The 144,179-nt window shown below is 44.3% G+C and overlaps 3 protein-coding genes across 11 annotated transcripts in view; 1 reads left to right on the top strand and 2 right to left on the bottom strand.

Moving 5' to 3' along the window:
• Positions 1-46,765: 46,765 nt before the first annotated feature.
• LOC121004106 (zinc finger protein 25-like) lies at positions 46,766-89,491 on the bottom strand. Of its 3 annotated transcripts, none has more exons than XM_040436215.1 (7): positions 89,336-89,491; positions 56,481-56,627; positions 56,226-56,369; positions 56,015-56,138; positions 55,804-55,901; positions 53,953-54,064; positions 46,766-48,646 (listed from the first exon to the last, which is right to left on the bottom strand). In XM_040436215.1, the coding sequence occupies exons 1-7, from the start codon at positions 89,474-89,476 to the stop codon at positions 47,508-47,510; spliced, it is 1,905 nt and encodes a 634-aa protein (XP_040292149.1). In that variant the 5' UTR covers positions 89,477-89,491; the 3' UTR covers positions 46,766-47,507. The 3 variants fall into 3 exon arrangements, with proteins under 3 accessions (XP_040292149.1, XP_040292150.1, XP_040292151.1); XM_040436216.1 differs by having other exon boundaries at positions 46,766-48,643; XM_040436217.1 differs by lacking the exon at positions 56,226-56,369.
• LOC121004103 (oocyte zinc finger protein XlCOF7.1-like) lies at positions 89,464-103,730 on the top strand. 6 transcript variants are annotated; one of them, XM_040436212.1, is made up of 6 exons: positions 89,468-89,517; positions 96,437-96,448; positions 101,031-101,172; positions 101,334-101,438; positions 101,513-101,636; positions 101,720-103,730. In XM_040436212.1, exons 3-6 carry the CDS (start codon positions 101,095-101,097, stop codon positions 103,180-103,182), a joined length of 1,770 nt encoding a protein of 589 aa, XP_040292146.1. In that variant the 5' UTR covers positions 89,468-89,517; positions 96,437-96,448; positions 101,031-101,094; the 3' UTR covers positions 103,183-103,730. The 6 variants fall into 6 exon arrangements, with proteins under 6 accessions (XP_040292145.1, XP_040292146.1, XP_040292142.1 ...); XM_040436211.1 differs by lacking the exon at positions 96,437-96,448 and having other exon boundaries at positions 89,464-89,517; XM_040436208.1 differs by lacking the exon at positions 89,468-89,517 and having other exon boundaries at positions 96,250-96,448.
• Positions 103,731-138,009: 34,279 nt separating this feature from the next.
• The window catches only part of LOC121004116 (oocyte zinc finger protein XlCOF7.1-like), a 6,577-nt gene continuing 407 nt past the window's right edge, over positions 138,010-144,179 (bottom strand). Inside the window, exons 2-6 of one of the 2 annotated variants that reach the window (XM_040436243.1) lie at positions 143,452-143,600; positions 141,077-141,197; positions 140,387-140,572; positions 140,176-140,299; positions 138,010-140,085 (exon numbers count right to left, since the gene is read on the bottom strand). In XM_040436243.1, coding sequence (XP_040292177.1) covers positions 139,058-140,085; positions 140,176-140,299; positions 140,387-140,572; positions 141,077-141,154 — 1,416 coding nt within the window. In that variant the 5' untranslated portion in view covers positions 141,155-141,197; positions 143,452-143,600 and the 3' untranslated portion in view covers positions 138,010-139,057. The remainder of the gene's footprint in view (positions 140,086-140,175; positions 140,300-140,386; positions 140,573-141,076; positions 141,198-143,451; positions 143,601-144,179) is intronic. The other variant, XM_040436244.1, reaches the window with a different exon arrangement.

The following is a 144,179-nucleotide window of genomic DNA, read 5'->3' as shown; positions in this document are numbered from 1 at the left end:
CTCACTGTGCTGTGCGGTTCCTTATGTAGGTAAACTTGGAAACAAATTGTCGTTATCAGCTGCTGCTGTAGCAACTGAAAGATACTGTGTCTTTTCTCTGTGCCCTTGCGGTTCTCTGGCTGCCGCTCCGTAGTAGCAGGAAGCCGGTCAGCGCTGGGACTCAAGATGCTTTTCCCCTTGTCGGTATGTTATGCGACACACTCCTCGTGTGTTTGCGCTTGTAGGTCCCGGCGTATCAGGGGTTTAGTAAGGCACGGAGTTTCCAAAGACTTTGAATTGCCGCACGGCTCTGGATAGTTCAAGCACGTGCTGTACTCCTTGGGGTTGTTCCGGGGGGCTCCTCACCAAACGCGTTTCGGGGTACTTGCCCCTTCTTCAGTGGTACAGGTTCCCCCACAACTGCCTACTTTTATAGTGTCTTACAAATGGTAATTGTTCAAACACATGATGAGCCTCCTCATTTGGCTCAAAAGCTGGCACGGAGTAGAAGAGTCCATTCCATTCAGATCCACCCAATTATCCACAAAAAAGACTTAAATTTCAAATAACCTACTGTTTAATACACATCATAATAATCCGATTCCTATAGGTACTAATACAATCCATTCCTAACCCTACATGTTATGTTGATTTCATTTCTTTCTCCATCAAATAAATTTATTTATACACTTCAATGGTTTTATTCGTCTACAGAAAATCCCTTGCGGTATCTATGCGGTTTTGGTTATTAATCACAGGGTTATAGCTAACAGATTAAATAACAATCATTCCCTACAGTCCCCTGTCATTTATATACGGCTACAATTACAAATAAATATAAAAATAAAAATAAAATTGTATAAATAAGAAATTTTTTCTAAAAATCTTTTTTATATATAAATAAAAATTTTTTTTTTCATATATAAAGATAAGAACAATAAAATTAAAAAGTAAAACTATAAATATATATATAAACCACTTTATTTCATGCATTGTTAATATATAATTTATTTATTATAAATGCTTCCATTTTTCTTCATAATTTGAACACCAGGGTGGATTATTGCTTCGGTGGGGTCTGCATATGGACTGATTTTTTACCATCCCCAGCCTATCCACCATTGGTCCTAGTATTTATTCTATATCTATATATTTTATTGTATCCATGTGTTCTTATATTGCTTGACTGTATTTTATATGTGTTTTTTAAAATAATTGATTTTACTTTACCTTACATGTCCTTGAATAAAATATATGATTCTACATAAGTGAGTGTGCCCAGTATACTTTTTAACAAACTCCAAGAAGTGATTATGAAAGAATGGGTTGCTATCAGTCAGGAATTGGCCCAGAAGTTGATTGAGAGCATGCCCAGTCGAATTGCAGAGGTCCTGAAAAAGAAGGGCCAACACTGCAAATACTGACTCTTTGCATAAATTGTCATGTAATTGTCGATAAAAGCCTTTGAAACGTATGAAGTGCGAGTAATTATATTTCACTACATCACAGAAACTATTGAAACAAAGATCTAAAAGCAGTTTAGCAGCAAACTTTGTGAAAACTAATATTTGTGTCATTCTCAAAACTTTTGGCCACGACTGTACTATTAGCTCTTGTAAGAGCTTGTTCCTGGTTCCTGCTCTCTGGATGTAGGAGAGGTTCACCCACTGGAGCCTGGAGCCTTGTCGTAGGTCCAGGGTGGGTAGGAGACGGTGAGACCTCAACCAAGCTTCGGTGGGGTCTGCAGTGCGTACGGTGTCAAGTGGAGTGCTTGGAGTCCTCGGAAAGCACTAGGAGCAACTATCAACGGAGGTACCCGGTCGGGGTGCTAGGCGTTCCGTTACACTTCCAAACAACCACCCATTGTACAAACGTAATCTTGTTCTGCAGGATGGTATACTGAAGGTGGGAGGGAGACTGAATGCATCTAGCATGTTACCTAGCAGAGTGAAGCATCCAGCAATTCTACCCAAAAATTCCACCTTCACAAGATTGATTATTGATCACTACCACAACATATACTTGCATCAAGGAAGAAGCTTTACCCAAAGCTGTTTGAGAGAAGGTGGTTACTGGATTTTGAAAGGAAGCAAAGTTATAGCAAAGTACAGTTGCAAGAAAAAGTATGTGGACCCCCTTGGAATGATATGGATGTCTGCACAAATTGGTCATAAAATGTGATCTGATCTTTATCTAAGTCACAACAATAGACAATCACAGTCTGCTTAAACTAATAACACACAAAGAATTAAATGTTACCATGTTTTTATTTAACACACCATGTAAACATTCACAGTGCAGGTGGAAAAAGTATGTGAACCCTTGGATTTAATAACTGGTTGAACCTCCTTTGGCAGCAATAACTTCAACCAAACGTTTCCTGTAGTTGCAGATCAGACGTGTACAACGGTCAGGAGTAATTCTTGACCATTCCTCTTTACAGAACTGTTTCAGTTCAGCAATGTTCTTGGGATGTCTGGTGTGAATCGCTTTCTTGAGGTCATGCCACAGCATCTCAATCGGGTTGAGGTCAGGACTCTGACTGGGCCACACCAGAAGGCGTATTTTCTTCTGTTTAAGCCATTCTGTTGTTGATTTACTTCTATGCTTTGGGTCATTGTCCTGTTGCAACACCCATCTTCTGTTGAGCTTCACCTGGTGGACAGATGGCCTTAAGTTCTCCTGCAAAATGTCTTGATAAACTTGGGAATTCATTTTTCCTTCAAAGATAGCAATCCGTCCAGGCCCTGACGCAGCAAAGCAGCCCCAAACCATGATGCCCCCACCACCATACTTCACAGTTGGGATGAGGTTTTGATGTTGGTGTCTTGTGCCTCTTTTTCTCCACACATAGTGTTGTGTGTTTCTTCCAAACAACTCAACTTTGGTTTCATCTGTCCACAGAATATTTTGCCAGTACTGCTGTGGAACATCCCGGTGCTCTTGTGCAAACTGTAAACGTGCAGCAATGGGTTTTTTGGACAGCAGTGGCTTCCTCTGTGGTATCCTCCCATGAAATCCACTCTTGTTTAGTGTTTTATGTATCGTAGATTCGCTAACAGGGATGTTAGCATATGCCAGAGACTTTTGTAAGTCTTTAGCTGACACTCTAGGATTGTTCTTCACCTCATTGAGCAGTCTGCGCTGTGCTCTTGCAGTCATCTTTACAGGATGGCCACTTCTAGGGAGAGTAGCAGCAGTGCTGAAATTTCTCCATTTATAGACAATTTGTCTTACCGTGGACTGATGAACAGCAAGGCTTTTGGAGATACTTTTATAACCCTTCCCAGCTTTATGCAAGTCAACAATTCTTAATCGTAGGTCTTCTGAGAGCTCTTTTGTGTGAGGCATCATTCACATCAGGCAATTCTTCTTGTGAAAAGCAAACCCAGAACTGGTGTGTGTTTTTTATAGGGCAGGGAAGCTATAACCAACACCTCCAATCTCATCTCATTGATTGGACTCCAGTTGGCTGACACCTCACTCCAATTAGCTCTTGGAGATGTCATTAGTCTAGGGGTTCACATACTTTTTCCACCTGCACTGTGAATGTTTACATGGTGTGTTCAATAAAAACATGGTAACATTTAATTCTTTGTGTGTTATTAGTTTAAGCAGACTGTGATTGTCTATTGTTGTAACTTAGATGAAGATCAGATCACATTTAATGACCAATTTGTGCAGAAATCCATATCATTCCAAAGGGTTCACATACTTTTTCTTGCAACTGTATATAAGTAAATGTGTAGTCTGCAGAAAGGCACATAGACCTACATAAGAACAAAGAATGGCAGATCGTGTAAACCCATCACCATCATTTCTTTATAGCGGAATGGATTGTTTTGGCCCATTCATCACCAAACAGAACCGCAAGGAGTACAAGAGATATGGACTAATATTTACATGTCTAAGCTCCAGAGCAATTCACCTGGAAATGTTAGAAGATATGTCAACTGACGCATTCATCAACGCCTTAAGATGTTTCATAGCCATTAGAGGTACCGTCAGAGAGCTTACATCTGACCAAGGATCTAATTTTGTCACAGCAAAGAATGAATTGAAGAAAGAGCTAAAAGAGATTGATAAAGAAAAAGTAACTGAGTATTTGATAGAGAAACAGTGTGATTTTCATATGAATGCTCCACATGCAAGCCATATAGGAGGAGTTTGGGAAAGACAAATCAGAACTGTGAGAGATATGTTAAGTTCAGTGTTGAAAAAGAACGCCAGAAGAAAAGATGATGCTTCACTTAGGACCCTATTCTATGAAGTAATGTCTATTGTTAACAGTCGTCCACTTACAGTTGATAACATCAATGATCCAACAAGTTTGGATCCTTTAACTCCCAATCATCTACTTCACCTTAAGTCGGATTACATACAGCCACCGCCTGGCAAGTTCACCAAAGAGGATTTATATGCCAGAAGGAGATGGCAAAGAGTTCAATATCTATCAGAACAGTTTTGGAATAGATGGAGGAAAGAGTACTTAGCCAATCTTATGCTAAGAAGTAAATAGCAAACACCCAGAAGAAATGTCCAAGTTGGTGACAGTGTTAGTGAAAGAAGAAGATTTACCTAGAAGTCAATGGAAATTGGCCAAAGTTCTAGAAGTTCAAAAGGATGAAGACAAACTAGGAAGAAGAGTGTTGTTACAAATAGGAGACTCAAAATTTTACAAAAAAGGAAATCGTCTCACTACCTCACTCAAGTTGGACCGTCCTATACAGAAGTTAGTTGTTCTACTTGAGAGTGATAAAAAAGACACTTCGAAGTTGAGAACCTGGTGGAAAATTCCTCAAATTCATGTTCAAGTCCTACCACTAAGAACATAGAATTATAGGTAATTTTGGTGGGAATGTAGCTGGCCATCTATGACCTGTCCTAGGTTGCTGGTATAGCTTATATGTGTATACAGCTAAACCTGCTAATAACCTTAATACAGTTCCTATGTTTGTGTGTTAAAGACAAAAGCAGAGTTATTTACTGTGACATCATGTTTTGGATCTTATATAACTGTTATATTTTGTGTTCACAGAAGCAGAAAAAGATAATATGCCTTTAAGAATTATTTAGTAATGTAAGGTAAGCTCAGTGACACAGCAGAAACAACAGAAAGCATAGTGTTAATCTGTTGTTGCTGGGCAGAAGTCTAGACCAATCACAGCCAGCTTCTCACACAGCAAGATTTTTCACCAATCACAGCCAGCTTTACACATAGCCTGTCTGGGAATCCTCCTAGCAGGAGCTGCTAGAATCATTATTTCACCAGAGACAGAAGCTGAAGAGACATTCACTTCACTGAGAGCTGTGTTTTTATGGAAGCAGGAGAGGCCAAAATAAGTATTTAAAACAGTTATATAATGCTCATATTGTTAGTATTGTGATTAGAACTGTATACTGAACCAGTTATATGTGTGTTTACTTACAGTTCCACCAAATTTCAAGCATACAAACCAGATTCCATACAAATTGCAAATACAAATTCTGCTGCTGAGGCGGCAGTGTTATATGAAGAAAAGTTGAAGTTAATAAAGAAGTTATTTCAAGCATTTGGTGTGCTCTTGCAACCTACTGTTTCCATAGAACGGCGTTAGAGGAATTAGAGTAATAGACAGTCTAGTTAGACTAAAAAGTCAGAGATACCAGAATTCTTCTAATGCCACAGCGCAAAAGGCACTTCATAGTGCTGCGCCTGCCACACCCTTCTGGGAGAAATATTTCCTTCTGGGGACCTTCCATTGCGGTGTGCCAATGGCCACAAGTTTTCTAAAAGCCTCCGAGTCCACCAATTTATATGGCTGTAGTTGGCAGGCTAGCAGTTCCGACAAGCTAGCGGTCAGCCGATGGGCAATAGGATTATCCAGCATCATGATTTTTTTTACACTCGAACATTTGGGCCACGGAAGTCTGCCTTGTGCCAGATGAACGCGACGACAGCATGGTGGAAGGTGGAGCACAAATGGGAGGATAAGGAGAAGATGCAGGACGTGGAGCGCTGGGAGTATAGCTTTGTGGTTTCTGACGGCGTTGATTCCTCTGGGCTCGGCGATGGGAGGCCAGGTGCCTTCTTAAGGCGGTCGTCCCTAAGTGAGTGTTGAGCTTACTACGACTTATGCATTGACAGAACAGGCTGCAGCTATTGGTGGCAACACTATTATCAGAAGCTGACACGTTAAAAAAAAAGCCCACCCTGCGGAGCCATGTGCCAGCATCCTGGGAGTGAAAGATGTGACGGTGCATGGTGGATGGCTCGCTCCAGATACATTTGCAGTCTGATTTTTGCCTCCTGTGTACTGCGAGTTGTGCCTGCTTCTCCTCCCTATCTGCTCAGTCTCTCCCTCTGAACTCCCCTCCTCTCATAGAAACATAGAATGTGTCGGCAGATAAGAACCATTTGTCCCATCTAGTCTGCCCAATATACTAAATACTATGGATAGACCCTGGCCCTATCTTATATGAAGGATGGCCTTATGCCTATCCCATGCATGCTTAAACTCCTCCACTGTATTTGCAGCTACCACTTCTGCAGGAAGGCTATTCCATGCATCCACTACTCTCTCAGTAAAGTAATACTTCCTGATATTACTTTTAAACCTTTGCCCCTCTAATTTAAAACTATGTCCTCTTGTAGCAGTTTTTCTTCTTTTAAATATTCTCTCCTCTTTTACCTTGTTGATTCCCTTTATGTATTTAAAAGTTTCTATCATATCCCCTCTGTCTCGTCTTTCTTCCAAGCTATACATGTTAAGGTCCTTTAATCTTTCCTGGTAAGTTTTATCCTGCAATCCATGTACCAGTTTAGTAGCTCTTCTCTGAACTCTCTCCAAAGTATCAATATCCTTCTGGAGATATGGTCTCCAGTACTGAGCACAATACTCCAAATGAGGTCTCACTAGTGCTCTGTAGAGCGGCATGAGCACCTCCCTCTTTCTACTGGTAATTCCTCTCCCTATACACCCAAGCATTCTGCTAGCATTTCCTGCTGCTCTATGACATTGTCTGCCTACCTTTAAGTCTTCTGAAATAATGACCCCTAAATCCCTTTCCTCAGATACTGAGGTTAGGACTGTATCACTGATTCACTCTTCCTCTCTTGTGGGCACCCACGTGACGTCCATCGACAAGTCATCATCGTCACCACTGACATTAGAGATCTCGGAGTAGGCAGCAACAGCGGGGACCACCCTCCTTGGGCTAATCTGGGTACTGTTGTCAGACCGCTGGGTGGCGGCCGTGGCTACCTCCTCTTCCTCATCCGATGCCAAGAATGGCTGCGCATCATTAAGGTCTGGGAATGGATGGGTAAAATAATTCCTCTGACTTGAGTGGAGGGGCTATGGTGGTGGTGTCTTTGGGGGTGAGGAGGGTGCAGAAGCGGAAGGCTGAGTGAGCCACTCAACCAACTCTGGTGCGCCCTTTGAAGTTATCGCACGTGCCTTCTCCAACTTCCCACTTAGGCTACGGCCTGGTGCACCTGACCGATCCCTACCATCCCTGCGGAACAGTCTGCCTCTTCCTCTGCCTAAGTCAGTAGAGAAGAGCAGTATTGTGTAAGGTGGTATATGGCACCCCTCAATCAGTATTTGGTGGAAGGTATATATCAATAGCACCCCTCAATCAGTATTTAGTGGAAGAAGGTATATGCACCCCTCAATCAGTATTTAGTGGAAGAAGGTATATGCACCCCTCAATCAGTATTTGGTGGAAACAGGTATATAGCACCCCTCAATCAGTATTTGGTGGAAACAGGTATATAGCACCCCTCAATCAGTATTTGGTGGAAGGTATATATCAATAGCACCCCTCAATCAGTATTTAGTGGAAGAAGGTATATGCACCCCTCAATCAGTATTTGGCGGAAACAGGTATATGGCACCCCTCAATCAGTATTTGGTGGAAGTAGGTATATAGCAATAGCACCCCTCAATCAGTATTATGTGGAAGAAGGTATATGGCACCCCTCATTCAGTATTTGGCGGAAACAGGTATATAGCACTCCTCAATCAGGATTTGGTGGAAAAAGGTATATAGCAATAGCACCCCTCAATCAGTATTTGGCAGAAACAGGTATCTAGAACCCCTCAATCAGCATTTTGTGGAAGAAGGTACAAACCGGATTCCAAAAAAGTTGGGACACTATACAAATCGTGAATAAAAACTGAATGCAATGATGTGGAGGTGCCAACTTCTAATATTTTATTCAGAATAGAACATAAATCACGGAACAAAAGTTTTTAAACTGAGAAAATGTACCATTTTAAGGGAAAAATATGTTGAATCAGAATTTCATGGTGTCAACAAATGCCAAAAAAGTTGGGACAAGGCCATTTTCACCACTGTGTGGCATCTCCCCTTCTTCTTACAACACTCAACAGACGTCTGGGGCCCGAGGAGACCAGTTTCTCAAGTTTAGAAATCGGAATGCTCTCCCATTCTTGTCTAATACAGGCCTCTAACTGTTCAATCGTCTTTGGCCTTCTTTGTTGCACCTTCCTCTTTATGATGCGCCAAATGTTCTCTATAGGTGAAAGATCTGGACTGCAGACTGGCCATTTCAGTACCCGGATCCTTCTCCTACGCAGCCATGATGTTGCGATTGATGCAGAATGTTGTCTGGCATTATCTTGTTGAAAAATGCAGGGTCTTCCCTGAAAGAGATTACGTCTGGATGGGAGCATATGTTGTTCTAGAACCTGAATATATTTTTCTGCATTGATGGTGCCTTTCCAGACATGCAATCTGCCCATGCCACACGCACTCATGCAACCCCATACCATCAGAGATGCAGGCTTCTGAACTGAGCGTTGATAACAACTTGGGTTGTCCTTGTCCTCTTTGGTCCGGATGACATGGCGTCCCAGATTTCCAAAAAGAACTTCGAATCGTGACTCTTCTGACCACAGAACAGTCTTCCATTTTGCCACACTCCATTTTAAATGATCCCTGGCCCAGTGAAAACGCCTGAGCTTGTGGATCTTGCTTAGAAATGGCTTCTTCTTTGCACTGTAGAGTTTCAGCTGGCAACGGCGGATGGCACGGTGGATTGTGTTCACTGACAATGGTTTCTGGAAGTATTCCTGAGCCCATTCTGTGATTTCCTTTACAGTAGCATTCCTGTTTGTGGTGCAGTGTCGTTTAAGGGCCCGGAGATCACGGGCATCCAGTATGGTTTTACGGCCTTGACCCTTACGCACAGAGATTGTTCCAGATTCTCTGACTCTTCAGATGATGTTATGCACAGTTGATGATGATAGATGCAAAGTCTTTGCAATTTTTCGCTGGGTAACACCTTTCTGATATTGCTCCACTATCCTTCTGCGCAACATTGTGGGAATTGGTGATCCTCTACCCATCTTGGCTTCTGAGAGACACTGCCACTCTGAGAAGCTCTTTTTATACCCAATCATGTTGCCAATTGACCTAATTAGTGTTAATTGGTCTTCCAGCTCTTCGTTATGCTCAAATTTACTTTTTCCAGCCTCTTATTGCTACTTGTCCCAACTTTTTGGGGATTTGTTGACACCGTGAAAATTAGAATCAACGTATTTTTCCTTTAAAATGATACATTTACTCGGATTAAACGTTTGATCTGTCATCTACGTTCTATTACAAATAAAATATTGACATTTGCCATCTCCACATCATTGCATTCAGTTTTTATTCACAATTTGTTTAGTGTCCCAACTTTTTTGGAATCCGGTTTGTATATCGCAGCCCTCAAGCTGTTTTTTTTGGGGGGCAACAGGTATATCACACTCGTTGCAATTAGTTGCTGGCAGAGATCTTATATGGACCAATAAACCTTGGACCCAACTTCCAAGAAGGTACCTTCAACTTAATGTTTCTTGTGGACAGCCGCACAGAATCACCCACTCTCAGGTCCGGACCACTCATACGTTTATACTTGTTGTCCATTTTTTTTAAAATATGTTGAATTTTCCGCCAAATAGATGACAAAGAGGAAAATCTTTCCTCTTCAGGTATACCAAAAGTCTCAGTACCAGAAAATGTGCCAAACTGCGGATGAAACCCATATGCCCAAAAAAACAGCGACTTATCAGTGGACTCCTGCCTACGGTTATTTATGGCAAACTCAGCCAAAGACAAAAATGACAACCACTCCTCCTGATTCTCTGAGACAAAACATCTCAAATAAGAGATGAAAGGCCGAAGAGAAGGACAATTGTACCCCCAGGCAAGTACAGAATGCCTTCCAGAATCTGGAAACAAACTGAGTCCCCCTATCAGACACCACATCAAAGGGAATACCATGTAGCTTCATGATGATATCGACAAACACTTGTGCGAGAGTTTAAGCATTAGGTAGACCTGACAATGCTATAAAGTGCGTTATCTTGCTGAAGCGATCAAGAACCACCAGAATCACATTTTTTCCTTAGGAATTCGGAAAATCGGTGATAAAGTCCATGGACAAATGAGTCCAAGGTCAGGACGGGATGGACAACAGAAGTAGAGATCCCGAAGGCCGAGTATGTGTCACCTTAGCACGTGCACAAATACCACAAGCTGACACATAGCCCTCAACACATTTACACAACCCCGGCCACCAGAATCTACAAGAAAGGAGATAGACCGTGGATCTGCTCCCAGGGTATCCTGTAAGAACTGTACAGTGATGTTCCTTGAACACCTTGTGTCGTAATTCAGACGGAACAAACAACTTCCCCGGAGGACAGGACTCCCGTGCATCTCCCTGGGCCTCCCACACCTCTGCCTCAAGGTTGGGATAAAAGGGCAGATATTACCACCCCTTTAGCCAATATCGGACCAGGATCTTCGAAATCACCCCCCCGGAAAGCTACACGACAAAGCGTCCGCCTTGACATTCTTAACCCCAGGGCTATAGGTGACAATGAAATTAAATCTGGTAAAAAACAACAACCATCTGGCCTGCCTCGGGTTCAGACGTTTAGTCGACTCCAGGTAAGCCAGATTTTTGTGATCGGTAATTACTGTAATAGGATGAATCGCTCCTTCCAACCAATGATGCCATTCCTCAAAAGCCCACTTAATGGCCAGCAACTCTCTATTACCCACATCATAATTCTATTCTACTGCCGAGAGTTTCTTAGAGAAGAATGCACATGAGCACCATTTACTAGGTGAAGGACCCTGCGACAAGAATGCTCCTACCGCTACCTCAGATGCGTCAACTTCCACAATGAATGGCTGTGACACATTCAGTTGCACCAATATAGGAGCAGGAGCAAAACATTCCTTCACCACTGAAAAGGCTCGTAATGCCTCATTAGACCAGACAGACATCCGAACCTTTCCTAGTCATGTCCGTTAAAGGTTTAACCATAGTCTAGTAGTTCAAAATTAATTTATGGTAGTAGTTGGTGAACCCCAAAAACCGCATAAGAGCTTTCAGATTTTCGGGTCCATCCCAGTCCAACACAGCACGGACCTTCTCTGGATCCATACGAAAACCTGAAGAGGAGAGTAAGTAACCCAGGAATTGCACTTCCCGAACTGCAAATACACACTTCTCCAACTCAGCATACAATTTTTCTCTCTTAGGATCTGTAACACCTGTCTTACATGATCCTGATGAGTCTCCATGTCTGGAGAATAAATTAGTATATCATCCAGATACACAACAAATCTCCCCACCAGATGATAAAAGATATCATTAACAAAATGCTGGAAAACCGCAGGAGCATTAGTTAACCCAAATGACATGACCAGATTCCCAAATGACCCTCTGGGGTATTAAATGCAGTCTTCCATTCATCCCCTTCCTAACCAGATTCATCCCCTTAGATCTCTCTCTCAGGCATCTATCAATACGTACGGCAATGTACACAGCCGCTTCCAATGACTCAGGATTTTCGTGAAAAGCCAACCCGTCCTTTAGTTTCTCGGATAATCCCTGACAGAATTGGCTACGGAGAGCTGGATCATTCCACTCCGTATCCGTAGCCCATCTCCTAAATTCATAGCAATAGATCTCCACAGAACTCTCTCCCTGCCGTAAACCACGTAACCAATGGACAAACTGCTTAGGATGAAATAATGGAGGCTCTAAATAGAAAGTGAACCCCAGAACACTACAAATACTGTAAAACTGTGACCCACTATAATGGCGCCAATCCTGTGTCAGAATAAGTACAGTAGAAGGAGGATAAATACGGTAGGAGGGAATAAAATATTAAAATCTCATACAATCGTTAAACATTTCTGGATAAAAGTACTGTAGGTAGAACTCACTATACTGGGGGGATGTCTGTTGGATAAAGCTCAAGACACCTTTAACAGGGGCCGATTAAGTGCATGATAGGCCTGGGGCTTTCTACCCAACTCAGATCCCCCCCCCCCCACCTTCTCCATTTTATTTTTATTTTTTTTCTGTATGAAGAGGCTGCGGTGCTTCGTAAGCTCCACAATCTCTTCCTAGGCCATATGACATCGTTCACATGGTCTTGGTGCAGCTCTGTCCCATCTGAGTGATTGGGTCTCAGCTGCAATACCAAGCACAGTGCTATCAAATGGACAGCGCTGTGCTTGGTAAGGAGCAAAGAGGCTGCGGTGCTCATTGGAACATCGCGGTCTCCTCAAACAGCTGATTGGTGGGGGTGCCAGGAGTCAGACCCCCACCATCTCATAACTCTGAGTACAGATTTGATAGATGTTACCTGCAGTCCTATGTAACACCCCACATAACACAGTGAACTATTGTGTTATGTGGGGTGTTACATAGGACTGCATGGAACATTACTACATTATCTGTACACAGAAAGTTAGCACTGTTATCTGGGCTGTTACATAGGATGGCAGGTGACAAGTTAAAATTTTAGTTGGCAAATTTAAAATGCATACGATTATGATAAAAAAAAAAAAAAAAAGACTTGGAGGAGACGCAGGTCACAGTGGTGAGCCAGCTCTACATATAGAGGAATACAGCACCACATAACTGTTACATCCAGTGACATCTCCTGTCATGTAGATCTTCTCTTTCCTCCTCTTCTCCGTTTGATCCAGACCACCATGACAAATTCTTTCAGCCGCATCTCGTCTCTACAGAGTTAGTTACACAGACACGTTAGATTTCTCATAATTGGGGTTGTTGAGGAACGGTTGAGACATATGCATATATATCCATGCATGCCTGCAAACACGTGCGGGCATGTATGGTATATATGTGCATATATTAGACATAGCAGCATGGGACGATGTGCGCAGATGTGCCCAGCATCTGCGCACGTCTGCCCATGGTGATCCCCAGGGGCTCATGCTGGCCCCTGTGGGAAATATGTGTCCCCTGATAATGTAGGGGCTTGTGCCCCCCTGATAATGTAGGGGCTTGTGCCCCCAATGTAGGGGCTTGTGCCCCTGATAATGTAGGGGCTTGTGATGTGCCCCTGATAATGTAGGAGCTTGTGATGTGCCCCTGATAATATGTGGCCCCTTATATAATCCCCCTTAGAAGTATGATTAATGTATACATGTGTATGGATGTGCCCCAAGCATCGATACACATGTATATTCATATTATGTCCCCTTGTCATATCCCCATACCATATAAATCCCCCCCCCCCCCTTACATGGACACAGATGCATCAATGTAGATGTGCCCCAAGCATTTACATTGATGTAATCTGGGTGAAGGCGCCAGGATGACCGGACAAGGTCCGGTCATTCTGGTGACCTCAAAAGGATTCAAATTCAATAGAATTTGAATCCTTTTGTTCTAATTATCTGCAGTCCTGCTGCAGATAATTACACATGATAGAAGAAGGGGAGAAGCCTCTCCTCCTTCTATTATGTGCATTCCGACAGTGCGATTACCATCGCACTGTCCGGAATGCGAGGTGCAGCAGGCGGGAGATCAAAGGCTTCTCCCGCCTGTCTGCAGCGCGTCCCCGATGTGCTGGCCGGCGCAGTGACGTCATATCACTGCGCCGGCCCACGTGGAGGATGGGAGCGCGCGCGCGCCCCCTGGTGGCGCGGGAGTGCGGGCCGCCGGGGGATAAATATCCGGCGGCCCCGGCACTCCAGAGTTAGGAGAGGGCCCCCCATCTTGAGAAGCGCATCGGCGCTTAGGCTCTGGGCCCCCACGTGGAGGAACGCGTCTCGTCCTCCGAGGGGGTGAGGATCGGGGCCCCCACTGGAGAGCGCATCGGCGCTCAGGACATCGGGACACCCCCCCACTCACCTTATAGAGGAGCGCGTCCTGCGCTGACCCGACCGGACCCAACCCCTGCAGCCCTTACCCCCCCTTCAGGAGGAGAGCGCATCCTGCGCTCAGGAAGAGGGACCCTGCCGGACATCTCCACCCCTGGACGGACGAGCAGAACCCTAAGTATCACCCCCTTTATCCTAACCCTGTTACCCCTGGTCTCCCCTGGTTACCCCTGGTTACCCCTGGTCTCCCCTGGTTCTCCCCTGGTCTCCCCTGGTCTCCCCTGGTCACCCCTGGTCATCCCTGGTCATCCCTGGTCTCCCCTGGTCACCCCTGGTCACCCCTGGTCTCCCCTGGTCCCTGTGTGCCTACTCTCCCCTGGTTCACCCCCCTATAGACCCCTGTACCCTGAATAACCCCTAATCCACCCCTATCCACACCACCTCCCCTGATTAACCCTTTATTACCCTGATACCCTATATCCCCTGATCCCCTACTGACCCCTGGAACCCTAACCCTGATTAACCCCTAGTGGTTACCCTGGTCCTGTAGAGCATGCTTCTGCTCTGCAAACAAATCCTTTTAACCCTTCGTCATACCCCGTAGGGACAGTGAATAGTCAGGTGGGGTGGGTTCATATACTTGAATGTGTAAATTGTATAGTTAGTTGATGGGTGGAATTGGGAATGTGTAGTGTAGTTTAGGATTGTATATTTAGTGCTGTATTGTAGTGTACTGCGTGCGTAGTGTATTGTAGTGTACTGCGTGCATAGTGTATTGTTAGTGTATTGCTTGGTGTAATAAATACTGTTATATTTATACCCTTTTGTGTAGCGTGTACTTGTTAGCGGTAGCAAGTTAGTAAGGCGCATGCAGTTAGCATAAGTGATCAGTGTAGAGCATAGCGAAAGTATTGTAATTGTTATATAAAGGCATAAATGGGCGGAGTTATCACTAGATGGCTCCTCCCATTTATGAATATTAATTATCGATATTTGCATAAATATTGGTGATTAATATTCCCCCTTTACATTGGCGAGCCAGGCCCACTGCGTGGATTTTGCGCTTGTTTTTGGTCTTAAGGTTGAGGGTCGCTAGTACTGTGAATTAGCGGGCAGGAGAGACGCGGTCAGCGGAGTGTCTGAGCGTCTAGGACCCGATAATTCGTACAGGAGAAGCGATACTTCCCTTAGAGTACCAGAAATAAAACAAAATCTTTTGCAGAGAATCTATAATTGTTCTGTGTTACTAATATTTTTGTATTTGCTTTACACGGTCACCGTCGCTGGGGTAAGAGAAGAAGACACGGAAAAGTACAGCACCAACAAGCATCGCTCAAGTGACTGCAAGGGAGAAGAGCACACGTCACTGGAGGAGATCCATCTTCGTGGGAGCGGCGTACAAGTCAGGCTGGTCGGGAAGAGGCGATCCGGGAAAATGGACTTCTTCCAAGCAGCTGCGAGGTACGGCGCCAAGGAGAAGATGGACTCTCATCAAACGGTGAGTATGGACTTCCCCACACTGCAACACTTGAGCAAACACAGCACATTTAACCCCATCCTCCCCACTACATACAAGTCAGCAGAAATGCTGTGGTCCGATTTGTTAGCACAGGCTTGTAGTTACGACAAGCTTTGTGTTAACAAACGGACGGTTTTGAACAAGGCCACCAAACGGCTTCGGATGCTAGCCAAACTCGTTCATACGTTTGAGGCTAGCATCTGTAAGCCAAAGGAAGTGGCGCTGGTGTCTCGGTCAACGGAGACAATTCCTCCGGCCATTCACTGCCAGTGCTGTGCCAGTAATTCGGACCAGGTTTCGGCATTGCGGACACAGCTGGCAGAGAATGTGCAGTCTACTGTTGACCGAGATGCGCAGGTGGCTAGGATAGAGTCACAGTTGGTAGAGCTGCAGAGGCAGAAGGAGGAAATTGAGGCTAAGTTGACTCAGTCTTATACTGAAGTCAAAGCCTTCAAGGAGCGGACTGCCTCTACTGACGTGACGGTAGCCAAATTGAAAGCTCAGGTTGCTGTAAGGTCCCAGCTAATGTCTGGCATGCAACAGGTTATCACCAAGTTGGTGCCGGCCCTTTCTTTTTCCGTAAAGCCAGGGTCGGAATCTCCCAAAACGTTGCCCTGTGCAGGGCCACAAGGGGGGAGAGTAGTCTGTGACCGGTCTGATCATCAGGTCAAGCCGGTCCAGACTAACAGAGATTTTTCCCTGACTTTGGGAAAAAGAACTGTGGTGAAGAGTGCGTCCCTGAGGATGGAACAATTCAGGAGAAGGGAGCACGGATGCAGTGTAGATGGACCTGGGCCATGCAGAGCAAACATCAGATGTTTTGCATGTGGTGGCCTAGGTCACATAGCGAGACACTGCGAAACAGATGGGAACATAACACACAGGACAGGAAACCAAGTCACGTGTTTCAGGTGTGGGAACAAAGGACACATTGCAAGGAATTGCCCTTGTGCAAGTAATTGCAATGTGTCCAACAGTATCAGCCAGGTAACAAATTGTGCAGTGGGGTCTAGTCAGCTTGGCCATAAAGGAGTTACCTCTCAGCAGCATCACCAGCTGCTGAGGGGTCAGAGTGGCCAAGCTAGGCTAGGCAACATTTGACACCCCTGTACTATTTGTTACACCGTTTGTTCCCTGTGTATGTCCATGTTATGTGTTTTGTTATCTGTTTGTAAGTTTTTCTTGATGTTGATGGTGGTAGTCCTTGTCTACGGGTGTGTTCTACCATGCTGATTTATGTAGTGTTGTAAGTCCCGTCTGCTGTCTTTGTTTCATTCTGTGTCCCCTTGGAGTGGAACAGTGTTATACTGTGGATCGAGAACGTATAGGTTCGCGAGCAGATAATATCACACGGGAAATCCTGCTGGTCGGGAGAAGGCATAAGGACCTTCTCCATGCAGCACACAAAGGATGATGTGATATTATTCTGGGCAACCAGGGTCTCAGATCGATACAGATAGCGCTGTTGTGCTCCAGGTTTTCGGTAGGGCTGTGTTGCGCTGGGGACTGGGGCGGACAGACAACATTGGTGTAATGTTGTGCTGCGCACTTAATTCTAGTCCGGTCAGGCAGCACAGCTCTGATAGGGATTGGACGCAGAGTGTTGGGCAGCAGAGTGTGGACCGTGTTCTTGTGTTGTGGGGTCCTGGGGAACCAGGGCATGACTATGCCATTGGTTCTGCGGGCCTCCACAAGACGGGATCACAGGGGGAAATCGGCCTGGGTACACATGAGTGGACAGGGATGCGGTGCCATCAATAACAAGATGGTGCTTTGTCCACAGAACTCCAGTTATCCTAACCTAGTAGGGTGGCCATCCTTATCTGTTGGTGCAGAGGGATGTGCAGCAGAGGACTCAATCCTCTGAAGGTAGGGTGTTCAGACACCAGTGTTGGGATAACGAGGGGTCCTGTGAGATAAAGGGCAGCCCAATACCTTTCTCTACCCATGGGTCAAAGGTATTGGGGCTGGGAATTTTCACATTAATTGCACTGTTAGGGGAGAATCTCCCCTGGGAGCGCCTGGTATTTTCTTCTGCCATAGGTGTGATTTTTATATGGAGCGGAAGAAAAACCTAGGAGATGCCACAGAAGAGGCCAGCTATTCCCCCTGACACTGTTTTGAAGCTCCAGAGGATCCCACTGGATTTTGGCAACAAAGCGACCTCTGCCTAGAGGTGTTATAGAAGACTGCCACAATCCAGCGGGAGCATTATTTAGGCTCTGGAGGAAGACTTGGGAGACGTTCGGGTGGAAGAACTTATTCAATTGTTTCACCCAGTGAAACTTCTTCTGGTTCTGGTCATCGTAATCGGAGGGTCAAGGGACTTACTGACCAAATACACCAGAACCAGACAGAACTTTACAGAACTATCCGGAGGAGGAGGCTCAGGACATAACTCAAACATTGTTCCTGTAGCCAAATATTGTATGGACACACTTTGTTTCCTATGAGGGTTCGGGACGTATAACTTGTACTACCCCGAAACCCCATAGCACATTGTATTTATTGATTGTGTTTGTTGTTCGATGGTGTACCCATAGACACTCTAGGTACAAATGTGTGACAGCCTATATTCGGCTGTACACATTCGCATCCTATAGTCGTTTCCCATTGACACAGGGGTCTGCGACCTACCTGTGTCTTTGGAGGTGTAGAGATATGCCAGGTTGCATGAGTCTCTATGGGTACACATACATTTAATGATTTTGGTGGTGTTGGGAGGGATGTGACATGTGTTTTGTGTGAATGGGGATAAGGTTAGGTCACGATAGGGACAGGCATCATTCATTTGCCACCTTGAACCCTGGAACGGTGAGGTTCTTAAGGGAAGGGCTGGAGGTGTAGTGTGGCGGAGGTGTTCTCCGCAGTAGAATTTAGGTACTATGACATCACCGCTTAAGAGTCTGACCTGCCTTGTAAAGACCTATTAATCTGTCCACGGGAGAACCGCACCCATAAAGAATGGAAACAGATGTTGGATAGAAGAAAGTTGGGACAAAGACTGTAAGGGTGAACCCGCTCCAGAATTGGGGGGGACGAAGATACCTGAAGATCGGCAGAATTACCGAGAGACTGTGGGGGTGTGGTCACTCCAAAGTGGGGGTGGCCGACACCAAGAGACTGTTATAGAAAGGTAAAGACTGTAAGGGTGAACCCGCTCCAGAATTGGGGGGGACGAAGATACCTGAAGATCGGCAGGATTACCGAGAGACTGTGGGGGTGTGGTCACTCCAAAGTGGGGGTGGCCGACACTAAGACTGTTAAAGAAAGACCAGCTAACCAAGAGACTGTGGGTGTGTGGTATCCTAAAGATGTCAAGAAGAAGACAGAAGGGCAGGTTGGAGGAAGCTGGATTGGGGATGTCTAAGTACCTAAAGATCAGTGTGCACTACAGTTCTTCCTGAACTTCCACCAAAGATGGGGTTGAAGGGGGGCAAATATATCTCAACCCGTTCCCCCATTATATTGTCGTATTATATTCCGACAACAGGGGGATTGTTGAGGAACGGTTGAGACATATGCATATATATCCATGCATGCCTGCAAACACGTGCGGGCATGTATGGTATATATGTGCATATATTAGACATAGCAGCATGGGACGATGTGCGCAGATGTGCCCAGCATCTGCGCACGTCTGCCCATGGTGATCCCCAGGGGCTCATGCTGGCCCCTGTGGGAAATATGTGTCCCCTGATAATGTAGGGGCTTGTGCCCCCCTGATAATGTAGGGGCTTGTGCCCCCAATGTAGGGGCTTGTGCCCCTGATAATGTAGGGGCTTGTGATGTGCCCCTGATAATGTAGGAGCTTGTGATGTGCCCCTGATAATATGTGGCCCCTTATATAATCCCCCTTAGAAGTATGATTAATGTATACATGTGTATGGATGTGCCCCAAGCATCGATACACATGTATATTCATATTATGTCCCCTTGTCATATCCCCATACCATATAAATCCCCCCCCCCCCTACATTGACACAGATGCATCAATGTAGATGTGCCCCAAGCATTTACATTGATGTAATCTGGGTGAAGGCGCCAGGATGACCGGACAAGGTCCGGTCATTCTGGTGACCTCAAAAGGATTCAAATTCAATAGAATTTGAATCCTTTTGTTCTAATTATCTGCAGTCCTGCTGGAGATAATTACACATGATAGAAGAAGGGGAGAAGCCTCTCCTCCTTCTATTATGTGCATTCCGACAGTGCGATTACCATCGCACTGTCCGGAATGCGAGGTGCAGCAGGCGGGAGATCAAAGGCTTCTCCCGCCTGTCTGCAGCGCGTCCCCGATGTGCTGGCCGGCGCAGTGACGTCATATCACTGCGCCGGCCCACGTGGAGGATGGGAGCGCGCGCGCGCCCCTGGTGGCGCGGGAGTGCGGGCCGCCGGGGGATAAATATCCGGCGGCCCCGGCACTCCAGAGTTAGGAGAGGGCCCCCCATCTTGAGAAGCGCATCGGCGCTTAGGCTCTGGGCCCCCACGTGGAGGAACGCGTCTCGTCCTCCGAGGGGGTGAGGATCGGGGCCCCCACTGGAGAGCGCATCGGCGCTCAGGACATCGGGACACCCCCCCACTCACCTTATAGAGGAGCGCGTCCTGCGCTGACCCGACCGGACCCAACCCCTGCAGCCCTTACCCCCCCTTCAGGAGGAGAGCGCATCCTGCGCTCAGGAAGAGGGACCCTGCCGGACATCTCCACCCCTGGACGGACGAGCAGAACCCTAAGTATCACCCCCTTTATCCTAACCCTGTTACCCCTGGTCTCCCCTGGTTACCCCTGGTCTCCCCTGGTTACCCCTGGTCTCCCCTGGTTCTCCCCTGGTCTCCCCTGGTCTCCCCTGGTCATCCCTGGTCTCCCCTGGTCACCCCTGGTCACCCCTGGTCTCCCCTGGTCCCTGTGTGCCTACTCTCCCCTGGTCCCTGTGTGCCTACTCTCCCCTGGTTCACCCCCCTATAGACCCCTGTACCCTGAATAACCCCTAATCCACCCCTATCCACACCACCTCCCCTGATTAACCCTTTATTACCCTGATACCCTATATCCCCTGATCCCCTACTGACCCCTGGAACCCTAACCCTGATTAACCCCTAGTGGTTACCCTGGTCCTGTAGAGCATGCTTCTGCTCTGCAAACAAATCCTTTTAACCCTTCGTCATACCCCGTAGGGACAGTGAATAGTCAGGTGGGGTGGGTTCATATACTTGAATGTGTAAATTGTATAGTTAGTTGATGGGTGGAATTGGGAATGTGTAGTGTAGTTTAGGATTGTATATTTAGTGCTGTATTGTAGTGTACTGCGTGCGTAGTGTATTGTAGTGTACTGCGTGCATAGTGTATTGTTAGTGTATTGCTTGGTGTAATAAATACTGTTATATTTATACCCTTTTGTGTAGCGTGTACTTGTTAGCGGTAGCAAGTTAGTAAGGCGCATGCAGTTAGCATAAGTGATCAGTGTAGAGCATAGCGAAAGTATTGTAATTGTTATATAAAGGCATAAATGGGCGGAGTTATCACTAGATGGCTCCTCCCATTTATGAATATTAATTATCGATATTTGCATAAATATTGGTGATTAATATTCCCCCTTTACAGGGGTCATTTATCAAACTGGTGTAAATTAGAACTCGCTTAGTTGCCCATAGAAACCAATCAGATTCCACCTTTCATTTTCCAAAGGAGCTGTGAAAAATGAAAGGTGGAATCTGGTTGCTATGGGCTACTAACCCAGTTCTACTTTACAACAGTTTGATAAATTACCCCAAAAGGTCCCTATAGTGTCTACAGCAATTATAATGTCCCCAGTAATAATAACACCCTATATTGTGCTCCAGGTAATAATGCCTGTATAGTGTCCCCAAAAATAATTTCCCCCACACTGCCCCCATACAGTAATTTCCCCCACACTGCCCCCATACAGTAATTTCCCCCACATTGCCCCATATAGTAATTCCCCCCACAAAGTAATTTGCCCCCACACTGCCCCCATCAAGTAATATAACCTTACACACTGCCCCATTAGATAATTTGCCCTGACACTGCCATCCATTAAGCAATTTGCCCCCCCCCCACACTGCCCTTCATTAAGTAATTTGCCCCCCCCACACTGCCCCCATCAAGTAATAACCCCCCTCACTGCCCCCCATTAGATAATTTGCCCCAACACTGCCATCCATTAAGTAATTTGGCCCCCACAGTATTAATTTCTCCACAATGCCCCCACAGTATTAATTCCCACCATGGTAGTAATTTGCCCCCACAGTATTAATTGTCTCCCACACTGCCCCCAGAGTACTAATTTCCCCCACACTAGTAATTTGCCCCCACGTAGTAGTTTGCCCCCCACTGTCCCTTCAGTGATATTCTCCTGTGCCCCCCAAAGTTGGCACACACAAAAAATAAAAGCTAATACTTACCTGTGTCCCAGTCGGCGCTCCCTAGTCAATGGTGCAGGCGCGCTTCGCACACACGTCAGTGTGCTGCGTCCAAGCACAGGCGCGGAGTGATGACGTCATCATGCCCGCCTGCGCCGGGATTTTACTACCGCATAGGCTTCAGGCCAACTGATCCATGGGCCCAAACAGTTCTAATTTTGTTTCATCAGTCCAGAGAACACTATCCCAAAACTTTTGTGGTTTGTCCACATGACTTTTGGCATACTGCAGTCGACTCTTCTTATTCTTTGGAGACAGCAAGGGGGTGCGCCTGGGAGTTCTCGCATGGAGGCCTTCATTACGCAGTGTGCGCCTTATTGTCTGAGCTGAAACTTCAGTACCCACATCTGACAAATCTTTTTTCAGTTTCTCAGCAGTCACACGGGGACTTTTCTCCACTTTGCGCTTCAGATAGCGCACAGCAGTCGAAGTCAGCATCTTCTTTCTGCCACGACCAGGTAGCGTTTCAACAGTGCCCTTTGCCTTGAATTTGGTGTCTCTTGGTATGTTTAACATCTTTGCAATCTTCTTATAGCCATTGCCCTTCCTGTGAAGAGAAATCACCTCTTCTCTTGTCTTCCTGGACCATTCTCTTGACTTCACCATGTTTGTAAACACACCAGTAAATGTCTAGAAGGAGCTGAGTATCACAGTCCTTTTAAATCTGCCTAATTGGTGCTTATTATGCTTGATTGCTGTTCCTTGACATCCACAGGTGTTTTCAATACCTGATCGAAAACACTTGAATTAACCTCTGTTCTTAAGAGTGGTAGTCTTTAAGGGGTTGAATAATTGTGTCTATGAAGAAATCACAAAAAAAAAACATTTAATACTGTATTACAAAAACAATTGATGTCATTTTAGTTGCATTTGGTTCTTTAAAAAGTCCTTGTAAAATTTCATTCTGAACACAATTACAAATGTACACTAAATTCCCTAAAACCCTTTACAGCATTGGGGGTTGAATAATTTGGAACACAACTGTAGCTGTGCAGTGATATTACTTGCTCATCTGGTGCACAGAAGTAATAATAATAATTGCGAGAACACACGAGATCCAGCTCTCCAAAAGATGGAGTCTAAAGCTATCTGACCACAACACAGAGGGACATCTTAAAGTACAACCTCTGATCGTTAAAGGAACATGGACATGTCATTTCTATCGTTCAACCCGCTGCTCCCATGGCTTTGGTAAGTAGAATCCACCTTGCTTCCCTTTGCAGGAGCAGACGGTGCCGATCCCCTCCCCTGGGGATGGGTCAGACTTGTTCCACTCCTGCAAAGGAAAGACAACGCGGACGACCACCATGGGCTGTCCTAATATGATCGATCAAACGGGGACATCCTCTACCTGAACGGATAGAACTGACATGCTCTCGTATTCGTTCAAAAAGAGGACGGATTGTTTTGCCTATATAAAATCTCTTTCATGGGCAGAAGACAACATAAACATCATAAGGTGTGCGACATGTGATGAAATCTCGCACTGTGTGCTTGACTCCTCCTATCTGTAGCCACTTGCTACATGCATTTAGTGCACTAAAAGAACAGTGCCCACACTTATGGTTCCCTCTTGGTTTCTTGCTCGTAAGCCAGGTCTCCCCCTGAGATTTACGGAGGACACTGTTGACCAGCTTGTCTTTAAGAGTGGGGCACTTTCTGAACGTGACTAAAGGCCGCTGACTAGAAACATTGCTCAAAGCTGGATCCCCTTTCAAGAGATCCCAGTTCTCATTGATGACCCGCTTAATAACATCTGCAGCGGGGCTATATTTAAATGCAAAGGCAAAGCGCGATTGTTCGCGATTATTGTCCCTCTCCACCAGCAATACTTCATGATCAAGTTTGGCTGCCCTTCGGAGGGCTGCTGAGACTACCTTCGGTGGGTAACCCCGATCTAATAATCAGCCGCTGAGTTCATGCGTTTGTCTGTAAAATCCGACGTCGGTGTCATTGATCCTCCGCAGACGGCCAAATTGTCCGTATGGGACGGAACCTTTCACCGACGGCGGGTGAAAACTGGCCTGGTGGAGCAGCGAGTTAGTCGCAGTGGGCTTGCGAAAGCCCGTAGTGTGTAATACACCATCCTTTACTGTGACGCGCACATCCAGAAAGTCCAGCGACTCACCCCCAAAGTTGACGGTGAATCGCATGCTCATTCTGTTGCGCAAATTAAGATAATCCACAAAATCGTGGCATGACTCCTCGCTGCCCGACCAGACCAGGAAAATGTCATCGACATAGCGTAAAAATAAGTGTATGAACCGCAGAAAAGGGTTACCCACCGAAAATACGTAGGTCTCTTCGAATACCGCCAGGTACAGGTTCACAAATGTGCATGATACTGGCGTACCCATTGCAGTACCTAGCACCTGGCGGTTCCATTTGAAAGGTCCATTTCCATTTCCCCAGATGAGCAAGTAATATCACTGCACAGCTATATGTATTACATCAAAGAATCTAAAATGAATTACTGGTGCCGATTCGCATGTATTTGTCCTTTTCTATGTTTTATGGTTTTAACGTTACCAATTTGCGGCGCACAGTTGCAGCTGATGGTTCCGGCTGTAGAGCACCGAAGAAGTGCGATAGTACGCGCGAAACGGCTGTAGCCGCTACCACCTGCAACAGTGTGTCCACCCCAGTACCCAGCTTGTTACCATCCTCAAGAGGAATGAATAAAGAATAACCGCTTTTTCTACTTCGGTGAGTGCCGCATATTCCTTTTTTACCTTCTCTACATGGTTGCATTTGAATCAACTATCCCTCTTATTGCTGAGCACCATATACAAAATTTTTCAACATCACATTGTTGGCGTATTGCCAGAAGCAGTGGCTGGATTGTTTGGCTGATATTGTAGCAGTGCCGCCGCACTCTGTTCTTGTATTTTCGGTTTGATATCATTGTAGATAAGACCTAGAGCTCTGAAAAATTCATCTACCTGCCTGGAGGGACTGTGATCCGGTAGCTAGAGAAAAAGCCGAAGACTGAGAGTCCCCTTTAAACAACGAAATGACAATACCAACTCTTTGACTCTCATCCCCAGATGAGAACGGACGTAACTTAAACTACAATTTACATGACTCTCTGAGCATAATGAAATTATCGCTTCCCCCCGAAAATCTGTCAGGAAGAGCGACCTTAGGTTCAGGACAGGCCTGTTAACTACTACTGGCACCAGCAGCCTGTGATCCCTGGATCTGCGTGCGGAGGTCAGCTACCTCCAAAGACAGACCCTGCAATTGTCTAGCCAGTGCAACGATAAAATCCAAAGCCTCACTGACCCAAACAAAAATGACGGTTTTAGGTGGTTTATAATGTCGCGGCGCGGTGTGGGAGGATAACTCCACACCTACCACAAGAGGGAAGGGAAAAGGTACTAGGCCTGGAAACTAGGGAAAAGGGGGAAAACGTCACGACCTAGTGAGTCCCTAACCTGAGCCCTGACTACTATAAGTATGAACAGACCTTGATGGTAGGAATGTTCATACACTAGAACGTAGGGCCCTATCTGACCCTAAAGTGCCCTGGAAATAGTGTCAGGACACAAGATGACCTGTTCCTTCCCAGCTGAAGGAACAGGAGACTCCCTCAGGCCTAATAACAAAAGGTAGGGGAAAACCACGAACAAGAAATAGGGAAAAGACAACTCCAAAATATGCAGACGAGCAGGAACTCAGAGGAGAACCAGACACCAGCTCTTCACAACTAAAAGGAGCTATAAACCGCATAGCCTGATGGGTGAGGCTAGACTAAATAGAGGAGTAGGAATTACCACTCAAGCTACACCTGAGACCAGAGGTGTGGTCAAACCCAGCAACACAGAAGATTGAAACCAGGGAGGCTGTCAGATCACATCATGTGCAGCCAGTCTCCTAGATCTTCTGACCCCTGTCACAGGAGAGACAGTGACAGGTGGATAGAAACATAGAATGTGTCGGCAGATAAGAACCATTTGGCCCATCTAGTCTGCCCAATATACTGAATAGTAATACTTCCTGATATTACTTTTAAACCTTTGCCCCTCTAATTTAAAACTATGTCCTATTGTAGCAGTTTTTCTTCTTTTAAATATTCTCTCCTCTCTTAACCTTGTTGATTCTGTGCAGACTAACCAATCTGATCGCGGCAGTGAAAAAATGCCGGTTTCAGGCTCTGATCTGCGCTCTGCAGATCAGAGCCTGAAATCAGGTAGTGTCCTCGTGCCCCCCTGATCTGTGCGCCTCCAAGCCCCCCCTTGTCCCAGTCTGCCCCTTATGAAGTTCCCCCCGCTCCCATCCACATTCCTGCAGCCTGCCCTGATGCGGTCCGCCCCCTCCCCGCCCCATACATTCCTCCTGCCCCCATTTGCACTGCCTCAGCCTCCCTCAATGCTGGCCGTACCCCCCAACCCCCTTTTAAAGGCTGCCCCCTGCCTCCGATGCGGTCCCCCTGCTGTGTGTGATGTGCTGAAACTCTGCTGTAACCCCATAGATGCCGCGGCATCCATGGGGTTAATAGAGGGAGGGGGCTCCCTCTCTCCACCATCGGGGCTGCCGCGCTGCGATGGCAGCGCCCGATGGCTGCCATGGCAACTGGACGCTTTGCAAAAGCGTCCAGTGTTGCCACCTACAGGGCAGCTCATAGTATTATACTTTGCAATGCAAGAGCATTGCAAAGTATAGTACAGCCATCAGCCCCACTGGATCTTCAAGATCCAAGAGGGACTTGATAAAAAAAAAAGTGAAAATAATAAAAGTAAAAAAAAAAAATGTAAATTTTTTTAAGAAATTGCCTTTTCCTATAAAAATAAATAAATAAAATACACATATTAGGTATCACCGCGTCCGTAACGACCGTTTCTATAAATATATCACATGATAGACCCCATCCGATAAACACCATAAAAAATAAAATATAAAAACTGTGTAAAAAAAAGCCATTTTTGTCACCTTACATCACAAAAAGTGCAACACCAAGCGATCAAAATGGTGTATATCAAACAAAATGGTACCAATAAAACCGTCACCTCATCCCGCAAAAAATGAGACCCTACATAAGAAAATCGTTTAAAAAAAAAATATATATATATAGTTCTTAGAACATTGAGACACTAAAACATAATTTTTTTATTTCAAATATGCTATTATTGTGTTAAAGTGAAATAAATAAAAAAAAGTGTACATATTCGGTATCGCCGCATCCGTAATAACCTGCTCGATAAAAATATCACATGACCTAACCCCTCAGGTGAACACCGTAAAATAAAAATTAAAAAAAGTGCCAAAAAAAGCAATTTTTTCGTCACCTTACATCACAAAAAGTACAACAGCAAGCGATCAAAAAGGCTTATGACCCCCAAAATAGTACCAATCAAACCGTCACCTCATCCCGCAAAAATGATACCCTATTTAAGACAATCGCCCAAAAAATAAAAAAGCTATGGCTCTCAGACTATGGAGACACTAAAACATAATTTTTTGCGTTTCAGAAATGCTATTATTGTGTAAAACTTAAATAAATAAGTATACATATGAGGTATTGTCACGTCCGTAACAATCTGCTCTATAAAACTGTCACATGACCTAACCCCTCAGATAAACGCTGTAAAAATAAATAAATAACTGTTCCAAAACAGCCAATTTTTTGGTCACCTTGCCCTATAAAGTGTAATAATGAATGATCAAAAAATCCTATCTACCCAAAAACGGTACCAATAAAAACCTCAACTCTTTCTGCAAAAAACGAGCCCCTGCACAAGACGATCGGCAGAAAAATAAAAAACATATGGCGTTCAGAAAATGGACACACAAAAACATTATTTTTCAAAAATGCTTTATTATGTAAAACTGAAACAATCAAAGAAAGTAGACATATTTGATATCATTGCGTCCGTAACAACCTGCTCTATAAAAATAGCACATGATCTACCCTGTCAGTTACCTTGCCTCACAAAAAACTTAATATAGAGCAATTAGAAATCATATGTACCCCAAAAAAGTACCAATAAAACTGGCACCTTATCCCCTAGTTTCCAAAATAGGGTCACTTTTTGGGAGTTTCTACTGTATGGATGCATCAGGGGGGCTTTAAATGGGACATGGCATCTAAAACCAGTCCAGCAAAATCTGCCTTCCAAAAACCATACGGCGTTCCTTTCCTTCTGCCGCCGCCTTGCCGTGCGCCCTTACATCAGTTTACGACCCACATGTGGGGTGTTTCTGTAAACTGCAGAATCAGGGTAATAAATATTGAGTTTTGTTTGGCTGTTAACCCTCAATGGAAAATCTGCCAAAAAGAGAAATTTCATCTACATTTTCCTTTAATTCTTGTGGAACACCTAAAGGGTTAACAAAGTTTGTAAAATCAGTTTTGAGTAACTTGAGGGGTGTAGTTTCTACAATGGGGTCATTTATGGGGGTATCCACTATGTAAGCCCCACAAAGTGACTTCAGACCTGAACTGGTCCTTAAAAAGTGGGTTTTGGAAATTTTCTTAAAAATTTTAAGAATTGCTTCTAAACTTCTAAGCCTTCTAACGTCCTAAAAAAATAAAATGACATTTCCAAAATTATGCCAACATAAAGTAAAGTAGACATATGGGAAATGTTAAGTAATAAATATTTTATTAGGTATCACTTTCTGTTTTAAAAGCAGAGAAATTGAAATATAGAAAATTGTGAATGTCAAAATTTTTGGTAAATTTGGGATTTTTTCATAAATAGGTGAACTATATTGACTCAAATTTATGACTATCATAAGTACAATGTGTCACGAGGAAAACAATCTCAGAATGGCTTGGATCAATAAAAGTGTTCCAAGCAATTACCACATAAAAGTGACGCATGTCAGATTTGTAAATTTTGACCTGGACACTGGGGCATCAATGACCCTTGGTCATGAAAGGGTTACAAGTGGGAGGCACATATGCAAACTGTTGTAGTTTCCTATACCGTTCACCTGATTTGGATGTAAATACCATCAATTAAAGCTGACAGTCCTGCAGTTAAAGCACATCTTGTTCGTTTCATTTCAAATCCATTGTGGTGTTGTATAGAGACAAAAATGTTAGAATTGTGTCGATCTCCCAATATTTATGGACCTGACTGTTATTTCGCACAAAAGTACTTCTTTATTGTTTAGAGGAGCTTTATTATAGGTGGCCTCTTCAGCACCGTTTCCCTTAGTTGTAACAATTTTAGTCATTGAGGGTTTTGACTGTGACTTTGTAGATACAAGTGCCTGGTGACTGCAGTGGTCTCCCAGATCCTTGTTTGATCCGCCATCCTTTTGCTGTTATGACCAGTTTAGGTGTTCTTACTGTGTTATGGGGGCGAGGGCGGGACTCACCATGCCCGTTTTTCTAGCACTGTATGTTTCACTCATTTGCACTAGATTGTTTTATATGCAGTTTCACAAGTGGATCCAAATGTAAAACTTTTCTCCTTTTTTCTTCTTTTAGCTATTCTGTTACTGATGTTCCGGATTTGGATTCCATGATTCCCTGTCTTAGGCGTTTCAGGGCACGTTGTCAGCAAATTTTGTCTGATACGCGGTTCCCGTTTTTGTTTGTGCAATTCTATTATTTTCGTTCTTACAAGTTATTGACTCCTTTATTGAAATGACTGTATATGGCTCTCATGGTCCTTTTTCCTATACCTGTCCTTCGCCCTTTTCTCTCTCTAGAAATGCTCTGGATAGAACCTGCTGTCTCAGGTTTCATATGCATTCTTTTTTGTTAGTCATGTGTAGAATTATCACCCATGTCAGGGGGTTCAATTCATCTCAAAAGAGACGCAAAGCTTTCATCCAGTATGATCAATTCAAGCCTGATATTTGTATTCAAGAATCCCCACTTCTCCTCAAAGTCTTGTCCCAGATATTTTCATAGTAGATATGCTCTATGGCTCATGCAACATTTCCTACTAAGAGCAGAGGTGTAGCTATTTTAATTAGAAACTCATTGCTGTTTCGGATTGAGTCCACTATCATAGACCCCGAGGGAAATATTATTTAGCTGCTTGGCTGTCTCACTTCTTAACCTCCTAGTCCCAACAAATTGCTCAGTAGAAGACACAATGTTTGAGTAGCTCTGCAAATACAGAGCCTTAGGGTCCATTCACACGTCCGTTGTTTCTTTCCTGATCTGTTCCGTTTTTTGCGGAATAGATCTGGACCAGATCTGGACCCATTCATTTTCAATGGGTCCTGAAAAAAAACGGACAGCTCAATGTCTGATTTTTTTTCAGGACCCATTGAAAATGAATGGGTCCAGATCTGGTCCAGATCTGTTCCGCAAAAAACGGAACAGATCAGGAAAGAAACAACGGACGTGTGAATGGACCCTTAGAGAAAGGTAATATTTCTCTTTATTCGGTTTTAAACTCACCACTTTCTGATACCAAGTTAGATTTTATGCATGGCTGGGAGGTGGATTTTGAGGAGACCCTCACACTGGAGCAATGGCATGAATGTTGTACGGCAACCAGCAAAGGAAGCTGGTAAGTAATCTTAATGGAGGCTTCTTTAATGATACTTCACAGAAGGGGCGTTGCTAGGTTAAAATATTCATCACATAACATCACAGGTCATGTGACCAAGAAAACATTGGTTGAGAAGGACCTGCGATGATGTCACCATTATGTGACCAGTGCAGGTGAAGACAGCAGTGAAGAGGAGAAGAACTGGGGGGAAGAAGCTGTGGTGATGTCTGCTACATGAGGAGAGATAAGTGAAGGGAGAGGGCAGAGCAATGCTGGGAGTTGTGGTTATTTAACTGGGACTGTATGTTGGGGCTAAAGAGAGGGATGTTTCTTACATGGGACTGTGTGTTGGAGGTGGCTGAGGTCATGTTATTAACATGGGACTGTATGTTGATGGCGGCTGTAGGAGGGAGTGCTGTTATATACATGGGACTGAATGTTGGAGGGGGCTGGGGCAGGGTGATGTTATTTACATGGGACTGTATGTTGAAGACGGCTGTGGGAGGGGGTTATGTTATTTAGGACGGGTTCACATCACAGTTATAGATTCCGTTTTTGTTTTCCGTTATAACATGGTTATAACGGAAAATAACGGAATCCATCAGATGGAAGTCAAACCGGAAGCCTTTAAGAGGCATTCTGTTTTGATTTGTCATAATAGAAGTCTATGGGAATCATAACGGATCTGTCTGGTTTCTGTTATGCAGAACGGAAAAAAAAAAAGTCCTGTATTGCACAAAGTTATAACCATGTTATAATGGAAAACAAAAATGGAATCCATAACAGTGATGTGAACCTGCTATTACATGGGACTGTATTTTGGAGGTGGCTGTGGGAGGGAGTGATGTTATTTACATGAGACTGTCAGAGGGGGCTGGGGGAGGCATTTATATTATATACATGGGTCTGTATGTTGATGACGCCTGTGGGAAGGAGTGATGTTATTTACATGGGACTGAATGTTGAGGGGGCGATGTTATTTACATGGGACTGTATATTGGAGGGGGCTGGAGAGATGGTGTGATGTTATTTACATGGGACTGTATGGTGAAGGGAGGAATATAACTACAGGAGGCCCCGCAGGGTGCATTATAAATACTGGGGGCACTTCAGGGTGAGCATTATAACCGTACTAGGCAGTATAAATACTGGCGGCACTGTAGGGGTATTATAAATCCAGGGGACATTATGGGCGTTCTTATTACTACTGGGGGCTCTATAGGAGGGACTTATAGATCTGCCTTATTTCTACTAAGAGCTCTATGGGGGCCTTATTACTACTGAGGGGTCTGTAGATAGCTTTATTACCACTGGGGGAACAATAGGGGGCCTTATTTCTACTGGCGGCTCTTTGAGGGTATTATTAATACTGGAGGGCTGTTCAATGAATAGAGGCACTCTTGGGGAGCATTATCACAGCTGGGGGCACTGTATGGTGCAGTATTACTAATGGGGGCATTCTTGGTGAGCATTATCACTGTTGGGGGCAGTATTAGTAATGAGGGCATTCTAGAAGGGAATTACTATTGGTGGGACTATGAGGAGCACCATTACTATGGGGGCACTCATTTCTTCAGGATAGTATTTGGGGGTATTGGGGAGCACATTGAGCAGCAGGCTAACACTGTGGTTACTCGATGGGTCAATTCATATCATCTGTCTGAGAGAAAATCGCAACATGCACCATCCAGGCCTAATTTTTCTGCAAGACTCAGCCATAAGAAGGACAAATTGCACATTGCCACCATCCTTGTGCAACCTGTTTAAAAGCTGGATAATGGAGGAGTTTAACAGCACCACCATAATGAGGTTTCCTCCCATACTTTAGCGAGTTGCTTGCGGACTAGCACCACCACTAGTGTGTCCCAGGCCCCTATTATCCTGGCAAGCCCCCCCCTCCTCAATTTAATAGACTGCTTGCAAATGTTTACACTCCCAGGGCTGGTCCCGCTTCATGTGGGACCCCCTTACTCCTCAACGTTTTTCATCTACTACATATACTGTAAACCAATAATACTGCCAGTTATCAGTGCAGAACTTGGCACATTTTTGCAATGACATCAATACAGGCAGCTGAATGGCCCATTGCTTGTAATTTATCCCTCTCACGGATCGACCTAGCTGTATAAGGTTCTTTCTTGGGGGAGACAAGTAGTTTTGGGCCACATTTTGCGATATGCATAAGTTAGCATTTGCATTATATTAACGTTATTTCAGAGCTTGATACTGAAGGTGTAACAATCTTCCTTTTACTTCCAACCGCTACTCTCAGAAGCTTCTGATGCTCTTGACAAATAGGTACATGATAGTAGGCATCTTTTAAGGTCTAATACCACCATTAAACAAAAAGCAAAAATAAGATTTACTACCTGTGACGAAGAATACGAAGAAATCGCGAATGCGTCTGGTTTTAAAATCACAAGAGCCCTCTCCTGCACGCAGAGTTAAAATCTTTTTTCAACCCAGAAGTAATTCACCTTGCTAGCAGAGCTCAGAGATCAGAGTAAATTTAGCACCTCCATGCCAAAAGAATCTTTCTGCCTCCATGCCAGGACACATCCATCAATCAGATATCATCACGACAAAACCTCATAAAAACATGCATCTTCCCAGTCTGTGTGGCTCTGGCATCGCAGAAGGTCTCACACTTTTAGCCTGGGCAGCGAGCTTCAGAAGAAAAGCACAGATCCTTATCACACAGCTGGTTGGTACAGGAAGGAAGATGACCTGAAAGTCACCTCCAATCCATAGACTTCATATTTTTCACATATTTTCCTAATTTTTCATGGGTTAGGGAAATATGAAAGCAACCATCTCTTCAGAGATGGTTTCGGTTCTTCTAATACACCTTTCTGTAAATCCGCAAACAAAATCAGAAATTACCTCCCTGGGGTTTAAAGGTTCTCAGGCGCCCTGTATTGTCTTCCAGTCATATTTGGTATCAGATGATGCGTAAAATGGTACTGATTATGGACTCTATTTCTTAATTTGACCTACAGGTATGGAGAAACTGGCAAAGCCAAGATTCTGCCAGATTTTCTCCCCCTCAGGGCAAGAACTGCCCCTCTTCCAATTACACAAGGCTGGACTTGTACGTGTCATAGCCACTCCCAGATACAGAGTGGGTAAAACACAGGGACACACTCAGTTCCTAGTCCTTCATCTACCATCTGACGTTGACTAATATCACGACCGCCCGCTGGACACAGGCACCCAGCCATATTGGATTATTCCTTCAAGGACTTTATCTTTTACTAGACTTTACCACGGTAATTCTGAACTTAGACATTCTATTCCCTTCCACCTCTTACCTATTTCTATCCAACCAATCTGTTCGACTGGCAGGTATATTTACCTGTCAGTTTTAATGTATATATTTTTTGTGTATAGTTTTTAAGAATAAAACCAACGATTGCATCGTTCCAGTTTTGCCCTTGTTACTTGATTATCTGGTCTATGCTAAGAACTCTGTCTTCAGAAGAGACATACTACCGCATTGTCTTTTTTTCTATAAATTGCTAATTGGTTAGCTAGGTTGCAAATAAGTTTCTTCCCTTTAGAATTAGCTAGCCGGGGTCTCTTCGCCCCGATTCAATACGAAGAGTGGTGGCAGCAAATTGATTTTATTTCCAGTGCAAAATCATTTTATTTTTCTGATTGTACATACAAATCGAGATTGTATCATGTATGGGCACACCAATCAATCTTAAACGTCTACTGTGCTCACAGTGGATTCGCCTCCAGAAGTCTCTAGTGGAGGAGAACTGTATGGCACTTGCGGCATAGTAGGAAAGGATTGGCGGGCAGTTGTCACACTACCGACTTTATTGTCTCCATATTGAACCTTTTTACTTATATAAAAAAAAAGTTCTGTATTTTTAGATTTATAATCGCTCAGAAGGAGCCATTTAGCATTTTTACAAGGAAAAGGGGGGGAATAAAACCCTTCTCCTCCTGTTGGGACAGATACTAGGACTGAGGGAGAGGAGAGTCTCCGCTTTTTTTTATTGTGCAGGTTTCCTGTCTATGGGGGAAGATCCTCTCTCTTATGGTGCTGTCATGGGTGAAGGGAAATTTTTTCTTCTTCTTTTCATTGCCATGCCATATTCTTTACTATTCTTTCATATTTACATCTACGGAGCTGTGTGAGGGCCATTTTTTGCTGGCACCTCCACAACGGCATTCACAGGAGGGTGTTCCCGCCTCAGGACAGGAAACAACGTAGAAGCAGGATCTTAAAAGGCTTTCTCCCCTTACCTGATTCAGTCGTTGTTTCCTGTCCTCGGGTGAACGTAGAAGCTCTTCCTGGAGTCCAGGAACCTGGGAATACTCACACGGCCTGTTCTTTGCCTCACTGTGTGGGAGGGCCGTGCAGGGCGCAGGGGTACCAGGGATGCTGGGCCTCCCTTCTCCACTCCTTGGTATAAGTCCTCTCTCTGGAGGTAACCCCGGGCTCGCAATATCCCTGTGGCTAGGGAATTTGGGTAGGATCCAGCACGCATGCGCACTTTCAGGCGAGAATTTCCCTTGGGCACGGGAATCTCGTTCTCAGGCCAGCAATTCACTTGCCGGAAGTGGAGCAGGACGCCGCTATTAAGGGCGGCAGATTCAGAAAACGCTCTGCTGTTCCTCGTATCATGTCACCATGCTGGCTCCTGTGGATATCGCTGAACCTGCCCTCAACCCGGTTAGCCTTGGAGATTTATTTATCTCACTTATGTGCGATTCCATTTACCCCTGGTGCGTATTAGGGTGCTGTCTCTCTATTTTATTTTAACATTCTATGGCAGAGAGACCATCACCTGTAAACCAGCTAGTGGCGAATCTGGGTGCAGAAAATGTGGCATTTGTAAAAAAAGTCATTCCCTGGCATCCCTCAGCAGCACAATATTGGGTGTCGCCGCCCCTGTGAACCGAATAGAACCAGGAATATTTTAATGAAAAAATTAAACAATTAAGCAAGCACCTCCCCAAGTGCCTATATAGGGTCTAAACCACACTAGGACATGGAGTTTTTTTTCTGTCCTTGTGTGAGTCGGACTCTTGCTCAGTCCTTACCTTATGTTTGTTTCTTTTTTTCTTTCTTGCAGGGGTTTGACTGGCGGCGTCTGCGTGCAGCTCCGTTGAGTCAGCGGAGCTCCGGTCAGCTGATCATGACGCACTTCCGCTGCCTCCTCTGCTGGATGAAGAGACCTAGAGTGGGGAGGTTTTTTTTTTCGAATATCCATACACTCTATTGTATTAGTATATGGTTATACAGCATACTTCTTTGTTTTTTTTTCTTGCTTCCTACGCCCTGAGTTGGCGGAACCGATTTTTGGCGGGAGTTCCGACCATTTTAGGGAGGCAGTGTTTTCACTCTGTCTCTTGGCATCCGAACTGCTTTTGTGGTTGCCAGAGTTCTGATATTCCTTTTCTGGTTATCAGTAACCCTTGTTGTTTAACTGTGCTTCTAAGTTTCAGCTATGTGGGGTTTTTTCCTTCTCCTTCTTGATTATGTTTTGTGTTTTTTTCTTGCTATAAGCATATTTTAATTTTCTCTTTTTAAACAGAATGTCTTCTAGGGACTCTAGCGAGAGCGTGTCCTCTAGAAAATCCGGTTCTAAGGGAAGACATTTGCAATGCATTTCCTGTGACATCCCCTTACCGGATAATTATGACTACACCAGGTGTCAAGATTGTCGGCCAAAATTACCGCCAAACACGGAACCCAATATACAGGATATGTATGTGTGGATGAAGCAGTATATGGAGTCTTCTTCCAAGGAAATTAAGGAGATCAAGGAGTGTCTTGCAACTAAGCCCAGGAAAAGGGCGAGATATGATGCATCTCCATCACCTATGCAGTCTGATGAGGACTTCATAATCGTTGATGAGGTACGCTCTTCTGACTGAGATAAAAAAGGAGGAAGCGGAAATATCCAAGAATATATTTCCTGTAGAGAAATTCTCTAAAACTTATGAAAGCAGTGCAAGCCGAGTGCTTGCCTGACCAGGGGGAGGCTCCAACCACCTCAAAAGGAGGATCTAGGACCTTTCAGGTGGAGGAGTTACTCAGCGACAAGATGGAAACATCCTGAAAGAGCCCCGGTGATAAGCAAGTGCTTCAAAATGCTTTTTCCTATCAATGCTGAACAGTCAGCAGAATGGATCTCACCTCCTAAGGTTGATGTTGCGGTGGCAAAACTATCCAAGAAAACCTTAGTGCCCTCTGAGGACGGTTCAGTATTACGTGAACCTATGGATAAAAGGATTGAAGTTGCTCTAAAGCGGTCTTATGCCTCAGCCTCTAGTCAGGCTTGTGTGGGGGTGACTTCTTTTTAAGTAGCCAGATCTATGAGGAAGTGGTTGGATAGAGTCCAAAATGATGTAGACTCTGGAGTTAGTAGGGAGAACATCCTGAAATCGTTTAAAGAAGAGTAACCTAGCAGTAGATTATTTGTATGACTCCTCTTGTCAGCAGGTAAAACTTGCCGCTAGATCCATGGACCTATCATCTGGGGGCCGTAGGGCTCTATGGCTTCGCCGGGTGATAACCCATCCAACTATAACGTGTGTAACTTAAAGTACGCGCCAGGTAAACTGTTTGGATCTGAATTGGATAAGCTCATGGAGGATTTAATCAGATAAAAAGGGAAAGTCCCTTCCCCAGGCACCTCGTTCTTTTTGTTCCAACTACAGATAGTCTCGTCGTGGTTACTCCCTCCAGAGATCCCGTCAGTCCAGACCGCAGAGATGGGGGAAGAGGAGCTGGATCCTTCGGAAGAGAAACCTCCAACAAAAAAAACTGCAAAGAGGAGTCTCTCTGTAGGCGGCCGCCTCAAATTTTCTTTCAGCCTGGCAGAGTGTTATAGAGGATCAGTGGGTGCTGGATATAATAAAGAGAGGGTACGCCCTCTCCTTTCAGTCCTCTCCTATGGAGAGATTTCAAATTTCCTCGGTCTTGAGACCTCCCAAGCAGGCTATCATAGAGAAAACAATCTTGGAGTGGAGGAAGAAAGGGGGGTTTATTCCCCTGTCTTCCTAGTCCCCAAACCAGGAGGCAAATGGAGACTCATAATAGATCTCTGCTACCTCAATCAGCATTTGGTGAAAAGAAGGTCCCGCATGGAAACAATAAGGTCAGTAAAATCCATTATTATGGCAGACGATCTAATGGCATCATTTGACCTAAAGGATGCCTATTTTCACATTCCTATCCTAGAAGCCCACTGAAAATTTCTTTGGATAGCTGTGAAAATAGGCGGAAGGTTACACCACCTTCAGTTCAGGGTGCTTTCATTTGGGATCACATCGGCCCCCTTTGTATTTACAAAGGTGGTCTCAGCCATGGTCGCGGTTTTAAGGGTCCAAGGGATCCGTACAATTCCATATCTACACGACTGGCTGATCCTGGCGAGATCTGTGGACAACCTGGAGGTTCAGGTCAGAACCACGTTGATCTTACTTCAGGATCTGGGATGGATTATCAATTGGGAAAAGTCCCACCTAATTCCATCCACGAGGATATAATTCCATCCACGAGGATAACCTTTCTGGGATTCATCATAGATTCCCACAACATGCGTTTGTACCCCTTGCCTGCAAGGAAGGACAGGATATCAGTTCCTCAGAGTTCCGAGGAGAGTAACCTTGAGAGTCCTCATGAAGTTCCTGGGTCTACTGTCCTCCTCTGTAGAGGCAGTCCCATGGGCATTATGGCATCTGAGACCTCTTCAGGCGGAAGTTCTCCAGTCAGGGGACAGAAGAGTGTCATCGTTGGAGAATCTTCACACTATCAGCCAGAGTGCGTCTCTTATTGGCTTGGTGGGCTACTCCCCCGGATGGTTGGTCTCTCCAGGAACCAAAGTGGATTCTATTAACAACCGATGCTTCCAGTTCAGGAGCCCATCTTCTAGGGAGAACAATAGCTGGAACTTGGGAGCAAGGAAGAGTTGTCCCTCTCCTCCAATATGAAGGAACTCAGAGCCATCTTCTATGCCCTGCACCATTTTCCGCCTCTTCTGACTGGAGAAGCAGTAAAAAAAAAGACGGACAACATGCCCTCAGTTTATTACATAAACAAGCAGGGGGGTACCAGATCTGTAACTCTTCTTCAGGAAGTAGGGAAGATTTTTCGTTGGGCAGAAACCAGGGTAACCAGGTTACTTGCTGTCCACATAAAGGCAGCAAAAAATGTATTGGCAGACCGACTGAGTCGCAACCTTACTATTCCCGGAGAATGGTCTCTGAATCAGGAAATTTTCCGTCAACTAGTGGATCGTTGGGGACTTCCACAAATAGACCTTATGGCAACAAGAGACAATGCCAAACTGAGGATTTTTTTGCTCCCTTTACATAGCAGACAATCCTCTGGTAGTAGACACAATGTCCTTCCAGTGGAATTTCAGGCTGGCTTACATCTTTCCACCAATTTCCATTATACCAAGGGTATTTATGAAGGTGAGACAAGATCAGGCCTGTCATAGGAATCATACCTTTCTGGCCCAAGAGATCCTGGTTTTCCCAGTTAATGACTATGAGCCAAGGGAATTATTGGAGACCCCCCCCCCCCCCCCATGCAGAATCTCGTGACCCAGGGCACGCAGATCTGCCACAATCTGAAGGCACTCAACCTTACAGCCTGGAGATTGACAGGTCCTTATTAAAAGCCAAGGGTTTTTTCGAACCGTATATTGGACGCGCTTTATCGCTCTAGGAGTGAGGCGACTAATAGGACTTACGCCAGAGTCGAGAAGATTTTCTACAACTGGTGTTCTACTAAGAAGATAGATCCTTCCACACCATCCTTACCTCAAATCCTGTATTTTCTACTAAACGGTTTTGATAGAGGACTTGCTCCAAATTCCTTCAAGGTTCAGATAGCAGCACTTTCTGCTTTTCTTCACAGGAAGTACTTTCAAGAGCCAGTGGTAAAGTCTTTTGGTAAAGCCATTTCAAGAATGCGCCCTAGGTTAACATGACCTATTGCTTCATGGGATCTGGCGTTAGCCCATAAATGGCTTGCCAGCCAGCCGTTTGAACCTTTAGAGGATGTGGAACTTAGGTTCCTCACTCTTAAGAAGGTATTACTTTTGGCAGTTAGCTCTGCAAAGAGAGTAGGAGAGATTCAAGCCTTCTCTTCTGTTAAACCTTACACTACCTTCCTACCTGGGAAGTTCCTTTTAAGGTTTCTTGCTTTTTCCCCCCCAAAGGTGGCTTTCTTTGCGAATATCAATCAGGTCTTATCTTTACCATCTTACTCTCCTTCAGAGATGGAAGAGGATAGGAGCCTGGCTAACCTGGATCTGGTTAGATGTCTTAAGATTTACAGCAACAGAACTGCCTCCTTTTGGAAGGATGAAAATCTCCTGATCATCCTACAAGGTAGGAAAAGAGGACACAAAGCTTCTAAACCAACTATATCCGGATGGATTATGGAATGTATCAAGCTTTGTTACTTAGATTGGATTAGCTCCCCACTCTTCTACTAATGCCCATACCACCAGGTCTGTGTCTGAAAGACAATCTGTGTCGTTGGAGCATATTTGCCAGAGTGCTATTTGGAGAACACCACTTACATTCCTTAAGCACTATAGGGTAGATTCTTTCCTATGTAGTGAAACGATTTTCACTAGATCTATTATAAATTCTGCTAAGAAGGTAATTCCTCCCAATGGAGGTAATGCTTGCTAAATCACCATATTGTGATGCTGAGGGATGCCAGGAAAGACAAAATTTAAGTAGTTAATTTTTTTTCCCCTTAGTCTCCTCAGCAGTACAAGTTTCCTTCCCTTTAGTTTTGTTTATTATTATTTTATAAATATTCAATGTCCTTGTGTGGGTTAGACCCTATAGAGGCACTTAGGGAGGTGCTTGCTTAATTGTTTAATTTTTTCATTAAAATATTACTGGTCCCATTCAGTTCACAGGGGTGGAGACACCCCATATTGTGCTGCTGAGGAGACTAAGGGAAAACAAATTAACTACTTAAAATTTACTCTTCTCTTCAAAACTCAAGAAAGCCCTATGTCCCAAGTGCACGGAAAAAGTGGTCACAGGGGAGTCTCCCTCCTTTCTTGACACCATGAGATGCATTATTAAAGAGGAAGTAAGCGCGGCGGACTCTAGATTAACCCCACCTTCCCCAAGGCCATCTACTTCTCAAAACTCTCATTTCAAGTTTGAAATAGATGAAGGGGAAATTGTGTCCAACAGACACAGATTCCTCAGATGATGGCTCTGGTAGACCACTTTTTCACCCTGAAGAAACTGACAGCCTTCAGGGCAACAATGAATCTAGACCCACTCCATCCCAGACCAGATGTTTCAGGGATTAGGGGAGAGGAAGAGAAGGGTTTTCCCATACAAAATAACATGAAAGCTTTCAGTCTCTGGAAATGGAGAGATCTGGTAAAAAGACACCACAACTTCTTTAAAGGGCTTCTGTCACCCCACTAAAGTAATTATTTTTTTTGGCTACTTAAATTCCTTATACTGCGATATATCAATATATAATGCTCTTACTGATTTTCGTTCTGTAGTTTCTTTAAAAAACTGACTTTCTTAATATGTAAATTACCTCTCTACCAGCAAGTAGGGCGGCTACTTGCTGGTAGCAGCCGCATCCTCCTTTCATAATGACGCCCCTTCCTCATGTTGATTGACAGGGCCAGCGAACGCGCTCGTCCTCTGGCTGGCCCTGTCTGCGTTTTAAATCTCGCGCCTTCGCCGTACCGGTCTTCAGTCGGCGCAGGCACACTGATAGGAGGACGCTCGCTCGGCCACTCCTTCCTCAGTGCGCCTGCGCCGGGTGTAGATGTGACGTCATCGGCGCAGGCGCATTGAGGATGGAGCGGCCGAGCGAGTGTCCTCCTCTCAGTGCGCCTGCGCCGACTGAAGACCGGTATGGCGCAGGCGTGAAATTTTGAACGCAGACAGGGCCAGTCAGAGGACTAGCGCGTTTGCTGGCCCTGTCAATCAACATGAGGAGGGGGTGTCATTATGAAAGGAGGATGCGGCTGCTACCAGCAAGTAGCCGCCCTACTTGCTGGTAGAGAGGTAATTTACATATTATAAAAGTCTTTTTTTTTTTAAGAAACTACAGAACGAAAATCAGTAAGAGCATTATATATTGATATATCGCAGTATAAGGAACTTAAGTAGCCAAAAAAATGACTTTAGTGGGGTGACAGAAGCCCTTTAAAAGAAAATATATTTTTTCCGAATTGGAGTCTAACCTTTGGGATAAGACACCAAAAATTTATGCCCCTGTGGCGCGTATTTCAAAAAGACTTCTCTTCCTTTTGAGGACATGGTGAAAGTGAAAATCTATTGAAAAGGTCCCGGGAGAAGAACACGGCCATGTTTCGGCCTAGCATTGCTTCCACCTGCACAGCCAGGACCTCATCAGTTTGGCTAAATCAGTTGGAAGAACATTTAGTGGCAGGGACACCTAGGGAAGAAATACTAGCTTCCCTTCCTATGCTGAAGAAGGCATCTAATTTTTTTGCGGATGCCTCTGCAGATTTAGTCAAATTGTCTGACAGGTCTGCGGCCATATCTAATGCTACCCATAGGGCTATAGGGCTTCGTTCTTGGTCAGGGGATGCAGGTTCAAAAAAGGTGCTTGTGTTCTATTCCGTGTGAAGGGGAGAGACTGTTTGGATCTGCGTTAGATGACATTCTAGATAAAGCCTCAGATAAAAAGAAAGGTTTCCCATTCTTTTACCAGTTCCAAAGAATCAGATTTGTGAAGGATTTTATTCTCCGGGATTCCTAGTTCAGAAACCAATGAAACCTACCGTCTGGTAATAAACCTTAGTCTTCTGAAAAAATTTGTGGTCTACAAAAGATTCAAAATAAAGACTATAAAATCCACCATAAATCTTCTTACCTAATGGTTACTATGGATCTTCAGGACGCGTGTTTTGTCCCCATCCATCAATATCACCAAAAATACCGAAGAATTGCAGTCTATATAAAAGGCAGGCTGTGTCACTTCCAGTTTGCAGCTCTTCTGTTTGGGCTTTCTTCTGCTCCAAGAGTTTTCTCAAAGATAATGTCTGAAATAACAAAGCATCTTCACCTACAGGGAATTTTGATAATTCCTTATCTGGAAGATTTTCTAATTGCCTCTTCCTCAGAAGATGATCTTCGGTTCCAGCCCTAATCCAAAATATCTTCACAAATCTAGGTTGGATTATACATTTCCAAAAATAAGATTTAATTCCAAACCAACAGAAGATCTTTCTTGGAGTTCTGCTGAATTCTCACCAACTGATATCCTTCCTGCCTCAAGAAAAACAAAAATTCTATAAAAATGAGAAAATCTCTATTTTGCAGCCAAAGAACCTCTACCATAAAGAAATATAATGACCATCCTAGGGGTTCTAATAACTATTCCATTCATCAGATAAGCCCAGAACCATACAAGGATACTCCAATCCTTCCTCTTGGCATCATGGGATGGAACCCAGTCCGCCTTGGACAAGTGTGGATTCCTCATCAAGTGAAAAATGCCTTAATGTGGTGAAGAATAAAAAATAAAATAAAAATCTACAGACAGGTGTATACTGGCGCCAAGACAAAGATTGTTATCACTACCGACACCAGCAATCAAGGCTGGGGAGGTTTATTGGGGAGTTCAGTTCGTTCATGGCAGTTGGGACGACAATATGTCAAGATCATCCTCCAAATCTAAAAGAACTCAAATGTCTGTTCCCTCTCTCGACAGGATCATCCAATAATAGTGGATGCTTATCTCTGCCTTGGCCAAAAGCCCTGCTTTATGCCTTTACGCCCTTCAGACTAATCCCAAGAGCTCTCATGAAGGTTGCAGAGGACAAATCTCAGATGATCTTTATAACCCAGTTTTGGCCAAGAAGATCTTGGTTCCCTCTGTTACTCAAATTATCATCTGGAAACTTCTGGACACTCCCATCGGTCTCAGACCTTCTCCTTCAGGAGGCTGTCTTCCACCCCAAAATATCCCAACTCCATCTGACGGCCTGGAGACTGAACGTCTTGCCTTAAAACAAAAAAGATTATCAGACGCAGTAATGTCTAAGCAGAAAATCTGTTACATTTAAGATTTATTTAAGAACCTGGAAAGCCTTCCTGGCTTTATCAAACAATTGCATTCAACCAGATGTTTCATTGATTCTAGATTTCTTATAGATAGGCCTGGACAAAAATCTAAAACCGGCTCAAGGTTCAGGTTTCTGCTCTAAGAGATTTCTTATATGTCAAGTTGGTCAATTCCTCACTAGTTAAGAGATTTTTGAAGGTGGCTGTAAGACATAGCTCCCCCTTGGGATTTAAGTTTAGTCCTTTCGGTTCTTATGGAGCCTCTGTTCTAACCAATGGATGATATCTCGCCTAAATTCCTTAACGATTTTGGAGGACCGTATAAATCCTCAGACATTGTCCTTCTTTTCTCCCCAAAGTAGTCTCTCGGTTTCACTGTCAACAAGAAGTGTCCTTATCTCCTTTCTGCCCATCGCCTTCTATGGACAAGGAAAGAAAGTTCCACTGCCTGGATGAAAGAAGATCTGTGATGTCATACCTGAAAATAACTGAAGACTTTAGGAAAACGGATCATCTTTTTCTCCGGTATCAAGGTCCTAACAGAGGCTTGGCTGCCAGCAAATTGACCATCACCAGACTGATAAAGGAATACGATATCTGCTGCCTGTATCCAGAAGAATCAAACAACCTTCATCGGGAATAAAGGCCCATTCTACCTGCACCATGTCGGCTTCTTGGGCAGAGACTGCTTCTGTGTCTCTAGATCAGATTTGTAGAGCGGCCACATGGTTAAACCCAATGACCTTTTTTAACCATTAAAAGTTGGACATTCTCCATAATCAGGCCTTGTCCTTTGGTCGGAGAGTTCTATCTGCTGTCGTCCCACCCTAAAGTATTTCTCTGACAATCCTCCTGCAAGTGCCATTGTGGAGCCGCCGGGGAAAAGGGTTAATTACTCTGACCGGTAATTGGATTTTCCAATAGCCTCCACAACGGCACTGGGAATTTCCCTCCCTGTAATTTTGAAATAAAATTTTTCTCTTTGATTTATGCTGTATGATTCAATATATGAGTTTTTTTGGCATTACCAGTGTCCTCTTTTATTGACTGAATCAGGTAAGGGGAGGAGGCCTTTTAAGATCCTGCTTCTACGTTGTTTCCTGTCCTGGGGGCATGAACACCCCTCCTGTGAGTGCAGTTGTTGAGGCTATTGGAAAATCTAAATACCGGTAAGAGTAATTAACCCTTTTTCTTTTCATTGCCATATTCTTTACTATTCTTTCATATTTACATCTACGGAGCTGTGTGAGGGCTAATTTTTTTGCTGGATGATCTGTAGCTTTCAGTGATACCACATTTTGGGGCGTGTGACTTTTTAATCACGTTTTTTTTGGAGGTGAAGCGATGAAAAAAATAATGCAAATCAATAGTTCAGGCAAGGCAATGGCTATGATCTTAAATCTTTTTTATTGTTCATTTTTATTACCTTTTTAAACCCCCACTAGAGTTCTTGAACATGGAATTTTAGATTGCATTTCTCATTCTACTGTAATTTTACAGAACAGATTATGAGGAATTCAATGTTTTACTTTGGAGCCCTGCCATCTGCAGGCCTCTATAGGAACTACAGCTCTAATACCATGGGCAGACATTAGCTCCAGGTGTCTGCTGGTGTCTTAAAAGACTTGACATCTGCCGTACATTGTACAGAAGATGTTGGGAAGGAGATAATAAGCCACATAAAAAGATGAGCTTTTGTGATCTGTTCACACCATGCAGTGCTGAATTGCGGCTACTGTTGTTGTGCTGCGTCTGTTGGGTGCGGTGGCGCATAGAAAAGGGAGTTTAGCCTGGCAGTATGGGTGCTGTTTTGCAGCAAACGAGATGAAGTGCTAAACCAAATTAGTGTGGGCACCCACTTGCCAGGAGTCGCCATGAGATAGTCAGATGGGCTTATACATTTTCATTAGAACATATACTAAGAACGGCCTGTTCATAAATTCTGAGTAGCAGAAATAAACTGCTGTTTAACACATGGGAGTGCAATACATTTTTTTTTTCTTCAGTCCTGTATTTAAAAACATATTAATTGTATTTTGGTGCAGTGTATTTTTCAGGACATTTTGAATGTAAGTAGGCTTAAGCGAATAGAGATTCGGAATATAGATTCAAAGTCGGTTTGTAAAAAAATAAATAATATGTTGTTAATGCAGTTTCTGTAAGCATTATAAAAAGTCTAAAACGTGTAAGTAGGTCAATCAGGGTAGACAGGTAGAGCCTATCCTGGATACTGCTCCAAGGCTGAGAAATAGAAACTAGAAGAGGGGCAGTTACTAAATAAAACTTCACTTTTAATATATTGAGGTAAAAACACAAACAAAAACAAATAAATAAGTGATGGTAGTCTAGGAGCTCAACTGGTCATGGATATAAGACTGTCAAGAGCGCCATGTGTGGCCATAGTGCGACATGTACAGGCTTTTTATAATGGCCGAACCTCATCGGTCCGTTTCATGGCCATTGAGCATATCAGAAAACCACAACGGAGTGGAGATTGGTACAAGCATATCCTCCAAAAAGAATGCTGGTGGATTTTCACACTCAATACTCCTACCCCACACGGCCTAAATGAGCAATTAAACTTTGGCTGTTTTTTATGATTGCCCCTATATGGCTTTTGCGTGCATCTATACACCTTTGGCCACATTCTAGTCCTGGTGGGGCTTCTCCAAGTACTCCTGTTTGTTCCTTGGTTCCTTATCCTGTCATTTAATACCTCTTTCTATGGTCTGCTTGGAGGGTCAGTATATATATTTTTGTCCCTCATCATATTTGTATCTAAAGGCCTGGAGTTGTAGCCTGCCTCTTAACTAATTGTCTGAGGCACTCCTCCCTCCCTTCTATTGTTACCGTAGGGTTTATGTCCTCCCTTTTGGCCACATATATCGTTGGTGACCACAAGGGGGCACCCTTCACACTATGTGCCATATTGTACATTTACTGGTTCCAACAATGGCATGCATATTCGGCAGATATCATATCCTCCCTTTATATTACTAACTGTGATGTCTCTGAGGGTATGCCTTAGTCTGGTTTAAACACCAGCCTTAAGGTACCGCCGTCTCTTAGTGCGCGCATGCGCCGTCATGTGGCCGCTAGATGCCCGATCACTGGTCCCTCCGCCTATATATTGTGGCTGCGCTGCCTCAGACGTCGGGACACTCTTTTCATATCCACATGCATAGTTTACAAGCCTAACTGCTTAGCTTACTAGCCTTTTTTCCCCCGGATCTGGCATAGGGTCCTGAATGTTTATGTATAGGGCCTCCAGCATAGGACCAGGTTCCAGCCGGGGCCACCCCTTGCGGGGCTTTTTGGACCCCGCTCCAAGGATTCATTTATAGGGTGTACCAGGCCAAGTAGGGCTCTGTAGGGTCAGTTTACAAACTACTCCCCCTCCATCTTGGCTTCAACCACCTGCCAGTCCATTAGGTGCCTACGTGATATCCTTCTGTACCCATTATTTGGAAACACCACTTCCATTTAAGGGGGTCAATAGCACTTTGCCTCCCTGGTCCAGTGTATGGTGTGGGCACCTACTCAACCATCTTTATGGTCACACATGGTGCTCTTGACGGTCTTATATCCATGACCAGTTGAGCCCCTAGACTACAATCACTTATTTGTTTGTGTGTATGGGGCCTTTTTACCTCAATATATTAAAAGTGAAGTTTTATTTTGTAACTGCCCCTCTTCTAGGTTCTAAAAAATAAGTCTCCATACACCACTATGCCACTTCACTGAGAAACAGTACTCCACCCAAACTGATATTTAATAAAATGTTATTTCTGGCTAAACCATTCCCACATTCTGAGCATGAGAACAGCGTCTCTCCAGTGTGAGTTCTCGGATGGTCAAAAAGAACCGATTCCTGAGTAAAACAATGTTCACATTCCAGGTACAATTATGGCTGAACATGAAAGTGGTTTCTCCTCTGTGTGTGTCCTTTGATGTTTAATAAGATGCGATTTCTGAGAAAAATATTTCCCACAGTCCAAACACATAAACGGCTTCTCCCCTTTGTGAATTTTCTGATGCTTACTAAAATGTGATTTCTTGGCAAAACTCTTCCCACACTCTAAACATTCAAATGGCTTCTCTCCTGTGTGAGTTCTCTTATGGTAAAATAGGACTGATTTTCGAGTAAATTGTTTTTTACATTCCGGACATGAAAATGGTTTCTCCCCTGTGTGAATTCTCTGATGGTTCCGAAGTACGGATTGCCGTGCAAAACATTTATCACATTCTGAGCAAGAAAATGGCTTTTCCCCTGTATGACATCTCTGATGCTGAATAAGAACAGATTTAAGGATAAAACATTTTCCACATTCTGCGCATGAAAATGGTTTCTCCCCTGTGTGAATTCTCTGATGCTCCACAAAATGCGCTTTCTGTGTAAAAGATTTCCCACATTCTGAACACAAAAATGGTCTTGTTCCTGTGTGTGTCATTTGATGTGCAATAAGAGATGACTTCTGGGTAAAAGACTTCCCACATTCTGAACAGATAAATGGCTTATCTCCTGTGTGAATTTTCTGATGTTCAACAAAATTTGATTTCTGGTTAAAAGACTTCCCACATTCTGAACATAAATATGGCTTCTCTCCTGTGTGAATTTTACGGTGTCGAAAAAGAACAGATTTACAGGTAAAACTTTTTCCACATTCTGAACATGAAAATGGCCTCTCCCCTGTGTGACTGCGCTTATGTACACCAAGATCTGATTTCTGGGTAAACAGTTTTCCACATTCTGAACATGGAAATGGCTTCTCACCTGTGTGACTTTTCTGATGTTTAAGATTTGATTTCAGTGTCAAATATTTATCATGGTCTAAACATGAAAACATTTTATCACTTTGTTTTTCCATCTCTGACTGATCAGAAGTTTTGTCCATATTGAGATGCTGTGAGGCCAAATTTGCAGTATGGGGGTGTTCTCCAGAACAATTTAGTGTTTTACTGTAATCTTCTAATTTACAACTTAGCGATAAAGTAAGTTCTTCCGAGCTCTTGCTGCTGTCATCTGCTGGGAATAAAAACAGTAATCATTGTTTTTCAAAATAAAGAACATTCTTAATATAATGCTTAGTGTTAAAATATAACTAAAATCATTAAGATACTCATCAGTACTTACTGTAAAATCACAGACTTCATTGAGGGACAAAGAAACCACGAGTATAGGCTGCTAAGGGGCTGAATGTCATGCTTACAGCAGCTATCTGTATGGTAAATCTACTGTGTTCATACACTGCGTGCAGAATTATTAGGCAAATGAGTATTTTGACCACATCATCCTCTTTATGCATGTTGTCTTACTCCAAGCTGTATAGGCTCGAAAGCCTACTACCAATTAAGCATATTAGGTGATGTGCATCTCTGTAATGAGAAGGGGTGTGGTCTAATGACATCAACACCCTATATTAGGTGTGCATAATTATTAGGCAACTTCCTTTCCTTTGGCAAAATGGGTCAAAAGAAGGACTTGACAGGCTCAGAAAAGTCAAAAATAGTGAGATATCTTGCAGAGGGATGCAGCACTCTTAAAATTGCAAAGCTTCTGAAGCGTGATCATCGAACAATCAAGCGTTTCATTCAAAATAGTCAACAGGGTCGCAAGAAGCGTGTGGAAAAACCAAGGCGCAAAATAACTGCCCATGAACTGAGAAAAGTCAGGCGTGCAGCTGCCAAGATGCCACTTGCCACCAGTTTGGCCATATTTCAGAGCTGCAACATCACTGGAGTGCCCAAAAGCACAAGGTGTGCAATACTCAGAGACATGGCCAAGGTAAGAAAGGCTGAAAGACGACCACCACTGAACAAGACACACAAGCTGAAACGTCAAGACTGGGCCAAGAAATATCTCCAGACTGATTTTTCTAAGGTTTTATGGACTGATGAAATGAGAGTGAGTCTTGATGGGCCCGTGGCTGGATTGGTAAAGGGCAGAGAGCTCCAGTCCGACTCAGACGCCAGCAAGGTGGAGGTGGAGTACTGGTTTGGGCTGGTATCATCAAAGATGAGCTTGTGGGGCCTTTTCGGGTTGAGGATGGAGTCAAGCTCAACTCCCAGTCATACTGCCAGTTTCTGGAAGACACCTTCTTCAAGCAGTGGTACAGGAAGAAGTCTGCATCCTTCAAGAAAAACATGATTTTCATGCAGGACAATGCTCCATCACACGCGTCCAAGTACTCCACAGCGTGGCTGGCAAGAAAGGGTATAAAAGAAGAAAATCTAATGACATGGCCTCCTTGTTCACCTGATCTGAACCCCATTGAGAACCTGTGGTCCATCATCAAATGTGAGATTTACAAGGAGGGAAAACAGTACACCTCTCTGAACAGTGTCTGGGAGGCTGTGGTTGCTGCTGCACGCATTGTTGATGGTGAACAGATCAAAACACTGACAGAATCCATGGATGGCAGGCTTTTGAGTGTCCTTGCAAAGAAAGGTGGCTATATTGGTCACTGATTTGTTTTTGTTTTGTTTTTGAATGTCAGAAATGTATATTTGTGAATGTTGAGATGTTATATTGGTTTCACTGGTAAAAATAAATAATTGAAATGGGTATATATTTGTTTTTTGTTAAGTTGCCTAATAATTATGCACAGTAATAGTCACCTGCACACACAGATATCCCCCTAAAATAGCTAAAACTAAAAACAAACTAAAAACTACTTCCAAAAATATTCAGCTTTGATATTAATGAGTTTTTTGGGTTCATTGAGAACATGGTTGTTGTTCAATAATAAAATTAATCCTCAAAAATACAACTTGCCTAATAATTTTGCACTCCCTGTAATGCTTTAGCTTCATTAAGGGGTCATTTGTGCAAACAGTTTCTAGCTAGCTAGCATTTATTTCCTTTTACGTCCCTTGCGAGCCACTGTATTTTATCACTTTTTACTCTGGTGACTGACTTTTTTCATATCAGCCATATTTTTCAAGATCAACTGAAACACAAACCAGCATCCATGATATCCTCTTCATCCAGACTCAATGGGGCATCGCTGCTGTGTTTAGACTATTAGTCAGCATTGCAGGACTGTATATTCATGCACATTTATATACTATACTGTTTGTAACCTGTAATTCATGCACATATTTGTCTTGCGCAACTTTGTACTGTAATGTTTGGACATATGGCAATATGCCATTTCACTAGAAGGATGTCATACAGTAAATTAAAGAGGAGCCTTTAGAAGACAGACATTGGGAGCTGTACAGCCTTTGTCTGTTTAAGGATCAAAAAATGAGGAACAACGATAAAGGGCAACCAGCTGAGAGACTCTTCAGAGGGAAGTCACTGCAGCCAGGGAGGCCAGTTACCCTGAGAGGTTTAAAGGGGGAAGATTCAAAGGCATCCAGTGCCAGGTCCCAAGGAGGTACTGGGGACATGCAAGAAGTAATGAAATGCATGACTACCTGGAGGACTAATGGTTTTTTGAGGCTAGCAAAGTCTGGATAAGGCAGGTATATGACCCTTCAAGAAGCCAAGAGCAGCACTGCATCCAGACTGAACTGGAGGATGGGGGCATCTCCAATGAGATTGACCACATCCACCTATGAGTGTCTAGACCAGTGATGGGCAAACTGCGGCTTTCCAGCTGTTTCATGCCCTGCTGTAGGCAGACTGGGCATACTGGGAGTTGTAGTTTTACAACAGCTGGAGAGCCGCAGTTTGCCCATCCCTGGTCTAGACCAATCCGGACACACGGGAAGAAGGAAAGCAAGTGAAAAAGACAGGATAGACAGAAGTGAGTTCACGTAATTATCAGGGCTGTTTATCACGACTGTGAGAAGGTCTCAGGCTCTGGTGACAAACTGAGGAACATGAGGTAGATGTCCAGAGTGCCACAAAGTTAACAGATTATGAATACGACATCGGGATAGAGAAACCTCTCTCTGGGATTCAGTTGTTCTTGACTGAGTTAGTCTTCGACCTAGTTTTCTACCCTGTGGATGTGGGTTGCCAAAATTGCCAAGATGTGGCATTCTACCCAATACAAGATATGGGCCGCTTTCTTCATGACTGCTTTGCTGCAGGTGCCACCCTAATGACTGATGGATGCCAAGGTTGTGACGTGGTCTGCCTGAATCCAAATTCGATGGTCTCTCATCACTGAAGGAGAGAGGAAAATGACCCCGAGTTCTAGAATGCTAGTGGGCATTTTCTTTCTAATTCCTTAGGCTCCTAGTGTCCCTGAATGGTGTGCTGGAGAAATACCCCTCCCCAACCCAGATAGGAAGAAGGGGTAACCTTGGAGATTCATGGAAGAGTTAAGCCACCAGTCCAAGGAAAGGGTAGACTTGTCCCATTTGGAAAGAATTGCCAACTTGAGGGTCTAGAATGAGGATCTAGGGTCCTCATGCTAAGGCCTCATGCCCACGAATGTACATACAGTGGTCCCGCAATACACGGGTCACCAGCAGTGTGAATTCCGCATGTCGGATGTGGACTTGAAAGAGTCCGCAAATCCGGAGATGCAGTGCGGAAGCACGGATCGGAACCCCACGGAAGCACTACGGAGTGCTTCTGTGGTGTTTCTGGCCGTGCCTCCGCACCACAAAAAATTTGTGCATTCACGTGAATGGGTCCGCGATCTGCATGCGGCTGCACCACGGTCGGTGCCCGTGCATTGCGGACCACAATTTGCGGTCTGCAGCAAGGGCACGGAGCCCTTACGTTCGTGGGCATGAGCCCTAAAGCAGAGGAGAAGAGGTGGTTGTCGCCTTAGACACTGGATTAAAAAGGATAGAGATACACCTTGCCTGTTGATGATCCAGCCAAACTGAGTAAGCACCCCCATGGTGATCCTGAGACTCTCCCGGTTCTTGATCTCAGGGAGAACCTTGATGCGCATGGCCTCCAAGTATGGAATTGACATGACTGCCCTGGAAAGTAATACGGTCCTACCTTGGCATGACATGATGAATACAGGAGAAGCCATGACCAACAAATGAGAATGAACAGATATGCAGTATGGACCACAAAGCACAAAAACAGTTGATGAGGAAAGATAAGCACTCCAAATCTCCACCAAGGACAGGACCATATTGGGGTCCATGGAGGAGAATGCAGAAAAGAAGGGCTCCATTCAAAAGTGATGTAGGCTAACATGCTTGTTGAGTTGCTTCAGGTTCCACCATGGGACAGACACAGCCATCCTTTTTGGGGACTCAAAAAGGTTTAATTCACATTATCTGCCTTTCCCTGCTGAACCTGAAGGACTTTTTCAGCAAACAGCTTGTTAGAAGCCAGAAGCTAGAGAGGGAGATTGGGAAAACTAGAACAGAATTAGCATGGAATAGAATAAAACTCTGTTTTGACCTAGGCATCCTCCAACATGGAAAGCCACTGGTAAAGCAATAGGTGGCCTCCCACCTAAGTTAGACAATCCTGGGTCAGGCAAAGGTGGACTTTTGGGCTCCAAGAAATGAAAACAAGCTGGGCGCAGAGTTGTCAAGAGAGATGAGGCTTGAAGAACAGAATCATTCTGAATGAGGCTTGAAGAACAGTATATAATTGGTTTAATGGCATGCTCTCCTAGTCTTAAGGGTGCTAGAGATAGGTTCCAGACCAGTAAAATAGAGACTGTACACTGCAACGCTACTACCATTGAAGATCTGGCACCAGAGCTACATTAAAACAAATGATTAGTTAGGGTGCAGGATATCAGAACACCACCAATCCGATATTACTCGCTTATCCTAAGGACAGGCCATCAATAACAAAATCCTGGAAATCTCTCTCCTGGTTTTAGCTCCAAAAACTGAATAAAAAATAAACTAAAAAGTTTTTTTTATTGATGACTTAGCCTCAGGATCGGTCATCAATATCAGATCAGCAGAGGGCTGACTGCAGACACCCCCTCCGATCAGAGCTGCGCTGCCCTCTCTTCACTGTTTACCTGCTCACTGTCTCCACTGCAGCAGTGAACAGGTGTAATTACAGCTCTGCTGTTCCCATTCACTACAATGGGACGGCTCTTTCCTGTTCAAGTGAATACTACAGAGCTGTTGAATTGAAGTGAATGGGGAGGGCAGAGTTGTAAATACACTGCTCGCTGCTGTAGTTGCGACAGCAAGCAGGTAAATAATGAAGAGAAGGCAGCGCTCATACAAGCAACGCATTCTCTTCAAACAGCTGATTAGCAGGGGGCCGGGCCCCCCCACCCCGAATGGATATTGATGACCTATCCCAAGAATAGGTCATCAATATAAAAAGCAGACAACCTCTTTAATGAAAACTTGTATAGACAGCCTATCAAGTTTTTCCTCCTCTTACACACTGAAGAACATGTAAATCTAGTGTATTTAGTGACTATTACTCACCAGGGATGATACGTACGGTTTCCTTCTCCTGGTTCTGCTTCTGATCAATAATTACACAAGTCTCTTCATCTCCCGCTGTAACCTCAACTCTAATTACAGTCAAGTCTTGATCCTAATTTAACGGGAGGAAAAGCTGTGCAAATTATAAGGAAAATTTACAGCCATTGAAGAGACACTGTCATCTGCAAGCTCTCTGGAAAAAAAAAAAAAAAACACTGACTTGTTTAAATGTGGATGCAGAACCCCTCAAAGATCAGATAAAGTGTCTTTTTACTAGGGCAGATGCCAGGCAATAAACCAGCAGAGATCGACGATATACAAGTCAATGAGTGCTCGTTTAAAGTGCCTTTCACATGGCTGGAGGCTATGAACAACTCTGGGCACAATTTGTTTTCATGATTGCATTTTACGAATTTTGGGTAAAAATAAAAAAATAAAAATAAAATCATATTTCCAATCTCTGCAAGTAAAGAATTTAATTTCAGCCTAGATGTGAGTATCTTTCACATTCGCCTTGTATAGCCCTCATCTCTGAACTACTAAGGGCTCATAAACACTTATTCAAGAAACATTCTTATCAGTAAGATTTGAGCTATGAGTGTTTATGAGCTCTCAGGAGATCAGAGATAAAGCTTCACATCAGCTGAGTTTCCTGACGGGAAAGATTGTAAACACAGAGCCTACTAATAGAAAATCTCAACCCAGTACAGAGGAAGGGGCTCACAAAAAAAAAACAAAAAAAAACAAGAACATTAGAAAAAATGAAGTTTAGCTCAAAATAAGTACAATGCAATAAAAAAAAATTGTCCTTTACAGGGGAATGAACGACTGTTCACTTTGCATACTGTTAGCAGCACATCTTGTTTACATAGGGCTATGTGCTGCTGACAAAACAAAGATTTTGGGTGCCACATGAGAGATGCGATCACCTGACAAGCAAGTCAGGAGATCAGTGACACCTATGCTTGGGCCAACTATCAGGAACAAGCATTCATAGGAACTTTAGTTCCTGAGAATTGGTCCGATCAGCATCCAGTGTAAAAGGGTCTCCAGTTAATGGGTGGAGTGAGTGCAGCTGTACTTGCCTGCTATAGCATACAGAGCAATGGGAAAGGAGTATGGCACATGGCTTGAAGACATTTCCTAGTAACTAAATATTGATAACCTATCCCAATGATAGGGCAATATCTGATCGTGGCGATTCAGCTTCTGGCACCCTCTGCTGATCAGTTGTTGGAAGGGACCCCAGTACATGGGCACTGTGCACCTACGTCCCATTCAAATGAATGGCATTCAGCTGCAATACCAAGCAGAGCCACTAAGCAATGTACAGTACTGTGCTTGGTATACTATGAAGGAGGTCACCACACTTCCCTTCAATCTTGAGGACAGGTCATCAGTACTTAATTCCCCAAAAAAGTTACAATTTTAGCATGTACCATGGCAAGTACATTCGTTTTTATACAAATAAATACAGGTCCATAACTCTTCAATTTTCTTTTAATAAAATGTAAAAATGTGGAATTGAAAGGGGTTATGCCATGACAAACATTCATCACCTATCCGCAGGATAGATGATAAATGTATGATTTGTGGGGCTCTGATTCCTGGAATCCCCACCAAATCACTGAAACAGGCCACAGATTCCATTTGAATGGAGCAGTGGACATGCATATGCCATACCAGTCCAAGTTTAGAGGATGGATGGAGATAGCCGAGTACAGACCCTTGTTCTACTGGATCCTGTGGCTAGGTGCTAAATGTGTACCATGGGATAACCCATTTAAGGAACTATGAAAGCACAAAGTTATTTTCTTTCATATGAAATATACGGGGAGGCATTCAAGGTACCTGACGATTTTGTCCGTAACCGAGATCTCCCTCTAGACAATCCTGGTAAGACATGGGACTGGGGTATCTCTCTGGTGAATTTCTGTCTCTGGTTCCATCTGTAGAACACAGTGAATTAATACATTGTTTCTGTGACAATCAGATGATGGATGCATCTGTGTGACCCTCAAAACCATACTATTCTTTACGATCAATAAAAGTCTCATCTTACCTGGTGAAATAAGGGACTGGTGGTCCTGCATCATGGCATCCTTGTAGAAATCCGTGTGTCCTTTTATGTACTCCCACTCCTCCATGGAGAAATAGACAGTGACATCCTGACACCTTACAGGAACCTGACATATACAAGGATACAGTCATCATCCAGACACAATACCCCTTATGTTACTGCAGAATGTCCCAGAATTCCCAGGATCGCTCACCTCTCCAGTCAGCAACTCAATGATCCTGTTGGTAAGTTCTAGGATCTTCTTATCATTATTCCTCTCATGTATCAGCGAGTGAGATGAAGGCTGCTCAAACGGGCTCACACCCTCTCTAGATGTCTTCTTGACTACTATGTAATCCTGGGTATAACACATATGGACATCTTTATAAAATCAAAGACCTCCCAGGGTTCCAGTTCAATTCAGAAATAAAAGCTATGCCATGTGATATTAATACAAGTTAACCCTCACCTCTCCAGTCAGCAGGTAGATAATCTCTAAACTGAGCCTGAATATACTTTCAGACATCTTTTTTCTGCCCTTGTCCATCCTCAGCGGATCGCTGACAAAGAGAACCATCATCTTGTTGAAGAGACCATAAGGTGACTGTGCAACAACCTAGAGGAAACCCACACATCAGAATTTATGCTAAAGATGCCCATACACACAATAGCTGAACCCACCACATTCAGCAGACTCTCATGTATACATACACATTCAGCAGTAAACCAGTGTATATGTATGGAGAAGCTGGGAGAAACAGCTATTGTAGGTGTACGGCCAGCCTCAGAGCCTTGGCATAAAAACAGCCTTTACTACTGGCGTATCTTATTATGGACACGAGGACCAAAAACACTATTTAGTCAAACTTACAGAGTGCCTTGCAATTGTTGGCATCTGCATCTTCACTACCTCTTTAGTAAGGTTAAGGGTACTTTCACACTTTCGTTGTTAGATTCCGGCAGGCAGTTCCAGCGATGGAAATCCGGATCCAAAACGGATAGCATTTGTTTCCAGATCCAGATTCGGATCTGGATGACAAATGCATTGAAACACCGTATCCGTCTCTCCAGTGTCATCCGGAAAAAACGGATCCAGTATTTATTTTTTTCACATTTAAAAAAAAAGGTCTGAGCATGCGCAGATCGGGAAACCAGATCCGGTTTTCCGGAACACTTGGTACCGGATCCGGGAATTAATACGGAAACCTGACAGACATAACGGAAACGGGATGGATCTGTTTTGCAGCCCATAGACTTCTATTATGACGGAATGAATAACGGAATACCTCTAAAGGCATTCTGTTATGCATCCCATCATAGAATTGCGTTCTGGTCCGTGATAATGGAATCCATAACGCAATTCACCTTTTACCAGTAAACAAAGAGTGAACGAATTTCATAACCTGAAATTCGCTCATCTCTAGTCAGGGACCATTTAAAGACTGTGGACATCTTTGACATGGGAAAATGTTATTCCATCATTTTTAGACACCTGATATTCAGTCTGTAAACTGCTCCTAGCAGAGGTCGCAATAACGCCTGTACAAGCGTCATAGACGCCTGTTCAGGCCATTTTACTCCCTGAAAAAAGTCAAAGGCGTACCGATACGCCTTAGACTTTTTCCTGCCATTCATCAATGCAGTGAGCGCTGTGAACAGCAAGGGCAACGCACCGATGCTGCTGCTACCGGAAACAACCAATCACAAAGCTCCTTACAGTAAGGAGCTTTGTTATTGGTCAGTGTGAGCCGGCTGCCAGAGCTTATGGTACACCGCTCTGAAGTAAGGAAGGAGGCACGCGGTCGTCACTGGCGGGGTAAGTGGCCTTGCTGTGTAGTGAAATGTAGTGAGGGTCCCAGATCTGAGCGCCTTGTTTTTCCTTGTCCAGCCTCACATGCTGTATGAGCCTGATCCCTATGAACACATAGGTGAACCATATCGGTGCTCGTCCGCAGTGTGCGTCCTGTTAGCGACCAGCCCTGCTAGTAGTAACTGTTCAGTAACTCCACAGCTCGCACAGGTTACCCATAAGTGACGGCCGGCAGCATGGCGAGTGCTGCGTCACGTGTAAACGTTTCAGTTTCCCGCGCTTATCTGTAGTACAGCTCCTATAGTGCAGGCAGCGTGAGGCGTACACCTGTTACCGATAGCAACCGGAGACTGCCTGTTCTGTAATTAGAGAAAGCCGCCACAGTCTGTTAAGTCATAATCCTGTCAGCCACATTACCCCCAGAACAGCACCAGCCATATTAGGCCCTGAAACAGCGCCAGTCATATTAACCCCAGAATAGTGCCAGCCACAGCAATGACCTCTCCACCACTGCTACCAGTAAAGTCAGGGCGTATTAAGTAACCATGGGGCAGCACATTACCGTCTCAAAAGTATGCACTTTTGAACTAAAGTTTTCCCAGTTATAGTCTATGATTACTTCGAGCCATACTTTCTATACATTTTTTCTGTTTAAAAACACATCTGCTTGATGCACAGCAAAAATGAGATCTCAACAGCCCCTGACTAAGCAAAGGTTTAATGCATACAGTGATGTCACAGAACAAGGCACAAGTGATGTAATAATAATGGCAGGGATATGTGCAATGATGTCACAGTGCAGGGACAGTACACCTAGCGATGTAATAATGCAGGGTAATGTACACAGTCATGTGGCACTGTTGAGGTGCCAGTGGTCTTATGTTTAGGCCCTTCTCACACGGGCGAGAATTCTGTGCGGGTGCAATGCGTGAGGTGAACGCATTGCACCCGCACTGAATCCGGACCCATTCACTTCAATGGGGCTGTTCAGATGAGCAGTGATTTTCATGTTCTATAGGCCTCATGCACAGGACCGTTGTTTTATTCAGTGTCCGTTGCGCCGTTTTTCGTGATTTTCTGCGGACCCATTGATTTTCAATGGGTCCGTTGAAAACTCAGCTGATGCACCGTTTGCCATCCGCGTCCGTGATCCGTGGTTCCAGTCCGTCAAAAAAATATAACCTGTCCTATTATTTTCACGGAAAACGGTTTGCGGACCCATTCAAGTCAATGCTGACCGCTAAAAAACGCTGAGGCACACAAGATTGTCATCCGCGTCCGTTTTTCCCCCTATCATTTGCATGGCAAATCTGTCAGTCTTTTTTTTACATTCCTTTATGTCTCGTGGTCCTCCAAAAATAAAGGAAGACACATGGAAACAAAAACGGATCACGGAACAGCGGAACCCCATTTTGCGGAACGGAACAACGGTCGTGTGCATGAGGCCATATTCTGCGTTTTTCACACAACACAGGCACCATAGAAATGAATGGGGATGCGTGAAAATCGCAATCATCCGCAAGCAAGTGCAGATGCGGTGCGATTTTCACACATGGTTGCTAGGAGATGATGTAAGTAAATTGCTAAAAGTCAATTTACTGTATTATTTTCCCTTAGACATGGTTATAAGGGAAAATAATAGCATTCTTAATACAGAATGCTTACTAAAATGTGCCTTGAAGGGTTAAAAAATGTAAAAAAATATTAACTCTCCTCAACCACTTGTTCGCGCAGCCGACATTCTCTTCTTTCAGGACCTGACAAAGGACCTTTGATGACGTAATCTTCATTTCGCAGGACCTGCGCTGACGTCACCGCGCTCACCACGTGATTAAGTCATCAAAGGTCCTTTGTCAGGTACTGAAAGAAGACGATGCCGGCTGCGCAAACAAGTGGTTGAGGCAAGTAAATTTTTTGTATTTTTTAACCCCTCAAGGCACATTTTAGTAGGCATTCTGTATTAAGAATGCTATTTTCTTTTATAACCATGTTATAAGGGAAAATAATCAAATATACAGAACACCTAACCCAAACCCGAACAGTGAAGAAGGTCGGGTCTGGCTACCACATTCAGTTTTTTATCACGCGCGTGCAAAACGCATTGCACCCGCGCGATAAAAACTGAACATCGGAACGCAATCTCAGTCAAAACTGACTGCAATTGCGTACCTACTCACACAATTTTCCTTGATCGCAGACGCAACGCATCCGGACACGCTCGTCTGCAAGAGGCCTTAGTATATGATGTCAGCTAAATTTAAAATGGTCTAAATTTGCCATTTATGCATGGAAGGCAGTTCTAGAGTACTAGTAATGGTTTCCCTGCATAAATAGCAACCCTTTAATGTTATATAGCAGGGCTTGACAAATTTCCTTGGAATCTAGGAGCCAGCTAAAAAAGTTAGGAGCCAGGCGGAGCCGCGTCATAAAGCCCCTAGTAGGTGCCCCTATAGTGCCCCCCCCCCCCCACTTCTCCATAGAGCCCCCCCAATAATGCTGTATACCATGTTACATATACAGCCGCTCCGTCCCCGGACCCTATTGACTATAATGGGGACGAGGGTGGAGCTCCGGCGCAGCATGGCAGTTCGCGGTGAGAGGCCGCCGGACTAAAAAGTTGGACATGCAGTACTTTTAGTCCGGCGGCCTTTCACCATGCACTGCCGTGCTGCGCCAGAGCTCTGCCCCCATTATAGTCAATGGGGACAGAGCTGCGGTCCGGCGAAACAGCGGAAGGACGGATCCGACAGGGTGAACAGCCTGCCGGATCCGTCCTGCCGCAAGTGTGAAAGTACCCTTAGTTCTATAGCTACTGAATGAGACGGAAGAAGGGATGCCTTTAACATATAGATCTCCTTGAGAAGCCAATTTGATCCTAAAGGGTTAATTCAAACTGTAATCTAAACGGTGTCCTGTCACTTCTCTCATCTCTCTGCTCCTGTCCCTAATCTTATCACTACTGCAAAAGCATCAGCGACAGCCTCAGTGTAACCTGTTCTGGTGACTCACGGCTCTTTTAACTCAAAGAATCGAATGAGTCTCTAACTAATCGGATCTTTAGATTCTTAACCTGAGACTCATTCGATTCTTTCTTCTCCCTGTACTTGTGTCAGTGACTCAGAGCTGCTAGTGCTTGCCTTGCCTCAGCTCTGATTGGTTGGTGGGCGGGGAGGGGAGGGGCTGGCAGAAGCAGCTTCCACTCTAGGATCAGATTACACTCCTCCTGAGTCCCTCCCCTCCCTGCTGCCAGCGTCTCTGCTATTGTGTGCTGTGAAGGAGCTGTTTCAAACGATGCTGCCTCCGGACAGAACGGCAGCTCCGCACCCATCGCCCGGGCACCTTTGAAAACGGGCTGACAAATACCCAAGCGCCAGGACTAAATTCCTGGTCGCCATGGCGACCTGGGATTTGTCGAGCCCTGTTATATAGGCCTTCGTATTAACTACACTACTCAAAAAAATAAAGGGAAGATAAAAATAACACATCCTAGATCTGAATTAATTAAATATTCTTCTGAAATACTTTGTTCTTTACATAGTTGAATGTGCGGACAACAAAATCACACAAAAATAAAAAAATGGAAATCAAATTTTTCAACCCATGGAGGTCTGGATTTGGAGTCAAACTCAAAATTTAAGTGGAAAAACACACTACAGGCTGATCCAACTTTGATGTAATGTCCTTAAAACAAGTCAAAATGAGGCTCAGTAGTGTGTGTGGCCTCCACGTGCCTGTATGACCTCCCTACAACGCCTGTGCATGCTCCTGATGAGGTGGCGGACGGTCTCCTGAGGGATCTCCTCCCAGACCTGGACTAAAGTATCTGCCAACTCCTGGACAGTCTGTGGTGCAACGTGACGTTGGTGGATAGAGCGAGACATGATGTCCCAGATGTGCTCAATTGGATTCAGGTCTGGGGAACGGGCAGGCCAGTCCATAGCATCAATGCCTTCGTCTTGCAGGAACTGCTGACACACTCCAGCCACATGAGGTCTAGCATTGTCTTGCATTAGGAGAAACCCAGGGCCAACCGCACCAGCATATGGTCTCACAAGGGGTCTGAGGATCTCATCTCGGTACCTAATGGCAGTCAGGCTACCTCTGGCGAGCACATGGAGGGCTGTGCGGCCCTCCAAAGAAATGCCACCCCACACCATTACTGACCCAATGCCAAACCGGTCATGCTGGAGGATGTTGCAGGCAGCAGAACGTTCTCCACGGCGTCTCAAGACTCTGTCACGTCTGTCACATGTGCTCAGTGTGAACCTGCTTTCATCTGTGAAGAGCACAGGGCGCCAGTGGCGAATTTGCCAATCTTGGTGTTCTCTGGCAAATGCCAAACGTCCTGCACGGTGTTGGGCTGTAAGCACAACCCCCACCTGTGGACGTCGGGCCCTCATATCACCCTCATGGAGTCTGTTTCTGACAGTTTGAGCAGACACATGCACATTTGTGGCCTGCTGGAGGTCATTTTGCAGGGCTCTGGCAGTGCTCCTCCTTGCACAAAGGCAGAGGTAGCGGTCCTGCTGCTGGGTTGTGGCCCTCCTACGGCCTCCTCCACGTCTCCTGATGTACTGGCCTGTCTCCTGGTAGCGCCTCCATGCTCTGGACACTACGCTGACAGACACAGCAAACCTTCTTGCCACAGCTCGCATTGATGTGCCATCCTGGATAAGCTGCACTACCTGAGCCACTTGTGTGGGTTGTAGACTCCGTCTCATGCTACCACTAGAGTGAAAGCACCGCCAGCATTCAAAAGTGACCAAAACATCAGCCAGGAAGCATAGGAACTGAGAAGTGGTCTGTGGTCACCACCTGCAGAACCACTCCTTTATTGGGGGTGTCTTGATAATTGCCTATAAATTCCACCTGTTGTCTATCCCATTTGCACAACAGCACGTGAAATTGATTGTCACTCAGTGTTGCTTCCTAAGTGGACAGTTTGATTTCACAGAAGTGTGATTGACTTGGAGTTAGTGTGTTGTTTAACCACCTCAGCCCCCAGTGCTTAAACACCCTGAAAGACCAGGCCACTTTTTACACTTCTGACCTACACTACTTTCACCGTTTATTGCTCGGTCATGCAACTTACCACCCAAATGAATTTTACCTCCTTTTCTTCTCACTAATAGAGCTTTCATTTGGTGGTATTTCATTGCTGCTGACATTTTTACTTTTTTTGTTATTAATCGAAATTTAACGATTTTTTTGCAAAAAAATGACATTTTTCACTTTCAGTTGTAAAATTTTGCAAAAAAAACGAGATCCATATAGAAATTTTGCTCTAAATTTATAGTTCTACATGTCTTTGATAAAAAAAAAATGTTTGGGTAAAAAAAAAATGGTTTGGGTAAAAGTTATAGCGTTTACAAACTATGGTACAAAAATGTGAATTTCCGCTTTTTGAAGCCGCTCTGACTTTCTGAGCACCTGTCATGTTTCCTGAGGTTCTACAATGCCCAGACAGTACAAACACCCCACAAATGACCCCATTTCGGAAAGTACACACCCTAAGGTATTCGCTGATGGGCATAGTGAGTTCATAGAACTTTTTATTTTTTGTCACAAGTTAGCGGAAAATGATGATTTTTTTTTTTTTTTTTTTTTTTTCTTACAAAGTCTCATATTCCACTAACTTGTGACAAAAAATAAAAAGTTCTATGAACTCACTATGCCCATCAGCGAATACCTTGGGGTCTCTTCTTTCCAAAATGGGGTCACTTGTGGGGTAGTTATACTGCCCTGGCATTCTAGGGGCCCAAATGTGTGGTAAGGAGTTTGAAATCAAATTCAGTAAAAAATGACCTGTGAAATCCGAAAGGTGCTCTTTGGAATATGGGCCCCTTTGCCCACCTAGGCTGCAAAAAAGTGTCACACATCTGGTATCTCCGTACTCAGGAGAAGGTGGGGAATGTGTTTTGGGGTGTCATTTTATATATACCCATGCTGGGTGAGAGAAATATCTTGGCAAAAGACAACTTTTCCCATTTTTTTATACAAAGTTGTCATTTGACCAAGATATTTATCTCACCCAGTATGGGTATATGTAAAAAGACACCCCAAAACACATTCCTCAACTTCTCCTGAGTACGGGGATACCAGATGTGTGACGCTTTTTTGCAGCCTAGGTGGGCAAAGGGGCCCATATTCCAAAGAGCACCTTTCGGATTTCACTCCTCATTTTTTCCTGAATTTGATTTCAAACTCCTTACCACACATTTGGGCCCCTAGAATACCAGGGCAGTATAACTACCCCACAAGTGACCCCATTTTGGAAAGAAGACACCCCAAGGTATTCCGTGAGGGGCATGGCGAGTTCCTAGAATTTTTTATTTTTTGTCACAAGTTAGTGGAAAATGATGATTTTTTTTTTTTTTTTTTTTTTTCATACAAAGTCTCATATTCCACAAACTTGTGACAAAAAATAAAAACTTCCATGAACTCATTATGCCCATCAGCGAATACCTTGGGGTCTCTTCTTTCCAAAATGGGGTCACTTGTGGGGTAGTTATACTGCCCTGGCATTCTAGGGGCCCAAATGTGTGGTAAGTAGGTAAATGACCTGTGAAATCCGAAAGGTGCTCTTTGGAATGTGGGCCCCTTTGCCCCCCTAGGCTGCAAAAAAGTGTCACACATCTGGTATCTCCGTATTCAGTAGAAGTTGGGGAATGTGTTTTGGGGTGTCTTTTTACATATACCCATGCTGGGTGAGATAAATATCTTGGTCAAATGCCAACTTTGTATAAAAAAATGGGAAAAGTTGTCTTTTGCCAAGATATTTCTCTCACCCAGCATGGGTATATGTAAAATGACACCCCAAAACACATTCCCCAACTTCTCCCGATTACGGAGATACCAGATGTGTGACACTTTTTTGCAGCCTAGGTGGGCAAAGGGGCCCATATTCAAAAGAGCACCTTTCGGATTTCAAAGGTCATTTTTTACAGAATTTGATTTCAAACTCCTTACCACACATTTGGGCCCCTAGAATGCCAGGGCAGTATAACTACCCCACAAGTGACCCCATTTTGGAAAGAAGAGACCCCAAGGTATTCGCTGATGGGCATAGTGAGTTCATGGAACTTTTTATTTTTTGTCACAAGTTAGTGGAATATGAGACTTTGTATGAAAAAAAAAAAAAAAAAAAAAATAAGCATTTTCCACTAACTTGTGACAAAAAATAAAAAATTCTAGGAACTCGCCATGCCCCTCACGGAATACCTTGGGGTGTCTTCTTTCCAAAATGGGGTCACTTGTGGGGTAGTTATACTGCCCTGGCATTTTCCAGGGGCCCTAATGTGTGGTAAGTAGGTAAATGACCTGTGAAATCCTAAAGGTGCTCTTTGGAATATGGGCCCCTTTGCCCACCTAGGCTGCAAAAAAGTGTCACACATGTGGTATCGCCGTATTCAGGAGAAGTTGGGGAATGTGTTTTGGGGTGTCATTTTACATATACCCATGCTGGGTGAGAGAAATATCTTGGCAAAAGACAACTTTTCCCATTTTTTTATACAAAGTTGGCATTTGACCAAGATATTTCTCTCACCCAGCATGGGTATATGTAAAATGACACCCCAAAACACATTCCCCAACGTCTCCTGAATACGGAGATACCACATGTGTGACACTTTTTTGCAGCCTAGGTGGGCAAAGGTGCCCAAATTCCTTTTAGGAGGGCATTTTTAGACATTTGGATACCAGACTTCTTCTCACGCTTTGGGGCCCCTAGAATGCCAGGGCAGTATAAATACCCCACATGTGACCCCATTTTGGAAAGAAGACACCCCAAGGTATTCAATGAGGGGCATGGCGAGTTCATAGAAATTTTTTTTTTTTGGCACAAGTTAGCGGAAATTGATATTTTTTATTTTTTTCTCACAAAGTCTCCCGTTCCGCTAACTTGGGACAAAAATTTCAATCTTTCATGGACTCAATATGCCCCTCACGGAATACCTGGGGGTGTCTTCTTTCCGAAATGGGGTCACATGTGGGGTATTTATACTGCCCTGGCATTCTAGGGGCCCTAAAGCGTGAGAAGAAGTCTGGAATATAAATGTCTAAAAAATTTTACGCATTTGGATTCCGTGAGGGGTATGGTGAGTTCATGTGAGATTTTATTTTTTGACACAAGTTAGTGGAATATGAGACTTTGTAAGAAAAAAAAAAAAATAATTCTGCTAACTTGGGCCAAAAAAATATCTGAATGGAGCCTTACAGAGGGGTGATCAATGACAGGGGGGTGATCAATGACAGGGGGGTGATCAATGACAGGGGGGTGATCAATGACAGGGGGGTGATCAGGGAGTCTATATGGGGTGATAACCACAGTCATTGATCACGCCCGTGTAAGGCTTCATTCAGACGTCCGGATGCGTTTTGCGGATCCGATCCATCTATCAGTGCATCCGTAAAAATCATGCGGACATCTGAATGGAGCTTTACAGGGGGGTAATCAATGACAGGGGGGTAATCAATGACAGGGGGGTGATCAGGGAGTCTATATGGGGTGATCACCACAGTCATTGATCACGCCCCTGTAAGGCTTCATTCAGACGTCCGGATGCGTTTTGCGGATCCGATCCATCTATCAGTGCATCCGTAAAAATCATGCGGACGTCTGAATGGAGCTTTACAGGGGGGTAATCAATGACAGGGGGGTGATCAGGGAGTCTATATGGGGTGATCACCACAGTCATTGATCACGCCCCTGTAAGGCTTCATTCAGACGTCCGGATGCGTTTTGCGGATCCGATCCATCTATCAGTGCATCCGTAAAAATCATGCGGACGTCTGAATGGAGCTTTACAGGGGGGTAATCAATGACAGGGGGGTAATCAATGACAGGGGGGTGATCAGGGAGTCTATATGGGGTGATCACCACAGTCATTGATCATGCCCCTGTAAGGCTTCATTCAGACGTCCGGATGCGTTTTGCGGATCCGATCCATCTATCAGTGCATCCGTAAAAATCATGCGGACATCTGAATGGAGCTTTACAGGGGGGTGATCACCACAGTCATTGATCATGCCCCTGTAAGGCTTCATTCAGACGACCGGATGCGTTTTGCGGATCCGATCCATGTATCAGTGCATCCGTAAAAATCATGCGGACATCTGAATGGAGCTTTACAGGGGGGTGATCAGGGAGTCTATATGGGGTGATCACCACAGTCATTGATCATGCCCCTGTAAGGCTTCATTCAGACGTCCGGATGCGTTTTGCGGATCCGATCCATCTATCAGTGGATCCGTAAAAATCATGCGGACGTCTGAATGGAGCTTTACAGGGGGGTAATCAATGACAGGGGGGTAATCAATGACAGGGGGGTGATCAGGGAGTCTATATGGGGTGATCACCACAGTCATTGATCACGCCCCTGTAAGGCTTCATTCAGACGTCCGGATGCGTTTTGCGGATCCGATCCATCTATCAGTGGATCCGTAAAAATCATGCGGACGTCTGAATGGAGCTTTACAGGGGGTTGATCAATGACAGGGGGGTAATCAATGACAGGGGGGTGATCAGGGAGTCTATATGGGGTGATCAGGGGTGATTAGGGGTGATCAGGGGCTAATAAGGGGTTAATAAGTGACGGGGGGGGGGGTGTAGTGTAGTGTAGTGGTGCTTGGTGCTACTTTACTGAGCTACCTGTGTCCTCTGGTGGTCGATCCAAACAAAGGGGACCACCAGAGGACCAGGTAGCAGGTATATTAGACGCTGTTATAAAAACAGCGTCTAATATACCTGTTAGGGGTTAAAAAAAACACATCTCCAGCCTGCCAGCGAACGATCGCCGCTGGCAGGCTGGAGATCAACTCTCTTACCTTCCGTTCCTGTGAGCGCGCGCGCCTGTGTGCGCGCGTTCACAGGAAATCTCGCGTCTCGCGAGATGACGCGTATATGCGTGACTGTGCGCAGGGCTGCCACCTCCGGAACGCGATCCTGCGTTAGGCGGTCCGGAGGTGGTTAAGTGTTCCCTTTATTTTTTTGAGCTAAAAATACTCAAAAATGGTAAGAGAAGTATTTTTACTCTTCCAGAAAAAAAATGTAGCGCGACCTCTGGCTCCTAGTTTCAGATTTTTCTGCAACTTGTCCTCACATCCCTCCCAGTAAAACAAACCGGATCTGTGTGTGTCCAGGAGTCAACCGTCTTCTTCATGAAAGAAGTCTTCCCTTCCGCTGAGATGCCATCTCCAACACTGTACCAACAGGTAGGTGATGGACATATCTTTTATATTTCACATATTTTATTAAAGGGAATTCGTCATCTGCTTTTAGCATTTTAAGCCGTCACCATCGCCATGTTCACTAAAGTACCTTATTTCCAGCAGTCTTATTACTTGATTTCGTTTTGTCCTTTTGATATAAAAGCGCTTTTTATGATATGCTAATGAGGGTCCAAAGTGCCCAGAGGGGCGTTTTTTTCACTCTCCGATGCCCAGTGATGACCCCCTGCAGTGCCCAAGAACGCCTCCTGATCCTGAAATAACCTCCCACAGCCCGGCAAACGGTTCCGCCCCCTCCACACGTCATAGTCTACCTTCTAGAAATGCCACGTCCTTCTTCCTGTCGGCGGCCAGAAAACTCGCGCAGGCGCAGTACCTCCTGCGGCCTGCGCGATCATCAACCTCCTCAGGGCAACAGGGCTCAGGTTACATCACTGGGCTCGGCGCATGCCCAGTGAGACTTTTGAGGCTGTTGCCCTCAGGAGGTTGATAATCGCGCAGGCCGCAGGCGGTACTGCGCCTGCGCGAGTTTTCTGGCCGCCGACAGGAAGAAGGACGGGGCATTTCTAGAAGGAAGACTATGATGTGGGGAGGGGTCGGAACCGTTTGCCGGGCTGTGGGAGGTTATTTCAGGAACAGGAGGCGTTCTTGGGCACTGCAGGGGGGCGTCACTGGGCACCGGAGAGGGAAAAAAACGCCCCTCTGGGCACCTTGGACCCTCATTAGCATATCATAAAAAGCACTTTTATATCAAAAGGACAAAACAAAATCAAGTAAAAAGAAGACTGCTGAAAATAAGGTACTTTAGTGAACATAGCGATGGTGACAGCTTAAAATGCTAAAAGTAGGTGACAGATTCCCTTTAAGTTTTATCAAAGTAAACAGATGTAATGCACAATCAATAGCATGATTGCATTAAATGATTAGACAATATCACAAGCATAACTGCATTAAATACTTTATAATGATACTCAATACTAAATCGATACTTAAAAAATATAAATACCCACACATTAACCCCATGTTGCCCATTATATGAGGAGGTACTTGATGGGGTCACTTACTATTAATGTGAGGCACATGGAATTACTAAAGCAATAACACCATGTGTCTTACATAAAAAAATTGACCCCATCATTTATCTTATAACATTGGGGTTAATGAGTCACGTTAACTGCTTGATTCCTCTATGCTGTTGGCTGGCTGAAGAAATCGGAACCCTCCGGTTGCATCAATTATTCTCTGCCCTCCCTCCCTGGGTCAGTGATAAAGCCACTTTCATAACCCCAAAAATTAGGACATCATAACCGGGAGAGTAGGGCATGATACTACAATACACTAGGGCTGCAACAAATAATCAAAGTTATCGATAATATTCGATAACGGGATTCGTTGTCAACTAATCCAGTTATCGAATAATCGGCCGATTCGTTGCTATGCGGGGCGGGAGGTCAGAATCCTTAATCAGCAGTAACTTTTACTTCAACTTTAAATCAGAGCATCTTTACTAACTTACAATGAAGCTCCGGTAACAGGCAGAGCGGGCGGCGGCGTTACATCACTTACTCACGTGACGCGCCTGCTCCGCCTGCTTCATTCATAAAGTGGGCGGAGCAGGCGCGTCACGTGAGTGAGTGATGTTACGCCGCCGCCTGCTCTGCCTGTTACTGGAGCTTCATTGTATTTGTAAGGTAATAAAGATCATAGAGCCGATTTAAAGTTCAAGTAAAAGTTACTGCCAGTTAAGGAATAGTCTGAATACTGATGTGGCCGGTGTATTGGGAGATCTATGGATGGCACTGCTATGAGGAGGTGGATCTGTGGATGGTACGGTTATGGGGAGGGGGATCTGTGGATGGTACGGTTATGGGAGGGGGATCTGTGGATGGCACCGTTATGGGGGAGATCTGTGGATGACACATAGCATACAATACTATATAGTCTCATCCACTGATCCCCCTCCCATAAGTGTCATCCACAGATCCCCCATAACAGCGCCATCCACAGATCCCCCATAACAGCGCCATCCACAGATCCCCCATAACAGCGCCATCCACAGATCCCCCATAACAGCGCCATCCACAGATCCCCCATAACAGTGTCCTCCACAGATCCCCCATAACAGTGTCCTCCACAGATCCCCCATAACTTGTCTTTTTTACATTGTAATGCAAAATTTTAATAATTATGTAACTCCTAAATTTGTTTTAATATGGCTTTTGAACATAATTTTTTTAAGTAAAATCATACTTATGTCATTTTGGTGTTTTTTCCCGATTAATCAATGAAATTATCGACAACTAATCGATTATTCAAATAATCGTTAGCTGCAGCCCTACAATACACGTCCTTATATCAATCATCATACAGAACGCCCTTATATAATCAGGGGTGTGGAAATAAGTAAAAAAAATAACTACTTGTCGAAGGACTAAAGCAGGGGCTCAACCGGATACAAAATTTTTTTTTTAATCAAAACCATATTTCAATGCACCGCCATGCTTCCTTATGCAGGGAGGTGGCTGGCTTGCGTTCCAGTCTTTGTGGTGTGAAATGACTACGTTTAGTCCTCATTCACAGCAGAGGATTCTGCCCAGAATGCACTACCTCGCGGCCGGCTCACTATGTTGTGGGGCAGGAGGGGGCGTGACGATCCATTGAAGGGAATGGCACCAAAGCCACAGGCGATCGGATTCACGGGATCGCAAGGCACAATTATGCCAGAGGTCCGGTCAAAATGCTGCTTGCATCATTTTGTTTGGACTGGACCGCAGGCATAATGTGCCTTGTGATCCTGTGCAGCCGATCGCATTGCAGCCGTTGGGCATGGTTATGGTGCCAATCACTTCAACAGACCACTATGCCCCCTCCTGCCCCACAATATAGTTAGCCAGCCGCAATGCGGTGCAGTGCATTCTGGACAGAATCAGGCCGGAACGCACTGCCTGGTGTGAACGAGTCCTTAATGTGATCACAGCAATTAGTTTAGTGCTAATTAGCACATTAGCACGATGTGCTGCCCCATAGAAATGAATGGGTCCGCAATTCCGTTCCGCAAAATGCGGAACAAAATTGCGGACGTGTGAATGGAGCCTAAGACTTAATTTTATTTTTTGTTTTCTTTTTCTTGTTGACAGGGACGACAATCATGGTGCGGTGGCAGTCAATGAGGGACCGCTATAAGAAGGACTTCAACGAGGAGGTTAAGCGCCCGAGTAGGTCTGGAGGAACCCGCAAGCGGCCGTACCTTTATGCGGCCGCATTAGGGTTCCTTAGAAGAACCCCACAGCTGCGAAGGTAAGATAAAATGTTTATACTAATTATGAATTTTGATCTCCAATCTATGTGTGTGGCCCAGGCAGACTGTCATTTGGCACTCTGTCCGGGACATCCACATATGGTTCTCCATTTTTACATTTGTTTTTTTTGTTTTTGTTTCCTTTACAGCACATCAAGCAGTACTCGGGCGCCCAAACCTCCTCTTGAAGTCCTTCCGGAGGCTGTCGCACCGGAGGCGGCCCCTGAAGAGCTGCCCACTGCGGGTCCCTCTCATCCTACTCCAACAGTTGGTCAGGACCTCAATGTTCCCCTACGTGAGCCCTCTGGCAACGCAACGATGGCTACATTAGCAACGCTTTTTGAGGCCCTCATGCGTCGCCAGAGGACCGGTAGGAGCAGTCAGGCGGACTACGAGGATCTCACAAGGCTCGTTTACGAGTTCTTGATGGGATTCACCAATAGAGTTGCCGCTTTGGAGGACACTGTGCGACTTTTGCAGGAGGGGGCGGTGCTGACGTCGCAGTTGGGTTCGGTGCATCACTATTGGTTATCGTTGCTCCCAGTGATGGAACGGTTTACGCCCGACCAACTGTTTAATGAGGCCCGAAGACAGGTGGACAGTGTCTTGTCGCAAGTACAGCACCGCCCCACATCCTATCCCCCCGTCCATGGCCTATCCCCCATCCCCAACCTCAACAACCCCCTTCCCAAACTACCTATCCCCCTTCCCAACCTCCGCAGACCCCTCCCCAAACTACCTATCCCCCTTCCCAACCTCCTCAGCCCCCATCCCCATTACCAAACCACCAAGCTCTTTACTCACTTTTCTCCCTCTCCTCCTCATTAACTTTCCTCCCACAAGTTTCAACACTCCCTCTACTCTTGCTCGGTCAACTCCTTCTCCTGCCCCACCCTCAAGATTGCACACTCCCTCCGTTGTACTTCCCACAACACACACTTATATGTCCACAGGGACACAAGAACAGGACCGAGGGGGACCAAACCGTGTTCTGCCCTCTACCCCCCAACCTTCTACTCCAACTCGGTCTACATATAGGCATTTGTAGTTTGTTTGTTTCCATTTTATTTATATATTTTTTTTTATTATATTTTAAAATAAAATATTTGGTTTTGACAATTTGTTTTTGTTTAGTTTTTTAAATAGTGTATACAAAAAAATTAACATCTCACAACAATTTTGAAGCGACCAATACTGGTGTCGCTCCACCAGCGATGGGAGATAACATATAGTGTATGTAGAACAGGCCTGACCAAATCTCCCAGCGCCAGTTGAGCGACACAAGTATGTGTCGCTCCTCAAGCGTGGGGACATAAATATACGAAACAAGATTCAATGTACGGTGATAAAATTTTATGAAAAAAAAAAATGAAATATACTGTACAACAATACACCCCACTGTAACCACCAACATAAACAGCCAAACAAACAGAATAACTTAACTCCAAATTGGTCCTGCCAGTCCACCCTTCCTGCATCAGAGCAGAAATAATCCGCAAAAGAGTCCCTCATCCTTGCAACTGCTACACTTGACCGCGGTCCAAAACTTTGAATGCTGGCCATCTCGCTGTCCTCCGGTATCTGTTCCAAATTGTGGTTCTTTTTTAAGGAGGTAGTTGTGTAACACAACAGCAGACTTTACCACCTCGTCGACCGTTTCTACTTTCATATGAATGGAATTAGTGAAAATCCTCTATTTTGCAACCAAAAGCCCGAATGTGCATTCCACCATCCTTCGAGCCCTTGTCAAGCAGTAGTTGAATGTGCATTTTTAAAAATCTAATCCGCGGCTGGAATATGGTTTCAGAAGATTTCCACACATTTGGAAGGCCTCATCACCAACCAATACAAACGGCATGGGTGGGGCAACTGTACCTGCCAGTGGTTGAGGCAGAGGAAAATCAAATTGTCTGTTATATAGACTACGGCCCATATAAGAATTTTTAAAAACCATTGAAATCGGTGCGGCCATCGGCCTCTACGTCGACAAAACTATATTGGGCATCTGCGATGGCCATTAGGATGATCGAGAAATATTTCGTATAGTTGAAAAACTCTGATCTGGTTCCTTGGGGCTTGATAATCCTAATATGTTTCCCGTCTACCGCACCGATGCAGTTGGGAAACTGACAAACGTCCCAAAATTTTTCAGCTATTTCTGTCCAATGCTGTCGAGTTGGATGTGGGATAAATTCATCATGCAGTTGTTCCCACAAAACACGGCATGTCTCCTTCACAATTATGGAGACATTTGATATCCCAAGCCGAAATTGAAAATTGAGTGAGGTGAAACTTTCTCCACTTGCCAGAAATGTTATATATTAGTAAATACTAGTAAAATACTATTCAAAAAAATACTATACAAGGTTCATCAATCAGACGCAATTCTTTGGGACCTTATGGCCATTCATTTGTTCTGTTGAAATTTTCTCTGCAATTTTCCCCTAATTTTTTTGAAAATGCAATGATAAAACTGGCTCTCCATGGCGAACAATATTGATCACAGTGCTTTCAATAATGCCCAGACTTTACCAGACAAGATGTTGAAGTCAAAATAATAATGCAGAGCCTCATTGTCAGCTGCAATTCTGCACTTTGTACAGTGATGCACGAATACATTTTTGATTTTGATTCCTATAGCATAGGGTAATGGTGTCTTTTATCCATCTTGCAATGGAGGATTTTGAGACCTTGGATCCCTTATTTTTCCCAGCAAACTGGACAAGCAGGCTGTCAGACTTCCTAAAATATTTAGTGGCATCTAAATATTTAAAGGACTGTACATCTAACATCAAGGGAATTAAATTTCTTTTCCTCCTGATCCTTAGGATTGTTGAAGAAAGATGAAAGATCGATCTCTTGGCCTCTGTTGCGGTCTGAGGCTACCTTTGGCAGGAAACCTGTCACCGCCAGATCTCTCAGAATGTCTGGCAGACGTTCTTCTGTATATCTTGCATGATGTTCTTTGTTTTGGTTTCACTTTGTCATCTCCTTTCCTTCTCCCAGCTGTCACCTATTCACACTAATTGCCTCCCTTTATATTCCCTCCCATACTGCCTCACTTTGCGGTTTATATTACTTCCTGGATTGATGTGATCACTGCTGGAGACTTCTGTTACTGCTTGTTCAGATAAGTCCTTTCTTGTATTGTGTTTACTTGCTGGCTTGATTCTAGGTGACCCTGACTCCCTCCGTATTAAGTGCAGGGAGTCGGTGGTCGTGTCCCCTCACTATTATAGGGTTTTCAGGTGTCACACAGTCTAGGTACGAGGGCATTCAATCGTCTACCTCTGAGACCTTTGCATGAGCTTAGCAGTCAGGGTCAGCTCTTAGGGTTTTCCAGGGGTTACCTTTATGCTCCTTAGTTTGGGATCAAGCCAGTCGGATGTTTATCCATAACTTCCAGCTATCTGCAATATCATCCGTGACATTATAAATCACCATTACCGTCTTAAGCATGGATCCGGTTTCAGCCTTGATTGACCGCATGCAGGGTCTTTCACTCGAGGTAGCATTTCTCCGTAAACCTGCGTCTCAGTTTCAGGTGACCGGTTCTGCTTGCGTTCATGGAGTTTGTTCAGAGCCTAAGATCTCGCTTCCGGATACGTTCTCCGGGGGTAGTGAGAATTTTGTTTGCTTTAGAGAGGCTTGCAAACTCCATTTTCACCTACTTCCCCATTCCTCTGGTGATGAGGAGCAGAGGGTGGGGAATCATCATCTCGCTGCTCAGGGATAACACTCAGTCTTGGGCCTTTTCGCTGCCGGTGGGGGCACGGCCTCTCCGATCGGTGGATGAATTTTTTGTTGCCCTGGGGCAGATATATGATGACCCGGATCGTATTGCTCTGGCTGAATCTAAACTGCGTCTTTTATGCGTCTTAGAGAGAGAGGAGAGACCACTCCTTCATGTCATATTCAGTCCAAGGACAGTGGGGCGGTCTCATTCAGTGCGCAGGGGCCTCAGTCTCTCTCAATCCCCTCTGAGCAGGAGGCCATGCAGCTGGGTTTGCTTGCCTCTGATAGTAGAGGATTCAGCTCTCAGAGGAGGGTTTGTTTCTCTTGTGGGGGAATAAATCATTTGGCTAATGTTTGCCCCTTTAAGAGATTCAGGGAGTTTTCTGAGGGTAATAAAACAAACAAAAAGAAAAAAACCCTCTAAAAACTTTCTATTTGCTACTATTGGCAAGGTTGATGCAGAAATTGAAGGTTTGCAGTTTGCTTGTAGTTCCCGTTTTGTCCTACCTGCCAGGGTGGCGCTATATAGCAAGAACATTGTTTGTGAGATTTTTGTAGATAGTGGAGCAGCTGTCAATCTCATTGATAATCAATTTGCTATAACACATGGTTTCCAGGTATGCACTTTGGGAAAGGATATACCTGTTTTTTGCTATCGATTCCGCTCCACTTTCTCAAAAATCGTTAAAGGGCATTGTTCACAATATCCGTTTGACTGTGGGTGATGCTCATGTTGAGGATATGTCATGTTGAGGATATGTCATGTTTCGTCCTAAGCGGATTACCTACTCCTCTAGTGTTGGGGCTACCCTGGCTCACTAAACATAACCCCACCATTGATTGGCAAGCAAGGCAAATAAATGGTTGGAGTGACTTTTGCAGAGAGAATTGCCTCATGGCGTCTCTTTCAGAGGTTTCTAACAAGACTGTGCCATCTTTTCTCTCTGAATTTTCGGATGTGTTTTCCGAGAGTGGTGTTCAGGAGCTGCCCCCTCACCGGGAGTACGATTGCCCTATTAATCTCATCCCAGGCGCCGAGCTGCCAAAATCTCGTTTATACAATCTCTCCCAACCTGAAAGTCGCTATGTGTACTTATATCTCCGAGAGCCTGAGAAAGGGACACATCCGACCCTCGAAGTCACCTGTTGCCGCTGTTTTTTTATTTTAAGAAGATGGTTCTTTAAGACCGTGTCTGGATTTCAGGGAGCTGAACTGTATCACAATTCGTGACCCATAGCCGCTTCCTCTGATCCCAGACCTGTTGAACCAGATTGTTGGGGCTAAAGTTTTTTCTAAGTTGGATTTAAGAGGGGCATACAAATCTAGTCAGGGTCAGGGAAGGGGACGAATGGAAGACGGCCTTCAATACCCCTGAGGGTCATTTCGAGAATTTGGTTATGCCCTTTGGTTTGATGAATGCTCCGGCCGTCTTCCAACATTTTGTGAACAGCATTTTTTATCATGTAATGGGGAAATTTGTACTGGTGTATCTAGATGACATTTTGATTTTTTCTCCTGATTTCAAAACTCAGGGACCACCTACGTCAGGTCTTGCTCATTCTGCGGGAGAATAAATTGTACGCTAAACTGGAAAAATGTGTTTGCGGTTCCGGAGATTCAATTTCTTGGTTTTCTTCTCTCAGTTTCTGGTTTTCGCATGGACCATGAGAAGGTCCGCGCTGTGCTTGATTGGGAGCTCCCTGAGAATCAGAAGGCTCTGATGCGGTTTTTGGGTTTTGCCAATTATTACAGAAAGTTCATTTTGAATTATTCCTCTGTTGTTAAGCCACTCACTGATATGACTAAAAAGGGGGTAGATTTTTCCTCTTGGTCGGTAGATGCGCTTAATGCCTTTTCTAGTATCAAGTAGAGTTTTGCTTCCGCTTCCATTTTGGTACAACCTGATGTCTCTACCTTTTATTGTTGAGGTGGAAGCTTCTGAGGTGGGTGTGGGTGCGGTCTTATCTCAGGGTCCCTCTCCTGCCAAATGGCGACCGTGTGCCTTTTTCTCAAGGAAACTCTCCTCCGCAGAGAGAAATTACGATGTGGGAGATAGGGAGTTGTTGGCCATCAAATTAGCTTTTGAGGAATGGCGCCATTGGCTAGAGGGAGCCAGACAGCCTGCGAGACCTGCGTTTGTGCCAAGGTCCCTCATTCACGGCCATTGGGTTCTCTCCTCCCGTTACCCATTCCTTCCCGTCCTTGGACGCATCTGTCAATGGACTTCATTACGGACCTGCCTTGTTCCTCTGGGAAGACTGTGATTCTGGTAGTAGTGGACAGTTTTAGCAAAATGGCGCATTTCATTCCCTTTCCTGGGTTACCCAAAGCATTTGTTGATCACATTGTCAAATTGCATGGCATTCCTTCAGACATAGTTTCTGATAGGGGCACGCAATTTGTTTCCAGATTCTGGAAGGCCTTCTGTTCTCACTTGGGGGTTCGGTTGTCGTTCTCTTCTGCTTTTCACCCGCAGTCGAATGGTCAGACCGAACGCATCAATCAGAATCTGGAGACATATCTGCGCTGTTTTGTGGAAGAGAATCAGGAAAATTGGTGGTGTTCTTTTTTGTCCCTTGCTGAGTTTGCTTTAACTAACAGTCGCCAGGAGTCACCATTTTTTGGTGCATATGGGTTTCATCCGCAGTTTGGGACATTCTCTGGAGAGGGGTCTTCTGGTTTACCTGATGAGGAGAGATTTTCCTCGCCTTTGTCATTTATTTGGCAAAAGATTCAGGGTAATCTGAAGAGGATGAGTGAGAGATATAAGCGTGTGCCGGATAAGAGACGTGTGCCTGGTCCGGACCTGAATGTGGGTGATCTGGTGTGGTTGTCTACAAAGAATATCAAACTGAAGGTTCCCTCCTGGAAGTTGGGTCCTAAGTTTATTGGGCCTTACAAGATCTTGTCCGTCATCAATCCCGTTGCCTTCCGTCTTGATCTTCCACAGACTTGGAAGATCCATAATGTTTTTCACAGGTCCCTATTAAAACCTTATGTCTAACGCACTGTACCCTCCTCTTTGCCTCCTCCTCCTCCTCCGATTGTTGTTGATGGTAATCTTGAATTTCAGGTCTCTAGGATTGTGGATTCTCGCATTATCCGCGGTTCTCTCCAGTACCTCGTTCATTGGGAGGGTTATGGTCCTGAGGAGAGGATGTGGGTCCCAGTGGCAGACATTAAGGCCACTCCTCTCAACAGGGCTTTCCATAGGTCCCATCCTGAGAAGGTGGGCTCTGAGTGTCCGGAGTCCACTCGTAGAGGGAGGAGTACTGTCACCGCCAGCTCTCTGAGAAGGTCTGGCAGACGTTCTTCTGTACCTCTTGCATGATGTTCTTTGTTTTGGTTTCACTTTGTCACCTCCTTTCCTTCTCCCAGCTGTCACCTATTCACACTAATTGCCTCCCTTTATATTCCCTCCCATATTGCCTCACTTTGCGGTTTATATTACTTCCTGGATTGATGTGATTACTGCTGGAGACTTCTGTTACTGCTTGTTCAGATAAGTCCTTTCTTGTATTGTGTTTACTTGCTGGCTTGATTCTAGGTGACCCTGACTCCCTCCGTATTAAGTGCAGGGAGCCGGTGGTCGTGTCCCCTCACTATTATAGGGTTTTCAGGTGTCACACAGTCTAGGTACGAGGGCATGCAATAGTCTACCTCAGACCTTTGTATGAGCTTAGCAGTCAGGGTGAGCTCTTAGGGTTTTCCAGGGATCACCTTTATGCTCCTTAGTTTGGGATCAAGCCAGTCAGATGTTTATCCATAACTTCCAGCTATCTGCAATATCATCCGTGACAAAACCTGGGTCTAATTTTAGCACAATTTTATCCTCAGTGATAAACCGGTATGGTTCACGAATAGAGAGAGCTTGAATCTCTCCTAGTCTTTTAGCGGAGGCAATTGCTATAAGGAAGGCGGTCTTAAATGAAAGTAACTTAATTGAACAGTTCTCCAACGGCTCAAACGGGGAACGCATAGGGTTATTGAGTACCAGATTCAAGTCCCAGGTCGGGGTGCGAGATCTTAAGGTGGGTTTAAGTCTACGGCCAGCTCTTATAAACCGCTTAATCCATCTATGGTCTACCAGGTTGGTATCAAAGAGGGCGCTTAATGCGGAAATCTGAACTTTTAAAAGGTTGATGGAGAGAGACCTAGTTCAAGCCCATTTTGTAGAAAATCCAAAATCTTTTGAATGTTAGGTCCTTCAAGGTTTGGATTCTTTGCACCTGACCATGAGCAGAACCTTTTCCAGATTTTCAAATATATCGCAGATGTCACCTTTTTCCTGGAGCATCTCAAGGTGGCTATGACTTTGTCCGACAGGCCCTGAGACTTTAAGATGGAGACCTCAGGATCCAGGCCGTGAGTTTCAGGAATTCCGGATGAGGATGTAGTAAAGAACCCTGGTATAGGATGTCCCCTCTGAGTGGGAGTCTCACAGGGTCGTCTATTGCCAGTCTCAGGAACGGAGCAAACCAACTCCTCTTGGGCCAGAACGGGGTGATCAATATCACTGTGGTTCTCCCTTCCAGTATCTTCTGAATGACCCTCGGGGTGAGAGGCATTGGAGGGAATGCGTATGTTAGATCCCAACACCATTTCAGAGTGAAGGCATCTATTCTCCAAGGATGGTCTCCCGCATTCAGGGAGCAGAATGTTTGTAATTTCGTATTCTTTTTTGTTGCAAAAAGGTCTATTGTAGGAAGTCCCCATCTCTGGGTTAGCATGTTGAAGACTTCTTGATTCAGGGCCCATTCTGTGTGGTCTATCTTTTGCCTGCTTAAAAAGTCCACTTCTAGATTTTGGGACCCCTTCAGGTGCATTGCTGAGATGGATCTTAGCTCTTTTTCTGCAAAGGAGAAAATTTCCTCTGTGATATTCTGGAGTCTCCTTGATCGAGTACCTACCTGGTGTTTCAGGTAGGAGACCACTGTCGTGTTGTCCGATAGGCCCTTCACATGCTGCCTTCTTATCAGCTGCCTTCTTATCAGCTGCCTGGCTGAAAGTAGAGCCTCCCTTACCGCATACAGTTCCGTGAAATTTGAGGATTGGACAGATATGTGATGCTTCCAAGTTCCCTGGAAGTAAGCTTTGTCGACTTTCGCTCCCCATCCAGATTTGCTGGCATCCGTGAAGATGGTTATTGATGGCGATTTGATCCATGGAACCCCCTGGGAAAGATTCTTCTCCTTTGTCCACCATGAGAGAGAAACCTTTACTGACCATGGAATCCAAAGCTTGAAATCTAGAGAGCCCTTCTTGTTCCATTGGGACAATAGCCAATTCTGTATTACACGACAGTGAGCCTGCGCCCACTCCACTGAAGGCATACAGGAGGTTAGAAGGCCGGGAAGGCTCATCGCTTCTCTCACGGAGCATTTTTTCCGGTGTTGAAAGTGCCTCACCTTGCTTACCAGAGACTGGATCTTGATCTGTGTCAAGAAAGTCGACTGTTAGGGAGTCTTGTATAACACCTAGGAATTTCACCCTCGTGGATGGTACTAACATAGACTTGGGTTTGTTCATAATCCATCCTAGCTCTGACAGACGGATAAAAATATTTCTAAAGTCTGACAGCAGGAGCTCCCTTGAGTCTGCTATAATTAAGAAAATCGCCCAGGTACGGCACTATATTTAACCCTTCTTGTCTGAGTGGAGCTATCATTTCTATCACCAGTTTGGTGAATAGCCTTGGTGCAGCTAAAATCCCGAAGGGTAGCGCTATGAATTGAAAATGGAGAATCTGATTGAAAGGGTCTCAAATCGCAAACCTTAGGTATCTCTGGTGATCTGGGTGAATGGGAACGTGCAAGTAAGAGTCTTTCAGGTCGACCGAGCACATAAATGCTCCTAGCTTTATCAGAGGTACAATTGATTTCAGAGACTCCATTTTGAATTTTCAGTAAAGAATAAACTTGTTCAGTTGTTTCAGGTTTATAATAGTTCAAAAGTCTCCTTCCTTCTTTTTTACTAAAAATAGAGTTGAATAGTACCCTGACCTCTTTGAGATACCGGAACTGGGATTACTGCTCCCTTTTTCACCAGGTCCTGGACTCCATGTAAAACATTCAGGTTGGAGGATCTGGAAGGCATCCTTGTTACAACAAATCTTGGAGGGGGAAGGGAGGTGAACTCGATCTTGTATCCTGACCGAATGATATCCAAGGCCCAAGGATTTTTTGATGCAAGCGCCCATGGACCTAGGAAATCCTTCAGTCTCCCCCCTAGAATGGCGTCATTGTTTGTCTTCAGATTTAGATTGGGGCTTAAGAAGGAAGCCTCTTCCTTTACCCCCCCTTGGGATAAGCCCAACGGCCTGACTTGCCTTTCCCTCTACCAGCCTTATTTTGTCCACCATATGACCGAAAGGACTGGTTCCTTCTATAAGATCTTTCTTCGGGGAATCATTTTTTCCCTATCAGCCACTTTCTCTAGTATTTTGTCTAGAACCGGCCTGAATACATATTCTCCTGAAAAAGGAATAGATACTAGCTTCTGTTTGGATATTCTATCACCCGACCAGGACTTCATTCATAAAGCCCAGCGAGCCGCATTGGAAAGTCCAGCCTCTTTAGCACAGAATCTAATAGATTCAGCTGAGGCGTCCGCAAGGAATCCTGTAGCTGACTTAAGTAGAGGGATAGACTGTAGGATTTCTTCCCTAGAAGTCTCGTTTCTCAGGTGATTTTCTAGCTCTCCTAGCCATAAATACATAGACCTAGCTACCGACGTGGCTGCAATGTTGGTCTTAACATTATACATCGAGGCCTCCCAAGACTTTCTCAGAAGGGCATCTGCTTTACGTTCCATAGCATCCCTTAATTGAGCGGCATCCTCAAACGGCAGGGCAGTCTTTTTATTTACTTTCGCCACCTGCACGTCGATCTTAGGGGTCTCATCGAATAGTTTGGACTGAGAAGGGTCAAACAATAATCCTTGGATATTCCAAGTCTTTTCTCTGGTTCTGACCACTCTTCCAGAATCATCTCTTTTATATTTTCATTTATGGGGAAGACCCTGGATTTCTTCACTCTAAGGCCACTAAACATTTCGTCCTGAATAGATAGAGACTTAGGGGCTTTCATTTTGTTGCTTTCATAGATCTCCCTCTCCCTCAGAGAGAGAGAGGAATCATCTTCCCATTGCATGGAAGTAGAAGCCTTATCATCAGCGTCATCAGATTCCGAGGAGGAAATGATCTTAGAACGTGGACGTTTGTGAGAGGGCTGGCCTTGGGAATCAGATGGAGCGGCTCTAGCGGCCCTAAGTTCCTCCTGAACCACGGATCTAATACCATCCATAAGGGAGGGTTGCTCCTGCCGGATCACATCAGAAATACACTCTTTACATAGCTTCTTTCCATATAAATCAGGCAGTCTTTTAGCGCAAGAAATGCAGCGGGGAGGTTGTTTAACCTTTTTTTGAGCCTCTTTAGCAGGAGGCAGAGAGGGAGCATCAAGCTCCATGGAAGTTTGCAGATCGGGACCTGACATGCTCTGGCAGTAGGGGACAGTATACACAGTACCGGTACTTACAGACCTCAGATCAGCGTTCCGTGGCCGTCCCGCCTTTTAATCAAACACCTCTGCCTTCTGCGCTTGTGCTTCCGGGTTGGGTCACATGACCGGACCCGGAAGTGACGTCTCAGACGTCAGCGTGCGCACACCCCGGCAGCTGCTCAGCCCGTCCCACCGGGGAGGAGGAAGTTGCGGCCCGGGAGCAGGCTCCAGACCAGCCAGAGAGCGAGCCCTCCCTATACCCCCCCAGCCCAGCATAAGCACGCGGCCGTCGGCGGACTGGGGGAGCTCAGACTTGAGCTTCAGGTAAACCAGGAGACCGTCCTCGGACCCTCCTGGAGAAGCACAAAATAAAATAAAAAAGGGTGTAGGAAAAAGTTCAATTTCCCATCTTCATCTCCCTGCCAGCCCGCAGGGAGACTCTTCTCTGACCCTGGCCAAAGTGGGGACAGGAACACTGAGGTGTGGTGGTGGGAGGGGGCAATTTAACCTCTTCTCTGACCCATGACCTCAGTGGGGGCAGGAAACAATCTCCTGTGTGGCCGTCATGGTGATGATATGGGAAATTAAAGTTAGCAATATATAATTATAAAATAGTCGTTCTGCTGGGGAAACACATCGGTGGAAAGTGGTGTCTTGTCTTTGGATGTGAGGTGACACCCGTTGTAAGAGATCATCAAAACTTTCTACCGCGCTCTTCTAGCACATGCGCGGTAACCTGCCTGTTACAGCGCGCCGGCCGCGCAATCAAACTGTCCGGCGCATCCACAGTCAGCAAAATGCAGGTGGGTGAGTGAGGATCGCGCTGTAACAGGCAGCGTACCGCGCATGCGCTAGAAGAGCGCGATCCCGGCATCACAGCCATCTAATTGTAGAGAGAAGGGGTAAGGGGCGGGCTTAGCTTAACTTGAAGCAAGGAGGCCGCTGCCCCCTTGACTTCAAGCCTGACTCGGAGACAGCGCCAACCGACATTAAAACAGCGTTTTTCACAAGTATGAAGAAACACAAAGAGCAAAGAAAAACATGATTAGCAACACACTGGGGGATACTGTAAGGTACTGTGGTCGGTTTAATATGCGTTTTTCAGGTGACAGGTTCAATTTAAGTTAAAGGCTATTTACACCTTTGGAGGCAATTTTTGTTAAGGATTGCATTTTACTCATTTATGGCTAAAAAACATATGTTCAATTGGCGTTTATTAAAAATAGAGCCATTCTGTCAAAAAAGGTTAACTTTTTCTAACTGTGTGACTGGTACTTTAACTTTGTGTAGGTCATCTAATAATCCTCATCTCTAAGCTACTATACTACTATAAACACTTATTTAAGCCACATTCTTATTAGTAAGATAAGAGTTGAGCTATAATGAGTGTTTATAATGTCAAAGAGCAGAGATAAGGAGTCAATCTGCTCCCCAAATGACAGAAAATCCACATGCAGCTAGTAGAGCATCTCAGCTCTGTACAGAAAAAAAGGATTCGATATTATTAATATAGACCAATTTAAAAAAAAAAAAATTTGCTCAAAATAAGTACAATGCAATAATAAAAAAAACGCCCCCAAAGGTGAACATAGCCTTTAATGTTTGGTTTTTTAAGCAGGCCTTGAGATATGATTTAGGATTATAGGCAGCAAAACCTCATCAAATGAGAAAGTGTAAGTATAGAATAGATTGTTTCTTACAAGCATAAACAATCAATTCTTTAGTGGCAAAAAAGACAATAATGAGCAGCTTGTGTTGAGCTTGAGGGAGGTTTAGAGGATTTATGGTGTTGCAAGGCTTCCCAATGGTCTATATAGAAAGTGGTAAGGAAAATGGTCCGGCTCGGCCATCAGGTGGGGCAGGTACACCCCAAATATCTATTAGTATCTCATCCCCTAAAACAATTGTCTGGAAAGCCAGGAACAATATGGGCTAAATGTGTACAACCTTGTAGGCACACTCCACTGTATTGATTGCATCGACCAGGACGCCCTGTCCCACGTACCGACCAGGTCCATTTATTAACGTATTTATGGACAGAATGCTGAACTTATACCTTTTAATGAAGGCCCTTTTTCCCCCCGCTTATGCCACTTTTGCAAAGAGGCGACAAAAGAGGGGGTGACGTGGGCAGGCCCATCTCATTCATCATTTTCCATGCCATTTTTTGTTGTGGAAAAGGATCTTAAAGAGGACCTTTCACCTGAAAATGCAAGTTAAACTAAAGATATACCCTTACTTGCCGGCCCCCGGTGGTGCTTATTCAGTTGTTCATTTTGCTCTCATTGCCCTCGTTTGTCCGCGGTGCCCCCCACAATATTTCCCGCCTGGAGCGATTTCATCCATCCTGAGCCACGAGAATCTCGCGAGAACTGGAGCTTCTTCTCCCTGGCTAAGAGCGGAGCGCACTGAGAAGAAAGACACGCCCGGGAGAACTTTTGCAGGCCCGGCCAGTTGAGCCGAATGGCTCATTAGCATAGAAGGCGGGAAATATTGCGGGGGGGCACCGCGGAAAAACGGGGGCAATGAAAGCAAAATGAACAACTGAATAAGCACCACCGGGGGCCGGAAAGTAAGGGTATATCTTTAGTTTAACTTGCATTTTCAGGTGAAAGGTCCTCTTTAACCCCCTTAGGGACCCATGACGTACCGGTACGACATGGTTCCAGAGTCCTAAAGGACCCATGACGTACCGGTACTTCATCTATAGTTCTGATCACCGCCGCCCGGTGATCAGAACATGGTGCCTGCTCAAATCATTGAGCAGGCACCACGGCTTAATGCGCGGGGGAGTCCCGTGACCGCCCTGTGTCGGCGATCGCCGCAGGTCAATTCAGACCTGCGGCTTTTACCTGGTGCGGCGGCGGTGGTCGGCGGTGCCATCGGGTCCCCATAGGGCTGTGGGGGGGACCCGATGGCATGGAAGGCAGCGCGATGCCTAAGGAAGGCAGCGCGATGCCTAAGGAAGGCATTGCGCTGCCTTCCGGTGAAGAGCCTGTGAGATTCAGCCCCCTGGATCTCACAGGCCGGAAGCTGTATGAGCAATACACACAGTATTACTCATGCAGCCAATGCATTCCAATACAGAAGTATTGGAATGCATTATAAAGGATTAGACCCCCAAAAGTTCAAGTCCTAAAGTGGGACAAAAAATAAAGTGAAAAAAAAAAGTTAAAAAAATAAAGTTTTCCCTAAAAAATTTTCAAGTTTCAAGTAAAAATAAACAAAAACATCATTTTCCCCAAATAAAGAAAAAAAAAAAAAAAAAAAAAAAAAAAAAGAGAGTACACATATTAGGTATCGCCGCATCCGTATCGACCGGCTCTATAAACATATCACATGACCTAACCCCTCAGATGAACACCGTAAAAAATAAAAACTGTGCTAAATAAACCATTTTTTGTCACCTTACATCACAAAAAGTACAACAGCAAGCGATCAAAAAGGCGTTTGCCCACCAAAATAGTACCAATCTAACCGTCATCTCATCCCGCAAAAAATGAGACCCTACCTAAGATAATCGCCCTAAAAACTGAAAAAACTATGGCTCTCAGAATATGGAGACACTAAAACATGATTTTTTTTTTTGTTTCAAAAATGATAGTGTAAAACTTACATAAACAAAAAAAAAAAGTATACATATTAGGCATCGCTGCGTTCGTATCGACCGGCTCTATAAAAATATCACATGACCTAACCCCTCAGATGAACACTGTAAAAAATGAAAAAAATATTAGGTATCGCCGCATCCGTGACAACCTGGTCTATAAAAATATCACATGATCTAACCTGTCAGATGAATGTTGTAAATAACAGAAAATAAAAACGGTGCCAAAACAGCTATTTCTTGTTATCCTGCCTCACAAAAAGTGTAATATAGAGCCACCAAAAATCATATGTACCCTAAACAATACTGCCACTTTTTTGGAGTTTCTACTCTAGGGGTGCATCAGGGGGGCTTCAAATGGGACATGGTGTAAAAAAAAAAAAAAACAGTCCAGCCATATCTGCCTTCCAAAAACCGTATGGCATTCCTTTTCTTCTGTGCCCGGCCGTGTGCCCGTACAGCTGTTTACGACCACATATGGGGTGTTTCTGTAAACTACAGAATCAGGGCCATAAATATTGAGTTTGGTTTGGCTGTTAACCCCTGCTTTGTAACTAGAAAAAAATTATTAAAATGGAAAATCTGCCAAAAAAGTGACATTTTGAAATTGTATCTCTATTTTCCCATTAATTCTTGTGAAACACCTAAAGGGTTAACGAAGTTTGTAAAATCAGTTTTGAATACCTTGAGGGGTGTAGTTTATAGAATGGGGTCATTTTTGGGTGGTTTCTATTATGTAAGCCTCGCAAAGTGACTTCAGACCTGAACTGGTCCCTAAAAATTTTTTTTTTTTACATTTCTGAAAAATTTCAAGATTTGCTTCTAAACTTCTAAGCCTTGTAACATCCCTCAAAAATAAAATATCATTCCCAAAATGATCCAAACATGAAGTAGACATATGGGGAATGTAAAGTAATAACTATTTTTGGAGGTATTACTATGTATCAGAGGTAGAGAAATTGAAACTTGGAAATTTGCAATTTTTAAAAAAATCTGGGTACATTTTGTATTTTTTTATAAATAAAAATGATTTTTTTTTACGTCATTTTACCAGTGTCATGAAGTACAATATGTGACGAAAAAACTCTCAGGATGGCCTGGATAAGTCAAAGCGTTTTAAAGTTATGGCCAAGTCCGTAAGGTGAAATAGGGCCGAGTCCTTAAAGGGTTAATCTACGCCAGCAAGGGAGCTGGTATAGATTAAAGCATATTGCATAAGGGCTCTTTCACACTTGCGTTGTCCGGATCCGTCGTGTACTCCATTTGCCAGAGGTGCCCGCCGGATCCGTAACAGCGCAAGTGAACTGAAAGCATTTGAAGACGGATCCGTCTTCAAAATGCGTTCAGTGTTACTATGGCACCCAGGACGCTATTAAAGTCCTGGCTGCCATAGTAGTAGTGGGGAGCGGTATACTTACAGTCCGTGCGGCTCCCGGGGAGCTCCAGAATGACGTCAGAGCGCCCCATGCGCATGGATGACGTGATCCATGCGACACGTCATCCATGCGCGTGGGGCACTCTGAAGCGCCCCGGGAGCCGCACGGACGGTAAGTATACTGCTCCCCCGCTCCCCACTACACTTTACCATGGCAACCAGGACTTTAGCGTCCTGGAAGCCATGGTAACCATTCAGAAAAAGCTAAACGTCGGATCCGGTAATGCGCCGAAACGACGTTTAGCTTAAGGCCGGATCTGGATTAATGCCTTTCAATGGGCATTAATTCCGGATCCGGCCTTGCGGCAAGTGTTCAGGATTTTTGGCCGGAGCAAAAAGCGCAGCATGCTGCGGTATTTTCTGCGGCCAAAAAACGTTCCGTAACTGAAGGCATCCTGAACAGATTTCTCTCCATTCAGAATGCATGGGGATAATCCTGATCAACGCAAGTGTGAAAGCGCCCTAATTAAAGTTATGTATAGGCTGGGCCCCAATTATAGTGATTCAGGCAGGAAACGATGAGACGGCTAAATATTAGCCCAGAGATTTGGCAGCAGTTAAACGCAATCCCAGCTATGATAGCAATTAAAGGGGTTATCCAGCATCTAAAACAGCCCACCATGTGCCGGGCCCCTCTGTGGGAATATACGTACCCCACTCCCCGCACCACCGCTTCTCCTTGTACAGGGATGAAAATATCCGGTGGGGGGAGCAATTTATAGAAGCTAAAGTGAAAAGCAAACAAATACTTATAGACTGGGAAATCAGTTGAAACAAAATATATAAACAGAGGATATAAAAAAAAACACTATAAATTAAAATAGAGACGGTATAAAAGTAAATACCTTCACTGCATCTAAACTGCAAATTCTAGAGTGACAACCAAATAGAGGAATAATATATATATATATAGCGCTAAGTGCATTTTGTATTTTTTAATCACACTAAGGGCACTTTTCTTTCTTTTTTCATTTTAGAAGATGAAATAATAAGTTATATTTTATATATAACTAAACCAAAAACAGAATCATGATACTCTTTGGCTATTGAAACAATGCGTCAGGAAAACTTTGGCGCATCCACCAGCAGTGCACAGGGATTAAGACTGGTGTATCATTCGCCGGTCTTAATAAATGTTCCCCATAATGTACATACATAATACACATTTTTCAATTTTTTTTTATTGCATGTATATTTCAAAAATAAATAATTTGAAATGCCCTCTTCATGTTCATTGCATAAAGGGTTGTCTGACCTCAAAACCAATGTTAGCTATGGTTAAAAAACCAAACACCTGTTCAGTGTGGCTCTGCCCCAGTGCTGAGGATGCCATGCCAGCTCCTGTGACATCTCATTATGGTCACAGATCTCACAAGCCTAGCACTGAGGCTCAGTCTTCATGTGCTGCCATGTACAGTCCCATGTAACCACATCAGCCCTCCAAGATACAGTAGTCCCATGTAAACCACATCTGCGGATCCTGTTGTAGCAATTTCAGCCACTGAAAATCAGTTCCATTCATGTGAATGGGGCGGCAAGCATGTGGATTTCTGCAAGTCTCATTCAGGTGAATGGAACTGCGTTTCAGTTGCGGAAATTTCTGCAAGAAAATCTGTCCCACGTGAGTGCACCCTTAAACATGCAGTCCCATGTAAACCACATCACATCTATCTCTTCTGCCCCTCCAACACACAGCCGCATCCTGTTACCTCCTTTGCACACGTGTAGACAAGCACAGGGCTGCAGCTTCCTGTTATCAGCAAAGTCTTGTAACCCGAGGAAGCCCCGCCCCTTCTACGGAGAAGCCCCGCCCTTTCCTGTGACTTCATTCCTACCATGAACCGCTCCATCCTACAGGCTGAAGACTAGTGCCAAGTGCTGCTGCTGACAGGTAATGTCCTGATATCATAGAGGGCAGATCATTATTACACTGTATAGTATCCTCCTCCTCACTGATATTATATGGTATCTTACACTGTACTGTGATATCATCATTACACTGTATAGTATCCTCCTCCTCACTGTTATTATGTAGTATCTTACACTATACTGTGATATCATTATTACACCGTATAGTATCCTCCTCCTCACTGATATTATATGGTATCTTACACTGTACTGTGATATCATCATTATTACACTGTATAGTATCCTCCTCCTCACTGATATTATGTAGTATCTTACACTATACTGTGATATCATCATTATTACACTGTATAGTATCCTTCTCCTCACTGTTATTATGTAGTATCTTACACTATACTGTGATATCATTATTACACTGTATAATATCCTCCTCCTCACTGTTATTATGTAGTATCTTACACTATACTGTGATATCATCATTACACTGTATAGTATCCTCCTCACTGTTATTATGTAGTATCTTACACTATACTGTGATATCATCATTATTACACTGTATAGTATCCTCCTCACTGTTATTATGTAGTATCTTACACTATACTGTGATATCATCATTATTACACTGTATAGTATCCTCCTCCTCACTGTTATTATGTAGTATCTTACACTATATTGTGATATCATCATTATTACACTGTATAGTATCCTCCTCCTCACTGTTATTATGTAGTATCTTACACTATACTGTGATATCATCATTATTACACTGTATAGTATCCTCCTCACTGTTATCATGTAGTATCTTACACTGTACTGTGATAACATGAGGACAGATCATTATTACACTGTATAGTATCCTCCTCCTCACTGTTATATATGGTATCTTACACTATACTGTGATATCATCATTATTACACTGTATAGTATCCTCCTCACTGTTATCATGTAGTATCTTACACTGTACTGTGATATCATGAGGACAGATCATTATTACACTGTATAGTATCCTCCTCCTCACTATTATATGGTATCTTACACTATACTGTGATATCATCATTATTACACTGTATAGTATCCTCCTCCTCACTGTTATTATGTAGTATCTTACACTATACTGTGATATCACCATTATTACACTGTATAGTATCCTCCTCACTGTTATTATATAGTATCTTACACTATACTGTGATATCATTATTACACTGTATAGTATCCTCCTCACTGATATTATATGGTATCTTACACTGTACTGTGATATCATCATTATTACACTGTATAGTATCCTCCTCCTCACTGTTATTATGTAGTATCTTACACTATACTGTGATATCATTATTACACTGTATAGTATCCTCCTCACTGTTATTATGTAGTATCTTACACTATACTGTGATATCATTATTACACTGTATAGTATCCTCCTCACTGATATTATATGGTATCTTACACTTTACTGTGATATCATCATTATTACACTGTATAGTATCCTCCTCCTCACTGTTATTATGTAGTATCTTACACTATACTGTGATATCATCATTATTACACTGTATAGTATCCTCCTCACTGTTATTATATAGTATCTTATTTAGTAAAAATATTATAGCGGGAGAACAAAGAATAGTTTTAAAACTATAGGTGCGGTGGGACACTGGTGGTTGAGATAAGGGTTGCTTCACCCTTATATGCTACCTCCTAGCATTCGCTCATCCCACGCTTGCTTTGTCAGCAGTGAGCTTACTTTATTTATCTATTATCAGAAAAAGCTAAAGATCTCACGCATGCGCGTTTTCTCTATATTGGAGCTCAATGCGATGCGAAAGTGAGAGTATAAAGTTAAAAAGATCTTGCGCATGCGCGGGTACTTATATGTGACTTGGTGCTTTGTTTTGGTGTCTAGGGCCTTTGCGCATGCGTGGAAATATTATACTGGAGAAGGGTAAGGACCTTGCGCATGTGCCCCGGAGACTGATATGATGCGATGGGAGTATCTGGAGAGGGTGAAGGACCTTACGCATGCGCATTGGAGACCGACATAATGTTAAGGACCTTGAGCATGCGCAGAATACAGGCCACTGAAAAAGTTTAAAGACCTTGCGCATGCGCACTTTCTCCTTCCCAGATCGGAGCATAATGCGATGCGAGAGACAATTTACAGAGTTAAAGATCTTGCGCATGCGCATGGTTTCATTTCCTTCCGGATCGGAGGTTAAAGCCTCTATGCAGACGTAGGAATACTGAGTAAGTAGGGAAATGATTGGATGTCGGAGTAATACCAGGAAGATATTGTGATAGGGTTACTAACCTGTCATACAAGAAAGCTCTGCAGTGACTGGCCACACAATAAGTAACGTCCCTCCCCTAATGATTAAAAGGGTGCAGCAGCAAAGCATTCTTGTTGACAGTAGCTCCATCCCCTGAAGAAGCCACATCTAGTGGTGAAACATGTTGGGGGAGCTCGTGTGTTAGTTTTTAGATTAGGAGCGGTAGGGACCGATTGTTCTAGCACGGAGTAACTGCAGACTCAATTGTGCTTCAACACCAGTGATTGAGAATTACCTAAGAGAAAAGAGATGGCAAACAGCAATGATTTAGGATGAAGGATCAAGTGTATCTCCAGCATTGCTCAAATAGATAAATAAAGTAAGCTCACTGCTGACAAAGCAAGCGTGGGATGAGCGAATGCTAGGAGGTAGCATATAAGGGTGAAGCAACCCTTATCTCAACCACCAGTGTCCCACCGCACCTATAGTTTTAAAACTATTCTTTGTTCTCCCGCTATAATATTTTTACTAAATAAATGAAATAAATGTTATGTTTTAACAGACCAGAAACGGGAGTTTATTAGTCTAGGCAACTAGACTATTTGAATTAAATTATAAGTTGATTTCCCGGGTCCATTGGGTCTTTTGAAAATTATATATAGTATCTTACACTATACTGTGATATCATCATTATTACACTGTATAGTATCCTCCTCCTCACTGTTATTATGTAGTATCTTACACTATACTGTGATATCATCATTACACTGTATAGTATCCTCCTCCTCACTGATATTATATGGTATCTTACACTATACTGTGATATCATTATTACACCGTATAGTATCCTCCTCCTCACTGATATTATATGGTATCTTACACTGTACTGTGATATCATCATTATTACACTGTATAGTATCCTCCTCCTCACTGTTATTATGTAGTATCTTACACTATACTGTGATATCATTATTACACTGTATAGTATCCTCCTCACTGTTATTATGTAGTATCTTACACTATACTGTGATATCATTATTACACTGTATAGTATCCTCCTCCTCACTGATATTATATGGTATCTTACACTATACTGTGATATCTTCATTATTACACTGTATAGTATCCTCCTCCTCACTGTTATTATGTATACTATACGGTGTAATAATGATATCACAGTATAGTGTAAGATACCATATAATATCAGTGAGGAGGAGGATACTATACAGTGTAATGATGATATCACAGTATAGTGTAAGATATTATATGGTATCTTACACTATACTGTGATATCATCATTATTACACTGTATAATATCCTCCTCCTCACTGTTATTATGTAGTATCTTACACTATATTGTGATATCATCATTATTACACTGTATAGTATCCTACTCCCCACTGTTATTATGTAGTATCTTACACTATACTGTGATATCATTACACTGTATAGTATCCTCCTCCTCACTGATATTATATGGTATCTTACACTGTACTGTGATATCATCATTATTACACTGTATAGTATCCTCCTCCTCACTGTTATTATGTAGTATCTTACACTATACTGTGATATCATTATTACACTGTATAGTATCCTCCTCACTGTTATTATGTAGTATCTTACACTATACTGTGATATCATTATTACACTGTATAGTATCCTCCTCCTCACTGATATTATATGGTATCTTACACTATACTGTGATATCATCATTATTACACTGTATAGTATCCTCCTCCTCACTGATATTATATGGTATCTTACACTATACTGTGATATCATCATTATTACACTGTATAGTATCCTCCTCCTCACTGTTATGTAGTATCTTACACTATATTGTGATATCATCATTATTACACTGTATAGTATCCTCCTCCTCACTTATTATGTAGTATCTTACACTATACTGTGATATCATCATTACTACACTGTATAGTATCCTCCTCACTGTTATTATATAGTATCTTACACTATACTGTGATATCATCATTATTACACTGTATAGTATCCTCCTCCTCACTGTTATTATGTAGTATCTTACACTATACTGTGATATCATCATTATTACACTGTATAGTATCCTCCTCACTGTTATCATGTAGTATCTTACACTGTACTGTGATATCATGAGGACAGATCATTATTACACTGTATAGTATCCTCCTCCTCACTGTTATTATATGGTATCTTACACTATACTGTGATATCATCATTATTACACTGTATAGTATCCTCCTCACTGTTATTATGTAGTATCTTACACTATATTGTGATATCATCATTATTACACTGTATAGTATCCTACTCCCCACTGTTATTATGTAGTATCTTACACTATACTGTGATATCATTACACTGTATAGTATCCTCCTCCTCACTGATATTATATGGTATCTTACACTGTACTGTGATATCATCATTATTACACTGTATAGTATCCTCCTCCTCACTGTTATTATGTAGTATCTTACACTATACTGTGATATCATTATTACACTGTATAGTATCCTCCTCACTGTTATTATGTAGTATCTTACACTATACTGTGATATCATTATTACACTGTATAGTATCCTCCTCCTCACTGATATTATATGGTATCTTACACTATACTGTGATATCATCATTATTACACTGTATAGTATCCTCCTCCTCACTGATATTATATGGTATCTTACACTATACTGTGATATCATCATTATTACACTGTATAGTATCCTCCTCCTCACTGTTATGTAGTATCTTACACTATATTGTGATATCATCATTATTACACTGTATAGTATCCTCCTCCTCACTTATTATGTAGTATCTTACACTATACTGTGATATCATCATTACTACACTGTATAGTATCCTCCTCACTGTTATTATATAGTATCTTACACTATACTGTGATATCATCATTATTACACTGTATAGTATCCTCCTCCTCACTGTTATTATGTAGTATCTTACACTATACTGTGATATCATCATTATTACACTGTATAGTATCCTCCTCACTGTTATCATGTAGTATCTTACACTGTACTGTGATATCATGAGGACAGATCATTATTACACTGTATAGTATCCTCCTCCTCACTGTTATTATATGGTATCTTACACTATACTGTGATATCATCATTATTACACTGTATAGTATCCTCCTCACTGTTATTATGTAGTATCTTACACTATACTGTGATATCATCATTATTACACTGTATAGTATCCTCCTCACTGTTATCATGTAGTATCTTACACTGTACTGTGATATCATGAGGACAGATCATTATTACACTGTATAGTATCCTCCTCGCTGTTATCATGTAGTATCTTAGGCTAGTTTCACACTAGCGTTGTTGGATTCCGGATACATCTGACAAATGCATTGAAATACCAGAACCGTCTCTCCGGTGTCATCTGGAAAAAACGGTTCCGGTATTTAATTTTTTTGCATTTTTAAAGGTCTGCTCATGCGCAGAACGGAAAACCGGATTCGTCAATGCGGCAATTTCTTGAACACTTGGTACCGGATCCAGCATTAATACATTTCAATGGAAATTAATGGCAGATCTGGCAATCCGGCAAGTGTTCTGGAATTTTGGTCGGAGAAAATACCGCAGCTTGCTGCAGTATTTTCTCCAGCCAAATACCGTAAAATGGACGGAACTGAAGACATCCTGATGCATACTGAACGGATTGCTTTCGATTCAGAATGCATTAGGATAAAACTGATGCATTTTTTTCCGGTATTGAGCCCCTAGAACGGAACTCAATACCGGAAAACTTTAACGCTAGTGTAAAAGTACCCAAACACTATACCAGTGATGGCTGACCTTGGCACTCCAGCTGTGGTGAAACTACAACTCCCAGCATGCTCCATTTATTTCTATAGAGTTCTGAGAGCAGCCAAGCAAGGGGGGCAATCTTGGGAGTTGTAGTTTTACCACAGCTGGAGTGCCAAGGTTAGCCATCACTGCACTATACTATGATATCATGAGGACAGCCCATTATTATACTGTATAGTCTCCTCCTCCTCACTGTTGTTATGTAGTATCTAACACTATACTGTGATGAGGACAGATCATTATTATACTGTATAGTATCCTCCTCACTATTATGTAGTATCTTAGACTATACTGTGATATCATGAGGGCAGATCATTATTATTTTGCACTGTATCCTCCTCACTGTTATTATGTAGTATCTTACACTGTAATGTGATATCATAAGGGCAGATCGTTATTAAACCGCATTGTATCCTCCTCACTGTTATTATGTAGTATCTTACACTGTAATGTGATATCATAAGGGCAGATCGTTATTAAACCGCATTGTATCCTCCTCACTGTTAGGGCTCATGCATATAGCCGTTGCCATTTTTGCAGTTTGCGGACCGAAACATCCAAAACATGACAAGAATCTGATTTGTTCTATTTTTTTTTTTTTTTTTGCGGGGCTGTGGAACACACATACAGATGGAGGCAGCATGCGGGTGGTGTTCGCATCTTCTGCGGCCCCATTGAAGTGAAATGCGGATCAGATACGGACAAAAACCCACTGCTGCTTTTGGCTTCCAAATCATGATCCAATTCTGATGCAAAATAATGACAGTGTGATACAGGCTTTACGGTTGCGCCAAAGACAGGATCCGTGGAGTTTCTCATTTTTCTATCGTTCTGACAGATCAGAAGAAAGGTAAAATAAATGGTGATGTCAAGAAAGCCAAACAGGCAAAATTGCGGCGCAGTGACAGAGTGGTGAGGTGGCAACTAGGGCTGCAGCTATTGACTATTTTTGTAATCGAGTATTCTACCGATTAATTCAACGATTAATCAAGTACTCTAATAACAAAAAGCAAATTTAAAAAAAAACTGTTTTCTTTATAAAAACTCATCAGCTCCAGTGCCATCAGCTCCCCCCCCCCCCAGTGCCATCAGCTGCCCCCTCAATGCCATCAGGCCCCCCCCCCAGTGTAATAAGCTGCCCCCTCGGTGCCATCAGCTTCCACCCAAGTGCCACCATCTCCCCCTTTTAGTCATGTTCCCAGCGCCAGTGATATAAAACACTTAGCTCTCCTGTAGGGGCACCGCTCCACAGCTCGTCCATCTTCTTCTCTGTGCGCTGCACTATCGTCCTGACGTCACACAGCCTCAGGTCTTAGTTGCTCGCTTACGTGCACTATGACCTGACAATGTGTCAGGAGGACAGTGCAGCATGGTGCGGGCTGGTGGGGGACCACAGAGCATGAGTAATAGCAAGCACTTCACTAACGCTCCATGGTCATATGACACAAGTGAATCCTCAATGCCAAAAATTTGCATAGAGGATTTTTTTGTGTCGAGTTACTCGATTCAATCGAGTAATCGTTTCAGCCCTAGTGGCAACAGCCTGAGAGTCACACAGTGGCCCAGTCACAGAGTGGTGAGGTGGCAACAGCATGAGGAGTCAATACAGTGGCCCAGTCACAGGTTGGTGAGGTGGAAACAGCATGAGGAGCCAACACAGTGGCCCAGTCAGAGTAGTGAGGTGGGGGGCAAAAGCAGTGGCAGTAACAATACAAGATGGTGGGTGGCAGTAGGAGCACATGGCAGCAGGTATGTGGCATCAGGTGGGTGGCAACATCTTAATGGTGGCTGAAGCAGGTGGCCAGAAGAAACGGGTCTCTTTTCACAAAGTTTGGGTGTGGCACCCACAATGATCTAGTCTGATGTATCAGGCACTGGCGTGTGGAAATCCTGGCTGATCCACGCCCGATTCATCTTCACAAAGGTCAGTTCTCTCCACGTTTTGGGTGGAAAGGAGAGTTCTCCTTGGGGTAACTGTGCTCCAAGCAACACTAAACACACGCTCTGATGCCACACTACTGTTCGGGCAAAAAAGCTTGTCCAGGGCAAACTCAGCCAGCTGCGGCCACAAATCAAGTTTGGCTGCCCAGTAGTCCAGGGGATCTTCCATGTGGGATGGCAAGGTGCAGTCCAAGTATATCACTACCTGCTGGTTCAGGTTCTGCTCCATGTCTTGCTGGTGGGTGAAGAAAATTGCTCATCAGAGACTTTAGACTTAAGTTGCTGCTAATGGAGCTGGTACTGCTCCTGTCCCCCCACCGCCCTCCAGCAGCCATGGCAGTGGAACGTGAGCACAGAGGGTCAGACCTTCGTGAGGATGGGCGATGGCGCACCTAGCCATTGGCCAACTGACTACATAGGATGTCTCGATAGTAGTTCAGTTTGTCCTCCCTCTCAGCGGGTGGAAAAAAGGCCCCCATTTTGGATCGGTAGCTAGGGTCTAACATGGTGGAGAGCCAGTAGTCATTCTTTTGCCGAATTGTGACAATTCAACTGTCACTACGCAAGCAACCGAGCATGCATGGGCCATTTGCACAAGGGACTCGGAGGGACTCCGTGCCTCCATCTCCACTGCATACTGCCACTGTGTCTTGGGATCATCTGCCTGGTCTTTCTTATTGCCCTCTACCTCCTTCTCCTCTCCTGTCACTTGTGCAGAAAAACCACTCATTTCTGTATACATTGCTTGTGCATTAATGTCCTCCTCCTCCAGTTCAGCCCCTACAGGCCTCAGGTGGCCGTGAGATGTAGCGCCACATCTCATCTCCCCTGGCCAGATTTAGCAGCATCTGTTCTAGCAGTGGAATTATGTTGTTCATCCCGTAGTCCCAACTGAGAAATAAAGTGGCCTTCTCAAAGGGCCTGAGCAAACAGCAGGTGTTACGCATGGGCTGCCATGGGCTAACGTCAAAGTTACATAGGCGAGTGCTACTGTCCTCCTGCATCATCAAGAAATCATTTATGGCCTTCCTCTGCTCATATAGTTGGTCCAACATGTGGAGGGTGGAGTTCCAATGGGTGGAAACGTCGCCTATGAGGCGATGCTGGGGAGTGCCATTCTGCCTTTGCAGCTCAAGAAGGGTGTGCTTTACTGTGTAAGAGTGGCTGAAGTGCATGCACAGTTTCCTGGCCATTTTCAGGATGTCTTGACTTCAGGAACCGCTTTACAACCAGATTAACCACGTGTGCCATGCAGGGCGCATGACTCAGCCCTCCTTGACGCAGCACCAACATGATGTTCTTTCCGTTGTCGGTGACCATGGTTCCGATCTTAAGTTGGTGAGGAGACAGCCAGGATTCGATTTCTTGATGGAGGACGCGGAGCAGTTCCTCCCCTGTGTGACTCCGTTCCCCCAAGGCAAACTAGGTGCAGAACAGCGTGACACCACTGGCCAAGTTGCTGGTGTGGCTGGGCAGGAACCACATTTACCCAGTGGGCTGTAAAGGACATATATTGTCCTTGACCGTAGTTACATCTCCACACGTCGGCGCTGCCGTGAACTTTAGCAGAGACACATTCAAGGACTGGCCTACCTTCTAATCAACATACGTGTGCAAGGCTAGTACTGCATTTTTGGAGAAGTAATGACGGCTTGGGACTCTCCACCTTGGCTCAGCACAAGCCATCAGTTCTATGAAAGGTGTAGAGTCCACGAAAATGAAAGAGAAAGGACTGTAGTACCAGCAACTTGGCCAGGAGCACATTCACCTCTGGGATCGATTGCTGATGAAATGACTAGTGAGGAGTAGGAGGAGGAGCATCAGGACCAGTAGATGGGAAGGAAATGCAGCTCCCTTCTGCAGAGGTGGTGGAGCCCTGACTTGCGGAAAAGGGGTGCGGGCCACTGGGTGATGCAGTATTAGCTCCCTCAGGTTGTACCACTACATTAGAACCACGGTTTTTCCAGGCCACTTTATGGTGACGCTGCATGTGTTGACACAGGGCCGTGGTGAACATTGGCACCCTGCTTGACCTTCTCCCCACAGATTCTGCAAATGGCCATGCTGATGTCTTGTGGCGGCTTTATGAAAAATTGCTACACTGCCGAGTATGGCATCTTCCCCCCCACCACTCTGTGCTGACTGCCTGTTACCTCCGTGAACCCCTGCACCGCTACCTCTTTCCGGACAGGTAGGCTCCTGCGTAGTGGGCGGTCTTCCCCGGGCATGTTTGGCTCCCAATGCTAACACCCTGCTGGCTCAGCCACTGCCTCACGCGCAAGCTGCCACCCTCTTCTCCTGAGGATGATGATGAAGCCCCCTGTTTCCCTGGTTCCCACGTGCAATCAGCCACATCATCATCCACTGATGTCACCCTCACCAGTCTCAGGGCCACGTGCCTGAACACTCGCAACGCCAGCTCCCACACGACTCTCGTCACTACTTGCCCGCCTACCGGAGGAAGCAGATCTCTCCACCAGATCTTGGCTGGGCAGTAGCTGCTGACTGTCCTCTAGAATCTTATCCTTGCTGAAAAGTGGAGCCGAGCCGAAGGCATACAATACTTCTCGAGCTGAGGGAACAGAAAATGACAGTCAGGTTGACGGGTGTGGGCACACAGCTTGATCCCGGGCCATGCCAACTAAGGGTCGTGTCAGAGGAACCCACTGACTCCTGGCTGGGGGTGTCTGCGACTAAGTAGAAGACGAGTCAAACATTGAAGGGTTGCTGGTCAAGACACAACCGCTAGATGACACTGGGCGCTCAGGCCTGTCACTGCGACTGTTGCTGCCACCCCTCCTTCTGCTGCTACTTCTGCCTGCTCCAGAAACATCTTGGCCACTGCCCGTTTCCTTTCAAGGGCCTGTCACATGTCTGTCTGACATAATGTAAATTCAAAGAAACTGCAAGGGTAAAAGCAGTACTATCAGATTGCAATTTCACCACTGTAGCAAGGGCGAATAGACGTACTTATATTTGCTATTAATACACCCCAAAACTGGCTGTATCACAATGTAATTTCACTGCAGAACAGCGAATAGACGTACTAATATTTGCTATTAATACACTCCAAAACTGGCTTTTTGGCTGAATAAAGTCTTTCCTAAACACTGTCCCTAGCGTCTGTCACGTCTCTCTTTGCACCAAGTACACTGGAAAATGGCAGAGACCAAGATGGCTGAGGCCATTTATAAGGCTGTGACATCACAGGGGCTGGCTGGCTGCTGATTGGCTGCATGCATGGCATCGTGGGTGATCCCTCGTTCCCAGAGTTCTTAGTTTCTTGTCCTAACATGTGCAGCAGCCATTTTAGAAAAAATATGATTTGTTACCACGAAGCACGAGGGAATTCCACTTCGGTGCGAATCAAATTTTTCCTGAAATTCGGATCGAATTCCACTTTGTCAACTTCGATTCGCTCATCACTAATTATTATTGTCTACTTGCATAAACAGCAATAGTACATATATAATCATGAACTTTCTTCTCAGGGGTCTTCATGGTCTGCCACAGAAACCAGGCAAAACTATCAATTGTTTTCCCAAAGGCCAAACAATGGACAAAAAGAAGGGTGAGATGACTGAGAGGATTCTACACCTTACCCTGGAGATCATCTACCTTCTGACTGGAGAGGTGTGGAATTTTGTTACCCAACATTGTATAGACAATTAGAATATAAATTAGTAGTTGGAAGGCCAATCCTTCATAAAATTAGATATCTATTTTTTAGAGCTTGAGATTTGTCATAGTCATCTACTTATTACATATGTATTTTTGTCCTTGATTATGAACAGTCCCCCATAACTGTGCCTGTGCATAAATCAATGATAAACATGAGAAACAATGATAAGAAGATCCTAGAACTCACCAACAAGATCATTGAGCTGCTGACTGGAGAGGTGAGTGATGCTGGAAATAATAAAGTAAGCACAAGGAGAGTAGCAGGTGATAACTATATCATTGTGTGCATTAGGTTCCTATAAGGTATCAGGATGTCACTGTCTATTTCACCATGGAGGAGTGGGAGTATTTAGAAGGACACAAGGATCTGTACAAGAACATCATGATGGAGAACCACCAGAGCCTCAGGTCACCGGGTAAGCTGAGGGATAATAATCAAAATATATGAGACATATTGATGGATCTAAAGTTATTACACATTTGTATTTCATTTCTTTAGACCTACCTAAAAGGGCCATGACACCGTGTGCATTGACTGATATTAAGGAGGAACCATTCTCATGTGATGAAAGAAACCTCAAAGATCCCAACATCTATACAGATACAGATCATACACAACAATGTCCTCTTCATATAGAGGAAAAAACTGTCCCATGCAATGGATTAAACCTCACAGATCAAAATGATTATACGTCCATAGAGAATACCAAAAAAATATCATTTCCATGTGTAAAGGAAAAAATTGAATTATGTGATGAAGAAAACCTCATGAAACCCACAGATCATAAACAACATGAGCTATTTCCTTATATTAAGGAAGAGCCAGCCACATATGATGGAACAAAGCTTTCACACCCCCAAATTTATACACCCACAGATCATATACAGCAATATACAGCTCGTATTAAGAAGGAACCTGAGTCATGTGATGACAGAAGCGTCACAGACTCCAAAATATATGCACCCCATCATAGACATCTGTCTCCTCTTATTAAGGAAGAACCATTCTCATGTGCTGTAAGAAACCTCACAGACTCCAACATTGATAATGAATCAACATTAGCCAGTGAACAGTTCAGTGAAGACTTTTACATGCCTTTAGTAAATTCTTTCAACAATGATCTTTTTGGGAATGAAGACCACTGGAACATCAGTAACCAACCAGCAGATCTCAATTTGTCATTGCTGAAATACGGTAACTGTTTAAATGACTCGAGCATAACGAAAAACAAATCGTATATATGTTTGGAATGTGGAAAATGTTTTTCCAATAGCCCCCATCTCATCCGGCATCAGAGGACACACACAGGAGAAAGGCCATTTGAATGTTTAGAGTGCGGTAAATTCTTCTCCAGCAGTTCAAACCTCATCATGCATCAAAGGACACACACAGGCGAAAAACCATTTGCTTGTAAGGAATGTGGGAAACGTTTCGCTCGTAACCCTCATCTTATCCGACACCAGAGAATTCATACAGGGGAAAAACCTTTTGAGTGTTCAGAATGTGGAAAGAAATTCAATCAGGATTCCAATCTTCTGAAACACCTGAGGACTCATACTGGAGAGAAACCTTTTGTCTGTCTGGACTGCGGCAAGTATTTTACCAGTAAACCTCATCTTCTCAGACACAGACGTATTCACACAGGAGAGAAACCATTTTCATGTCAAGAATGTGGGAAATCTTTCTCCAGTAGCTCCAATCTGGCGACCCATCAGAGAACACACTCAGGAGAGAAACCTGACTACGGCAAATGTTTAGGAAAAAGTTCCAACCTCATGACCAGTGAGAGAACTCAACAAACATCATCCTACCCAGAATGTGAAACCTCTTATTATAGTGATCTTATTTCCTATTCAGTAGATCAGCACACTGATGAGGAAAACGTCTTGTTAAATTTTCAAGAATTTTCTGAAGAGACAAACAGTTTCCTGGATTACGAGATAGGCAGTGGTTGGGTTTAGAAGAAAATTATGTCAGATGTATTAATTAGTCTGATCATCAGTTGACATTTTAGTTATTGGTATATTACTTTTTTTTGTCGCTACTCACTTTATAACAAATTGCTTATATTTCATATAATAGCTCAAGTGCACATTCTGGTCATGTACTAATGTATATTATGAACATTTATGAGGGTTCCCAACCACCTCCAAAGATTAGTGAGGACCCCCAACTAATTACAAAGATCATCAAGGCCCCCAAACTGTTTATAGCCATAGAGAGTTTAGATCTCGGTTTGGCACGGTTTTGTTTTCTACATATGAATAGTATGAATCAGTATGCATTTGTCATGTCAGCACTAGGCCTAATATACAAAGTCACATCTTTTATTTTCTGACCGGCTTTTCTAGTAAATCAATATGAATTATGACTTGGGGAACAAAATGTCTGCATTAGGACTCATGCACACAACCGTATTTATTTTGCGGACTGCAAAACGCGGATCCACCAAATAAGGATTATGTCCGTGTTGCATCTGTTTTTTGCGGACCCGTTGACTTCAGTGGGTTCGTGGTCGGCATTTGCGGCCAAGTATAGGACATGTTCTATCCTTTAAGGAACAGACTTGTGCTTTCTGCATCCATGTGTCCATTACGTAAAAGATAGAACATGTCCTATTCTTGGCTGCAAAATTTGGCGGATCCACGTTTTGCAGTCCGCAAAGTACATAAGGTTATGTGCATGAGCCCTTAGTGTCAGATCTTCAGAAGAAAAATCAATCCGTGTCAAAACAGTTAATTTTATATGAAGGCTTTTAGTTACCACAAAAAATGAAAATGATCTCTAAACTTTATGTAACTGTTACCATTCTTATATAACAAAGATGTTTTCCGTATTTTTTCCTATAAAAAAGCTAAGACCTGAAAGTGTTAAAGGGAAAATACTGAGGCATGGTTAAGACACCTAAAACATCTGAATGTTTGTGCTAGTTAAATGCTGGACGAGTGTTAGATTCAATGTAAAGGGATTATGCCACAAAAAGTATTACTATGCAATGAATAGGACCTCTCAAATGAAGTATTATTGTAATATACATGCAATAAAAATATTGTAAGTTTTTTTTAGTTTTAGTACATTACATTTTCCTGTCTGGTAGCGCCCTCTGCTGGTTCTCTTGTGGCTGAAATTCTGCCCCACTTTCTCATGCATTCAGTGGTGGGCATGCTCAGTAGCTTCCCTGCTCCCTTTCTTCTCTGTGCTGGCTTATTGATCTCCTAGAGAAACAGGTAAATTGGCTGATGCACCTTTCCTTCATTCGTCCCTAATTCTAAATTAAGGGCTCATTCAGACGGCCGTATGCTGTCCACAAAAAAACGTTGTTTTTTTTTGCTGATCCATAGACTTCAGTAGTACCATGTCCTGATTTTCACTGACAAGTATAGGACATGTTAAATTTTTTTGCTGAGCCGTACAATGGAAGAAAAGGGCCCCATACAAATAAATGGGACAGCATCTAATCCACAAAAAAACGGATCCACATTTTTGGGGACAGCATACGGCCGTCTGATTGAGCCCTAATTATATCTATATCTCCGGCTAGACTGTGGAGGAAAATGCAGGGTCTGTGTGTGATGGACCATTTTCTATGTACAGGAGAGGGTTAACAAGAGCTGATTGCAGTGCACTCCAGGGAGAAGCAGGTGCTTGATGGTCTCTTGACAAAAGAGGTGACGGCCATTTCGCGCTAACTGCGCTTCCACGGGCGCAGGAGTAGCACAACCTAGAAGATCTGGCAGGAAAAGGAAACGGGTGTGTTAGAGACGTTAATTCCCCAGGACCCGTGTTGTGAATCTAGTGGACTTTACTTAGATGAATATTTTATATCAGTGTTTTCTAAAGGTTTAAAACTTTGGCTAAGGCTAGTTTCACACTTTCATCAGAGAACTCTGCTAGGCTGTTCTGATAGAGGTCTCCGGATCTGGCATTGCCGGATACCACCACCTTCCTGACAGAACCCATTGGCTATAATGGGGTCCGGCAGAGATCTGGCCACTACCTGGCAAGTATGCCAAGAATCGGCTGGGCAAAAACACTGCATGCAGGTCTGCTGGACCTCCCAGCCAGAACACCGGCCGCAGGTGTGAAAGAAGCCTTAGGCGAGTGTGAAACTCCGGCATGACTGTTCCGGCAGACAACCAGAGAATCGGCCGGACACAAACTGCAACATGCAGCGATTTGTGTCCGGCTGGTTCTCTGCCGGCCTGACCCTATTATACTTAAAGGGGTCTGCATCCAGCAGTGCCGGATCCAGTGAATTCTGGCTGGCGTTCATTCCCGGCAATTGCCTGCTAACTAGCGAAAGGAGACCGCTGCTGTTACATGCAGTGATTTCCTCCGCAGCATGGGAAGGAGCGATCGTTATGCCATCGCTCATCCCCATGTTGTCTAGTGGTTTGCAGGTGGCAGATCGCGATTATACAGCACGATCTGTCGCCTGCAAACAATGATTTTGCTCATTCTTTGGGCAATCGGCGGCAGTATTAGGGTCCATTCACACATCCGTAAGTGTTTTGCAGATCCGCAAAACATGGACAACGGCAATGTGCGTTCCGCATTTCGCGGACCACACATCGCCGGCACTATAATAGAAAATGCCTTTTCTTGTCCGCAGTTGCGGACAAGAATAGGACATGTTCTATTTTTTGGGGAACGGAATTGCGGATCCGGAAGTGCTGTTCGCATCCGTTCCGGCCCCATTGAACGGATCCGGACCCAAGTTGCGGACGTGTGAATGAACCCTTATACTGCAAGATGATGGCAGTGATCATCTGCCAAAAAACTGGCAGGTGTAATACAGCCTTAACACTGATGTGGAGAGGTTCAGGATGTGATACAAATACAGGCTTTTACTGGAGGGATACAATCTACGTTTTGTTCCATATCTCACCATCCATCATAGCTTCGAACGTGAGACCACCATCATTTGAGATAGCCAAGATGATTGTCTATAGTACATAAATTGGACTTGCAACTATTTAGCATATGATTTGTTATGCATTTTCTTGTCATGTAACTGCATTGTTACTGTTTTGCTCCTAAAATTCTAAATTAGAATTTTTATTATTTTGTAAATCCACCTTTGGCTATCAACACTGCCTGAATCCTTCTGGGCATGCTCTCGATCGGATTCATGCATGTCTTGACCAAAATCTGTTCCCAGGTCTCTTCTACACATTCCCAATGCTGGTGCATCCTGGTCGATTAACTTGGGTACAAATACAGGATCCTCACATATAGCTCAGCATTGAAACCACCATCTATCCTAGTCAAGTATCCAATGCCATTGGCTCTGAAACAACCCCATATCATCAGGTTGTTTCGCGGCGAACTTTGCGTGTTCGTGATTCACCGAACATATGGAGAAATTCGCGCCCGCCATATTCTTTCACATTATGAAGAACTTTGACCCATGACACATCCATCAGGTGGTACAGGACAGCCAATTGAGACGTTTCAGCACATGGACATACCCCCTACCTTATAAATAAATCTGGCCGCCATTTTACATTCAGTGTTTTGCCAGTGTAGGGAGAGGTTGCTGTGTGGAGCAGGGACAAGCTGTTAGGGACATCAAATGCTAGCTAATAGGGCCACAAAAGTCCTTTTAAGGACTAGTATAGGTGTGCTATCGAAAGGTGTGTTATACTGAGGGGTGTGATATACTTATACTTTTATAATGAGTCCAAAACACATAGCTCTATATAGTGATCACCTGGAAGTCAGGGGGCTAGAGGCTAGGGGCTTACTAGGGCCATTTTTATATAGGGTAAGGTTCAGGACGGGGTTACTCTTATCAGGGCGGGTGCTCTGTGGTTAGGCTATCAGGGCCAGAATAGCACCCCCCTGTAGGGAAATATCAGGGACAGTTCTTTGCCCACCCTGTCCTTCAATACCACACCATCATCATCTAGCCCAGGGATAGATGGTTTTTGCTTTCCCTCAGGGATCCATGGATGTGCACTGGAACCCCCCGGATTGTGGTAGGACATATGGTTTCTGATTTAGTGCCGCCGAGCACTTGTTATTGCCTACCACATTTATGCTTTTTGCTTAAAGGGGTTCTGCACTTTGTTTTAACTGATGATCTATCCTCTGGATAGATCATCAGCATCTGATTGGCGGGGGTAGATCATCAGTTAAAAGAGGATAGATCATCAGTTAAAACAAAGTGCAGAACCCCTTTAACTTTAATAATTTAATTTATTTTCATTTTGAGGGATACCTTTTCCATTCAGACGTCCGCAAAATGGGTCCGCAATTTTGCGGAACGGGTGCAGACCCATTCATGTTCAATGGGGCCGGAATGTGCTGTCCACACGGACGTGTGAATGGACCCTCATAGTAAAATTATTAAAGGTTACGTTTTATCTTTATGTATATTCTAATGGATTGCCTTCCTTGTACAATGTTATAATATACTTTCTATTATAGTGCATTTGTATTGTGCGGCAGTTGTGTGCGGTTCTGCTGCGATACTGCAGGTATATAGAGGGACAAGATGCGCAGCCCCCCTCCATTCATTTTCTATGGGGCCGGGAAAAATAGCCGAGCGCTGACTCAGCCATTTCAGTCGGCTCCATAGAAATGAATGGGAACGGGAGCCGTGCATGCACTTCTATGGGGAGCCTGCTTGGTGGTGGCCGGACCGGAGTCCTCCAGCCACCACCTTGTGGGGCTCCGTTCTTGATCTAGAGGTAGGACCCACACCTATAAGACAATGGGGGCATATCCTAGCGATATTCCTCCATTGTTCATGATGAGACAACCCCTTTAAAGGGGTTGTATCACTTCAGCAAATAGCATTTGTTATGTAGGCAAAGTTAATACAAGACACTTACTAATGTATTGTGATTGTCCATATTGCTTCCTTTGCTGGCTAGATTAATTTTTCCATCACATTAGACACTGCTCGTTTCCATGGTTATGACCACCCTGCAATCCATCGTGTGTACACACTATAGGAAAAAGTGTTGACTTCTATGGTGGCCAGGACTGTAGGAGCGCACATAGGCTGGTGCTTTTTTCCTCCAGTGTGCAAGCACAGCCACTGCTGGATTGCAGAGTGGTCATAACCATGGAAGCGAGCAGTGTATAATGTGATGAAAACATTAATCAAAAGGAGGCAATGTGGACAATCACAATACATTAGTAAGTGTCTTGTATTAACTTCGCCTACATAACAAATGCTATTTGCTGAAGTGAGACGACAACCCCTTTAATGATGTTGTCTATTTTTTATTAAATTCCTCCACCCACTTAGCAGGACCTGTTACAGGAACTATACTTATCTACTCCATGAAATTCAGTTTGGGCTCTGTGGGTCCTGAGCTGCCTTCACTGCACTTCCAGTCACTCTATGTAAACTTCCTGCACAGACAGGATCATGTGTGCCACTGCAGCCAATGACTGGCCTCAGCAGTGACATGAAAAATTGGTGGACAATCCCTTTAAAAGGGTATTCCAGTAACACATTATCCCCTGTCCACTGGGGATAGAATAACTGTTAGAGTGGTGGTGGGGGGCCTGATTGGGTCTTCAGTTTGAATGGAGCAGCAGTCAAGCAGCGTGTTAATGAGAGGTCCCATTCTGGCCACCTCTACTCTGACAGCATTATAATGATTTATAATGCTGTGTAACCCTTAGAGTCCTGAAATCTCTTAAACTGTGCCTGAAAGACATACTCAGAAACATTACACAAAGAGCTACAAAACATACCGGTAATACAGCACCACATACCTCCTTAGTGATGTGTCCTCTGATGTAGATGTTCTCTTTCATCATCTTCTCCATTCAGGCAAGCCATCTCTTGTCTCTGCAGAGCTTGACAGACATCTCAGTTTACTACTTTTCCATCATCTTCCCACCTTACAAACACCCCCATCCTTTGCCCGCTGTTGTCCTTAATACTATACTGCAGAAACAGTCCCTCCGAAAATACTAGTACCACACAGATAGTGCCCCCTTCAATAATTATTAGCACACAATGCCCTAAGAAATAACTGCACCTAGCTAATAGTGTCCTTAACACTAATTGTGTAAACATAATGGCCCCCAAAAATATTTGTGCTAAGCTTATGCTGTGCCATGGTGCCCCCGACAGTAATAGTGTTTCCCAAAGTCCCACCAATGGTAATAGTTATCTGCCAGTAGCACAGTGGTTAGCACTGTTGCCTTGCAGTGCTGAGGTCCTGGGTTAGAATCCAACCAAGGACAACATCTGCACTGAGTTTGTATCTTCTCCCAACTTTGCTCTGGGTTCTCCGGATTCCTCCCACACTCCAAAGACATACTGATAGGGAACAGATTGTGAGCCCAATTGGGGAAAGAGTGATGCTAATGTCTGTAAAGCGCTGCGGAATATGTCAGAGCTATATAAGCTAGTAAAATAAATGAGTATAACAAAATAATAACAGTGCCCCCAATAGTAATAATGCCCCCATTGTGCCCATTCTAGTATCCATGTTCCCCATAGTCCCCCAGAAGTAGTAATTCTCCTTATAATGTGTGCCAGTAGAAAATTCCCCCTAATGTGCACCAGTACAAAAAATACCCCCTTATAATGTGTGCCTGTGTAAAAATTTGTCATGGCCATGCCTATAACCGTGACTCCTCAACCGCATGCGGTTGTCAGCGGTTTAGTTTGATTGTCAATCACAGGTGAGGTCTGTGGTATTTGCCTCACCTGTGGTTGCCGCTGGCAACGGTATGTTGTGGCAGCATAGCACTCTGAGCTGTATTGTGGCAGCTTGCTATGTTGTGCATGCGGTTGCACCTAGCAATCTTTCTGTTAGGTGTGTGTGTATGTATGTCTGTGTACACTCTGTGTTATGTGTGGTGTGCACTTACATCTTCCCCTCACTGTGGTTGCCCGTGGCAACGTTTGGTCATTGTGTGTACATGTGGTGGCAGTGTCCCGGCCTTCGGGCTGACTCCCTGGACATGAGTGCCACCCATGTCGTTGCCTGCGGCAACAGCCACAGTGTGTGTGTTGTTTGGACACTTCTCCTTTTAAGTGTGTGTTTCCCTTCTTTGGTGCTGGAAGGGTTAACTCCCTTCCCAGTGTGTTTGTGTTTCACTGGGTGTGTCGGACTGTGGGGTGTGGCCTCTTGGCCTATATAGCCTCACTGTTTTCCCAGGGCTGCAGGTTGCTTCAGCCATGCTTAGCTGTAGCAGCATCCTGTATTTTATACCTGCCAGTGAGAGCCACCCCTGTGGTCATAACCATAATGTCACATTTAAGTTTATGTCTAGTTATGTGTGATGTCTATTTGATGTTTCCTTGTGATTTTGTGCAGCTATGGATCTGGGTCCCTGTGTAGGGATGCGTTGTGATCTGCACCCTGCCAGCACAGGGATCCAGTCATCAAGGCTGTGGCAGGTAGGTGGAACTCCTTGTTCACCTGCCATATCCATAGAGCTGTTTATGTTCCCCCTTTTTCCAGCAGCTTGGCCATTGAGACTCCTGCTCCTCCGTGCCTAGGAGGAGTGGGTTGTCTTACCCTGCTCCTTAGCCCAGGGACCGGACGGAGGGTAAGTCAGGGCTCCTAGGTTCCTGCGCATGGGTCCTCCTACCTTCAAGGTCGACCCATGCAGATAGGAGTTAGGGTCAGGTTAGGGACGCTGTAGGAGGTGACCTGCTCCCTAATCCTGTTGTCCTGGCCGAGCAGCCATAACATCATCTGGCATCGCACGGCTAAGGATTTCCCCCATCCTCAGCCGTGACAGTATGACCACAGTCGCTTCTCACGTGGCGTTCCCTCGAAAGAGGGTGCAGCATGTACCGCCATCTGCGGATGGGGTGCATGCGCGTTCTCCGGAGGGAGAGCGTTAAAGGGGGTTTTACCGTTTACGGCGTGGTGAGTGGCTTTCCCCGCCATTCCTTGCTCACCGTTGTCCGTGTTGGTATCCCCTTTGTTTGTCATTCCCCTCCCCCCCTCCCATTGTTTTTTGTGCCTCACCAACCTTCCCCTTTTGTTGTTGGGAGGGGCGGGAGTATGCATTCCCTCAAAAGAGGGTGAAGCATGTACCGCCGCCTGCGTAAGGGGTACATGCGCGCTCTTCGGAGGGAGAGCGTTCTGGGGGTTTCGCCTCTGACGGCGCGGTGAGTGGCGTTTCTCCGCCATCTCTTCATCATTGCCTCGTTTGGCGTTCCCCCTGATTTTATTGCACGGTGGTGTTTCTTTGGTATGCGGTATGCATACCTTCGAAAGAGGGTGCAGCATGCAGTGCCATCTTCTTGTGGCCTGCATGCGCGTTCTCCGGAGGGAGAGCGTTCCGGGGGGATCACTGTTAACGGCACGGTTGGTGGCTTATTCCCCGCCACCTTACCTTCCGTGTCTGTGTTTGGGATCCCTCGTCCCTCTCCATGTTCCCATCTTTGGTCGTTTGCTGGCAGCACTCCGTAAGTGGTCCGGCTGCGTGCTGGTTAGGAGTGTCTGCTGGCAGCGACTGGAGTGGGGACGTGAGTGGAGAGTCCCCTCGACCACTCTCAGTGGTTCCATTCTTGTGTCGCTGGTGCGGGCTGCAGGCCTCGTCGGACTGGCTGTGTTGTGTGCTTGGAGAGGATGCAGCTGACAACGACTTTCCGGGAACCATGTCCTGAGAGTGGACGTTCCCTTCTCCTATCCCCTTGTGTTAGTCTCTCACCAGTTTCCTTTTTTTCGGTGGGGGGGCTTTGAGGGGTGGGAGTGTCACGGCCATGCCTATGACTGTGACTCCTCAACCGCATGTGGTTGTCAGCGGTTTAGTTTGATTGTCAATCACAGGTGAGGTCTGTGGTATTTGCCTCACCTGTGGTTGCCGCTGGCAACGGTATGTTGTGGCAGCATAGCACTCTGAGCTGTATTGTGGCAGCTTGCTATGTTGTGCATGCGGTTGCACCTAGCAATCTTTCTGTTAGGTGTGTGTGTATGTATGTCTGTGTACACTCTGTGTTATGTGTGGTGTGCACTTACATCTTCCCCTCACTGTGGTTGCCCATCGCAACGTTTGGTCATTGTGTGTACATGTGGTGGCAGTGTCCCGGCCTTCGGGCTGACTCCCTGGACATGAGTGCCACCCATGTCGTTGCCTGCGGCAACAGCCACAGTGTGTGTGTTGTTTGGACTCTTCTCCTTTTAAGTGTGTGTTTCCCTTCTTTGGTGCTGGAAGGGTTAACTCCCTTCCCAGTGTGTTTGTGTTTCACTGGGTGTGTCCGACTGTGGGGTGTGGCTTCTTGGCCTATATAGCCTCACTGTTTTCCCAGGGCTGCAGGTTGCTTCAGCCATGCTTAGCTGTAGCAGCCTCCTGTGTTTTATACCTGCCAGTGAGAGCCACCCCTGTGGTCATAACCATAATGTCACATTTAAGTTTATGTCTAGTTATGTGTGATGTCTATTTGATGTTTCCTTGTGATTTTGTGCAGCTATGGATCTGGGTCCCTGTGTAGGGATGCGTTGTGATCTGCACCCTGCCAGCACAGGGATCCAGTCAGCAAGGCTGTGGCAGGTAGGTGGAACTCCTTGTTCACCTGCCATATCCATAGAGCTGTTTATGTTCCCCCTTTTTCCAGCAGCTTGGCCATTGAGACTCCTACTCCTCCGTGCCTAGGAGGAGTGGGTTGTCTTACCCTGCTCCTTAGCCCAGGGACCGGACGGAGGATAAGTCAGGGCTCCTAGGTTCCTGCGCATGGGTCCTCCTACCTTTTAAGGTCGGCCCATGCAGATAGGAGTTAGGGTCAGGTTAGGGACGCTGTAGGAGGTGACCTGCTCCCTAATCCTGTTGTCCTGGCCGAGCAGCCATAACATCATCTGGCATCGCACGGCTGAGGATTTCCCCCATCCTCAGCCGTGACAAAATTACTCCTTCATAATGTGTGGTAGTACAAAAAATACCACCTTACAATGTGTGCCTGTGTAAAAAAAAAAAAAAGGATTATTACACTTAGCGGTGATAGGTTTTCAGAAGTCTCCACAGCGGCACCCCTGAGATGGCCCCGCCCTGCCAGGGTCGTACCTTGGAACCGAAACAGAGTTCAGGAAAAGGTTTTTTACAGTAGTCTCGCGAAACTTCAATAACTTCGGCTCATCTGAGCTTATACATTCTAATACTGTACAGAGTGCTTGCTCCGTACAGTATTCAAATAAAGTTTTAAGCGAATCGACTTCGGATGTTTTATCCAACGTCGATTCGCTCATCCCTATTAATGACCTATCCTCAGGATAGAGGGAAAAAAGACAATGCAGCAGCAGCACCCTGCAAATCAGATAAAGTACAATAGTGCCAAAAATTATAGTGCTAATGCTAGGCTTATTTATAGTCAGATGCTTGGCCAATGCATTTTGTACAAAACCGTCTGCCGTACGTCAAGGCGATCTCTTTTAGAGATGGGTCCTAACACTAAATACTACCTGTTATGCGCCATAACGTCCGCCATAAAGTTCAGGGAGTGTTGGATCCACATGCATGCTGGATCAACTCGGCCTTATACCTCAGGATAGGTCATCAATATCAGATCTGCAGGGGTCCTGCGCCCACGCCTATCAGCTGTATGAGGAGACGGTGCAGTCTATCTTCCTGCTTACCGCTGCCCTTTCCCCATACAGTTGATCGGCGGGGTGCCAGGTGTCTCTCACTACCTATACCTTCTTTTTCAAACTTCTCCCTACATACACGTGTCATTGTTGATCTGTGAAATAATTGCTTTAGATATACCCTATTCTTCTGCTTACACATCTTAGTTTTTTTTGTTTTCTTCTTTTCCTTCATTTTATTCCATTTTCCTTACCTTTTTCCCATTTTTTTTTAAACAGATGAGACTTCAAGGGATTCTGTCATGACATTTTAGGCCTATAACCTAAACATATGGCCAGGTCCGTACTAATAACCTGAATCCGAAACTGTCCTTATTAAATGTGCCTGTGGCTCTATTAGCACATAAAACAGGTTTTTATAACCTGTCATTCACCTACCTAAGGTGTCCAAGGGGACGTCGCTTCATACAGGGTGCCCGGCTGCAGCCATCTCCGTCTGGTGCCCAGCGCCGCCTTCCCAGTTGAAATCGCCGCCTTCCTCACCTCAGCCCCGCCTCCGCAATCGTCCGGTCCCTCAGGTTATGCCTAGTACACACGCGCGGGATCTGGCAGAGGGACCGGACGATTGCGGAGGCGGGGCTGACGTGAGGAAGGCGGCGATTTTTAACTGGGAAGGCGGCGCTGGGCACCAGACGGAAATGGCTGCAGCCGGGCACCCTGTATGAAGAGACGTCCCCTTGGACACCTTAGGTAGGTGAATGACAGGTTATTAAAACCTGTTTTATGTGCTAATAGAGCCACAGGCACATTTAATAAGGACAGTTTCGGATTCATGCAATTTGGACGGACCTGGCCATATGTTTAGGTTATAGGCCTAAAATGTCATGACAGAATCCCTTTAAAAAAGGTCACTATGACTGAAACGTCATCATTCATCTGAGAAACAACATTCAAAATTATGATTTACTTCTTTTTATGCATACTGCTGGGATAATGGAAAATTATGTATAAACACTATTTGAAGAAATAAAATATAAGAAAATCTATTTTGCGTCTGCACTGAGTCTTTCTCTGTACATGTACTTGTCCCCTCAACTATGTTGGGAAGACCAAAAGGGAACTACGACTAAGGGTGGGCGACCATTTGAGTGATATCAATCATAAACGGGATAAACCCATTGCTCGACATGTTACTGAATTCCATCAGGGAGACCCCAGAGCTATTGTTTTTCAAGTCATTGAGGTTGTTCGTAAATCCGCCCGTGGCGGTGACTGGGACAAACAAATTCTACGTAAAGAGGCTCAATGGATCCATCGTCTCTAAACGGTGTCTCCCTCTGGCCTAAATGCACAAATATCTTTTGCCTGCTTTCTCTGAGAGCACACCCTTGCGTAACTACTTAAGTGTTTAATTTATCTTGCCTCTTATATTTATCCACGCATGTTTATCTGCCTTTTTCATCAGACCAAAATAGGTCCTGTGCGTTTTGTTGTTATCTATGAGGATTCGTGGGTTTTTGGCTATTATATCCTTGACCCCCATTTATATTATCCTCTTTCTACATACATACCCTCTGTTTCAAATGTCCCACTGGCTCCTATTCCAGTTTGTCCATTCATATTTTTAATAATCTAATCAATATATGTTACATAGATATTGATTCCATACCATATGCCTCTCAGCCCCTCATGTTATTGTTAATGCTTTATGCAATGTTGCGCCTTGATTTTGGGCATCAATCCCTCTGTGCTGATGTCCTGTGTATTTGGAGCGCTGTTTGCGTTCCATATACCGGAAGTACGTCAGCGGTGGAACGCATCTTGCGTTCCAAATACCGGAAGTGATGTATCGTCACTTCCGGTTTTTGATTTTTGAGCGGCGGCACCTGGAGAGTGGCGTCTGTATAAAGGTATGGCTTGTTTGGACAGTCTTTGCACCTCTTATCATATAGGCGGCCAGCATCTGGGACATCACCACCAGATTACTACTTGTCCCCTGAGGAACCTTCGCTACCTGTTGGGGAAACTAGTCGGGACCTATTTTATCATTACCTATGTGGTCTTTTTTAGGGGCATACAGGGCACATTAGGGTGAGCCGTCGATTGAGTGGGGTCACCCTTTTCGGGGCGGGTGCTCCACAGTTAGGTAGGGAAACCCCTAGGGATATTTAGGGTTATACCCTCCCAGACCTTCACTCAGCTAGCTTCAACTATACCACCTCCGCATCATTTAGTTGTCACCAGCATCAAGGTGAAAAGGAATTTTCAATCATCGACTACTGACATCCTTTCATCTGTGATCACCTGGGTACCGTGAGTAACTAGCACATGGCTGCTAACAGTTATATCAATCCTGTTATGTATTTTTAGCCGCTCTGTTACTATAGGTTATTAATCCCTAATATACGGTATCTGTTCATTATGTAATTGGTGCCCTGCCTGCCCCTATTTATCCACATGTATCTCTATGTATCCGGTTATCATTGTTAGAGGTATTTTGGATTGATCACTATCTCACGCCTATACAGGCGGATTTTTCTTTATATCTGTGTATACACTCACCTAAAGAATTATTAGGAACACCTGTTCTATTTCTCATTAATGCAATTATCTAGTCAACCAATCACACGGCAGTTGCTTCAATGCATTTAGGGGTGTGGTCCTGGTCAAGACAATCTCCTGAACTCCAAACTGAATGTCAGAATGGGAAAGAAAGGTGATTTAAGCAATTTTGAGCGTGGCATGGTTGTTGGTGCCAGACGGGCCGGTCTAAGTATTTCACAATCTGCTCAGTTACTGGGATTTTCACGCACAACCATTTCTAGGGTTTACAAAGAATGGTGTGAAAAGGGAAAAACATCCAGTATGCGGCAGTCCTGTGGGCAAAAATGCCTTGTGGATGCTAGAGGTCAGAGGAGAATGGGCCGACTGATTCAAGCTGATAGAAGAGCAACGTTGACTGAAATAACCACTCGTTACAACCGAGGTATGCAGCAAAGCATTTGTGAAGCCACAACACGCACAACCTTAAGGCTGATGGGCTACAACAGCAGAAGACTGGAAAAATGTTGCCTGGTCTGATGAGTTTCGATTTCTGTTGAGACATTCAAATGGTAGAGTCCGAATTTGGCGTAAGCAGAATGAGAACATGTATCCATCCTCTGATGGCTACTTCCAGCAGGATAATGCACCATGTCACAAAGCTCGAATCATTTCAAATTGGTTTCTTGAACATGACAATGAGTTCACTGTACTAAAATGGCCCCCACAGTCACCAGATCTCAACCCAATAGAGCATCTTTGGGATGTGGTGGAACGGGAGCTTCGTGCCCTGGATGTGCATCCCTCAAATCTCCATCAACTGCAAGATGCTATCCTATCAATATGGGCCAACATTTCTAAAGAATGCTATCAGCACCTTGTTGAATCAATGCCACGTAGAATTAAGGCAGTTCTGAAGGCAAAAGGGGGTCCAACACCGTATTAGTATGGTGTTCCTAATAATTCTTTAGGCGAGTGTATATATGCATCACTTTTGAGGGAATATCTATTTTATCGTATTTAATAAAAGTTATATTTTAAGGGTAATTTACAAAATAAACCTGTTCCAAATTTTATGGTAAATCTTGTTTGTTGTAGTCATGACTTAATAGGGTTACTCATCTCAGACAATGGGGGCATATGGCTAGGATATGTCCCCATTGTCTTATAGGTGCGGGTCCCACCGCTGGGACCTGCACCTATATCGAGAACGGACCCCCGAAAGTGAAGGAGAGCACACTGCGCATGCGCAGCCCTCTTCCATTCATTTCTATGGGGCTGCTGAAAATAGCCGAGCTCTGGCTCGGCTATTGCCGTCTGCCCCATAGAAATGAATGGGAACATGGGCCGCTTCTATGGGGCAGACGGGAATTAGCGCTTGGTGGACAGACCCCGGGAAATCTGGGGTCCTCCAGCCACAGCGCTCCCTGCTCAGTTCTCGATATAGGTGCGGGTCCTAGCGGTGGAACCCGCACCTATCAGACAATGGGGGCATATCCGAGCGATATGCCCCCATTGTCTAAGATGGGAATACTCCTTTAACACCAGATTCTCAATTACCTTTTCCAATAGCCCCTTTCCTTCCAGGATTGCCTGTTCAGCATCCAGGCTGTCAATCTTTGTTTTTTTTTTTATATCTAGATGAATGATTGGTCCCTGGCTGAGCAGATCCGGCAACAGACGGAGTTCCAGATTAAACCCCTAAACACATCTCTTTAGGAGGGAAAACCAACTCCTTGGCCAGAGAGGCGCAACCAAATTTATTCTGAATCTTCCAAAGAACTCTTGGTAGCAGGGGTAAAGGAGGAAAAGCAAATCCCAGCTTTTGATCCCATTTTATTTAGAATGCATCTACGCTGAAGGATTGTCCTTTGGATTTAGCAAGCAGAACCTCTTTGTTTTCCTGTTTCGTTTAGATGCAAACTGGTCCACACAGGGTATTCCCCACCTCTGAGTTATTAGGGAGAAATCTTAAAAAACTAATTTGCTCACTGGTTCTGATGACCCCATAGGTGGACTGCTCATAAAGATAGATTTTTCTCTGTCCAGTGGCATATTCTGGCTGACGTTTATTGAAGACAGCTTCTCGTTCCTCCCTGGTGTTAAATGAATACCACTGTCATTATGTTGCTTTTAATACTCTCAAGACTCTAGTTAGTGCTCTTAGAGTTGAAGATTCCTGGGACATTTCCTGATTCCATGTATCCTGAAAAGATATGTGAGCTAGATGAGCACCCCAACCCAGAGCACTGGCATCAGTGTTCAAAGATTGGGAAGGTTCCAGAATCCAACCTACTCCTTTTTCTAGATGATCCCTGAACCACCATTTTAAAGATGTCCTTGTTATCTGGGGCTAGATTCTAAATGGATCAGTTCAACTGTTGAAGTGGTCTTCAGTGGAATTGTGCCCAGGGGACCACTGGAACACACAATGTCATATGGCCTAGAAGCATCATCTCTACTCTGATCGTTATCTTTTCCTTGGCCAGACAGGATCTTATGAGGGTGTTCAGATTCTGGATCTTTTGCTGTAGTAAGAATGTTTTCTGTAACCGTGAATCCAATATAATGCCTAAAACAGTGTTTCCCAATCAGTGTGCCTCCAGCTGTTGCAAAACTACAACTCCTAGCATGCCCGGACAGCCTTTGGCTGTGCGGGCATGCTGGGAGTTGTAGTTTTGCAACAGCTGGAGCCACACTGGTTGGGAAACACTGGCCTAAAAATGTTATCCTTGAAGAAGCAATTGTATTTGATTTTTCCACGTTTATGATCCAACCTACCGTCTAGAGGGTCCTTAGTACTAATTGGATCTGAATGATTACTAGATTATTTAAGTATGGGACTAGTTTCACACCCTCTAACCTCAGATGAGCCGAGACCTCCACCATAACTTTCGTGAAAAGAGTTGGGCACACAAATTGGTAAAGTTTTCGTCTCCATCTTGATTGCAAATCAAAGATACCTCCAATAACTGGTTTATGGGCACATGAAAATACGCATCTTTCAGGTCTATTATGACCATTTCTGAATCTTTCCTTATCAGGGGAATCGCTGTTTTTATTGAATCCACCTTTGTCGGGTATATGAATTTTTTTTATTGAATGAATCTGTTTAGATTCCTCAAATTTATGATTGTATGGAATGTCCCGTTTGGTTTTCTGACAAGAAAAAGGGTTTGAAGAGTGTCCTGTGAACTGTTCTGCAATAGGGACAGGATGAATTGCCCCCAAATAATTTAGCTCCTGAACACCCTTCTTTAAATTTGTTTTGTAGAGGAAATGCAAGGTCTGCTAACCTAAAAAAAAGTCTGGCGGTGTTCTGCCAGATCTCTATAGCTTGCCGAAAGTCTATAGCGGAAGTGACGCGGTGCACTGCACAAGCGCACTTCCACAAATCATCCGCATCATCGTCTTAAAGTGACAGTCACCTCCAGTAAAATACAGCATCTACATTAATTTGTACCCTCGCGGCCTCGCTTCGCTCGCCACGCATCGGGCTCGGCCTCGCTGCGCTCGGCATTTTGTAAAACTAGCTCTATGCCGCCATTGATAGTAAAGAAGGAAATGGATAGTAAAGAAAGAGACTATCCATTTCCTTCTTTACTATCAATGGCAGCATAGAGTTAGTTTTACAAAATGCCGAGCGCGATGCGTGGCGAGCGAAGCGAGCCCGCAAGGGTACAAATTAATGTAGATTTATGGAGCTGTATTTTAATGTAGATGACTGTCACTTTAAGAAATGTGTGCGCACGCGCGGTGCTGCAGGAATGCTTCGCTGAAGTACGCTTGTGCGCTTGCGCAGCGCACCACGTCACTTCCGCTATAGACTTTCGGCAAGCTATAGAGATCTGGCAGAACACCGGTTTCCAATATTTGTAGAATCCATTGGTTGCTTATTACTTCCCTCCAAGCTGATACAAACTCCCGTAATCTTCCCCCTACTCTGATGGTGTCATTTTGAAGTGGATTGCTAGGAGGAGCCACAAAGAAAGAGGCTTCTTTTACCTCCCTTCCATTAGCTCAAGCAGACAGTTTTTCCATTATCTGACCTATATTGGTTTGGAAACTTAAATCTCTTATTAGGTCTAGGTCTTCTTTTCTTTTCTTGTCAGATGCTTTCCCGAGAATTCTGTCAAGATCTGATCCAAACGCATATTACCCATGGAAGGGGATAGAGAACATCTTATTTTTAGATGCAATATAACCCTTCCATGATCTGTGCCATAAAACTCATCTAACAGAGTTTTCTAACCCAGATGTTCTGGCCGCCATACGCATAGTGTCACGGATGAGGTATAGGAGGAAACACCAAACTGAAAACGAGGAGGGAAAGGAAAAGCCACTAGGCCTCAACGCTAGGTACAGGAAAAGGTCACCTCCTAGTAACCCTACTCCTGGCCCTGACTCCTAACCGTATGGGCACCCCTTTAAAGGTAGAAATGCCCATACCCTGGAACCCGAGGCACCCCATTCCTTCCCTGATAAAGGAACAGGCGCGACACTTAACTAATGTAGTGATGGACAAGCAGGAACACCAGAGACTACCTCGCACCAGCTCAGCCAAACCCAAATGAAGCTATCTACCGCACAGTCAGAAGGGTGGGGCAACACTAAATAGGGTAGAGTAAGGAGTACTAAGCTACACCTGAAACAGGGGATGAGGTCACAAACAAACTGTTAGATTCTTCCATTCTCTGCCAGTCTCCTTGATCTCCTGACATCTTTCAAAGAAGGGACTGTGACACTACCCCCCTTCTTCTACGGGTGACCTTTGGGCACCCAGGACCGACATCAAGATGAGCTCTGTGAAAATGCTAATCATCTTGTGAAGGCCTAACATCGGCCGCTGTAACCCACATCCTCTCCTCTGGTCCGTACCCTTTACAGTGGACGAGATACTGGAGGGATCTACGGAGAACTCGGTAATCCACAGTCCTGTTGATCTGAAATTCTAAATTACCGTCCACCATGACAGGAGCGGGAGGCAAGGAGGACGGCTCAACAGGTTCAACACATTTTTTCAATGACTTATGAAATACATTATGAATTTTCAAAGCCTGAGGAAGTTCAAGATGGAAGGCTACAGGGTTAACAATGGCAATGATCTTATATGGACCAATAAATCTTAGCCCCAACTTCCAAGAATGTACCTTAAGCTTAATGTTTCTTGTGGACAGCCACACAGAATCACCCATTCAGGTCTGGACCATTCATACGTCTCCTGTCAGCCACACACTTATGCTTGTTGCCCATCTTTTTCAGGTTATTTTTAATTTTCCTCCAAATAGAAGACAAAGAGGAGGAAAATCTTTCCTCCTCAGGAATACCGGAAGTTTGGGAACCAGAAAATGTACCATAATACGGATGGAACCCATATGCCCCAAAAAACTGCGACTTATCAGTGGACTCTGGTCTATGGTCATTAATGGCGAACTCAGCTAAAGACAAGAATGAAGACCACTCCTCCTGATTCTCCAAAACAAAACATCTCTAATAAGTCTCCAGATTCTGATTAGTGCGCTCAGTCTGTCCGTTCAACTGAGGATGAAAAGCCGAAGAAAAGGACAATTGTACCCCTAGTCGAGTACAGAGCGCCTTCCAGAATCTGGACACAAACTCGAGTCCCCCGATCAGACACTACATCAGAGGGAATGCCATGTAGTTTCACAAAGGTATCAATGAACACCTGTGCAAGAGTTTTTGCATTAGGTAGAGCAGATAATGCTATAAAATGCGCCATCTTACTAAAACGATCAACTACCACCAGTATCACGTTTTTTCCCGCAGAACTCTGTAAATCTGTGATAAAATCCATTGACAAACGAGTCCAAGGTCTGGACGGGATGAGTAACGGAAGAAGGGATCCGGAAGGCTGAGTATGTGTCACCTTAGCACGAGCACAGATACAACAGGCTGACACATAGTCCTTAAGACACGCAGCCCCGGCCACCAAAATCTACGAGATGAGATCGACAGTGTATCTGCTCCCAGGGTGTCCAGCAAGCACGTATAGTGATGTTCCTCGAACACCTTGTGACATATTTCGGCGGGAACAAACAATTTCCCTAGAGGACAAGTGTCTGATGCGTGACAAAAGCATCCGCCTTGACGTTCTTAGAACCAGGGTGGTGACAATGAAGTTAAATCTGGTGAAAAACAACTACCATTTGGCTTGCCTTGGGTTCAGTCGTTTAGACAGCTCCAGGAAAGCCAGATTCTTATAATCAGTAATCACCGTAATAGGATGAATTGCTCCCTCTAACCAATTATGCCATTCCTCAAAAGCCAACTTAATGGCCAGCAATTCTCTATTAGCCACATCATAATTTCTTTCAGTAGTCGAGAGTTTTTTTGAGAAAGAAGCACATTGGCGCCATTTACTAGGTGAAGGACCCTGCAACAAAACTGCTCCCACCCCTACCTCACACGTTTCAACCTCTAGAATGAATGGCTGTGACACGTCCGGTTGCACCAGAATAGGGGCTGAAGCAAAACATTCCTTCACTGCAGAAAAGGCTTGTAATGCCGCATTAGACCAAACAGCGACATCGGCACCTTTCCTAGTCATGTCATGTTAAAGGTTTAACCACAGTCGAATAGTTCAAGATGAATTTACAGTAGTAGTTGGTGAACCCCCAAAAATCCATAAGCGCTTTCAGATTTTAGGGTCGATCCCAGTCCAACACGACACGGACTTTCTCGGGATCCATAAAAACCTGAGGATGAAAGCAGGTAACCCAGGAATTGCACTTCCTGAACTGCAAATACACACTTTTCTATCTTGGCATACAACTTATTCTCCCTTAGGATCTGTAACACCTGTCTCATATGATCCTGATGAGTCTCCATGTCTGGAGAATAAATTAGTATGTTATCCAGATATACAACAACAAACCTCCACACCAGATGATAAAAGATGTCATTGACAAGGTGTTGAAAAACTGCTGGAGCATTGGTTAACCCAAAGGGCATGACCAGATTCTCAAAATGACCCTCAGGGGTATTAAACGCCGTCTTCCATTCGTCCCCCTCCTTGACCCTTACCAAATTATATGCCCCCCCCCCCCTCAGATCCAATTTAGAGAACACCTTGGCACCGACAATCTGATTAAACAAATCCGTATTTAAAGGAAGGGGGGTAAGGATCACGGACGATAATATGGTTGAGCTCACAGAAGTCCAGACATGGTCTAAGGGTACCATCCTTATTTTTTTTTTATTTTACAAAGAAAAACCCAGCAGCCACTGGGGATTTGGATGGTCTGATATGTCCCTTCGCCAAACTCTCGGTGATATACTCTCGCATGGCCTTTCTTTTGGGTTCCGAAAGATTATACAACCGAGATTTGGGCAGTTTAGCTCCGGGAATAAGATTGACGGGACAATACTATTCCCGATGCGGAGGTAACTGGTTACCACTCTCAGAAAATTCGGAAATAAACAAACATACTGATGTACCATGGTTACCACTCCCTCTGTTAACTCAAATTTCTTAAACTCATTTCATTATCTTGAGACAAAAGCCATTGAAAAGCAATTGAAGGTGTTTGCTTAGATTAGATAACCAAACTCAGAAATCTCAGAAAAAAGGAGTGCTAACCATGTTGTATCTGTAGGTACCGTTTTAGTGGTAATCACAGAGAACGATGTATTAAGACAGTTGTCTATGCAAAATTCACTCCAATCGAGAATCTGTCTTGCTTGCCAGTTGATGGTCGGGTTATGTTTGCTCAACCATGCTAAGCCCAAAACCAACGGAGCAGGCAGACCCTCCAGCAGAAAACATGAAATGGCTTCCTGATGAAAATCACCCACTCATAAATAGATGTCATTCACCACCTGCGACAAGCATTTTTAGGTAAGAGGTGCTGAATCAATTGCAAAGACAGAAATACTTTTCTCTAATGCACTAGTAGTCAACCCATGAATACGAATAAACTGTCCATCAATCAGGTTAACCCCTGCACCACTGTCGATAAATACCTCTATTTCCACAGTTTTGGACTCTAGCGCCACCTCTGAAGACAGGAGAAATCGGGTACTACCAGTAAATTACAAAAGTACGTTTTCTTGCTCCCCACCCACACCACCAATAGTAATTTGGAGATTAAGCTTTTTTTGTTTACACCTCGACGCTGAATGTACGGACAAATTTCCACAACAAAAACAGACTCCCTTCATATGACCAGAGCTCTTACCAGCAGTCAGAGGAGCAGCTCCCCCCAACTGCATGGGCTCATCACTAGGCGTAACCACAGGTGTCTCTTTACCACAAGTGTTAAAGTAAGCCACCACCTTATTTGACAGTACGTCCTGAAGGTGAGGATCCTTAGATATCCCCCTCAGGCGTCTATCCAGACGTACAGCAAGGGACATAACTGCTTCCAATGATTCAGGTTTTTCATGAAAGGCCAACGGGTCCTGCAGCCTCTCAGATAGACCCTGACAGAACTGGCTACGGAGAACAGGATCATTCCACTCCGTAGCCTATCTCCTAAATTCAGAGCAATAGATTTCTCCCTGCTGTAAACCACGTAACTTGGTCTCGGCCTGAGAGATCCGATCCGGGTCATCATAAATAAGACCCAAGGCTCTAAAACATTCATCTACCGACTGGAGGGATGGTAATCTGGTCGGCAGAGAAAAAGCCCAAGACTGTGCATCATCCTTAAGCAAAGAAATTATTATACCCACACGTTGACACTCATCCCCAGAAGAGTATGGACGCAGCTTAAAGTACAACTTACACGATTCCCTGAACCAAATGAAATTGTCACTATCCCCAGAAAATCTGTCTGGGAGAGCCACTTTAGGTTCAGGGCAGGCCTGGTACCCACCATCGGAACCAGCCGCCTGTGGTCTCTGAATCTGTAAGACTGTCACGCACAGGTCAGCTACCTCCAATGACAGTCCCTGCAGCTGTTTGACCAGTGCAGACATAGGATCCATAGCTACACTGACCTGAACGAAATGGCGTTTTTTAGGCGGTAGATAATGTCACGGATGAGGTATAGGAGGAAACACCAAACTGACAACCAGGAGGGAAAGGGAAAGTCACTAGGCCTCAACGCTAGGGACAGGAAAAGATCACCTCCTAGTAACCCTACTGCTGGTCCTGACTCCTGACTGTATGGGCACCCCTTGAAGGTAGAAATGCCCATACCCTGGAAAGCCCTAAGAATATTGTCAGTGCCGAGGCAACCCATTCCTTCCCCGATGAAGGAACAGGCGTCTCCCTGAGGCCTAGTAACAACAAGGGAAAACAAACGCAACACTTAACTAATGTAGTGATGGACAAGCAGGAACACCAGAGACCACCTCGCACCAGCTCAGCCAAACCCAAATAAAAGCAATTTACTGCACAGTCAGAAGGGTGGGGAAACACTAAATAGGGTACAGTAATGAGTACTAAGCTACACCTGAAACAGGGGATGAGGTCACAAACAAACACTGAATAAAGAGTAATCAAAGAGGCTATTAGATTCCTCCACGCTCCGCCAGTCTCCTTGATCTCCTGACATTTGACACAGAAGGGACCGTGACATATAGATTTAGCGGAGGCAGCTGCCAGAAACACTGCCGCAGACCTAAAGAGAAGAAGAGAAGACAAAATCTGTTCCCATCTAGCTATGCACGTAGAGGAGACTGCTGGATCTAGCATAGCCATCGCTGACTCCCACGTATTTTTGTTTATTCCCTCAGCCTTTCTATCCATCTGATCTTTAAGTAAGGGATATAAGTGCTTCTGATTAATTTAGCGACAGCTGCATCAATCATGGGAGTCCCCATTTTCCCACATCAGATGAATTAAAAGGATGTCTTCTTTTTAAACCTCTGGAAAGAAAAGGGATTTTTTTCCAGGTGTGTGCCATTCATCCTGGATCATTTTATGAATATTTTCATGAACTTTTTTTTTCTCCCAGCGCTCCAAACATAGCATTATGTACAGATTTTTATTTATTTTTTTACATAGTCAATTACCATAGTGCTACGCACTGTCTTAAGTAAATGTTCTATATCATCAGTAGAGACAAAGATTTTCCTCCTGAGAAGAGGAATCCTGCTGTTCACCATCCTCTCTCTCTTCCCAGCAATCTGAATCAGAGGAAACACTGGAGTCAGAAATTAGTCGTGGCCAAAAGTTTTGAGAATTACATAAATATTGGAAAAGTTGCTGCCTAAGTTTTTATAATAGCAATTTGCATATACTCCAGAATGTTATGAAGAGTGATCAGATGAATTGCATAGTCCTTCTTTGCCATGAAAATTAACTTAATCCCAAAAAAAACTTTCCACTGCATTTCATTGCTGTCATTAAAGGACCTGCTGAGATCATTTCAGTAATCGTCTTGTTAACTCAGGTGAGAATGTTGACGAGCACAAGGCTGGAGATCATTATGTCAGGCTGATTGGGTTAAAATGGCAGACTTGACATGTTAAAAGGAGGGTGATGCTTGAAATCATTGTTCTTCCATTGTTAACCATGGTGACCTGCAAAGAAACGCGTGCAGCCATCATTGCGTTGCATAAAAATGGCTTCACAGGCAAGGATATTGTGGCTACTAAGATTGCACCTCAATCAATAATTTATAGGATCATCAAGAACTTCAAGGAAAGAGGTTCAATTCTTGTTAAGAAGGCATCAGGGCATCCAAGAAAGTCCAGCAAGCGCCAGGATCGTCTCCTAAAGAGGATTCAGCTGCGGGATCGGAGTGCCACCAGTGCAGAGCTTGCTCAGGAATGGCAGCAGGCAGGTGTGAGCGCATCTGCACACACAGTGAGGCGAAGACTTTTGGAAGATGGCCTGGTGTCAAGAAGGGCAGCAAAGAAGCCACTTCTCTCCAAAAAAAAAACATCAGGGACAGATTGATCTTCTGCAGAAAGTATGGTGAATGGACTGCTGAGGACTGGGGCAAAGTCATATTCTCCGATGAAGCCTCTTTCCGATTGTTTGGGGCATCTGGAAAAAGGCTTGTCCGGAGAAGAAAAGGTGAGCACTACCATCAGTCCTGTGTCATGCCAACAGTAAAGCATCCTGAGACCATTCATGTTTGGGGTTGCTTCTCATCCAAGGGAGTGTGCTCACTCACAATTTGGCCCCAAAACACAGCAATGAATGAAGAATGGTACCAAAACACCCTCCAACAGCAACTTCTTCCAACAATCCAACAACAGTTTGGTGAAGAACAATGCATTTTCCAGCACGATGGAGCCATAAGGCAAAAGTGATAACTAAGTGGCTCGGGGACCAAAACGTTGACATTTTGGGTCCATGGCCTGGAAACTCCCCAGATCTTAATCCCATTGAGAACTTGTGGTCGATCCTCAAGAGGTGGGTGGACAAACAAAAACCCACTAATTCTGACAAACTCCAAGAAGTGATTATGAAAGAATGGGTTGCTATCAGTCAGGAATTGGCCCAGAAGTTGATTGAGAGCATGCCCAGTCGAATTGCAGAGGTCCTGAAAAAAGAGCAAACACTGCAAATACTGACTCTTTGCATAAATGTCATGTAATTGTCGATAAAAGCCTTTGAAACGTATGAAGTGCGTGTGATTATATTTCACTACATCACAGAAACAACTGAAACAAAGATCTAAAAGCAGTTTAGCAGCAAACTTTGTGAAAACTAATATTTGTGTCATTCTCAAAACTTTTGGCCACGACTGTACACGTTCTCTAGAATTATTGCTCTTTTTTGGGGCTAAAGACACAGATAGCCCAGACTGAATCTCATCTTTTACAAGGGTCTTAAAGGGAGTCTGTCACCTCTATATGGCCATATACAGTGCTTACATGACTCTGTAGCACACCTATACAGGATTGTAACGGTACCTTTGTCTGTGTCTTTAGACTTGCACCAACAGCAAAAACGAAGTTTAATTCATATGCAAATGAGCACTCGCAAGTGCCCAGGGGCGGCGTTCAGTGTGTAGGTGCCCAGGCTGCTCTGCCTTCTTTTCACTTTACTCCTCCCCAGCCTCTACCTTTGCCCGCCCTCCAAGTCCGGACCTATCGATGAGGCAAGAGACTTGGAGGGCGGGCAAAGGCAGAGACTGGGGAGGAGTAAAGTGAAAAGAAGGCAGAGCAGCCTGGGCACCTACACACTGAACGCCGCCCCTGGGCACTTACGAGTGCTCATTTGCATATGAATTAAACTTCGTTTTTCCTGATGGTGCAAGTCTAAAGACAAAGACAAAGGTACCGTTACAATCCTGTATAGGTGTGCTACAGAGTCATGTAAGCACTGTATATGGCCATATGGAGGTGACAGACTCCCTTTAATGTCATTTATAAATATAGGTGTTTCATCCTATACCACGGTAAGAGTACAAGAGGGGCAAGGTGGCTTTTTGTACGATACATCTTGTTCCTCTCCACATAACAGATTTACAGGCAGAAGCAGGCTTACACTTTGGACCCATCTCCTTTTTAGACTGCAAAAAACATAGAAAGGGAGTACCATAAGTACCTAAACCAAATAGAACCCTAAAGAGAGGGGGGGGGGGTGCGGATTTTAACACACTTGCAGCACCCGAAGATGGCAAGGTTTGCTTGGTAAAAACTGTCTTCCATAGTCTGGAGCTTCTGGGGATTTTTAGCAGAGCTTGTCGAAAAAGTACTCTCTTCCCTTGCCCTGAAGGAGTTAAAGGGGTTGTCCGGGTTCAGAGCTGAACCCGGACATACCCATAATTTCACCCAGGCAGCCCCCCTGATGTTATAATCAGAGCATGAAATGCTGGATCGCGCAGGGCAAGGGTTCTTTTTTTTTTTTTCACAATAATACACTGCCGGGCGTAGGCTTCCGCCCAGCAGTGTGTTTGGTGACGTCACCGGCTCTGATGAGCGGACTTTAGCGCTGTCCTAGCCTTTTTAAACAGGCTACAGCAGCACTAAAGCCCGCCCATCAGTGCCGGTGACGTCACCGGGCTCACTGCTGGGCGGAGCCTCCACTTGGCAAGCCTATGGAGAACCCGGTTAGTCACCGGAACTCCAGAAAATGCCTTTGCCCTGCGCGATTTAGCGCAAGGCAAAGGAGAGCATCGGAGCATGAACTGCTCCGATGCTCAAGTCAGGGGGACTGCCTGGGTGAAAATGGGGATATGTCCGGGTTTACCTCTGAACCCAGACAACCCCTTTAAAAGACCCGGGCGCTAGCATACCTTAGCACACCTCTCCCGGAAATGCCCACACAACCTGTCACCAGAAGTAGCTTCACTGGAAGTGACACGCTCCTCTGAATATGCTGTGTATGGAACAGAGCCATGCGTTCCACCTCCTAACCCGACAGCTTGCCTCGGTTACCGGAAGTGACGAGTTTGCCGAAATCCTGCCTGCTCCAGTGTCTGCACAACCTAGGGAGGGCGACAGAGTCCATTTGCATTGGAAAAAACATACTACCAGGACCTGTCACAGATGAAGTTGCAGATAGCTGGAACTTATAAATAAATGACCGACTGGCTTGATCCCAAACTAAGGAGCATATAGGTGAGCCCTTTAAAACCCTAAGAGCTCTCCCTGACTGCTATGCACATGCAAGGGTCTCAATGGTAGACGATTGCATGCCCACGTACCTAAGACTGTGTGACACCTGAAAACCCTATAATAGTGAGGGGACACGACCACCGACTCCCTGCACTTAATACGGACGGAGTCAGGGTCACCTAGAATCAAGCCAGCAAGGAAACACAATAAAGGAAAAGACTTATCTGAGCTGAGCAAACAGCAGCAGCAGCCTCCAGCAGTGAACACTTCATCCAGGAAGTAGTATAAACCGCAAAGTGAGGCAGTATGGAAGGAAATATAAAGGAAGACGATAAATAAGTCTAAATAAGTGACACCTAGCAGAAGGAAAGGAGATGACAAAGTGAAACCAAAACAAAGAACGTCATACAAGAGGCAGAGAAGAACGTCTGCCAGACCTTCTCACAGAACTGGCGGTGACAGGACCACAATGATGCGATTCGCCGAAGGATCTGAGGGCTTACTCTCACAGAGTACTGCCAACATTAGCAGGTACAACAAAAGAGGAAAGACAGGGAGCTGCTAGCTATGCTATTCCTATTGCTCTAGATCCCATATCCATAAGGTCTTAAAGGGGTTATTCGAGTTTTTTTTTTTTGTTCTTTCTATGTTCCTAACTAAACAAATATAACAGCTTTCCAATTAACTCACTTTATCTCCGGTGGCTGGTTTCTCAGATTTCACTGAGGGTCACATGACCTGTGATGTCAGCTTCTCTCCCTGCTCTGATAAAGGTCGTTTACAAGCCTGTAAACGAGACGTCACTGTGCTGGCCACGCCCCCCCCCCCCCCCCCCCCTTCACTGCCGTCTACTCTCTGCTAGGATTCTTAACCCCTTCAGCTGCACAGTTCTGCAGGCAGTGAGGAGACAATTCTGGGCACTGGAGCCGATATACTAGAGAGAGCAGTGCACAAGAAAGTAGGGGGAAGATCCTGTGTGTATTAGCAGTGTCATTATACAGGTGGGACTTGTAGTCCTACACATACAACATGCTGCAGAGTCTCCCAGCAGACAGACATGTCACTCAAGGCAGCTCTTGTATCCACTCCCTCAGCAGTGTCATTGTACAGCTGGGACTTGTAGTCTTACACATACAACATGCTGCGGAGTCTCCCAGCAGGCAGACATGTCACTCAGGGCAGCTCTTGTATCCACTCCCTTAGCAGTGTCATTATACAGCTGGGACTTGTAGTCCTACACATACAACATGCTGCAGAGTCTCCCAGCAGGCAGACATGTCACTCAGGGCAGTACTTGTATTCACTCCCTTAGCAGTGTCATACAGCTGGGACTTGTAGTCCTACACATACAACATGCTGCAGAGTCTCCCAGCAGGCAGACATGTCACTCAGGGCAGTTCTTGTATTCACTCCTCAGCAGAACAGGGGGAGGGGCAAAGATTGTTTTTATTGCATGTAAACAAAGGGCTAGAAAAGAACCAGGGAAATGAGGAAATATATATATATATATATATATATTTTGCATAAAACTTGCTTAGCTCAGTTATATATCAGATTTTCAGTGCTATATTATTTTTTTTCATAACTCGGACAACCCCTTTAAAAGGTAAGACCTCTAATCCTCTTCCACACGTCCTGTCCCTGTGCAGGGACAGGAAACCACTGAAGGTTGTGGGAGTGGAGGGGGTTTTTGACCTCTCTGCATGTTTTTCCTGTCTCTGGCAGGGCAGAGCCATCTAAGGGGTGCCATCGTGGAGACGATGGGGAAATAATCCCTTATAATGCGTGCCAGTGCAAAAGATACCCCTTTATAATGTTCTTCAGTACAAAAAATACCCGCTTATAATAAACCCGTTTAAGACTTACTCAGTGGAACAGATAGATAGACAAAAATTGGTATATGGGATCTTTCTAATAGAAACTACATTATTACTATTAAAAAAAGAAATGCTAATAATGACCGCGGCATCTGAGGATAGTCAGAGAGAGGGGGCTCCCTTGGTCCTCCGCTTGGGACCCCCGTGGCAAAATCACAGGGAGCTGATTGGTTGCTACTACAGCCTGTTGCTATGTGAAGGCTCCCAGGTCTGCCATAATAAAATGAGATCTCTGCTGGTTGAATGGAGTGGTGAGCACACATACATGTTTCCACTCAATTCAACTCTATGGGACTGTGATTAGACTCCTTACTGATCAGACACTTATTCCCTATTCTGTGGATAGGGGATAACATTTTGTAATGGGACAAAACTTTAATGAAGCCAGTAGAAATCACAGACTGCAATAGTATACTACTGCAGTCTATGGTATAGGTAATTGAATTATCACATTTTTGATCAAAAAAAGTACAAATAAAAAAAAAAAGTAAAATAGTTAATAAAAAAAAAAGGGAATTAAAAATTCAAATCACATAATTGCTCAGTTTTACATATCAAATAAACAATATAAAATAAACATAATTGGTAAATGGCCAAATTGGTAATTTTTTTTTAATCACCTGGTGCCATGAAAACAATTGAATACTTTTTGACCACTTTTTTTTTTTTTAAACAATAAAAACTATATAAAACTGGTGTTGCCATAATCATACTGACCCGCATAATAATTTGCCATGTAATTTTTAGTGCACAGTGAACAACTTCAAAATAAAACCCAAAATTATTGCAGTGGCTTAACCACTGGTTTGCATTGCAAAGGTTGAACCTGCTTGTAAAACACTCAACAAATGACTTGCTGCGGATTAAAAACCCACAGCGCGTCAGTTTGCCCTGCAGGTTTTCAAGCATGGGTTTAAAAATCGCATTCACTTGCTTGTCCTGTAAATACTGCCGCTGTGGAGAATTTTCTGCATTTACTCCACAGTGGAACATACCTTAGAGAGAGTGGAGGCAAGAATGCCAAGTGCTTTATTTTTGCTTTTGTAGTATATATTGAGGTAGAACATCTACTGATGATCCACTGATCTAGAGCCAACAAACAGAAAGGCTTAGGCCAAATCTCAGCAATCGCAGTTTAACGTCAATATTACAACTGTAACACCCAGAACAACCAACTTCAAAAGAAAGTTAAAAGGAGTTTTCTGAGACTTTTAAACTGATGACCTATTCTCTGCATAGGTCTACAGTATCTGGCCGGTGGAGGTCTGACACCCAGCACTATTGCTCACAGTAGCGTTGCGCAGTTCCCCCGCTCACAAAACTGTGATCGCCAGTGCCTTCTCAAACAGCTGATTGGTGGGCACCCAAGAGTTGGACCCCACCAATCAGGTACTGATGACCTATCCAGATAGGTCATCCATATACAAGTCTCGGTAGACGCCTTTAACGCTCAACTCCTTCACTTGGATACATGAACCATGCTGGTGTTTTCTCCTATAGACCTCCATGACTTTTTTTTTTACAGCCTTAAAAAAAAAAAAAAAAAGAAAGAGCATAAAAAAAATATGTTGCCATTTTTATGGTGTTTTTTGTACCAATGTGCTTTCCCCATACTGATGAGTGATTTGTCCCTCATTTTAGATCATATATCTGACCACTGAAGAAGAAACCAGTCAGGTTTCGAAGCGTGTTTGGCAAAGAAATACAGGTCCTTCTCCAAAAATTAGCATATTGTGATAAAGTTCATTATTTTCTGTAATGTACTGATAAACATTAGACTTTCATATATTTTAGATTCATTACACACAACTGAAGTAGTTCAAGCCTTTTCTTGTTTTAATATTGATGATTTTGGCATACAGCTCATGAAAACCCAAAATTCCCATCGCCAAAAATTAGCATATTTCATCCGACCAATAAAAGAAAAGTGTTTTTAATACAAAAAAAGTCAACCTTCAAATAATTAAGTTCAGTTATGCACTCAATACTTGGTCGGGAATCCTTTTACAGAAATGACTGCTTGAATGCGGCGTGGCATGGAGGCAATCAGCCTGTGGCACTGCTCAGGTGTTATGGAGGCCCAGGATGCTTCGATAGCAGCCTTAAGCTCATCCAGAGTGTTGGGTCTTGCGTCTCTCAACTTTCTCTTCCCAATATCCCACAGATTCTCTATGGGGTTCAGGTCAGGAGAGTTGGCAGGCCAATTGAGCACAGCAATACCATGGTCAGTAAACCATTTACCAGTGGTTTTGGCACTGTGAGCAGGTGCCAGGTCGTGCTGAAAAATGAAATCTTCATCTCCATAAAGCTTTTCAGCAGATGGAAGCATAAAGTGCTCCAAAATCTCCTGATAGCTAGCTGCATTGACCCTGCCCTTGATAAAACACAGTGGACCAACACCAGCAGCTGACATGGCACCCCAGACCATCACTACTGTGGGTACTTGACACTTTGGCATTTCCCTCTCCCCAGTCTTCCTCCAGACTCAGTCCACTGCTTCCGCAGGTCCCCCACGGTCTGGAATCGGTCCTTCTCCACAATCTTCCTCAGGGTCCGGTCACCTCTTCTCGTTGTGCAGCGTTTTCTGCCACACTTTTTCCTTCCCACAGACTTCCCACTGAGGTGCCTTGATACAGCACTGTGGGAACAGCCTATTCGTTCAGAAATGTATTTCTGTGTCTTACCCTCTTGCTTGAGGGTGTCAATGATGGCCTTCTGGACAGCAGTCAGGTCGGCAGTCTTACCCATGATTGTGGTTTTTAAAAGCCTCAGGAATCTTTTGCAGGTGTTTAGAGTTAATTAGTTGATTCAGATGATTAGGTTAATAGCTCGTTTAGAGAACCTTTTCATGATAAGCTAATTTTTGGAGATAGGAATTTTGGGTTTTCATGAGCTGTATGCCAAAATCATCAATATTAAAACAAGAAAAGGCTTGAACTACTTCAGTTGTGTGTAATAAATCTAAAATATATGAAAGTCTAATGTTTATCAGTACATTACAGAAAATAATGAACTTTATCACAATATGCTAATTTTTTGAGAAGGACCTGTATAAAGGCAAGATAGCAGCAATACAGAGGGGGGGGAAAAAAAAAAAAGAGAAATAACAAAAAGATCCTCTATGAAAGAATAAAACACATGCAATGGAGCAAAGTTGGCATCCCGATAGCGCGTGGACTAACTGCGAGAGCCAGCGTTTTTGGAGGAGAACAGCCATACAGGAGAAAGCCACATATGTACTAATTATTATTCCCAGCATCGAATAAACACACCAGAAGACGGGTAAGCAAGATAAATACTGTATCTGGCCCAAGTGTGCATGAAGTATGCTGCATATGGAAAAGTAAAAACAAAGTGGTAACAAGATTATATTGCATAAATACAAAACGACACGAGGAATATGACAATTGGTGACAATTTACTGCATCTTTGTAAGGCCTCTTTCACACTTGCGTTGTTGGGATCCGGCATGCACTTCCGTTGCCGGAGGTGCCTGCCGGATCCGGAAAAACGCAAGTGTACTGAAAGCATTTGAAGACGGAACCGTCTTCCAAATGCTTTCAGTGTTACTATGGCACCCAGGACGCTATTAAAGTCCTGGTTGCCATAGTAGGAGCGGGGAGCGGGGGAGAGGTATACTTACAGTCCGTGCGGCTCCCGGGGCGCTCCAGAATGACGTCAGAGCGCCCCATGCGCATGGATGACGTGATCCATGTGATCACGTGATCCATGCGCTTGGGGCGCCCTGACGTCACTCTGGAGCGCCCGGGGAGCCGCACGGACGGTAAGTACACTGCTCCCCCGCTCCCCGCTACACTTACCATGGCTGTCAGGACTTTAGCGTCCCGGCAGCCATGGTAACCACTCTGAAAAAGCTAAATGTCGGCTCCGGCAATGCGCCGAAACGACGTTTAGCTTAAGGCCGGATCCGGATTAATGCCTTCCAATGGGCATTAATTCCGGATCCGGCCTTGCGGCAAGTGTTCCGGATTTTTGGCCGGAGCAAAAAGCGCAGCATGCTGCGGTATTTTCTCCGGCCAACAAACCTTCCGTACCGGAACTGAAGACATCCTGATGCATCCTGAACGGATTACTCTCCATTCAGAATGCATTAGGATAATCCTGATCAGGATTCTTCCGGCATAGAGCCCCGACGACGGAACTCTATGCCGGAAGACAATAACGCAGGTGTGAAAGAGCCCTAAGACCGCTACATACAGTTGTGTTCAAAATAATAGCAGTGTGTTTAAAAAAAGTGAATAAAGCTCAAAATCCTTCTAATAGCTTTTATTTCCATACACACAAATGCATTGGGAACACTACACATTCTATTCCAAATCAAAACATGAAGAAAAATATATAAAATTTGTGTTGTTCCTCTAAACAAATTGAAGAAAAGTGAATATTAGAAGTGAAAATAGCAGTGTTTGTATTCTTTACAAACTCAAACATTCACTATATAAACTGAAAAATGTTTAAAGATTTAGCTTTCCTTTGAATTACTTAACTAATATTTAGTTGTATAACCGCTGTTTCTGAGAACTGCTGTACATCTGTGTTGCATGGAGTCAACCAACTTCTGGCACCTGTGAACAGGTATTCCAGCCTAGGATGATTGGACTACATTCCACAGTTCTTCTCTATTTCTTGGTTTTGCCTCAGAAACTGCATTTTTTATATCTCCCCACAAGTTTTCTATTGGATTAAGATCCGGGGATTGGGCTGACCACTCCATAACGTCAATCTTGTTGGTCTGGAACCAAGATGTTGCACGTTTACTGGTGTGTTTGGGGTCGTTGTCTTGTTGGAACACCCATTTCAAGGGCATTTCCTCTTCAGCATAAGGCAGCATGACCTCTTCAAGTATTCTGATGTATTCAAACTGATCCATGATCCCTGGTATGCAATAAATAGACCCAACACCGTAGTATGAGAAACATCCCCATATCATGATGCTTGCGCCACCATGCTTCACTGTCTTCACAGTGTACTGTGGCTTGAATTCAGTGTTTGGGGGTCATCTGACAAACTCTCTCCGGCCACTAGACCCAAAAAGAACAATCTTACTTTCATCAGTCCACAAAATGTCTCTTTAGGCCAGTCAATGTGCTCTTTGGCAAATTGTAACCTCTTCAGCACATGTCTTTTTTTCAACAGTAGAACTTTGCGGGGGCTCCTTGCAGATACCTTGGCTTCACATAGGCGTCTTCTAATTGTAACAGTACTCACAGGTAACTTTAGACCTTCTTTGATCTTCCTGGAGCTGATTGTTGGCAGAGTCCTTGCCATTTTGGCTATTCTTCTATCCATTCGAATGGTAGTTTTTCGCTTTCTTCCACGTCTTTCAGGTTTTGGTTGCTATTTTAAAGCATTTGCAATCATTTTAACTGAGCAGCCTATTATTTTCTGCACTTCTTTGTTTTCCCCTCTCCAATCAACTTTTTAATCAAGGTACGCTGTTCTTCTGAACAATGTCTAGAACAACCTATTTTCCTCAGCATTTCAGAGAGAAATGCACTGTAACCAGCATGTACAACATTTGCTGACTTCCTTCCTTAATTAAAGGCAATAATTGGCACCTGTTTTTCAAAGAATGATTGAATTACAGAGAATCAGCAGCATGCATGTCATGACTGTTGGGTCTGTTTGGTTTCTTTTACTCTACTACACGCGCTAGTAAATTATTTGGCATGTAGAAATATCATTTCTACCAAAAACAGTGATTGATCAGGTTAGTGATGTCTGACTACTATTATTTTGAACACAACTGTATTAACAAAGATTCCAAAAGTTGTGTGAGCTCCGCAATAGGAACCAAAAGAGGGACTGTGATTACAACTGCTAAATTACATGCTATTAAGAGATATATATTGTATATGTATTTTTTTATTTTATTTCCTTTTTTAGATTGTATAATTGGTATTTTTAGGTGAATTATTTTTAAAATAAAATGGTATGCATGTTATATAGAGCCGGCCATTGACTTATAGCTAGGTGGTTATAGCAGGCTGTGCTGTATTCCAGTGATCTCTTTACAATAATTGTATGCTTTCCCCATACTGCTCTACAGAGGAAGTGACATTACAGGGGGTACTGTGCTGGTCAACACTGATGACAATGACTGGGGGCGGGGTGGAAGCAGCAGAAATAGGAAGTTGGTGTTTGACTCGCAGCGCTAATGACTGTTTCCCCCCCCCCCCCCCACTCTTGCACCCTGACTGGCCCACTGACTGTGGGTTCCCAGTCTTGGAGATGCCCTTTGTGGAGGAGTCACCAAATACACCTGTGTCCTAATAGAGTATGATAATTGCAGTTGTCACCCAAGAGCACCAATGTGCATGTCATTTTAAGATCATAGAGGACTTTTGTTTAACATAGTGAATATAAGATTTCTCTATATTAAATGAGCTGACTCAGCATTCTCCATACTTGCAGTTTATATCAGCCTCTAGCACAGGAGGGTTAGAATTTTATGCCATGGGCCTAACTCACTGTTTGAGTGAAACCAGTAATGTTAACAAGCCTCCCAGTGCCAACAGTTGTAAGCTCTGGCTATGAGCTGAAGTCTACCTGAGCATACATGAAGAGCCACTTCCTCAAAGCAGATTCTGGGAAATAAGGCATGATGGTGAACAGAGTCTGCATTTCTACATTCTGTAGAAGCTCACCTAAACATAGCCAGGTGCATGAGGCCTTAGACCAAGTGGCTACAAAACAGATAATTATGCAACACCTTATACCTATCATTTATGAGGTTACAGAAGGTCTAGTAGTCTGAAACTAAAAATCTTCTTATTCTCCAACCTTATAAAGGATCCACTTTGCAAGTTCACACGATCCGGCCATGAGCTTGTGAGTTCTGTTCTAAGGTTTCACTGTCACCAAGTTATATCACCCCTGTTCAACATCACTGAATGTATTCTAGGTTTATTCAAGAATCATCATTTCTTGACCAGAGTGGTGTACCCATCACGTTAAATGCGGTTTCCTACTGTTCTCGGACAACATCTCCTTTCAATTGTTATCTTACAGTATACAGACCTGTGGGTTAATGGACCCTGTATGGTGGTATAAAATTAATTAAACCTGGAGGTACAGTATAGACCAGTCTATGAGCACCACAGTGTGGATCTATACGCCAGAGCTACAATACGGAGTGATGGATGAGCCCAGGGAAAAAATTTCAAATTCTAAGAAAGGTCAAACCCAACATCAACATACATCATGAAAGAAACAGATACAGGAAAATAAATTATCATCAGTAGAGGCCATAAAATAAGTTGGAGGATATCTTTCACACCAGTCACCATATTAGATAATTTCATGTAGAAAATCTTTTACTAGATATTCTCTTGTGTTTGTCCTTTTTCCATATGGGCATTGGAGGACATTCACTAACCTGAAGGCACAATTCTTGCTCTTTATTGATGTTTTCTTTGATGTTTGCCAAGATCACAAGTTCTCATGAAGCAATCTCCACACGTGCTACAGGCATAAGGTCTTTCTCCAGAATGGAGTCTTAAATGCATATTAAGTAGTGATTTACTTAAGAAACACTTCCCACACTGATCACATTTATATGTTTCATTCTGTAAGTGATTGACTTTCCAATGAGTCTTCATATGTCCCACAAGTGACGATTTGGTATAGAATGTTCTCCCACACTTGGAGCAAGTCAACAATTTATGCTTAACAGGTGGTTCAGGGGGAGCATGCACAATTGCTGTGGTAAAGACATGGGTTCCACTCTGAAGTAATTTTGCTGCTGTATGAATTCCTTGATGCGATACTAACTCTGCCATAGACCAAAAACATTTCTTGCATTCAGAACAAGAATATTGTACACTGATGTGGCCATTAGCAACACTTTGAGACTCTGGAGAATTCGTATCTGGATTTTTACCATCTTTCACATAAGTTGAGGGATATTGGTTTGCACCTCTACATGGGGCTGGATCCTCATTAACATGAGATGAACATTGTGAGGAATGATCTTTTACCTGATAAATGTTGGGGTTTGTGAGGGAATCTCCATCTAGTAAGACTGTTTCATCCTTATTGTGAGAAGGCAGATATCTGTGTGTATGATCCAATGGTGTATTGTTCGGATATTTGAAATTTCCTCCATCACATGTACTTGGCTCTTCCTCAATATAAGTAAATTCATATTGCAATGCATGAGAATATGTAGCTGCACACTTGTTTTGGTCTGTGAGGGTGCCACCATTACACGAGACTGGATCCTCCTTAACATAAGTGAATGGATATTGTTGTGTAGATTCTATTAGATTGCTTCCGTCACATGAGTGTGGCTCCTCCGTAATATGAGAAGGACCTTGTTGTATATGATCTGTAGGTGGATAAATGTCAGGATTTGTTAAGTCTTCCCTGTATTGGTCCTCCTGAATCTGCATAGGTAGATATTCATTCGTACTACCTGTGGGTAAACCTGGTAGAAAGAAGATCAGATATCAGAAGAAGATCAAATTTAAACTCTCAGTTTTCTACTATATTTTGTGGTCAATAATATAACTCTTACCTAAAGATGTGAGAGGCTGCTCATTCTCTATCATTACATCCTTGTACAGATCCTTGTTTCCTTCTAAATACTCCCACTCTTCCATGGAGAAATGGACAGTGATATCCTGACATCTTATAGGAACCTGACACATACAATGATAAAGTCATCATTCAGATACATTATCCCTTGTGTTACCATATAAGGTCCCAGTATTCCCGGCAGCACTCACCTCTTCAGTCAGCAGCTCAATGATCTTGTTGGTCAGTTCTAAGATCCTCTGCTTATTGTCTGGCTTGTGTGTCATAGACTGAGGCAAAGGTAGGTGAACATCTGTCAGCACCCTGCAAGTTCCTTCTACAACCTGAAGACTTCTATTCGTTGCTCTCTCTCCTGATTTCTTCACAACAAAATAATCCTACATAATGACAAAGAATGATTATGGGGGTTGAGCCAAGTTATTACATTATCCCCTATCCGCTGGAGGTCCAACTTGGGACCCACACCAGTCACAAGAATGTTCCCCTGTTCTGATGGAGCGTCAGGTTGTGCATGTGCACTGCCACTCATTCTCTATGGGAGCGCTGGAGATAGCCGAGTACATCTCTCGGAAAAGCGCCACGTTCCCTCCATGTACAACTGCACATCTGCAGCAGAGGCTCAGTTAACAGATTCTGTAAAAAGTGCATACTGCACTACTTTGACAGACTTCATCGGGCACCAATGGTGTCCTTCATATCGCTGATCCGGAGATGGAATTATTTATTTTTTTACTCCCAGAATGGAACAGAAAATATGCCGGAGATATGAACCTAGTCTTACATACGCAAAACATTTAAGACATGTTTCCTCATTCATACTCTAGATTGCTAGTAGAACAGTAAAGCATAAAGAGGGGGATCATGTGCCATAATTCCTTCACCTCTCCAGTCAGCAGAAGGATAATCTCCAGGGTGAGGTTTAGGACCTGCTCGGTTGGATCACTCTGTTTTTTGTCCATTTTCAGTGACACAGTAGAGAAATGAATGTTTCAGACCTGAAATCTGTAATGAGATTCATTCAGTACATTGTACTAGACACGTACACTATGTAATGTTTGTGTGGCATGACAACATGAAACGAATGCCCAAATATGTTGTATAGTAAAGTAAGTACATCGGGCTTTTGTCCGGTCGATTCTTGCCATAGTTTCGGCCAGATGTCTGCTGTTCCCCATTATACTTAAAGGCATTCTGTCATGAGATTTGAGGCCTATAACATAAACATATGGCCAGGTCCCTACTAATAACCTGAATCCGAAACTGTCCTTATTAAATGTGCCTGTGGCTCTATTAGCACATAAAACAGGTTTTTATAACCTGTCATTCACCTACCTAAGGTGCCCAAGGGGACGTCGCTTCATACAGGGTGCCGGGCTGCAGCCATCTCCGTCTGGTGCCCAGCGCCGCCTTCCCAGTTGAAATCGCCGCCCTCCCTTTCTATAGAGCCGCCTTCCTCACCTCAGCGCCGCCTCCGAAATCGTCCGCTCCCTCAGCCAGATCCCGCGCGTGCGCACTAGGTATAACCTGATGCGCCCGTGCGGACTCCTGGCAGCGACCTCGTTGAGCGAAGTGCGCATGTGCCGTCCGGCGCACTTCGCTTAAACCTGCCTTGACCGCTCTATTGCAGCCATCCTCTCACAGCCGCACGGGATCTGGCTGAGGGAGCGGACGATTTCAGAGGCGGTGCTGAGGTGAGGAATGCGGCTCTATAGAAAGGGAGGGTGGCGGTTTCAACTGGGAAGGCGGCGCTGGGCACCAAACTGAGATGGCTGCAGCCGGGCACCCTGTATGAAGCGACGTCCCCTTGGACACCTTAGGTAGGTGAATGACAGGTTATAAAAACCTGTTTTATGTGCTAATAGAGCCACAGGCACATTTAATAAGGACAGTTTCGGATCCAGGTTATTAGTAGGGACCTGGCCATATGTTTAGGTTATAGGCCTCAAATCTCATGACAGAATTCCTTTAAAGGGGTTGTTCATATTATTTTTATTGATGACCTATCCTCACAATACCAGATTGGCAGGGGTCCAACACCCGATACCCTCGCAATCAGCTGGTTAAAGAGAAGGCGCAAGACGTGCCAGCGCAGCCTTCACTACATTGTTTACCTGCTCAACGTCGCAACAGCGGGTCCTATTGAAGTGAATTGGACGGCTTCTGTAGTTACACCTGCTGACCGCTGCTGATGCAATGGCGAGCAGTTTAACAATGAAGAGTAAGCTGCAATGGCACGGCGCCGGGTGTCAGAATCCCGCCAATATCTTACTGATGACCTATCCTGAGGATAGGTCATCAATAAAAATAACTTAGACAACCCCTTAAATGGGGCTGGGCGGCAACGCCGGATCCAGAGAGACAGCATTAGGCTTCATGCACACGGCCGTTGATTTGGTCCGCATCCGAGCCGCAGTTTTGGCGGCTCAGATACGGAACCCTTTCACTTCAATGGGGCCGCAAAAGATGCGGACAGGCTTGTCTAAAACTGCCCTTAGGCTTCCTGCACACACATAAAATCCCTGTTTCTGCACCAAAATCCCCTTTTTGTAACTGTGGATTAGATGTGGTTTTGCTGCAGATCTCACCCTTCATTGGAAAAGGGAAAAATCCGCAGCTAAAGTTGCAAACATAATTGACATACTGAAGATTTGGAAGTCCGCACAGCAGGTCAATTTCTGCATACAAAAATCCACAAAATGTACATAAGATTTGCGCAATTTAATCCACTTTGCTGGTACTGCATTATGCTGCTGTTTTTCCGCATGGGAACCCGCACAGGGAAAAAAACATGTATTCTGCATCGTGTGCAGGAAGCCTAAGGCTACCTACACACAACTCAGAAGGCGTGTGGTTTTTCTACGTGGACAGTGTAGTACAGTACCAGCAAAGTTAATTATTTGCCAATCTTATCGGTAGTATGTCAATTTTCCATTCAGAATGCATTAGGGCAAAACTGATCTGTTTTGGACAGATTTTGAGAGCCCTGAATGGATCTCACAAACGGAAAGCCAAAACGCGAGTGTGAAAGTAGCCTAACATGCTAGGGGAAGATGTAGTCAAGTAGTTGGACGCTATGCTGACCAGGCCTAGAGGAAGAAGTTGACTGGGCTGGTTCCTGGGCACAGAGTGGCATCATTGACCAGGTCCTCTACGTAAGAGCCCGCAGAAGCCCCTCACTAACATCCCTCCAACATCCAGGGCACACAGTTTTCTTCTGGAATAGGACATGGGCACAGCCCCGCTGTGTCTCACTCACACTTCCCAGATCAGATCCTTCCCCATCTTGTCACAGCAGCTCTGCCAACACTGGTCAAACCGGGCAAGCCACCTGGCTCTGTCTCCCGCCGTTTCCTGCCCTCTGTGCTGTCCACTGGTGAGTCTAAAATGGCGCTGGCAGTAACCAAACTGAAATAACAGACATGGGCAAGATTACATCGGTTAGTGGGGCTGCGTTTTGGTTATTTGTCGATCAATTGCCCAGCCCTACCTATGAGTGACGGTTGCTGCTGCTTCCATTTAGTATGTCTGTCCAGATGTAATAAATGTGATGTGAACAGAGCCTAATTACACAGAAATCAGTGGTGCTCATCTGTTCCGACAGTAGTCGGTGTCACAGCTTGTCCACCCACCACTAAGTGACATGTATTGCTCACTTTTATTATTATAATTTTTTATTACTATTAGGGTTATGCACTAATTTCCAGACCTCTCAAACTGGCGGGATGTGCGTTGGTTATTATATTTACCTGATCCCCGACTTGTGTGCTCCCCAATCTCCGCTGCTCGTCTCGGGTCCCTCCGTGTAAACTTCTGGTGTGGTCCCAGCGCAGCCAATCACTGGCCGCAGCAGTGATCTGTTCCCTTGCATCATGCGACCATATGACATGACACAAGGGGAGCAGCAGCCAGTGGAGATTACATGGCGGGACCTGAGACGAGCAACGGAGGAAGGGGAGCAAACGAGCCGGGGACCAGGTAAATATG

Source organism: Bufo bufo, chromosome 6 (genome assembly GCF_905171765.1).
Source record: "Bufo bufo chromosome 6, aBufBuf1.1, whole genome shotgun sequence".
In the NCBI taxonomy this organism is placed as follows: Eukaryota; Metazoa; Chordata; class Amphibia; order Anura; family Bufonidae; genus Bufo; species Bufo bufo.
Note: the sequence above shows the minus strand (reverse complement) of the source record. Positions and strands in the feature narration are given on the sequence as shown.

Coding starts and splice junctions, on each gene's coding strand:
- LOC121004103 (XM_040436208.1), top strand. CDS start 96,348: ATGCAAAATAATGACAGTGTGATACAGGCTTTACGGTTGCGCCAAAGA. Junction 96,449..101,030: donor TCTGACAGATCAGAAGAAAG/GTAAAATAAATG, acceptor CTTTCTTCTCAG/GGGTCTTCATGGTCTGCCAC. Junction 101,173..101,333: donor TCTACCTTCTGACTGGAGAG/GTGTGGAATTTT, acceptor GATTATGAACAG/TCCCCCATAACTGTGCCTGT.
- LOC121004106 (XM_040436215.1), bottom strand. CDS start 89,476: ATGGAGCGGTTCATGGTAGGAATGAAGTCACAGGAAAGGGCGGGGCTT. Junction 55,902..56,014: donor CCAGTCCCTTATTTCACCAG/GTAAGATGAGAC, acceptor TGTGTTCTACAG/ATGGAACCAGAGACAGAAAT. Junction 54,065..55,803: donor GTTACGGACAAAATCGTCAG/GTACCTTGAATG, acceptor CCGTTAAATTAG/GATCAAGACTTGACTGTAAT.